The sequence below is a fragment of the Pinus tabuliformis genome, chromosome X (assembly GCF_031772625.1).
Source record: "Pinus tabuliformis cultivar Carrire ecotype Pingquan chromosome X, CPIR1, whole genome shotgun sequence".
NCBI lineage: Eukaryota > Viridiplantae > Streptophyta > Pinopsida > Pinales > Pinaceae > Pinus > Pinus tabuliformis.
The window spans coordinates 745701756-745845934 of NC_142308.1; the positions used below are offsets into that span (position 1 = coordinate 745701756).

At 38.8% G+C, this 144179-nt stretch overlaps 1 protein-coding gene across 1 annotated transcript; it reads left to right on the forward strand.

Moving 5' to 3' along the window:
* Positions 1-43896: 43896 nt before the first annotated feature.
* On the forward strand, positions 43897-104218 carry ERD1 (Clp ATPase). Its single transcript, XM_089446193.1, has 12 exons — positions 43897-44987; positions 86524-86684; positions 86799-87028; positions 87161-87269; positions 87358-87488; positions 101301-101402; positions 101524-101805; positions 102152-102300; positions 102410-102704; positions 102831-103064; positions 103180-103416; positions 103535-104218. Exons 1-12 carry the CDS (start codon positions 44356-44358, stop codon positions 103856-103858), a joined length of 2886 nt encoding a protein of 961 aa, XP_089302319.1. The 5' UTR covers positions 43897-44355; the 3' UTR covers positions 103859-104218.
* The last annotated feature ends 39961 nt before the right edge of the window (positions 104219-144179 follow it).

Consider the following 144179-nt stretch of genomic DNA (forward strand, 5'->3'; position numbering starts at 1 on the left):
TTTAGTGTAAGTTAAACATTTTAACTTGGTTAAAAAAAAAAAAAAAAAAAAAAAAAAAAAAAAAAAAAAAATCAATTATTAATTTTATTAATTTTTATAAATTACTAATAGTAATTTTTAAGCTCCAGGTTTATGATAACCCATGGTAATACCATGGTATTCATGTGAGCATAGACTATTTAAAGGGGAAATTCTATCATCTTAGATCCATCTTAATTCTGGGTCTACCAAGTGCTCAGAGGGATAAATAGATTTCATCCCCCTAAGAGTGGTAGATGTGGAGTTAAGATGGATATAGGTTGGTTTTTATGATAATGAAGATATTAAATAGACTTAGGAAATTATATTGTAAAAACATCTTAAGGTGAATGGTTAAAGCTACATTTAGTCACTTCACAAAATTTAGTAAAAAATACCAATATCTCCATTAATATTGGTTTTTAACTTTTTTCTAATTTAACAAAAAAAATTCAAAACAATGAAAACTTATCACTCTTTCCGCATCACCCTCGCAGAAGATTTCTCACCATTTTTCAAACATTCTCAATATGATATCTTCATGAAAAAGTTTAGGTACTGATGTTGGATTAGTTGTTTGAAAAATAAGTTGGTTTGTACAACCTTTCATCTTCTGTGCTATTCTTAGTTTGTCCTAATGATCTGTAGGGGTTGGAGCCACTGCACCATATTTTCCTAAAAGGTGGAGATTGTTCACCAAAAAGGAAATTAATCTACATGTTACAACGTTGTTAAAAAATGCGAGACCTATGAGGGTAGTGAATTATGCTAATAAGCAATTTAGATTGGGAGAGACGTAATTAAATTTTATTATTTAATTGAAGATGTCCAATTAAAATAATAATAAATCTACATTTATATATTCATATATTGATTGGAAGGATTCTCACAATGGTCACTTCTTTCAATTAGATCCCCTTCAAGCCCTTGGGATACCTAATATTTTCTTATATAATATAGTTGGGGCTTGCTATTTGTTGGCATGTTGGGGTAAACAAACTTGATGTGTTTTTTTTTATCTCGCAGTTGGAGTCTATGGAATAAGAAAGAAAATTGAAAAATTGAAAAAAGTGGTAGCTTGACAAAAGTTGTAGAGAAAAGATTAATCTCTCCGACCTTGATAGAACTTGTTGTTAATGTCAACATCTACAAGAAATTTGTTGTGGAATATTATCAAAACTAATAGAAGGATATGAAAGAGTGTATTGTAAGAAGCTTGACAAATACGGCCACTGAAACTTGGAACATTGTTTTTAGGAAGAGAAAATTATGTTTCTTTTTCCAAACATGTATGTTAGTATATTACAGTTTAATGAATATGTTTTCTTATTATCATATACGGTTTCATACTTTAACAAAACATTCGTCAAGACTTCACAATGTTTTATTATTTAGTAAAAGATTTGCCAAGATCTTACAAGATTTTATAATTTAGTGAAAGATTCTCCATCACTGTACAAGATAATATAATCTAGTGAGAGATTCGCCAAAAAATTATATATACATATTATATTATTGATAAAATCGCCTCCCATTTTTCCTATGTATCATGGGGATTAGCCCATTTATTATACATATAGATTTAGGGTGGTTCTTAAAATTTTCCTTGCTCCCAATTTATCGAATTGCTGATCGTAAAGCAAGACCAAGTCACCTTCTGAGAAGACACGGGGTTTGACATTTTTGTCAAACTGTGCCTTAACTCATTTCTTATGGGCTTCGTTAGCCAAGGCGGTGTCATGACGGGTTTCATCCAATTGGATTAGTTCCAAGAAACGAGCCTCTTCCTCTGAAGTTCTGGGGAGAAGGTCGATTGCGAGCTTGAGAGATGAAATCTCACATTGAATTGGTAAGACGGCTTCCAGGCCATACACCAGCTGAAAGGGTGTAAACCCGGTCGCATTTCTTACCGAGGTTCTGTATGCCCACAAGGATGAGTACAGGATTAGGTGCCAACTCCATTTGTGGACTCCAATCATCCTTTGCAGCATGCGCTTTAGGACTTTGTTGATGGCCTCAACTTGTCCGTTAGCTTGCGGATAATACGGAGTAGAACTGTCGTGGGACAATCCTAGTTTGGCAGCCAATTTGACCATCATGTGATTGCGAAAATGTGATCCATGATCTGTGACTATAGCTTGTGGAACATCGAACCTAGAGACTACATGATTGAAAAAGAAAAGAGCAGCCGTTTCACCACTGTTGTTTAATGTAGGCATCGCCTCGACCCATTTTGTAAAATAGTCAACTGCGACTATGATATACCCATGCCCCCCGGCCGAGGTGGGGTTACATGTCATGAAATCTATGCCCCATTTGGTGAATGGCCCAACAACAACTACTAGTTGCAAAGGTGCAGGTGGTATTCTGGTTTTACAGTCGAAGATTTGACAAGCATGGCAACTTCTGACTGCGGTTATACAATCTTTGAACATTGTTGGCCAGAAGTAACCTGCTCGTAAAATCTTTTGTGTCGTAGCATAGCCAGATTGATGCCCCCCACACGTGCCTGAATGACAATCATTCAGGACTTTTTCGGCCTCCTCATGGGTGAGGCACCTTCGCAGAGCTGTATCGATACCGCAATGGTAAAACGTATCACCAACGATCATGCAGTATTTTGCTTGGTATCGAGTACGTCGTTGTTCAGAGCAAGAGGTATTAGGCCTGTATGTTTGGGTTTCAAGATAGATGATTATATCTCCATACCACGTGTTATCACTCAAGAAAAATATTTTAAATTTTCCACAGCAGTTCGATTGTTTGACAAAGGCACATAAATCCTTTCTATCAGTTTCGCAGCGCAGCTCGGTTTAGGTGATTTCGTAGCGGAAAACACCGAGTTTGCACTAACTGCGCTACGAAATGGGGAATTCGTGCGAAATCATAGCCCACCCATATCACCTCTGTCTCCTATGGATTCTGTGGGAATATCTGACTCAACGTGTCACAGTGCTGGATCAGCTTGCAAGCGTCTTTATCAATTGACAAAAAATGAGGATCTGCGGCGAATGGTTTGCCAAATGCATGGGGCAGTAAAACAACACGTGTGTTAGAAACAGTTCTAGGTGCTAAGAGGCGAGGATGGGGTCTTTCCCTGGCCTCACAGCTATCTTGTTGCGCATGTGTGAATTTCTCAACACAAACAGGGGAAAGCTCCCTGGATGAACCTCTATTTTTAGAGATTCACTGATGGAGTTGTCTGTGTGCTTCATATTACAACTCTCAAATTTAAGGCTTACAACTCTGTAGCTGCGTGTTCGGACTTCTCAACAAACAGGTCTAGGTTTCCGTTGGAGTTCGGAGTGTCTTTTTGGAGAGATTCGCAGGGGAATTCGGTGGGCCTTGGTGCTGTTTCATGACAAGGCTCTTGTTCAATCAATCAAGGAAAAGGTAGACAGCGCAAGGCATAAGACGGAGGATGGAATTGGGACGCAGTGCGAGGATTGGCACAAGTTATTCCAAACCACTGTACATATTCATTATAATTATTGTCACAATTTTATCCTCTCACGTATTCCATTGCTTTGGAATTGTCAGGGCTTCCAAGGCCAACAGAATCTCGCAGCCAAATTGTAGCAGGGTGTACTGTCTTGCCTTATGTTACCAACTCTAGTTCGTCTCTTCTCCGCAGATTATCTTTACTTACAATGGGCGGTGGGTATCCCTTTCCTAATGAAATGGAGGAGGAGGCAATTCTCAGTTCACCTGAGGTCTTAGACACCGGAATCACAAAGGAAGCAGAGAATAGCCCTGTTTCACCTACAAATAAAGAAGAAATGTTCTCTGGGCCTGAATTTTTTACTTCTGATGATACTATATGGGTGGGGAATGAAGAGATGCTGGAGGACTCGACGTCCTTACAGCATGATTATTGTAACGTGATAGAATCTGCAATGGAAAGCTACCCAAAAGCCATTCCAGATGAGACACTATATTCACCACCTCATACAGTTTTTATCAATAACCAAAACCCAAGTGCATTGATAAATTCGGTATTTGAAAGCCCTACAGAATTGATTCCAGATGAGACGTTGGGTTCACTAGTACAAACGGTTACCACCCGTAACCAATCCCCAATCGCATTTATGAATTCTGAAGGCCCTCAACCTGAGTTACCGAACCAGACTGCCACTGATCAAGCCTCAAGCAAGGATTCAGAGGTCTCTCTCTTTCAAGTTATGAAAATTGTATCTGACAAGCAGGATTTGAGCTTTGTAGAGAAGGTTAATCTTCCAAAAGAGCAGATTCTTCGTCTCTGTAATGGAATTGTACCTAATTCTGCAGAAAATCAGTACCCTGATATCAGAATCAGTTTCAACTCCTTGAATCAACAATCTTTGCCGACAATTGGCTTCTATGGGGACAAGCGAACGATGGGTAGAATATTGAAGGAGATGGGTGTTATAGATCATTCCGTTCATGCGCAAATGGAGGAAGACAAATTTGAACCAGGTTTGTATGTTGGTCTTTTGAAGCGGTGCATAATTGTTTTCTATTAGCATCAAGGTAGTCATCTCAAAGATGCATCAAGGAAACAGGTTTCTTGCAATTTCATACGTTATGTAGTGGATTTGTGTGATGATGTTATTGTGTGCGTTGAAGAGCATAACCTTCTGGGATCTATGTCTGCTTCTGTCACAACCACTTCTCGTAGATTGAAACGAACTCAGAGGCTCAAGATAAGTCATGTTCAGAATTCTGAAAATGATGTCAGGGTTTCGCCCGGGTTCAACGTAAACATAGGTGAAGTTGACAATACAAACAATACAAAACAGAAGGCAAAGATTTTGCCTATTATAAAAGATGAATCTATAAGGAAACGCCCAGTAGTATCAAGTGAGCAGCTTTTTCTTCAATTTGGAAGCAACAGCACGCTGTTGTAGAAGTCATCCGTGTTTCGGACAATGCAGTTCATGATTGGATAAAACCTTTAGTTCCTAAAAAATTACAAAATGTAACACAGAATATTGTTTTCCTGGCTTTCCTTATGAGCAACGGTATTTTGGAGCAAATGAAGAGCTTTGGTCAGCCTATTATTGAGAAGCTTGTGAACACAGAAAGAGATTTCATTGATAACTCATGATTCTGTTGGCTCGGGTGGGTTTAAAAATGAAAATACCCTGAATGTGGAGCTAGATATAGGCTCATTTATCAATGTTGAAGATGGTTCACTTTCGTGCAGTCAGGCTTCCAGCTCCAGCCAGATTGTAACTGTTGATACATTGGAAGGTTTTGTTACTAAGGAGTTTTTTCAACTATCTAAAGGAGAAAGCTGGTTTGCTAAAGTAAATGGTGGTTGTGTTAAACATCCTGGATCAAAAGCTTTCGATTTGAACAGCAGATCACTTCCAGATATTGAGCTTGGATCAAACAGAGACATAATTGCAGTTGCTTTGGCAAATCTAAAGAGGCAAGCTGTTTAAACAATTCAGCAGTTTCGTAGCGCGCTACGAAACTGCTGTAGGTGTTGTTTTTAGCGCAGACAAACAGTTTGATGAAATGACCGGAAATTTTCAAAGGAAACATCTAAGGGACATTTAGGAAGACCAAATGAAGATAGCATACCCATTCAAATGATGACAGGTGTACCTTTTGTAAAAGTGAAATGTTTTGGCTCAAGTTAAAGTTTTGATGATAAAGGCACTTTATTACCGGTCATTAGGGTTTGGAAGGAGTTGCATACGAGGATTCTTGGCTTGCATACCTGTCCATCAACGAAGCCTCCAACACATCTGGAAACATGGTGGTGCTCTACATTTTTGGGATATTAAAGAGCTGGAGACATGCTGCTGCATTTTCGAATAAATGGTGGAAGACAGGGACCGGAAAAACAGGGGTTTTCTCCTAACATCACTGAACCATCAAAGCATTCAGCATCCAAAGCTAGCGTGGAACATTGAATCATCCTCTCAGTCATCTCGGCCAAGCTAAAAGGAGACAGGTGTCAAAGAACAAGAAGGAATCTTGCTACGAGGAAGATAGAGTTAGAGTTATAGGTTAATTAGGACTCTTTAAAATTCCAGTTTAGCACTTATTGTATTTAATGAGTCAGTTCAATAGTGGATAGGGGTAATTAGTGGCAGTCATCGAGCTCCCCTCATGCTGGAGGAGGAAGCTCAAAGTAGTTAAGGATATGTTTCTATATATAGATGAAACTTTGATGTAATGGAGGTTGGATGTTTGAGAAAACAGAGTTTATTTTGGCTTGTGTAAAAACTTATTTTCAGTAATACAAATGACTGCTTTTCTTCTCAGGATTCATACAGTGTTTCAAATGCTCAAGATATGTGGTTTTGTTTTATCCTTTATGTTTTTACAGCTGTATAGATACACAATCACTCAGAATTCACTTTGCTGCTCTGATTTCCTGTGTGTATTTGTAAGCTGAGGTTTCTATGAGAGGTATTTTGAGTGTTTAAACATTACATGCCCTGACTTCTATGAATGAGTAGTTTTATAGTTTGCTGAAGTGATGATTAACTCCATGAGCCCAATGGAAGTCTTTGTAATGTCTGTCCAACCAACATATGTGTTAAATTTACTTTGCAAGAGTTAGCCATCTCATCAATAGTTAAAATCAATAACCCTTTTGAGAGAGCCCTCTCAGGCTAAGGAGGCTAAGCCTTAGTCAAAATTCTGGTTTGAAATAGTTACACAGAGTCTTACTGATTAGCAGCCTTCAGTGCTTGATTTTGTGATAACACCACGGATCGCTTGACGATATCAGAAACAAAGATTCATCCACGATTGTTTCTTTGGATGTTGAATCGTTGGACGACGATGGGAAGTCGCATAGTAAATCCACGAAAACTAGAGATTTCTTTGATTTGGATTTTGAGAATTCCAGATCAAACTCTTTGCAAAATAGCTATCCATTTCGAATATTTTCCCCCAAGTAACTGACGCGACAGAATGTAAGCCATAGGGTTGCAATCTAATAAAATGGTAGTTTTGCGAAAGAGGATATAGTGTCGAAATCTCTGTACTGCTTGAACAGCTGCAAGAGCCAGCGTTTCAACATAGGAGTACTTGCTTTCTGTATCATTTAAGTTTCGGCTTAGATAATAGACAGGATGTTCGATTCCATTTTCTTCTTGAACTAAAACCATTGTGATGGTTGTATATGCTCCAGCTAGATATAGGTTAAAGTCCTCCTGATAATCAGGAGCGTACATTAATGATGCTTTTATTAGGGATTCCTTTAGAGCATCAAAGGAAGATTGTGCAACCTAATCCCAGTTGAAGGGTACTTCTATTTTCAAAAGACGCGTATAACCTTTAGCAAGTTCGGCGTAATTTGGAATGAACCTCCTCAGAAAGTTTGCTTTCCCTTGGAGTTTCTGAATCTAAAGCAAATTTGAAGGTGGAGGCATATCGATGATTGCCTGAACCTTACATGGGTCGAGTCGAATTCTGTGCTTAGAAACCACGAAACCAACTAAACAACTAGAACCGACACAAAACACACACTTGTGCAGATTGAGTCATATCTTGTAGTGTCGACAATGTAGAAATATAGCTCTGAAATGTCGCGGATGATCAGTTCGCTTTCGCGAATGAGCCAGAAGATCATCGAGATATGGTTGAACGATGTTCTTGATATCAAGGAAGGCATAATTCATAGCCCTCTGAAAGGTTGCCCCTGCGTTATTTAAACCAAAAGGTAATTTACGGTACGTGAATGTGCCCCACGGACATATAAATGCAGTCTTCGACTGGTCCTGTGGGCGGATATTTATTTGATTATCCCCAGAAAATCCATCCATAAATGAAAAGATTTCGCATCCGACGCATTCATCAATTATTTGGTCGATGAAGGGTGTAGGGTAGTTGTCCTTTGGACAAGCTTGATTTACATCCCTGTAATCAACGCACACTCTAATCGTTCCATGATTTTTCATCACAGGAATAATATTCGATACCCAATCAGTTAGAGGAATCGGGTAAATGAAACCAGCATGTAAAAGTTTTTCAACTTCTGCCTTGATCACAACAGCTTTCTTCGGGTGCACCTGCCGAAGCCGTTGTCGTACTGGTTTGACATCTGGATACATCTTGATTTCGTGTTCAACTATGCTCGAGTCAATGCTTGGAATTTCTTCATATGACCATGCAAAGACATCTCTAAATTCATGAAAGAGAGCGCAATATATTTCCAGTTCTGAAGAAGAACAAGATTTGTCGACATGAATATTCTCTACAACATTAGGTTTGATCGAGATATTTATGCCGATAATTTCTTCAATATTGGACAAATTTCGCTCGGAATCCACTGTATTTATAGTATTTGATAGAAAATCAAAAACTGAAGGATGATCAAGGTCGTTGGAATAATCTTCGTTGTAATATGGAAGATGGGAGCGATGGTGGTAATCTTCCCATGGTGCCTCTCCTATCATCATCGACTGAATAATTCCTTCATCTGTAGAATGTACATGTGACCAAGGATCTGAAGAGGTGCCATATTCCTCTGATCTATCTACCCAAACACTCAATGAGCATTGATTTGGGTTTGCCGCCCAGGCTGAGAAAATTAATTGCTACAAAATCTCTATTGGGCTTGGAGGCAAAACCTGTTGATGATCCATGCTAACAAAATGTTCGGAAATCTTCTGAATGGAAGATATCATATTGCAGGTTCCTATTGTTTCCACTTCCACCAGATTACTCGGAGGTGGTAGGGAAAAAGTACCCATCAAGGTAGGGTCCTTCAGTAGGCCTACTCCAACATTTTGAAGCGAATGAGAGCTTCCATGGATCATTAGAATGCTTCCTGTAACTTGTGAACTGTTGGGGAGAAAGGTTTATTGATCAACGATCGTAATTCTTCCTTGGAAAGGAAATGCAATCTTTCTAAAGTAAGTTGATACAACAGCAGCCATGGCATAAATCTAGGGCCTTCCTAGTAAGATATTTTAATCGAGGTTTCCATTGATAACTTCGACGTCAATTTCTACTGTTTTCCCCCCAGTTCGACTTGTAAGTTACTTAAAATCCCGTACGGGGTGTATGTTCATCCATTGAATGCTTTTAGTGTCATTGATGATCTTGACAAGGGTGGTGATCCTAAAGTTTTCCAGCAACTCAATGACATAATGCATGTAGATGCCTCCTCATCAATAATTGTTCAATGAACAGTTTTGTTGAGGACTTTCACTTGGATGAGGAAAGCGAGTTGAGCTAGTAACTGAGGTTCAAATCCTTTATGATTAAAGGCTACAAGATTGGAAGCTGTTGGGTCAATCCCACCTATTGTTGATAATAGAGCCTGCTTTTGAGAGGGGAAATTTTGCAATACTTCAAGTGTCGACATAGCGGACGGTGATTGGGCCAGATCCTCTACTATATTATAATTTTGTGCTGCTCGGGCATGAGGATTAAATGTTGATTTGTGTACTACTCCCTTTGGCAGCTTTATTGTTATCTCAGGAATGATGGATGGCACAACTTCGGTTGAAGTTGTTGTCGAACTACTAGGTTGATCTGCAGCCTTGTTGTTTGACAGTTGTGGATTCCCGTAATCTTTGTTCCTTGTCGATATCAAAGCATCATTTTTCTATTTTGAAATGGACAACATAAGCACTTGGGATAGGGAAGCATTGTCGGTAGCAACTAGATTGGTTTCTGGGTTTGGAAACGGGTCAGTCAATACCGCTAAAGTTCTTGAACTCTTAAAGATTTTCTTAACTTCAGCTTTATATGGACAATCTCTCGTCCAATGGTCCTCATTGCATATGAGACATGGCTAATTAGGTTTCTTTTGCCCAGAAGGGTTTGTAAAAGATTTTTCAGGAGGCGAATCATCATGTTTCTTCTTTTTTCTTTTCCCTTTCTTCTTGCCCCCTGGCTGTTTCAATTCTTTGCCTTTGTTGGTGGACACGGCATTAACCTCCGAGGCAAGAAGTTCTTCATTTGCATTTTGACCAGAAACCGTACGGGCTTTTTTAGATGTAGCCTTTGCAGTTTTTGTGTTGGTAGTTCCTTTCACGCCATCACCGGCATGAGAGTCTTTGTTTGATTTAGGAGGAGGAGGAATGGAAAACTCTGGTCTAGGAGCATCGGGAATTTTGTCATAGAGCGTGTCGAACTGAGTATAGATCAAGTCTAGATATTGCGCACGAGCAATGACTTGCTCTTCAGTGACAACCCCCCCCCCCCCCTTAGCCACATATTCTGTAATAGAAGGTAACAATGACTTAATAAACCATTCAGCTAGCAGCTGATTAGGAACATATGTTTTTACCATTCAGCGACAATGTTTCCACCCATGAATATGATCAGATATGTGAGTGGCTGTCATCTACTTAAAATTGGTAAGAAGCTCCATTCCTATTCCGTACCTTATGGGTAACTAAAAATGGGTTAAAAAGGTCGTGGCAAGGGCGCTGAAGTTATCGAATGAATCTCTAGGCAATTCGATGTACCATTTTGCTGCCAGACCAGTTAACGTTCGCTGAAAAAGGTGAAGCCTAATCGAATCATCATTGAGAGTGTTGGACGAACACCACAGATGAAAGGTCATCACATGATTCGATGGATCTTCACCCAGATTTCCATTGAATTTAGGAATATCTGACGGAAGTTTATGAGGAATCGTCGGCCACCAAGGGGCGTAAGCAATTGGATCATTTGTTAGCCGATTCAGATCTGGTAATTCCAACGTTGCGATGAAAGGCAACTGTTGATTCAGGTTTGGCGAAGCATACCGAGGATAAGATGGGATTGCCTGAGCAGTGGATCTTTGCATACTAGCATAATGCATTTGATCCTGATAACTTTGATAAGGTTGATGGGCATAACCATTATGATATGATTGATGGTGGCCGTTTTGAATATACAGCTGCCCATTACCTGCAAAATTTTGTTGCTCAGGTCCTCGGTAAGCTTGTTGGAATTGCGGTTGTTCATTTTGCACCAGATATGGTTGTGAAGCCATTTGCTGTTGTCCAATACTGGATGCTTGACCAAGATGAGGGGTGATAGTACCCGTTTGAGCCTGAGTCACTTCAGTTAAGGAGCCACTAATCGATGATTGTGGTTGAGTCGTTGAGGCAAGAGGCTGTTGTATTACGACCTAAGAGACTTGAGGTTGACATATAACAGGTAGCGCTTGTACTTGCAACACCGTTACAATAGTCGGTGTAGTGGGAATATTTGACACAGGTAGATTTGGTTTCATTGAATATACAACTCTTGGTTGTTGAGGTAGTACTGGCACCCAACTACTGGATGCAATTCCAGCTTGACCTGAATTCTATTGTGAACTCTCATATGGTTGTCCTCCTGGAGGGAACAATGAAAAAGCATACTGCCCCCCATATGGTGGCATTTCAGTGTTCAAAGGAAAAATTGGTCCTTGTAAGCTGGACTGCCCAAATGATACTGTTGTGGAGGATCAATTTGTTGAGACTCAACATAAGAAATTCCAGATATTATTCTGGACGAACAAACGAAACAGACCATATTGTCGAAACAGTCCCTGGGTGGACTCCATCTAGCGGTTGAGAGCTAGTTGGGACAGATGGCATACTAGCGAACATTGTCGGAGTGGTGGCAGGAGGTTCTGCTACTGCTGCATCGGGTGACACAGTCCTAGATGTCGATGGTTGTTCAGACATATTGAGTCTATCCAAAAGACTTCCTAGCGATTCTACAAGAACTTGCGATGAAAGTTGACTATCTTCTGAATTAGAAGGATATAGGTGGATCCAAATTCCAAAATGCAGTGGGGTACTGGATGGAATATCCTCCACAATCTCTTCTATTGCAATCAGTCTAGGTGGAAGAGGAAGACCATCAGGTCCGTAAAATATTTCTGGTGGTGAAGAAGGTACACACTCTGCAACAACAGATGTTGGAGGGTTAACACCTTCCGAATCAGTTCTAGATGGAACTGGTTCAGGAATAGATGTGTTTACTGTTACAGTAGGATCAGTTCTAGTGTCCTCTTGTAACTGTGGAACTTCTTCTATAGAGGCAGGGATACCAGAAATAGTTGGAATAACTGGAGTTTCTGACGATGTTGAAACACAAGTTTCAAACAAACCAGGATACTTTGACCCAGTTAAACGAGATCGCTTGGCCCGGAATGGTTTCGTTTCCGGAGTCAAAGACAGTTGACTCGTTAGTCTCCACGAATGACGGGGTTTTGATTGAATTTCTTCCACGATTACGGATTACTTGATCAACTCAAAATAAAAAAGGGGAAAATGTTATTCCGAATTAAATGAATTTTATGACGCTTTGACACAACTTGCTTTTTCAATTTTTAAGAGTCGAGAAAAAGCTAAAGATGACTCTAGTCGCCTTCGATTTTTAATGAGCCTGAAGTGACAAGTGCTCAGATGGACCTTTTCTTTTAAGGAGTCTGAAAAGGAACAAAAGTGACTACTCTGGAAATCTAGACAGAGGGATTACCAAACCAATCGCAAAACTGCAGAATACTTTTTACAGTACGGCAGTCAATCTTCCCGAATGCTATGTTCAGTGCATTGCGATCGATAGGGCAGCAAACACAGCTTCCTAAGGATAAAGGATGTAACCTATTGTGGTCTCCCCATATATACTAGACGATATGTGGGAGCACAAGTCCATACTAGCACTTGTCGTCTCAAAGAGGAGGAATCACCCAACCTACGATGAAAGCGATAGTTACCAGGCTTTACGATGTCGAAATAGGTCTCTAGCCTAGACTTCTAAATGTTGTGCGTTAGGTTCCAAATCATTTTTATGTTCATTGAAGTTTATTTTACAGTTGATCTTTCTTAAGAAGTTTGCCTTTAAGGTTCACCGTGTGATGTAGATATACAATTCCTAAATATGCAATCTAAGATGATAAATAGTCGTTTACTTTCTTTTTGCAATGAAAATCCTAGCTACTAAGGAAAGAGAAATGAAATTCTTTCAACATAGAGCAGAGAGCACACACTAGATGCACTTTTCCTAAATCAATTTCAGCATGCAGTCTTAATGCAAATGCACATGCATGTATTGTTTGTCAGTTTCCTTAATGTTAGAATGACAAAAAGAAAACAAAGTATAGATCTGAACTATCTTCTTTCAAAGCGACAGTACTAACAATTTTCTTTTCGAAAAATGAAACTAAAGCCAAGATGACACTTTGCGATTTCAAATTTAAAATTGCTTTCGACACTTGAAATACTAATGATTCAAATCAAATACAATGGCAAAAGTGTAATCGACTATCTAAAAGAGGAATGCTTTGTGACACTCTTTTTCTTGACTGAAAACGACACTTGCGACACTTTCAAATCAAAAGACGACAGTTCGATTAAGCTACTATTTGCAAAGGAGAACTATAAATGATGAAAAATACATTAAAAAACATTCACAATTCCTTTTGATGGAGGTTGAATAATGCAAAGGAAGATGGTTTCAACAGATATATACTGATCATAGACAGCAAAATTACTGAATAAAGCTGAAGACAATGAAGAAAAAACTAAAATCTGGAGGCAGAAACAGTCTTAGTCAATCATCGCACCTGTAACACAGGGAAACAGGGATGCATCTCACCTGCAACACACGGGAGGTGTGATGCATCCAGATTTCCTAGAAGAGACGGTGCAATGGACCAGGGACGAGACTGAGCTTGGTTTTTACTCACAGTTTACAGCTAAGTTTAGGGATTTAGGCTAAGCTAATGATTGTTAGTAAACACAAAGTATAGGAGCTGATCTAATGAGGTTATTTGAGCTACCACCAGGGCACTTAGGATGTTTGCAAGCTAGATGTTCAGTTCATAAACCAACCCGGAGATTGACTGAAGCAGCATTGATCTACTTTGCAGTTGCATAGCAAAAGCAGTTCGAAGGCTAGCTGGCTTAACTTCAGGCTCCGTCTATGGTTTATAAAGCAAACAACAGTAACAAAACAAACAAACTATTCGTTCCCCAGTGGAGTCACCATTTTGTTATCGGGAAAACTAGTGTCCATTCAGAGATGCTATTCCCACTAAGACGGGTAGCTATCTTAGAAACAAACAAACTAAAGTCACTTGTGTTTTCCTTTATGAGAGATAGATGAGAGAGAAGCAAAGAGTACCAACCTCAGTCTTTTGCTAGTCTCCTTGCTCGTTTCCTCTCTCCCTTGATAGAGCTTTCACCACTCCTTTCTCACTTGTCCCGCTTCAAAGAACACCTGTAGAGTCAAGGCAGCAAAATACCAAGCATAGAGATCTATAACTATAAATAATGTAGGATTAGATGTACATTAACCATATAAATGCATACACAAATACAAGATTCAAATATATACAAGCATATGGAGGAAAACTCAAATAGCTTTATTGATAGAAGTAGTAGAAGGGAGGATTACAACCAGGCTGTCTGATCCAGCATCATCCTCCCAGCATGAAAGCCCTCTTCACCTCATACAAAGCAAGATCACCGAACAATGTCTTCAAAGAGAAACCAACAGCACTTCCTTGCAAATTACAAAATTCCAGCCTCTGGATTTCTTGGATGAGGGATCCATATATAGATGTTTACAGGAGAGTGAGTCAGCTTCTAGGATTTTGATTAGTGTCATTTCACTGATAGTTCTTGGTTCCCTTGGAGATTTCATATCTCTTACTCATCCCTAGGCGAATTCAGAGAAGCAAGTGTCATATGAGCAGTTTCTAAAAGATTCTCTGGGTTTCCACCTAGCAAACTGCTTCTGCAATTTGTTTGCTCTCGCTCATTGCACCCTACAGAAGGGATTTCCAGTATGCATCGCACCCCCCTTGTGTAATAGGTGAGATGCATTGTACCTTATGCATGGAGCATTCTGTATGGTCCAGTTTTGACCAGTTCTTAGTAGTTTTTCATGGAGAACTTTTGGGAGATGATGTAATCAGCTGACCTTGTTCCTTTAGGGTATGAAACAACACTTTTAGGGGTTTAGAAGCCCTTGGTTTATGGACATATGTGATTGGGGTTGCAGTGCCCAAATATGTCTATAACATCTTGTTCCAGCGTCTAAGTCTTACGAGGCATGCCATTCTGCAGGCCATTTCGCTACAACCTCCTACACATCAATTTCTGTCACCAAATAGGGCAAGTCGTGCCATTTCTGCTCAGGATCCTACCGCGCCTAGATATATACCCTGTGGAAGTCAACCTTGAATGCCACGTAGGCTGACAGCTACGTGAACAAGGTTGGGGACAACCTCAGATGTTGATTGATGGCCATGCGGAGAGAAATTTCCATGAGAACCCATAATATCTTCATCTCTGTAATCGGCATGGGATCCTTTGTATACCATAAGGAAGCAAATTGTGTTGCCTCTGGAAATCCTTCCTCGAGCGGAGGAAATTGGCTATCCTCTGGAAATTCCTATGCAACAAGCACAATCGACAACAATAACCAAGCGTAGTGGAATGGCTTGGTTTCATCCTAGGCCTCGCGATAGTTTGCTAGAAACTCCTAACAGAGGTATCTTGCCCAATAAAATTGTATGCCTTTTGGGCACTGTGTAGCCAGGGAAACTACTAGCGCCAGAAGTTCATCTGTGCGACATTTTTGCATCACCTTCCCTGCTAAAATCTAGGCAGCCAATTGAACTATCGGGTCTGTTATAGAAATAATTAAATACCCTCGCGACTTATTAATGAGGTCGTAATCCCTCTTCATCCTTTCTGCAAGGTATTTTTCCCTAGTCTTTCTGCCAAACCCGTTAGCCGGGTTTGCACCCTTATAAGGTAGGTGCGTGATTCTGTGAATGAGAATGTCTGTAATGGGGATAGGCCCTCTTAGCCATAAGCACCCATTGTGCACCAATGTGAGCAGCTGGCACACACATATTGTATTAATGGGGGTGTGGTGATAGTGGGGCACCCACAACAGATTGAGTAACCCTAAGTGCTTGACACCGCAGACCCATTCCTCCGTTTCCAATGTTGTAACACCTGATTTTGCATAATAAACCCTAGGCATATACTTGTCCATTGCCAAGTGTGGAACCCAAGCATGATCTACAAGGTCCCAATCCTCCATTTACAACAGCGGGATCCTCGTGAGCTGCGAACCTTCAAAAGGGACCTACTCAGGTAGCAGGGGCGTGGATATGGTGAACTTCTCAAAATCCGGGTCCTTCGTGACCTTTGCTTTTCCCTTTCATGGAGGGATATACTTAGGGAACCTTGCTATAGGTTCGATCCTTCAGTGTCAATATCTTATGTTCCCTGGGCTTCTTCCGCCTCCTGGTCCACTACCTTCTCCGGCTATTTATCTTTCTTATGCTTCTGTGGTTCGGTATGCTTCCTTGGGGAAGCGCAAACTGACATCGAATTCTTCTGCTTATCCTTCTGTCAGACCAGGCAGTAACTCCTCAAGCAAAATTGATTTGTATGTATTATTCCTTCAGGTTGGTCTTCATTATATACATGAGGGAGACTGTTCACTTCATCTCCCGATGACTGTTCATGTCTCTTATTATTTATTTACATTGATTTTATTTATTCACCCAATCCTGATGATTAGGTGTCAAGATTCCCCCCCTTAAACTGAAGGGATGTTGGTGAGTCCAAGAATCATTCTAAATCGTTCAAGCTTTTCTCTTCCAAGTGCTTTGGTGAAGATGTCGGCAATTTGCTCATTGGTGGAACAATGACGGAGATGGATTGTTTTGGCCTCAACATGATGTCGAATTAGATGATATTTGGTATTGATGTGCTTCGTTTGATCATGGAACTTTGGGTTTTTGGCCAACTCTATTGCAGAGGTATTGTCAATCATGAGTGGAGTTGATTGTACTTGTTTTACCTGCAAATCTTCAAGAATTTTCCTGAGCCACACAATTTCTTTTGTTGCTTCAGCTGCTGCCATGTATTCTGCTTTTGTTGTGGAATCTGTTGGAACTGATTTTTTGCTTGATCTACAGGAGACAGCTCCTGATCCAAGACTCATAGCATATCCTGAAGTAGATACCCCAGTTTCCTTGTCTCCATCGAAGTCTGAATCAGAGTATCCAATCAAGTTGAAGTCGTCTACTTGTCTTGAGTTCCCTTCAAGTACCTTAGAACTCTTTTTGCAGCAGACCAATGTCCCTCACAAGGCTTTTGCATAAACCTGGACAGGATTCCAACAGCAAACGAAATGTCTGGTCTGGTAGTAGTTAGGTAGTTGAGACTTCCTACAAGCTGTCTATACTTTGTTGCATCCTCAAATTCTTTTCCTTCAATAGATGTGAGCTTTAAGTTTTGTTCCATTGGAGTAGTAAGAGGATTTCATTCTGTCATGCCAAACTTGTTCAACAGATCTCCAATGTATTTCTTTTGAGAAAGAAATATGGACTTCGGATGTTGGGTTACTTCAATACCAAGATAGTAATGAACATAGCCCAAATCAGTCATTTCAAAACTTTTCCCCAATTCCTTCTTTATGGATGCAATGTAGCTTTCATTGTTCCCTGTCATCAAAAGATCATCTACATATACCACAAGATATACAACTGTTTTACCAACTTTATTGACAAATAAAGTTGCATCATCAAGATCACAATGTTTGAAATTGAGTTTCAGAAGATGCTCAGTTAGTTTTTCATACCAGGCTCGCGGTGCTTGTTTGAGGCCATACAAGGACTTCACAAGTTTTCATACTTTATGTTCATGTCCTTTCATAGCAAATCCTTCAGGCTGGGACATAAAAACATTCTCATTTAGATCTCCATTCAAGAAAGCAGTTTTTACATCCATTTGATGGACTTTCCAACCGTTCTGAGCTGCCAGGGCAAAGAGTGTCCGGATGGTAGCCCATTTTGTTGTGGGGGCAAAAGTCTCCTCATAATCGACCCCTTCCTTCTGTGCAAAACCTTTTGCCACAAGCCTAGCTTTGTGCTTGTCAAGTGAGCCATCAGCTTTATACTTGTTCTTGTAGACCCACTTGCAGCCAATTGGTTTGGTTCCTAATGGAGGATCAACCAGCTTCCAAGTGTCGTTCTTTACGAGGGCATCATACTCCTTTTGCATCGCTTCTTTCCATTCATCATGAGAAGCAGCTTCTTTGAAGGAAGTTGGTTCAAAATCTGTAGACAAGTTCAATTCACAATCATAAGAAACATCCATATCAACAGGTGAATTAGAGTCATCTACATCACCACCATTTTGCCTATTTGAATTTCTAGTTCCTGTCTTTCCAACCTCATCAGGATGAAAACTTTCAAGTGTCTTTGTCAGCCACTTTGGGGGACCTTTCTCAGATGGTCCAGGCTGCTCCGTTGATTGAGTTGGGACTGAATCAAGGTTGAGTCTCCCAATTCTATCAATCACATCACTTAAAGCATCATTCGTTGTTGGAGTTTCATGCGGGGGAGAGTGTTCTTTAGAAGAAGATTCCACATGTTGATCTAGTATAGGAATCCCCGCTTCAAGATGTGGAATCTGATGATCAAATTCTTGAAATGATTTTGCTTTTACAAATCTATCCAAGCGATCAAGTTGCCGCTCAACAACATTGTCAGTTTTGGATGATTCAAGAAAAATTACATCTCTAGATACAACAAACTTTTTATTTACTTCATCATAGAGACGATATGCTTTGGAGGTGTTTAAATACCCCAGGAAGATACATTTACGACTTCTTGCACCAAGTTTGTTTCTATGTTCCTTTGGTATCAAGGCATAACAGGTGGAACCAAAGACCCTGGGATGCTTTCCCGAAGAACATGTCCATACCACATTTCATAAGGAGTCTTGTTTCTAATAGCATTAGATGGACATCTATTCTTTATATATGCAGCACATAGAACATCATCATCCCAAAACATTATCTTTACATTTTTGAAGAAGAGCATGGATTGTACCATATTTAAAATTGTCCTATTCATTCTTTCAGCTACACCATTCTGTTGGGGATTATAAGGTATAATTGTTTGATGTTTGATCCCATGTTGGCGAAGATGGGTTTCAAATTCATTTGATGTGTACTCTTTTCCATTATTAGTGCGAATAGACCCAATATGAGATTATGCATCATTTTCAATCCATTTATGAAAATTCTTGAATGTTTGAAAAGCATTAGGTTTGTTCTTCAATAAATAAACCCAACACATTCTGGTGTAGTCATCAATAAATGTCATCATATATTTATTTCCATTTGTAGAAGGAACAGGCATTGGACCACATCAATCTGAATGAATGAGTTCAAGTTTTCTATGTGCTTTTGAATGTGAATCATGAAAAGACTGTTTGCTATGCTTCCCTAGAATACAAGCATCACATTGCTTAAATTTCCTAGGAATTGTAGGCAAACCAGCAACACCATTTTTCTTCAACAAGCGGAGACTGTCATAGTTCAAATTTCCAAATCTAGCATGCCATAATAAACTTGATGGAAGTGTACCTTCTTCATAGTGAGAATTGTATGAGAAATGTTGTGCACGAGCAGAGGTTCCTTGCAGCTTGAGAAGTCTTTCTTCTTCTATTCCCCTCATGACAAGTGAGTGGTCAGATGCTTTTCTTACCTCAAGCTTGCCATCAAACATATGAATGGAGTGACCTTGCTGGCAGATGTGGACCAAGGACATCAAGTTTCTCTTGAGCTGTGGGAGATATAGAACATGATGTAGAAGAAAGTCTGGAAGACTAGGCAGTTTAAGCCTGATTGTACCAAGCCCTGATGGCTTGATTTTTGATTGGTCTGCAAAGTATACTGCTCCATCAACATTGTCAGTAAATTCTTAAAAAAAATCTTTTATATGAGTCATGTGGCAGGTTGCTCCTGAATCAAGCAACCAATCATTTTTCCAAGAAGCAAGTGAAGCATTAAATAAATCTTCATTTACTCCAATATTACATTGTGCCACAACATAGTGAGAGGATTCAGGTGCTTTACCTTTGTCTGTATCATCAGTTTTACCTTTCTGTTGGTTTCTTTGCTACTCAATTTTGTCCTAGGTAACTTGCATGTAGAGGCATCATGTGATCCATTTCTTTTGCAGCTTATGCAGTGCAAATCTGCCTTTTCTCCTTGAGAGTGTTTGCCCCCCCTGCCTCTGAAATATCTTCCTCTTCCTCTTTGACCACCTCTTCCTCTTGAAGAATCTTGAGCAGGATGCTTTTCTTTATGAGCAAGGCACACAGCCTCTTCAAAAGATTCAGGGGTTGTCTTCTTTCCAAAAGCTTTCTCTCTTTCAGCAAACTTTTTCACAAGAGAGTCAAAGGTGATATCTTTGAGATTTCCATTTGCTTGCAATGACTCAAGATAATTGGAGTAAGTAGGATAAAGTGCCTTGAGAAAAGCGATAAGAGGAATATCCAATTCAACCTTAGTGGATTTGATATCATGCATTATAGACTTTACTTCAAATGCAAGAGCAAGAGGATCATTATTTTGCAGTTCAAGAGTGAAGAGTTTAATCATGAGTTGAACAACTTCAAGTGCAGAATGTGAGTCATAGAGTTCTTTCAGCTTTTGTAAGGCTTCAAAAGCAGTTGAAAATGGCGAAATATGGTGACTCACCTCTTCATTTACAGATGTTGCGATTAATGCATAAGCTTTGCTGTTCTTGTTTTCCCAAATGATGAGCTCTTTGTCTGAGGTAGGTTGTTCTGGCTCTTTGTCTCCGTCTCCAACACACACTCCTTTCCACAACTCATTGAAAATGAGCGTGTGTTTTATCATCCTCAGGATAGTTCTCTTTTCCAGTGAGAACTATTCCCACGATGGATATGATTGAATGCATGCTGTAACAAAAAAACTTCTGCTGCAAAATTTTTACTCTTAATGGGAAAAAATATAATTCTGATATGTCTAGACAGCAAATTCAACTCGACAGCAAATGTCAATACCCAAGGCTGTAAATATGCAAATCTGTACAACGCATTCAACACTTCATGCCACAGTGCTTTGACCCATGACCTAGTTTTTAAAACACTCTATTCGACACATGACATTCGCCAGATTTTACATGCCAAAAAAACTTCAACACATACACAAAGGCAGAGCTTCCAGCGTACATACAATGTAATGATATCAGCAGCGTAAATATCAGAAGCCTTAAATATCAGCAACATAAATATCAGAAGCGTAAATATCAGCAGGGTAAATATCAGAAGCTTTACATGGCATTCGACACATTTTACATGCCAAAAAAAAACTTCAACGCATACAGATGCAAGAGCAAGTATTTTTTATCTTCTCCTATATTTTATTTCATGCTTCTTCTGAATCTCACCAGTAGCATCCATGCGCTGCACATATATCCATTTAGTTTTTTTTTTTAAATATATATATCTCTCGATACAATGTATCTAGCAAAGATGAACATCAACAATACCCGCGGAGTTTGCGACTATAAGATTCTGTGCCAGAGCAGCGAAAGAGTCCCAAACCTGTTTGATGGACATACAATACAGACTGTTGAAAAAAAACTATCTGGAAAGTACGTAAGAGCTACCCACACCGCAGATTCATATAATACCAAAAAACTTCAGGCCAGCGTTAAAAACTTCAGCACAGCATTAAAAAACTTCAGGCCAGCGTTAAAAACTTCAGCACAGCGTTAAAAAACTTCAGGCTAGCGTTAAAAACTTCAGCCCAGCGTTAAAAACTTCAACACATGTAAAATGTCAAGGTAGCTTTTCATGTATAATTGTTTTAGAATAAAAATCGTACCATCAAGTAGGTAGATGGGAGCGGTTTTTTACTGTATGTTCTCATGTTGACCCAGATGTGGTGTATATCCTCCATGGGAGCAGTGCTCACAACAAACTTTGGTTCGTTCAATGCAGAGAAACAATTCAAACTTTATGTTGTTGCTTCTTCCAACAGTGCGTTAGACAGTGGCAGCGATCATGGAGGGGACAGAGAGCATAGTAGACAGTGGAAAAAAAGTAGTAGGCAGTGGACAGAGAGTAGTAGGCAGAATGGAGTTACAACTATTTTGGGAGTTGGCTCTGATACCATGTCAGACCAGGCAGTAACTCCTCAAGCAAAATTGATTCGTATGTATTATTCCTTCAGGTTGGTCTTCATTATATACATGAGGGAGACTGTTCACTTCATCTCCCGATGACTGTTCATGTCTCTTATTATTTATTTACATTGATTTTATTTATTCACCCAATCCTGATGATTAGGTGTCAACACCTTCTTTGATTTGGCTAGTTGATTTTCTCTGGTAGGGGTAGGCTTCGGCCTAGGCAACCTCGTCGCCATAGGCACAGCAGCTGGAGCTTCCATACTTACAACTTCCAGGGTAGCTGTCTCAGAGGCAACATCGCCAGTACTAACAGTTTCAGTAGGACTTGGTGCAGACATTTTCTCAAGAACAAGCTTCTGTCTTATCTCAGGCAATGCAGAAAACGCGGGGCTCACGACTAAATTTTCCCAAACCGATCGGTTCATAGGCAATAGACAACGAATTTCACTAACAATTATGAGAGTGCAAAGTGTTCTCTGTTGGACCGGCATGCGTAATTTATAGTGAGTTTTGAATTCTAATCCGACCGTTCCCCCCTAATTCTGACAATAAATGTTGTTTTGGCGGCATATCTTCAAAGATTTTTGCCTTAAATGCCGCCATCCCGCTCCACTTAACTTTCTTCTGGCCGTCAAATCATGAACAGTGACTTCAACGGTCACTTTCTTGCTGTGTTGCGCAGCACCTTCCTCCATAGCGCAGCTTACTGCGTGCAGCTTCATAGGTTGTCTCTTTGTCACTTCCCGTGCAGCTTGCTTGCTACATTGTCCTCCAAATTAGGTAGTGTAGTTTATAGTCTCGCGCTCCCTTGCAACTGCTTGGAGCACTAAGACTATCCTGCTGTCATATAGCCATTGTGAAGGATCCCTTGTATACAACTTCAACATGCTCCCATTCACTCTTCCCGGGAAGGGTTACCCATTCAGCTTTGCAAGCTGAACTGCATCTCCATCTGTAATTTCTTTGACAATATATGGCCCTAACCAAAGCATCTGGAATGTTGATGAGCCTCATAAATGGGTAATTATATAGGCTCATTTTACCTCCTAACCTAGTCAAATCAACCATTCTCTTAGCTTATTGTATGATTTTCTGATCATATTTATGCTTATAGGGTGAGTTGAGTTAGTTATTATGCCATGTGGTCTAACATGTATTTAATGTAGATTATTGATGGATTTCGAGGTCAAAGTCAAGGATCTAGTGGCCAAGCTGCATCAATAACTCGAAGTGGACAGAGGAGAGGAATTATAGAAGGGAATCTCCCTCATTTATTTCTCCTCACTTCAAATTCCCCTTCATTCAGCTCAGAGTACAAGCAGCCAAATCATGCACTAGAAGGCAGTCGAGCAAGTGGAAGATGATTGAGAGTTATCTCGAGTTTTGGGAGCCAAGCCTCCCTAATTTTAAGGAAGTTGTTGGTAGCTTCAGATGTATAAGTAGAGAGGCCTAGGGCCTCACTAGGGTCGACTTTTTGCTTATGTAAACTCTGCTCAAATTTTGAGCTCACTATTTTATGATAGTTTTATGTAATCTTGCTATTTTTTGATAATGAAGATGGAATCCTTTTTGAGCTAGCACTGAGTTACCTCAGAGGGCTGAAGCTCTTGGGTTAAGGCCCAATCCAAGTAGCCAAGCTCCTCTTTACTTGTATTTGTATGCTTTGCTTCAATTGTAGATTAGTTTGTTGTTAGATGTATTTCTTTTATGGTTAAGAATAGGTTGTTTTTGATGATTTAGTAGTTTGATTCCATTTGTACTTTCTGTAGCAGGTTAAGCAATGATCAGAGAAGATCCAAAAGGCTAGCAGCAATTCCTTGGCCTCTCTTCCTCCCTCTGGGACCATGATTTGAGGCAAAGACTCTCTTGCTGCCCCAAAAACACAAATTTTCCTCATTCCTAGGACTTCTAGTGTTTGCAGCTCTCTAGTAGGTTGATAGTCCAGTTTTGCTTTGCTTTAGATCTTCTTCATCAAGTTCATTTCCTGATTTACAATAGTCCTCTTACATTCTTTCCTTTCTTGTAGCATTTCCCAGCATTCCCTTCTATGCATCATAGTTTAGGCCATTTTAATGCAAAACTCTGTTTTTCCTAGAATGCATTCATTTAAATAGTTGCTTGATTTTCTTGGTTTCTATGTAGCATATCTCTTCCAGTAGTAGGCTAGCTTACTAGCAATCACACCCTCCATCTGATTCATGCCCTATAGGTCTCCCAAGCCTCACCTCAATTCTGCCCTAGTTTCCTTCAGTTTTCATAGAACTTCTTCCTCTCTCCTTGAGAAAACCCAATCATCTTTCTCTCTCCTGGTGATTCCTGGTAGACCATAGGCACCCTAAAACCTCATTCCAACCTTCATCCACATTTTCCACCCACTCTCACACCCTCAAAACAGCGGAAATTGCTTTCGGCCTCCTCCTGTAGGCCTCCTGTAGTTTCCCTGTTTTCCTCCTGTAGTTTTCCTGTAGTTTTTCCTGTAGGCTTTCTTTTGAAGGCCGAGTGTGGGAAAAGCCTCCAGAAGGCCACCTAAGACCTCCTAGGACCCATCCACACCATCCTACATCATCCCAAGCTCCAAAACCACCCTCTAATGCCACCTGTTCGCCACACACAATAAATCAGATGTATGTTAAATTCACATAAAAACACATAAAAATCCAAAAATATGTTTTTTGCTTATTTACTTCCAGAAATAGCATGGTTAGATGTTGTTTACTTCCTTGAGTAGGTAATGGCATTTCTTTCATGGTTTTCATAGTGTTTTTGGCAAAAGTAGAATTAACTTGTTAATTAGGGTTTACTAGGTTTTGCTTTACATTCCAATCTTTCTCCTTTCTGCAATTAGAATAGCATCTGTAGAGTAATCTTTCTTTTCTTTCATCATACATAGAGCTTCTTCTGAAATCTATAGAAGTTGGCTTGAGCTCCTAGTGATCTTTCGTCGGCTGACCAAGTGACAACCTGCAGTGAGAACTAGTACTTGTGCATACAACACCGACGCTTCCAAGTTTGTTACAAACTACCTGGTTGATAAAAGTAAAGTTGGCATCCCAGGAGTTGCAACATTCTTGCTACAATACTGGCGCTCACCGAATGTAACCAGAAATTTAGTGAATTTACTATCATATAACAGGACCAGATCATTTACCTTGAAAGTGAAAAGCTTGATATGGTGATCATGCCACGTTTTTTCATGTTCCTTCTGTACTTGTTGATGAAATCCTGCCAAAAATCGATCCTCTTCAAGCTCCATCAGCTGCGCGAGCCATTCCTCCAAGGCCTCACAATCCGCCATATCTGTTAGGGCTTCTATGCGCAAACTAGGCACAATGTACTCCATCGACATTACAGCTTCGACCCCATATACTAATTTGAACATCGTTTTCCCTGTCAGCTTCTTACAAGTAGTCCTATAAGCCCATAGTACTGCAGGTACACGCACATCCCAGTCATTCTATTACGCGTTGCAGATCTTTGTCAACCCGTTCTCCAAAGTGTTATTGAAGGCTTCAACAATTCCATTGGCTTGTGGGTGATACAGTGTACTCTTTTGATGGTAGACCTGGGATTCTTCAGTCAATGCGCTGATTGTTTCGTTCAAAAAGTGCGTATCTCTATCACTCATCAACACTTTCGGGCAACCAAATCTGGTTAAGACATACTCAAATAAAAACTTTGTTGTCGTAGCCCCTGTAAAATCCTTAACCGGCTATGCTTCCGCCCATCTAGTGAGATATTCCGTCATGGTGATGATATAGTGCACACCTGTTTTCTTTCCTAGGGATTGAATTGGCCCAACAAAATAAATTGCCCACTTCTCAAATGACTACAAAGATACTTGAGGATGTAATAGCAAGTCATCCCTTCGCGATGGTCTACTAGTTCTTTGACATGCATCGCATGCCTTACAATACGCCTTAGAATCCTTGTGTAGCGTTGGCCACCATAGACCTGCACGCAAAATCTTCTGCGTAGTTGCCTTGCCTGCATAATGACCTCCCACAGCTCCCCCATGAGCTTCAGCGAGAATGCTATCCCGCTCAAAATTCGGCACATATCTTCACAATATTTCATCAGCACCCATCTTATACAAATGTCCCGCAATAACTGAAAAATCTATTGCGCGCACTACTAATTCCTTCTTTTGCTGACTTGTATATCCTTCTGGTGCCATCCCCGTAGTCAAGAAGTGAATAATGTTTGCAAAATTATTATCTGCTATGTGCACCACAAAGAGCTACGCATCTGGAAACCCTTCCTCCAGATTATTAGGCTCCTCTCCTGTTTCGATCCGCGACAGATGGTTAGGTCCCACATTTAACCTCCCTGCCTTCAAAATCACTTAAAAGTCATACACCTGAAATAATAGCAACCATATGCAGATATTCCCCCCCAACATAGGCTTATTGACCACGTACTTCAAGGCAGAATGATCTGTGTATATTTTGAAATGCCCTCCTAATAGATAATGCATGAATTTCTACAATGCGTACACCATGGCCAATCCTTCGCACTCAGTCGTTGAATAATTCTTCTCAGCCTTCGATAATTTCGTACTAGCGAAGGCTATAGGATGGTCTATTTCTCCTTCACCGGCCTGCGTTAACACTGCACCCAACGCAATGCAAGAGGCACCCACATGTACATGAAACTCCTTTTTCCAATCAGGGAATACCAACATCGGTGCAGTGACCATCTTTTCTTTCAATACATGTAAGATGCGTTGACATTCTTCATCCCAACAGAATGTTGCGTCCTTCTTCAGTAGTTTCCCCATGGGCACAGTAATTTGAAAATAGGCCTTCATAAATTTTCAATAATATCACGTATGTCCCAACGTCGCGCACAGCTACTTGACGTTCCTAGGGGCTTCCAAATTCACAATTACCGCAATATTTGCAGGGTCCAACATCAATCCTTGCTTGCACACCACGTGACCCATCAAGATCCCAAAGGGAACACAGAATATGCATTTCTTCGAGTTCAACGCGATCTGGTATCTACAACATGTATCCAACATCAAGCGCAGACTTGCTACATGGTGCTTTACTAATCTAAACATCATCCAGTCATCAAAGTATACTTCCAAGAACTTATGAATGAACTCCTTGAACGCTGCTATGACTACGCGGGAAAATATCGCAGGCACATTCTTGAGTCCAAACAGCATCATAGTGTATTGAAAACAACCCCATTCTGTTGCGAAGGTTATTTTTCTCTTATCCTCTACTGCGATCTTAATCTGATGATACCCGGAAAACCCATTGGTAAAGGAATAGGCCTACTACCCTCCAACATTGTCTAAGACTTCATTTGTAAATGGCATTGGGAATGGGTCGTGGACACATGCATAATTAAGCTTCCTCAAATCTACGCAAATCCTTATTTCACCCTTTTGCTTCTTTTCCTGAACCACCATCGGGCTCACCTAGTCTGATTCTTCGACAGGTTCTATGATGCTTGCCTCCAACATTTTATCCAGCTCTTGGCGAACCTTTTCCTTGTATTTTGGATTAAGGCGATATAACCTCTGTTTAATAGGCTCTGTGTCCGGCTTCAGAGTGATCTTCATAACGCCCAAATCGCCAACTATGCCCTTCAAATCCAAGAACTTAGTAGGGAAGAGATCTTGGTATTCACAGAGTAACTCAACAACTTTATCCACGGTAGCGTCATCCCAATAATCTCCAATTTTCGCGAACTTTAGTTCTGCTTCAATGCCAATGTTTACTTGCTTGGTCTTCAACGGCGCGGTGATGTCCGGGTTGTCTATTTGTGGGCATTCAACTTCGCGATGCCCTTCTGCCTCTAGAATATTAATGTTTCTTGGATCTTCATCTTCCTCTTCAGCGGTTACATTATAGCATTCCAGCGCATGGTGCAGCTCGGTACTCCAATCTAGTTGGGTCCATTCCATAGGTTTCGTTGGTGTTCTGAAGGTGACCGCCTTAATCTCTTATAGAGCTTCATCGATGCTTGCAAAGCCATCTTCAAAGTTGAAGGTCAATAAGAACCCTTCCCTCAATATATCCCAGTTCGCGGTGCCATGGCGAAGCTCCGTTTCCATATACCAGTTCATGGCAATTGTATCCAAAGTATGGAAAAATATGTGTACCCACTCTGTTTGTGGATTTGTTCCCCATGCTTTAATCCATTTTGCTAGGTGATCATGCAAATCATCACTTCTGTTATATTTCTCAGTCAATCTAGTGTTAGGACACCCAAATTGTAACCCCATCATTCTTCTATAATCTTGTCATCTAGCAAAACTATCCTTATGCGTACCCCACCATCATGCGGGCGTAGCGCGCAATGCCAATTCTAAAGCTTGGAAGTGGTGATCCTCAGGGACTTTGCGCTCAAATGCATCCAAAAACAGATCTACATCAGTTAAATTATCATAATAGGGTAGTTTCCTTACCTTAGATGACACGCAGCACAATGACTTTGTCATCATATTGCATCGCAGTGTGGATACTTCATGCAAGCGATTCTGCCAATGCTCCAACTCTTCGTCTGAATCTGAGGTGCAGGAACTCTCCTGATCCCATGCAATCCTTCCATCTACTGTCAGATTAATCCAGTCCTGATCTCGCATTATTATTTTGTAGATTTGATCCAATTCATCCTCACTTTCTTCATAATGGCGGATTGGTTCAGTATAGCGTGACCCTTCTACAGGGTCCAACAGTACTACAGCCCGAAGCGATTTTCTTTCAAACGACATTGTCTTCTTCTTCAAATTGATAACCCCATTCATATCAATGGTCGAGTCAATTCCCAGGAGCGCGGGGTATGGATTACTATCATCGATGATTTTTATAACCTCAAAATCAGCCATCACGCTTGCACCTTCTATATCAACTGTTACTCCATATAATCATCCCATGGGGATGATTTTCTATTGGTTTGCCATTCTGAGTTGAATCAGAGACCACTGTAGCGCAGGTCTCCCCATTCTTTCCCATGTTTGTTTTGGTAGTACGTTTGCATCAGACCCCAGATCCAAGATGAGCTGGTCCATTTCATAATCACCTATCAACACGATGAGCCTCATCTCATGCCCTGTTTGCGCCTTATGTTTCAATTTTCCTGACCACCGCGTGTCCATCAAGGACCTTCTCTTTGCTAGCGCATTTGTTTATTAATTCCTACAAGCCTTCCACAACTTTTCTATTGCGCAACAGTTTTATGAAGGTCTCCAAAAATCTAGTAAGTACAGAGGGATCAACCTCTGTAGGCGTGCTAGTTTCTTGCACCTTGTCCTGTCTTCCTATGGTGGAGGCCTCTGTGAAGCTTTTCTTGGCTTCCATAAATGTTTCCATAGCACGATTCAGATCAAAACTAATTTCTTTCTCTGGGGCCTTGCAGACCCATTCGTCCTCTTCAAGTTGTTTACCTTTATCACTGCCAGTCTATATTCCACTCCTCAGCACAATATTCATGCTTTGATCCTCCTCGCAGGGCTCTGCTCTAATCATCTGTAAGTTCTGCGTAGGTTGCGCTTTCTTCTCTTGCATTTTAGCTATCAACACCGGGCACTCTTCTATAGTATGGTCAAATTGGGTGTAGTATTGACATGATGGGTGTGTCTGATTCTGACATTCTCGTGCGTAGTGCCCTGGATGTCCATAGTTGTAGCAAATGATCTGACCACGGCTTCTACCAGGCCCTCCTCCTCTTCAGCCTCGTCTGCGTCCCTGATAACTTCTGCGTGCTCCTCCGACGCCCTGCTCTGGAGGCCTAGTTTCTACTTTCATCCAGTATGTAGGTGTTCTTTCCATCATCAGCTCATAGCTGCACCAGTGGTGCTCATTGTGGCCCACCGATTTGCAGAAGTTATAGAACAACCGCTGGGGTGTCTGGACAAACTTTTGAAGTAAATGACAATTATCCGTTGCATGTTGCCTAGTAACCTAACAAATAGCACACCATAGCACAACACCCATGCTCGACCCTGCTGGGGCTTCTAGCTTCAGGGGAATTGGTCCCCCTCCTGTAATATAATTCATGTATACAGGACAATGGTCTTTATCGTGCCCCTGGCTCTTGCACTTCAGACCCCAGACTTTCGTGCGCACTTCTGGTTTAGTCTCCTTATCTTTCTTCAAACCCTACAATTCTAAGTGTAGGCTCTGTAACTGAGAGTGGATCTGATGTATCCCCAAGGTTTCATCCTGAATAGGAGATGCATGCAACCTCATCACGATTTGCAAGGCTTTCACCTGGATTCCTATCTTTTGTTGTGACAGAGCAATTCTTAAGTGGGGCAAAAGTGAAGTTATAAACCATTCGCGATGTTGATTATCTATGAGCTGCATGTTAGCTTCTCGAATCTAACACTTCAACCTTTGATCTAATTCCCAAGGTGTCTCATCGGCCCTCATCATGATTTCTTTAAATCCGATTACTGACTGTGAGCTAGACTTAGGCTTACTAAATTCCTTATTCAAAGTCACCTTAGTCTCTGCTAGTGAGGCAAGAGGATTATCAGAATAATACTTAATATACCAAGTTAGTGCGCGATCCTATGGAGTGGTAAGCAACTGTGTCTTCTTTATATTGTCATCAATAATATGTTGCGCTGTCCATACAACATTCTCAACATTCCAAAACTGCTATGTATCTTCATTCCCTATGCCCTTGAAAATCAGCAGCTTCATCGTGTTTTCCATGTTGAATGGTGGTGGTGGAGATGGAGCTGTGGGCGAAGGTGTATGCGGTGGAGGTGGAGGTGGTGGCAGAGTGGAAGGATGATTTACTCGAGGAATCCCCTTAGTGATTATTTGAACAACGCTTCGCGGCGGAGTCCGTTCCACCCCTTCGTCATCACTTAAAGGAGGTCCAATAAATGGACTATACTCTGGTCTTGATCCTTCACGATTTCTAAAGAATCGTCCACTTCGCGTAGATTCGAACATTAAGGTAATGACATCACCCATTTTTCACATAACAAAATTTTAATCCAAGTATTCAATGACCTTAGATACTTACCTCGCAGTCCTTTGAAAAATCGTCGCTCCGCTTCGCTATAGCTGACCGAGGTATCAACTACAAATTTGGTAACAAATCCTCCTATAATTCGATCGAGCCAATGATCAACAGCCCATGCAATCTTGTTTTCAGAGGCTTCTAGCCATCACACTAATTCTGGAGTCCACACTATAGGACTATCGAGCTTCCACCTTCCTTGACTGTCTGTTAATTTAGCTAACCATTCATACAGTTCAACGGGAAAATTGCAAAAGAAGATCTCATGCATCTCTGTATACAGATACTTGTTCAACCACTCGTCCTTTGACAGACGCAGATTCCTATTTTCTTGCGTCACGAACTCGTGAATCTTCTAATCCAACCACTTTTCAATTTCTTTCTTGGTCTGATTCCAATGATGCAACATCACACATCTCCTTCAAGCAGATCCCGGTCCCAACAACAGAACCATTTGTTGGCTTAGAGGGTCCTGACTGAGGTTCAGAGTTAGCTGCGCCAACCAACAAAACCCTACACTACTGGCTCTTTTGGAAACAACCCGCGTAGCGCAGGTTGCAGTCTCACCCGAAGTAGTATGGGGGGATGCAAGAACCACGTTTCTGCATCCAGAGACTAGTGTGATGTCTTCCAGCACCTCGGATATACCTTCGCGCAAATCAATACACTCTTAGGGCACATTGTTGCAACTCTATTAGAATAGCCTCCAGACCTTCGCGAAGGTCCATGATCGGTCCTTGCAGACCTCTAACAGTCAATTTGTCTACTTACATGCATTAGAGAGCAGTCGTAAATTAGGGTTCGTGCAGATTTACTTAAGTTATTAGTAAACGTCAAAGAATTCATAAGAGTCTTTGTGACAATACTTAAACATGCATTGCGTACATCATTAATACTTATTCAAGAGAATCACATAATATTCAATCAATATTTCATAAAACACATCATTCATCGACATCATATAGCATTAACAAAAATAACAGAAATACGCAAGAATTCTTCAGAAACTGTCTTTATTGATCTTCAATTCAAGGTTACATACTCAAAATTACCATGCACACACAGTTACAGGAGTTCGCGCACTCAATTGCGGACTCTACCTAGGCCTCTGTACACTCAGCTACAGATCCTTTTTGCTACCTTACCCACTTCTCTTCGCTATCACTTCTCTTCGCTTATCATCAATTACTACCAAAAACATGCCTTAGACTCTCTAAGACACACCTATTTATAGCCTTTTTCATACAATTCCATGGTCCTGTGAATCTAAAAACTGTCTCAAACTTTACAATAAATAAGGAGCTAAACCCCTTTGACTCCTATTCATCTACACGCTCCGCATCCACAAATCACGGAGACTTTACATTAATTACAAAACTGTATCAAACTTGGGTTATCTTAACCCCAAAACTGACCCAGGGGACCCCATCCCAACATGGAGAATGTTGAGTGTGTGTTATATTCTATCCATGACCAGCCTCACGCATTGTACATTGCGCTCAACGCAGCGGGGGTGTCACAGGGGGGGTGGCAGCCCCCCCTATCAGGGGGTTTGTAGGGGGGTGCTCATATTTTTTTTTTATGCGAACCCAAAGATGGTGGGTAGACCTCCCATAGTTTTGTGCATAGGTTTTGCACAAGGTTTTTGGCATGATGGTTTTATGCCCATGGTATTTTGTAGATCCAGTTAAGGGAACTATGGTTATGTTCTAATCCAGGGTTAATGGATTAGGGTTTATGAATGCTTCAACATGTATATATATGTCATGTAACATTGAAAGGAACATAATGAAAAATCAATCTGGTAGTCCCAATTTTGAGATCCAGGGGAAAATCTATGTGTATATTTGTTTTATGTTCACACCATTATATATTTTTCTATTTTAAGAATTCGTTTACAAGTAATTTCCGTACAGGGCTAAAACCTACATCGTTCAGATTGGGCTAGTCAAACAAGTACCTTAGTCCACTATGATCACTCATTAAGATGAATTTCTTGCCAAGGAGATAATGTCTCCATGTCTTCAATGCATGAATGGGGGAAAATCTATGTGTATATTTGTTTTATGTTCACACCATTATATATTTTTATATTTTAAGAATTCGTTTACAAGTAATTTCCGTACAGGGCTAAAACCTACATCGTTCAGATTGGGCTAGTCAAACAAGTACCTTAGTCCACTATGATCACTCATCAAGATGAATTTCTTACCAAGGAGATAATGTCTCCACATCTTCAATGCATGAATGATAACTGCCAACTCAAGATCATGAGTCACATAATTCTACTCATGCTCATTCAACTTCCTTGATTCATAGCAAACCACTTGCCCTTCTTGCATCAAGACTCCACCAAGTCCTTCCTTGCAAGCATTTGTACAAACCACAAACTCCTTATCAAGATCTGCAATATTCAAAATTGGAGCATTGGTAAGCAATTTATTCAACTTATCAAGGCTATCTGTACACTCATTAGTCCATTCAAACTTCTTTCCCTTTCTATGCAAGGATGTAATATGATAGCCAATCTTGGATAAGTTCCTGATGAACCTCCGATAATAACTTTCTAGTCCCATGAATAATTTGACCTAATCCACATTCTTCGGAGTTGGCCACTCCATGATAACATTAATATTTTTCGGATCCACTGTTATCGCCTCCTTGGAAACAGCATGTACTGAGTAATGAATCTAAGACTAAAAGTAGCTACATTGTTGAGCTTGGAATACAACTTATGCTCTCTCAACAATCTCAATATCGTTGCCAGGTGCTCTGCATGCTCTTCCTCATTATTTGAATAGACCAATATGCCATCAACAAATACCATCACAAGCTTATCTAGGTAAGGGTGCAACACATTGTTCATTAAACACATGAAGGTGGCTGGAGCATTGGCAAGACCAAAAGGAACCACCATAAACTCATAGTGCCCATACCTTGTACGAAATACAATCTTGTAGATGTCTTCTTCCTTTATGCATACTTGATGAGATCCTAACCTCAAATCAAATAGATCATCAATCTAAGGCAATGTATACTTGTTCTTGATAGTCACCTTGTTCAATTGCCTATAATCAATGCACAATCTGAGAGTACCATACTTCTCTACAAACAATACTAGTACACCCCAAGGAGATACACTTGGCCTTATGTATCCATTATTAAGCATCTCTTTAAGCTGAAACTCAAATTCCACCAACTCAGGAGTACTCATCTTGTATGGTGCCCTAGATGTTGGTGGTGCTCCTGGTATCAACTCAATAAGGAAATCCACCTTTGTATGAGGAGGCAACTCTGGAATCTCTATAGGAAACACATCCTAAAATTGCTGCAAGATAGGATACCTCCTCAGGACTTCATCTTCTTCATCATCCTTCCCTTTTTCACTAGAAACATGAAATGCAAATAATACACATCCTTTTCTGCAGTTGCGCTTAGCTTGAATGGTTGTAACCATCCTTACCGATGTAGGCTTATTATTTCTCTGCAAGACTCTCTTTTCTCCATTATCATCTAGGCACTCAATGGCCTTGTCATATCCACCTTGGTCCTGTGAATAAATAACCAATCCACGCCCAATAACATGTTATATGCACCTAAAGGAAGCAAATTCAGATTTGTTTTTGTAGGCATGCCATTAAGCTCAAATGCACAAGATCTCACCCAACGGTGAACTCTTCTCTTGGTCCCTATAACCAACCATGCCAGCTAATATAGTTATAATTTGATCATCGATCAGTCAAAATAGAAACAAATTGATCACAAAACTTACCTTCCATCTCAATAATGGATGTCTGGTGGTCTTCCTGTCTATTATCAACTGTTGCATAGATCTGAGGAATGCTTTGACCTACATACCCAACTGTCTACACCTCTTGAGCACTGTAGATCTGAGGCCTACCATCCCAATACAATGGAAATCCTTCTTGTGATGATCTCTACCAAAAATCCAACACTTAAAGGTTCTCGATCACTACCTTTATTCTGTTGCTCCACAGGCTAAGACCCATGTCCTTCTCACCTGTATCTTGAGATCTTCCTCACTTCTTGGGCCATTTTCCTTTAGTCTTCTCATTACCCTTCCAATCACACTTGAACTCACACTTGTGCTTTGACTGTTCATAGCAATGCCTCAACTTCATGATAACTTCCTCCAATGACTGAGGCTCGCCAAACTCAATCCAGTCTTTGAATGATAATGATAACCTACTGATGAACCTTTGGATCTTAACTTTCTCATCTTTGAGGTAGGGAACATACCTCAAAAGATTTAGAATTTTGGTTGTATATACTTCATTTGTCATGGAACCCATCCTGAGCTCATAAAATTCCTTATCCTTTCCATCATAATACCTCTCATACAACACTTAAAGGTTCTCGATCACTACCTTTATTCTGTTGCTCCACAGGCTAAGACCCATGTCCTTCTCACCTGTATCTTGAGATCTTCCTCACTTCTTGGGCCATTTTCCTTTAGTCTTCTCATTACCCTTCCAATCACACTTGAACTCACACTTGCGCTTTGACTGTTCATAGCAATGCCTCAACTTCATGATAACTTCCTCCAATGACTGAGGCTCGCCAAACTCAATCCAGTCTTTGAATGATAATGATAACTTACTGATGAACCTTTGGATCTTAACTTTCTCATCTTTGAGGTAGGGAACATACCTCAAAAGATTTAGAATTTTGGTTGTATATACTTCATTTGTCATGGAACCCATCCTGAGCTCATAGAATTCCTTATCCTTTCCATCATAATACCTCTCATACAGGTACTTCTTCCTGAAGAGTCTTTTAAATTCTTCCTAAATCAACTCTTCTTCCCTAATTCCTATGTCATGCTTGACATCTTCCCATCAAATATTTTCTTTTCCTTCGAGACTGAAGGTAGTTATCTTAGCCTTCTTATTCTTTGAGTAATCATGAAGCCTGAAGAATTTATTTAGCCCAAGCAACCATGCTTCTACATCTTCTGATTTAGTTATCTCACCATTAAATGTAGGAGGTTTTGCTTTCTTGAACTCCTTTGGAAAATACCCCCTCTCACGCCTCCTATAATGATGTTGGTAGTGATGGCGATGATGTCTCCTAAAAGTCAAGCTAGAATAAAATTCGTGCATACTAGACCTCTTCTCAGGTGTATCAAAGAGTCTGCCACTCTTCCCTGTATCTTCCCTGTCCATTCTGTACCTTTTTTGAGACTTGCTTCCATTCGCCCCATTAGCCTTTTCCTCTTGTCTATCACTATGACTAATCCCCAATTATCCTTGCTTTTGCAAATATGAAAGGCTTTGAAGAATAACTGCATTGACCTCAAATTTATTTTCTTGAGCTTTCGCAAGCCTTTCCCGTGCTTCAATCAACCTCTCATTATCAACTTGACAACTTATGATCTCTTCCTTTGGACTTCTTAATGTATCTACTAGATCAGGAGTGCCTCTCTCTCCTTGTTGCTCAACTGAGTTCTACCATCCCACTAATTTCTCTTCTGGCCTGTACAGGGAGTCATATGAATTGTATTAAACCATTTTTCTCTTCATTCCTTGACCTTCCATTTTCCGGCAACATATACCTATTAGATATAATAAGAGGCATAATCAATAAGCATTACCTCAACTTACTATTGGTGAGGCTATTGCATCTACACAAGCCAATTCAGATTAGCATGATACATAATAATATCAATAACATATGATTACATGCATGAATCAAGATACTAGATTAGCCTTAACAATAACATAATTTTCATGTGTGCATGATAAACACTTAGAAATCTACAGATCTATATACATAACAATTTGCTTTTACCCCGAGGTCCAGTACTGTGAACTTGCTCTAATACCACTCTATAACACCACATCCCACATTTACCCACTTTCACAAGCTCGCTAGGGTAAACATGAGCTGAGAGTTACTATGCATGACACAACTTCCAATATTCAATTATCGATATGGGGCCTAACTTGCCAACTTGTACAAAACTTACTGCAACACTCAGGAACACATGATCACACATTTAACAGACTGGTTCCACTGGAATCCACCTCCCGGAGCTCAGACCACTCCTTAGTTTAACTTACAACCCAACTGCACGCATGAAGACCAGTTAGTGTGGCCAGAGAGCTCTAGCTACATGCACAACCCTTCATCCATGTGGCTACAACTGAAATTACCTAGTTATGAGAGTGCGGCCAGAGAATTTGTTCCAGATTTTTATGGCTAGTCTATAGGCCAACTGCCGAGAACTCTATCAACATTTTATATAAGGCTTAAGACTTTGTTCTTAGCTCTATTCCCACTCAATCTTGTCAAATACATGATAATCATTTATACAAACACTTTGCAAACATATTATTCGTAGGTCATGAATGCATGTCTATTCAGTGTTTCATTAGTTTCATCAGAGAATCATCATGATGGTTTACTGCCCTCTCTTACTAGCTACAACAAACACATATTAGCTCATGCATTCATATAAAATAACCAAGAGCCCGTCAAACCATGGAATAGAACCATAATAGGAGTACATCATGTGATGAGAAATATGCCATGCATGTAACCAACATTTAATCAAAATAAAGCCATGAAAAAATAATCATAAAATCACACGTTAAACCAGAACTTGTTCTCATTGATCTCATTAAAGAATAACAAATAATAACATATGCATAATGCCAACCAAGTCAGGGACTTCCACGTACCACCTGATCATATATTTGGTTGAACCAAATCTTTCTTTCAGCCAATCACCCACATGCCATATTCAAAGCATGAATGTGAGATCTCATGGGATAAGCCAACACATAACCAAACAGGGAATCTAGAGGTTAACTACCTCCACCCTCAAGTCATAGTGATCTCACCTAAACCGGTTCAAAGATCACCAAAACCAATACAAGCTTGGATGCCTAAGGATTTATTCACCACACTTATAGGAATTTTCCTATCTCCACCCATCTATCAAGAGATTATCAAAGAAAACCATCTCCACCCTCAACCCTTGGGATTTTCCTGAGACCACTTCAACAGGATCCGAACTCTACCAACAATCCAAAGCTCAACCAAAGGGAAACCCACTACATCATAGCTATCCAGTAAATGGCATAGGCAAGGTTGTACACCACTGTCAATCTAGGCAAATCCTATGCTAATGACAACAAAATAACCTATAAATCAATGCATGCACCATGCATTCAAATCCTAGCAAGATAAATCAAACATGCAACTTGTTACCTTCAAAATCCTCTTGTTGGCTACTGTTTCAATCTTCTTCTTGCGCTCCCTTGCTTTTCCTTGCTTGTCCTTTTCTTGCTTGCTTGTGTCTTCCATATGTCCAAGTGCTCTCTCCTCTTGCTTTTCCTCTCCTTGTCCAAGTGAATGCTAGAATGTCCAAGAGTGTGTTAGAATGTTCTCCCTCTTCTCTTTTCTTTTCCTTTCCTTTTTCTACAATTTCGCTTGCATGCATATTCTTGTCTCTTCATCTCCCTTTTCTCTTAGTTTCCTTTATTCTTGAATTAATTGCCATTTATTGCCCTTGCCTTTTTCCAATGCGAATGCGAATGCCAATTTCCATAACCAATAAATAATTAATCACAAGTGATGCCCAATGTAATGTTTTTCCCCTGATTTAGTTGGAAATATGTGTCCCGTGACCTTGGTCTTATTTTTGCCTTTATAATGTCCTTTTATTACATGGAATTTCAAGCCGGGGCTATTACAAAAGGAGTGTGATGAAGAGTCTATGAATGAATAAGTGAAAGGAAAGAGGATGGAGGAAGAGTGATGCATCCACATCTTGGTTTATGGGAGATGGTGAAGATAGGCATTAAGGAGATTATTGCTTTAGCTATGATGCTTGAAGGTGGAGTATCTTTAAGTGTATATAGAAAGAGGAGGTTGACACAATGATTAGTGCTTATAGGTTTAGTGGGCCTTGAACCACTAGCTTGACAAAATTAGGTTAGGAGGAAAGTATTATTATCCCCTACATCTAGTTCCAAGAGTCCATTATCATTAGAATTATTATTAGAAGGTGTTACCACGAGATTTAATATGGAAGATATTATAATTATAAGCAACAATCTTTCATCTTGCTAAGCATTTCTTAACCTTTTATTATTTAATTACATTATTAATAATAATTATTTGTGCCGTTGTAGTCATATTGTGAACACTGAAATCAAATACCTAAAAAAATTAAATAAATGTAATTTATACTATTAAATTTTCACTTAGAAAATTAAATTTTACTTTACTATAACAAATTGATTTTAAGTATTGAGGGGCTTTCGCAGTGCATTATATTAGATATCATTTGTTGGGATTCAACTGCATTAAGTAAGTTATTCATCTATAACCATTTCCATGAAAAGGTAGCCATAACTAACTAATTTTTTTTTTTAAATATTCTTTATATTGAAAAAATATAAAAATTTGTTTATTTTATATTAATTATTTTATTTATAAAATAAAATTTAAGATCTTTTCAATTTTATGTTTTTTTTCCAAGGAAAAAAAATGGTAACCTTTTATTAAAGAATTAATGAAAAGTTACACTAGCAGATGCAGTGAAGCATTCAGTAATTGCCACATGGGCTCAAGTGCTTTCGCACCCTACGCAACATTAGAAAACTAACGTGCACAAAGAATAAGAGAAGGAAAGAGAAAAGAGAAAGAAAATTTTCACGTTTTTCTCCCCTTTTTCTTTTCGACCTTGCGCCACTCTCCTTGAGTGGGCTCGGTCGAAACAATGACTAACTGTGTCGATACATTCGGAGGCCCTGTTTCTTTGTCTGAGTCTGATGTATCTGAGTGATGGTGCCGCTTGATGCCTCCCATGCTTTGATCCACGTTTATCATCTCTGCCTGATTTTGCTGTGTTTCTGCCTGATTTGAGTGGGACTGTGAAGCCTTGTTGTCTGCTATATTTTCCTTCTGATTTTCTATTTCAACTTCCTCTATGGTGGTATCATCCTCTTCTGCTTCTGTTTCTTCGTCTTCTGTTACCGAAGGGGTTCTCTTCTTTATAACATCATCTATGTTCTGCCATCCTTTGGGCTTCCTTTGTTGAGGCTTGCTCTTGTTGAGGCTTTTGCATGCATTGAGCAGGTGACCTGTTTGTTGACATCCCCTGCATCTGAATGCTGTATTCTCATAGTCCAAAGGCTGTTTCCACTGAGAATTGTTGAAATTCAGAATGATGCTTTCAGGTAAGCCTTGGCTAAGGTCTACCTCGACACATATCCTAGCAAAAGTAAAGATTCCTTTTAAGTGTCTCTCTGAATCAATCTTTAACATTCTTCCAAGGGTATTCCCTATGGCTGATAAGGTCTTGTAATGCCAGAAATGTATTGGGAGGTTATGCATCCTTACCCACACTTGCATCCTTGATACCACCATAGTATTTGCATCAAAACCCGGGAACCATGGGGTCACAAACAATCCTGCACTGCCCCAGAACCATGGTCCTTCATTGAGAATTTTTTCCCTTTCTCCTTCTTCTAGGAAGACTACTATGAAAAAACCCTTCGAACATAGGTGGATCTGGCAGTTTTTTGTCCAGACCGTGTGAATCCAATGGTATAAAGCATCCGTTCTAGGCCAGAAACCGTTAAATCTACAAATAACAACATTTTTTTGTAGATATGAAAATATGCACTTTACCTCTGGAGTATCTAGCAAGATGGAGGGACTCTCTGGCATTTGATCCACGATATACTGCCCTGGAGGTATATTGACAGCTGTGGATTCTTTCCCCTTTGGAAATTCTTTCCCTTTGGCTGCTTCGCGATAGTTGCCTGTGGGTTGGTTCTGGGGTGCTGATTTCCCCTTGCCTCCCCCTGAAGAACTTGGCTGTCCCTGAGGCATAGCCCCTCCTCTCAGCCTCAGGTTTAGAACAATGATTGTTCCTGGGCTGATCTCATAGCTTTTCATGGTTCTACAGTCCTGGAGGGACCACCTACCACTGACCAGATGTTGAATCTGGACTGGATATCCCATCTCTGCCCAGATCTGCTGTTTTAACTGCAAGATGGTGCCTCTTGCATGAACCCACACTAATCGGGATTTCCCCTCAGGGGTTTTAATAAATATCTGAATAAAGGTTGATCTTACTTGCTCGGGCTTTGAACAGTCTTCCAGATCTGGCATCGTATTGGATTGCATGCCTCGTTCTACAACCCCTCTGTTCGATCTGTGCTTGCTGCCGTCAATCTGCTGTCTGGGGTCTCGAAAGATGACATGATCAGGTAGATCTGGGCCGGATCTGCAAAGTTTTAACCACTGCATTGAGTGAGGGGGGAGATCTGCAGTCGGATCTGCCCCATGTAACCCTACTACTTTGCATGCATGCCCAGGGTTGGCAGATCCGGGATATGCCAGACCGATTACTGACATAGATCCGTCCCCAAAACGAGTTCTGAACCCAATAAAAACCGGCTGCAGATTTCTTGTCCCGGACGGATTTGTTTTCTTCTCCTTCAGATCGGCCCCAGTTTCGTTTGACCCCTCATGCGTTGGGCGATATGGCCGAAGGGTAAACTCTGTAATCATAACCATCGGTAACTTCCAGTTATTTGCCCACATAACCGTGACTGCTTCAGGGATTTGAGACGGGTAAAATTCCGGCAGTCCGTTCTTGCTTTCATTCCTGTGGCCGGCTGCGTCCTTGCCCCCCTCGCCTCCTCCGACGAACAGCATGCCGAGGGTTCCATTCCTTGCCCAGATCGAACGCGCAGCGGAATCCATCTCTCCGACCTCAAATTCCCCTTTTCAATTTTATGTTATGCATATATAAACATAAATTTTAATTTAATCTATAACAAATTGATTTTGATTCAAAATATTTATTTTAAATATTCTTTATATTGAAAAAATATATAAATTTATTTATTATATATATATATATATATATAAATTATTTTATTTATAAAATAAAATTTAAGATCTTTTCAATTTTATCTCATGCATATATAAACATAAATTTAAAAATTAAAATAGTGATATTTTATTTTTAAGAAATAAATATTATAAAATTCACAAATCAGTAAATTAAAATAACACTTTAGATAAAAATTGTTTAAATAAAATAATACTTATTATAGGTTTAAAAAAATTCATAATAAGTCAATAACTTAAAATAACACTCTTTATATTTTATAAGAATCATTTATATTTATATATTTATTATATATAATAAAAAATCATTTATATGTTTTCTTGAAATCATTCTCTCCAAACAATAAAGCTTGATTTTTGGAATAAACGAATAAAACATTTTTATATTTGTGAGTAGAATAGATGAAGATGAATAATGGTTTTGATTTTGATTTAGTTTACAGTAGGTAAATTAAATAAAAGTAATTTTAGTAAGAGTGAAAGATTATCTTTTTACACATTATTGTTTAATAATTTTAAATAGCTTATTTTTTTAATAAATTAACATATTACTAAATATAGTAATTAACAATAATTATTTTCATTATTAATCGCTAATTTTTTTTTATTTTAATAATTATAGTGTACTAAAGAGTTTGTTAAGTTGCTTTGACTTTTAATAAGTTTAAAAAATTAGATTGTGGTTTTTCCACCAATTTTCTAGAGATTTGAGATTATTCCAATTCTAATAAGTTTTTTCTCATTATTATTTATAAAATTCATTTATATATAAACAAATTTTATTTAGTAAAATGGTCCATTACTTTTAATAAATTAAAAAAAATAGATTTGTGCCACTATTCTCATCCTCCAATTTCCTAGGGGATTCGAGATTGTTCCAATTCTAATAAGTTCATCCATATCCATCATAAGTTCCTCATTATTTTTTTTTTTTTTCAAAAGGTGGAAAAACCTATCAAACTCAGTTGTCAAACCAACAATGAGGACAACCATCTACGGCTGCTATCTGCCAATGTCGGTTGACGCATCACTGTTATCAAGGAAAACCACGCCACTTGGAATAACCCGCTGGTGGGCTATAAGGGAGCAGGCTTTCACTCTTGCCAGATGCCTCTAGGTCTTGGTCCGTTAACCTGTTTCCTTATGTGCGAGGAAAACGAGCTCTTAGCCAAGCAAAAGCAGTTTTAAGGCTTACTCCAAACCCTATAAGTTCCTCATTATTATTTATAACATTCATTTTTTTTCTTAAATTAAAATTAGTAATAACCTTTTTATACATGATTAATTGTGTAAATATATTACAATAGTTTTTTGATTATATTTATTAATATCAACCACATTAATATTTCTAATATGTAGACTTTAAATTTTATAAATATTTAACTAAATGATAATAAATTCTAACTATGTTTCTTCACGTTGACCAACATGATGATGCAGGTAGAGAAAAGGCGTGAGAATACATAAACGTGCATGAATGAATGCTATTTTTGTTATTGTGAGGAGAAAACACAGTTGTACATGAATGAATGCTATTTTGTACATAAGCATAATAAAGTGTGGTAATGCAATGGGGTTTGATGTGGGCGAGAGCATTTGAGAAATGTGATATATTGTCCAACCTATGGAAGTAGTAGTAGGTTAGAGGGCATAAGATTTGACAAGTAGGAGTCAAACTTAACAATTGAGTGGTTCTCATAATATTTATATACCTAACTCCTTTACGCAGCTTTGAAAATGAATAAACGACAGAGAGAAAGATAGTGGAGGCCGAGAGAGAGAGAGTATCTTTGGAAAGAAGCGTCTACAAAACTTAAAGTGCACACACGGAATATGCCTCTTGTTCCTTGCTCACCAAATTTGTTGATATTCTTGCTTGCTTGCTTACTCGAACATAACACCATACTCTCCAAATGCCAAAGGCTCCAAACAAACAAGCCAATCATGGATGGCACTAGAAAATAAATGTAACATACATGACACAGTTTTAAACGCCAACGCCAGCGCCAATAATCAAATGCCAAGTATATGTAGATGGCGTGTGACATTCTGCCACTTAATTTCTCATTGTGAAGCGTGGGCATTCCACCTCCGACCATAGCAATAAGTCGGACGCATTCCGCTTCTTCCCGCAATGTCAGGAAACGCGACCAGCGTTTGCCTCGAATAGGGCGGCGACGGCCGTGTCCTTCGGCAAATTCACTCTTTCTTCCAATCCTATTCCAAGTTTCGCTTACAAATACACTCTTCCTTCCATTGCTGTTCCCAACTTTCCCTTATTCTCCGTGGGCGTTAATATTATCTCGCTATAAAATTCCTTTCTCTGCCTCTCACACTGTCAGCAATCCCAGTCCTTCATTAATTTGAAGGATATATAGCGTAATCCTGTTCCTCCTCTGTATTTAACCGCCTGGTATGAGATGGGGTCCTTGTAATTTGTTGTAATTCAAGCATTCACGCCAAAAGAGGAGGAGGGGACTGTAATTGGCTTCATTTCCCTTGTACTAAGTAGAAGGAGAATGGAATTGGCGAGCATTCCCGTGTCTCTGAGCTTTTCTCCTCTACACGGGCAGCGGAAAAAATCTCTGCCGAATCCGCCACGGATAAGCCCTGTGATGGTAGCAGAAAGTGGAGCGTCAATTGGCGGAAGAATTGGGCACCTGAGAGCCCCCTACTCTGGAGGTTTTCGTCACAGAGAGCAGTTTGGGGTGGTAGTGAAAGGTAGAAGATGTCTGAAAAGAGAGAGATCTCTTGTGGTTGCTGCAGTGTTCGAGAGGTTCACAGAGAGGGCAATTAAGTCCGTGATGTTTGCGCAGAAGGAGGCTAAGGCATTGGGAAAAGGTGAGGTGGCAAACCATCATCTATTGCTGGGGTTGATTGCAGAAGACAGCAGGAGGTCTCCTGAGGGGTTCCTGTCCTCAGGTGTCACCATTGAAAGAGCTCGGGAGGCTGCGAGGGCCATTTGGAATGACGGCGAGCTGTATGATAGGCCTGCCACGGATGTTCCCTTCTCGATTGCAAGTAAGCGTGTGTTTGAAGCCGCCATAGAACATTCCAGGAAGATGGGCCACAATTACATTGCTCCCGAACACATCGCCATCGCTCTCTTCAACGTAAATGATGATGCTGGTGTTAGCTCCCTTCTTCAAAGGTCACCGCTCTCTCTCTCTCTCTCTATCTATTCATTTCCACAATTTCTATCACTTCCTGACTTAGTCTTGTTTACCTTTTAAACTTTTTTTCTCGTTGGGTTGATGATGTTTTATGGTGGTGATTGTATGCATTTATACTGCATTTGATAGACGCTGGCAGTTGGAGTGGCATAACATGCGCTACATTGGATAACACAGTAACAAAAAAATACTAAGCATATCCCATGAGATGCATTTGATAAGAAATACTTAAGCAATTCTCTAGTACTAAAAACTCATTCTGATTCGGAGTGTTGTAATAATTGATCAGACAGTTCCAATGGTTTTTTTCTACACATCTCAACAAGTGTATGCGTGAATAATATTCTCGAGATCTACTAATTTCGAGATTGTAGATCATTAATGGTTAGCTGCAATTGCCAATTTTCCATTGTAATTGAAGTAATTATCAGATTTGCGGATTCAGATAGATCTTGTCCTAAAGGCTGCTGAAATTGTCTACGCTTTAAGTCTTTGTAGTGTTTACATTCTTGAGTTTGCTCTGGAGGGCTGGGCAGATTTGAAGCTTCTTGCAGGGCTGTTGAAGAAATTAGTTTCAACACTAAGGCTGAGATTCTATTCGTGGCTTCATAGAAGTGAAGTGGAAATTTTAGATTGGGCAGATTCAGGGAATTTTTACAATATCCTCCACTCATCTACTCTATTACTAGCTTTGAGTCCCCAAATATTTGAAAATCCTCCACCTGCCTTTCGTTTGCTATTGCCAGTAGATTATAAACAACAATTATCTCTGCCCAGTCATTAGTGCTTTGACCAAGATCACGAAAAAAGAGATGTTGTGCCCCTCTGTAAAGGAGAGAACACCCCGAACACCCCAAAGGCCACAAAGACCACAAAGACCAGGGTTTCTTTGGGAAGCACCATCAAAGTACCCCCATGACAAAGCTCTTTCAATATTGACTTACCCTACCTATTTATCTTCTTTGTAAATCATAATTTTAGGAGACCATCATGCATGTACCTAATCTTGTAATATGTATAGAGCTTGAAGAGGGTGGATTATTGATCAGTAAAGATAGCTTTGTTCTTGGCGAACTATATAGTTTGAAAGACTGCTATTGGGAGAGTTGGGGAGTGTTGGATGCTTTGCCATCTCCTTACCCCTCTCCATCTGTCCAATGTGTCTTCCGTTGAGGTGCCTTGTCAATGCCCTTTACCTCATGTAATGGTCTTTGCTTCATCTCATATTACTTTTGAGAAATGACAATCTAGGAATATGTGTTGTTCACCTTCTCCCCTTACTTTGCATAGCATACATAAGATGAGGGCTTTTCCATGGCCTTTTCTATAGGTTGTATCAATCCAATACTCTTTTGGATAATATAAGCTACATAAAAGCTTTTCTTTTTGTGGGGTTCTGATGTTCCATATATCCCGCCACCACCATCTTCTCTTCTCACCTAGCCTAGGGCAAAGGCCATTGAGTAGCCCATCTTGGTTGTGTAATAACCTTCAATAGAGTTTGTAGTCCAAACTAGCTCAACTTCAACATCTTTTAGTCTTGAGGACACCTTTGCAAGTCTTTGCGCACAAGGATTCCATTCTTCACCTAATTTTCCCTCTCGTTCTAAAGCTTGGGCACTCTTCCATCCTAATGATGACACCTTTTTTGCCTCTTAATCATAGACATTAGCAAAGATAAATAGTCTTCTTTGGGTGAGGGTCCTCCTTGGATCATTAGATGATTTGTAAGCTTCTTTCCTCCCATCCAGGGATCCAACCATACTCTCACCTTGACCCATTTTGGATCCTCCATCATAAGAAACCACCTGCTTGGGGAAGGATAGCATGGACACTTTCTAGAAGATTGAGCAACTAGTGGTTTTTTCGATGGGGCTCCTTATCCAAGCTTTTATGGACGGCGGGTTTATGTATTTGTCCTCCATAACTCTTTGCCACTAACCATCAGTGGCTATCAACCTCCATAAACTCTTGGCAGCTAGTGCTTTCCCAAAAAGGAAAGGATGTTTAAGCCCCAATCCTCCAACAAATTTGGGCATGGCCAGCCTCTTTTAGGAGACAAGGGGATTTCTCTTTTCTCTTCATCCTACCCACAAACATGAAAACATAACTCCCTGATTTCTTTCATAAGTGACTTTGGAATAAAAGCCATGGAAATCCAATGCATAGGGATGGCCTCAAAGATATATTTTACTAGGTAAGCTTCCTCCCATGGACAGCCGCTTGTTTCACCATGTTTTGATTCTCTTTTTCATATTGTGAACTAACCACACCCAATGTTTGTGTCCATATACATTTGGTTTAGTTCAAACCCTACTTTTTTAAGTCTCGAGTCTAATAATTAAATTTGGTAGGGTATAATGTTCCTAATTGCTTCTTCATGCCATTGGGTAGCTTTGTTGAAGAAGATAGTTGGTTTTCGAATAGTTAACATCATCTTATGGCTTCACAAAAGACTTTCGCTTGAGCATTGATCAAAAGCATTGCATCTCCCATTGTACCATCCCTAATCAGATTTACAATCATCCACGAATAAAAGGCGAGTGAAGCTATGTTGTATTGAAATTTGAGTCCCTTTTAGTCTCCAAGAGCTCTTTAGGTGTTTGATGTAGCAACTTAGCCCCTCAACTGTGAAGAGGAATATGGGGGATGGGGGGGAGTGGGTACCCCTTCCTTAACCCTTGTGAGGACTTGAAAATAGAAGATGAAGAACCATTAACCAAGACATTGAAGGTTTCAGGGTGCAATCAAGCTTCTATCCACTCAATAAAAGGGAGAGGAAAGTCAACATGACTCATATTTATTTTCAAGTAAAAGGTTGCATACTTGATCATAAAATTTTTAGAGGTTTGTGAGAACTTCGAGAATCTGTGCTTAAGATAAATTAAAAAATTTCACCTCATTTACTTGAGGTTTCACTGTTCTATTTCCCATGAAATTTCAGCCTCATGGCTGAGTTTGAAGTATAAATTATGGCAGCATATATTTCACTGCTGTCCCACCAAACACACAAGGCAGCCCAATAAAATAAACATTGAAACAGTGTACTTCAAGGAAACTAGATTTCCAGCCCTAAGATCACAATTCACAACATATAAAGAATATAAAAATATTTATAAACAACAGATTTGTTCCAGCCATAAATATGCTCTTTTAGCTTCTAACATATGTCGAAAATGAAATCTGCAAGCACACAAAGTTTGGACAGCGAAGCACACGTCATATATACAATAAAGGAAGTTACAACTTACAAGTACATAACACCATCTTATCACAAGCTGGTAGAAGATTGTCCTTCAAGCTTATCACAAGCTAGTTCTCTCTCAAGCGTATCCACCATCAACATGAAACCCTAACTGGTAAGCATGGCCTAGTAGGGCATCACATCAAGATACTTTGATCCACTCCATAGGCTCAACAACAAGCTACTTCGAGCCACTTCAAAGGCTCAACAACAAGTTAGCATGAACATCAACAAGTCCATCCTCAATGTTTTTTCAAGCTTGCCTCACATAAGCTCTCCAAGCAAAGTGCCGCAACTCTCCTCTAGGGTCTCTATGCCACAAACCCTAGGTTCTTCTCAGACAAAGATGTCAACCTTTGCACATCATGTTTTCTTAGGGTTTATCTCTCACAAACCCTAGCCCTCTCCAATCCTACATCACACAAGTACGAAGGTTCCAAGACAAGTATAACAACCATAATCATCAAGTGTTCTAAGCAAGTAGTATATCCAAGCATGGCATCTCACCAAGCTCCATCCAAGGCTTTAGCAAGCTAAATATCACATCGAGCTCCAAGATCACAAAATTGCAAGGCTCTAAGATCATCCTGAGTGTTAGTCTTCTTTCATCATGTCTCACCTAGGCTTTCTATCAAAAATCCTAGCGCTACCTCTCTTGAATTAACACTAGAGTCAAGGCTTTTCCATGGCATTTTAAGAATGAATAACTTTAGCGAAAAATAATTGCATCCGAGTCTTCAACTCCTCTAATGCTTATGTTCTTCTCTAGGATAAGCAAAATTCCTAGTGTCCTCTTGCATCCAATAAGCAAGGAATCCAATAACATCTTCAAGTGTTGGCGTCCAGCTTCATGTCTCCTTTAGGGTTTACCTCACAAACCCTAGGTGTTGCTTCCTACAAGACTAAGAAAATTACAAACATAGAATAATGAGTACATTAGTAGAGAGTAATTACAAAGGTTCTCTCCTCCCTTTATATAGAAAAGGTGAGGAAGGCCAACAATAAATAAGGTGGACTAGGTCCAAAACACAAGTGACCCTAGACCTAAGTCAACATGGCAACTGCACGTGGAATCTTTTACAATACAAGATGACATGTCACATAAGGGTTTTACCTAAGCCCCTAGATGGTGTGTGCTCCTAGCATGATCCTCCTTCGGTGCAATCCTCCCCCCCTCCAAGATGGTGCACTATCCAACTAGTAGCTAGCCCAATGCGTCCTCTTCCCCAAGGATCTTCATGCAATTTGCTATGCCTCTAGTTGTGTGGCATGTGTCTTTAGAGCCCCTAGTGTTTCCTCAACATGTCCAACATGGTAGTTACTTGTTACCATGTTTCTCCTCAAATATGTGTCTAGGTCCACAACCAACCTCCATGAAGTATGTTCCTTAACCCAAGCATGTTCAATCTAGTATTCAACCTCGAAGGTGTATGTCACATGGTCCCATGCTCTTAGGGCTAGGTGCCCACCCTCCAAGTGGCGAGTCACCTAGTGCTCATCCTCTTAGGTAGGTACCTCTCTTAACCAAGCAATCTACCCCCCCATTGTGTGCACCCAGTGGGTTAGTGTTTATGCCACGTAGGATAACAACCTAGGTAAGTGCACTATGCCAACACTCTATCCAAGGTTAATCATGGAGTCAAATTGAGCTTTTCATATGTCCATCAAGTATTGCCAAGGGACTAGGAGATCTAGTGCTCTCCTAGCTAGGTCCAATCACTTTTGGAGTAACCCCAAAAGCAAACAAGGTCAAGCTCGATGGTGAAAGTTGGCTTCTTCTTTGTCTTGATTATGTGTAATGGCTTCTATGTGATCTCCATAGTGTCATGAATTTGCCTTTGCTTAAGAAACTAAATTGTTTCCTAGAGATGGCTTTAGATGGGATTGGCTTGAGCTTGGTTGGAATTAATTTAGCTATAATCTTGTAGATTGAATTGCGTAGGGATATGAGTTTAAAATCCTCAAAAGATGTAGGTAGATCCTTCTTAGGGGTTATTACCAAAAGGGCGGCCTTGTAGGCACCCTTAAGCGAGTCTACTTCCATTAATTTAAAACCCAATGAAGAAATCATTTTTAAGACCATCTAGACTAGGGCTTTTATCATGTTGAAAGGAGTAAATCACAAATTTTAGTTTCTCCTTCATTCGTCCATCATCATGTAATTTTGCTTACATGATTAATTGAGATTTACAACAAAATATAGCAACCATTGTATGATGTAAAGTCCCTAGCATTAATGGGCTAGTCTTGTGCAACTCAAGAAGGCTATCCACTACCACCACAATCTTCTCCAATTCAAGGGGGGCTTCCTTAAAGGGTAGGATTGTTTTATCATGTTGAAAGGAGTAAATCACAAATTTTAGTTTCTCCTTCATTTGTCCATCATCATGTAATTTTGCTTACAAGATTAATTGAGATTTACAACAAAATATAGCTACCCTTGTATGATGTAAAGTCCCTAGCATTAATGGGCTAGTCTTGTGCAACTCAAGAAGGCTATCCACTACCACCACAATCTTCTCCAATTCAAGGGGGGCTTCCTTAAAAGGTAGGATTGCTAAAGCTATAAAGTGGAGGGACAAGGTGATTTAGCGAAGAGTATGCCTAAGAAAAACAAATGGATGTAGTATAATGGAAGAATAAATGGTGCAGGATGGAAAAATGAAGGAAAACCCTAAGACTAAGTGCCTAGTCACACCTTGGACAAATGGAGTCAAGGAAGCATAGATCAAAGAGGGTGAGTGCATGCAAATGTAGGGAAATAAGGGCTGCTATGCATGCCATAAACCAGCCCTATCTTGTTGATTTATATTGTAGAAAATTGTCCTTGGAAAGTTAGGTTTGTTTTTCAAGTTGTTGATATGAAGATGACGTCATGTTATCCTAAAAACAATTAGGTCTATTAGATGTAAGGCTAACATAAGAGAAATAACAGTAAGAGTGATGACATCCTCACACTATATCCAAATGAAGCATGTTTCACTACAAGGTGTTACACCAAAATCTAGCACCCCCAAATGATGTGAAGTTCCAAGCATCAAGGGGCTAGTCTTGTCCAACTTCAGAAGGCTACTCATTGTTGCCACAATATTTCTTCCTTTCATTTTTGGTTGGTTCTTCTCCAATTCAAGGGGGGGTTCCCTAAAAGGTATGATTGCTAAGGCTATAGGGTGGAGACACAAGGTGATTTAGTGAAGAGTAAGCCTGAGCAAAACAAGGTAGTTGTCGTATATGAAATGGGAAAATGAATGGTATGAGAAGGGAAAGATAAAGGAAAACCCCAAGACCAAGTGCTTAATCATGGGCAAATTGTGGGAGCATAGATCAAAGAGGGCAAGTTCATGGAAATGCAAGGAAATAGGGGCTGCTATGCATGTCACAAATCAACTTTAGCTTGTTGATTTTTTTAGCAAATTACCTTGGAAAGCTAGAGGTGCCATACATAAGCATTGTCATGAAAGAGTGGTTATGTTAATCTAGCAAAAAATGTGTTTATTAAATGGTAGGCTAACATAACAACAATAACAATGAAAGGGATTTAAACCTAACATTACTTTATCCAAATGAAGCATGGTTCATTACAAGGTAAACACAACATGCTACAAGAGTTTCTTGATACAAACATAAGCATATGAAAAATGAGTGCACAATGAAAGCCTCACATAAAATAAAATATACCTCCAATCCTCCCTAAGGCTCCAAACATGTGGTGTACAAATGAAGTCCAAGTGGTGTGCTGCTCAGTTCCCAAAGTCTGACCAACCATCAAATTGGAGAGAGAGATCCTCTTTATAAAGTGAGTCTCTTTTCTCAAAATAAATATTATTATTTTTCTAACTAACTCCATGACAAGTTAAACAAATAGTAAAATATTGGAATAGTTAGATCTCTCCTCAATCCATGGTTGACCAAATCAAGGCATGTGGACACTTGCCTCTCCAAGGCAACTCATTCATTGCAAAATAATAGTGAAAGACCAAGATAATGCTCATGAGAGGAGGGCCAGGGTTAAAAATAAGCATCATACCAAGTCAAATACCAGGTGTCGACATGGAATGTGCCTTCTAAGGATGCACACATGAAAAATATAATTCGCTACATAAGAGGATGTGTTCGAAGGTCCACTTAAGAGAAGTATGTGCACCCTCCAAGCTGCATGAGAGAATAAAAATCCTTCTAGGAGAATGCTTCGTAACAAACTCCTCTAATATAACAAGAAGTCCACAAGATGCATGCAACTAATCCACTCGTGTGAATCCCAAGGAAACCAACTCCAAGTAGATGGGGCGCTCAAAGTATTTGGTCAACTCCCAAAATAGAAAGTAGAATATCTCTCCACAATTGTGCCCTCCAAGACATCACCAAAAATAGAAAGAAAAACCTCCCACATGTGTGCCCTCCAAGAAGAATATCCTAAGATGGAAAAGAGACCAACAATAAGCATGCAATGTGCCAAGTGTGTCCTTTTTCAAGCTCCAAATCCATGCAGGATGCATGCAAGGGGACACTTGTCCTCCTCATGTGCTACATGCCCCTCAAGGAAAAACTTCTTCATAATCACCTCAAACAAAATAATATAAATTCCTTGTCAAAGAGGTGAGGGTGCTCTCCAAGAAGGTCAAAAGATGGCAAGTGTGGTCAAGATATACATGCAATAAAGATAAGAGAGCACCTAGCAGAGGTGCACCCTGTAAAAGTCTGCCATGCAACCACCTCAACCACCCCAACAAATAATATAATATCTCATGTGAAGTGTGCTCTAGGAGAATGTGCCAAGGTTGGTTAGACCTCATCAATAAACCAATGAAGTACTCCTCTGTAAGCCATGTCATAAATATTTCCAACCAATCCAAGAGAGTGCACCCTAGAGAAGTGTGCCAACTTCTCCAAGAAACAATAAAATAATGCATGACTTGAAAACTACACCCAAGAAGGGGGATGCTTTATAAGAAAGCCTCAACCAACTCTAATTAAGCCAATGAGGTAGGGCACCCAAGCAATCAACCTTAATTTGGGTAAAGTATATCAGTTTAATCATTGAACTATTAAATCAATCTCAACATGCGTGCACAAAGGTTTATGCTCAAATATAATCATAGCCTTCCTCCAATAGTCAACAACTAACGAAATTACCATGAACAAGTGAGGGAGGGAGTGGTCCTTGAGTGTTGTACCATGTAAATAAGATGTATCTCCCAACAAAGACTATCATGACAATAATCCATTGACAAAATAGAAGCTCCACCTAGATTTGAAACTGGGCGGACCACAAAAGGACGAAAGCATGATTAATACTTTATCAAGCCTTAGAAAAAGGTTTGATCATCTGATATTTATGTATTGCCCCTCCCATATATCTTAAACTTAGGAGAAAATAAATCCACAAGGGTACTAAAATCATCAAACACATTTCCAGCTTGGTAATGTATAACAAATGTTACAATGTCAAGTCATATCACCAAGGGAAATGCCACCAAGGTAAAGTGCATTGCACAATACACCCATTTAACCACATCAACATCGTAAGAGAGAGAGTCAAGACAAAGTGTTAACCCATCCAACCATCAAGTATGCTCACACCACACATCTAATACAAGAGGGCCATGTAAGTCGCTCCCTCCTAGTGACACAAATGATACAATATCACATCAACACACCATGCAAAAATCACCAATAAATTCCAACAATGATGAAACATCTATCTCCCAATACAATCATCTAACCCTTCGGGGCCTAGAACCATCATCCATATCCAAGATAAGCATATATAACAAAACCACACGATAATGAGATAGCTTGCTCCATGACCATCAAACAACCAAGGGGTGATCAACAAGTAAAGCACATATGATAATACCACCAAACAAACAAGCACAATCATCCAACCAAGGAGAAATGAGACTCCCCCAACCAAAGACTTCCATCAAATGATCCAATGCCATAGAGAAGGGGTTCCATGAAAATGCATCCCCCCAAGTTGTCCCAATGCGCCAAGATATGAGTAGCAAATCTTTCTCAATGTGATGAAAATCACAATGTGGAATCTCATACAATATTAGGGTAACACAAGGCAATCACAATAATAATACATGGGTTTCTTACAATAGAAATCAATATGTGAAAGAATAAGTGTACAATGAAGCCTCACATAAGATGAAAATATATTTCCAATCTTCCGTAATGCTTCAAGTTGGAGTCCAATGGAAGAGCTCCTTAATCTCTAAGATCCTAACAACCATTACAATGGAGAGAAAGCTTCTCTTTACAGAGTGAGTCTTTCCTCTCATATAATGAAAAATCATTTTTTGCTAACCAATTCCATGACAAGTCAAAAAAATATTATAAAACGAAGCAGTTAGATCTTTCCTCAATCCATGGTTGACCATGTTACAATACGTGGATACAAGTCTCTCAAGAACTCGCCCCTCTCCAAAAATATGAAAAAAAATTACAACAAAGTCTCCAAGAGAGGGTGTACTATCAAGTATTGCCTTGATATGACACAATTTTTTTTTTTGTGTAGGAGAAAAGTTTCATAGTCTAAGGTCTAAAGGAGGCACATGTGGCCTAGGGTTTCAAGATATAGATCAACAAAGGACTACCTAGGCATAAAAGCACCAAGGAAAAGGTTTGCAAATGATTTAATCAATAAAGTGAGAAGGCAAACCTTCAAATTAAATTAAGCCCTAAGTTGAAGCCCTACCTAAGGTTAGGGATTTTCTAGGGCACAAATTGTTTAGGGAGGATGATGTTAGCCCTTCTAGGGCAAATTCAACCATGTAAAGTGCTAGATTTTGAGTGAAAATGATCAACAAAGATGAATTCAAGCCAACCAAGCCTCAACGTCCATCCAAGAGTAGCTCGAATTGAATTCAACCCTGTAATCTAGCCCTAACAACTTACCTTGAAGGACTTAGAAAAATCGAAGAGAGGGAAATTTTGAAGTTTTGTGATTTTTTGACCGACATAAGGATTCCCAGTGCCTATCCCTACTCCGGTGATGGAGCCTTTGGGGCTAGATTTAAGAGAGTGAATTTATGCTTGGAATAAGGGGGAAACCCTAGTTTTCACTTGATAAACCCTATTTATCTTCTTTGTGAGGGGAGAAATTAAATAGAGGAAGCTCTCTAGGAGGTTCCCTATGGATTTCAAGGGAGAAAAATTTAACATGCAATAATAAAGCAAGATTTTCCAAAAATAATATGCATTTAGACATGGAATAAGAAAAACCTTAGCATAAATTCATCACATGAAAAACAATAAAAATTTGCAATTACACCTAGAATTGTTCCAAGAAATAGCCTTCTTTCAATCCCAAAAAGAATCTCCAAGACAAAAATCATTCTCCAACAGCAATAGCTCCAAAAAGATCACATCTCCACAAGTAGCGAGTGACACTAGGCTAAGTCGAGCTCTGTAAAGGAGGTTGAAATCCATAAGTGATTATGAGAAAATAGAATGGAGCGATCCTTTATTTATATGAGGTTAATCACTGTTAGATTCCCTGTAAAACCCAATAACTGATTTGCAATCTTCTAAGTGTGCAACTAGAAATGCAAACAACTACTGTTCTGGAAATTTAAATTACAAATACACTGAGTTTTCCAACTTACCATGCGCAACGGAAATAAATAAATCAGAAGACAAACACATTCAACACATAGAACACAAGATATACCCAGGAAACCCCAACTCTGGGGAAAACCTACAAACTCTGTGTGTCTTTTATTATCTTCAGCAAAAGGGTAATCTTCAGAAAATTTACAGCAAGGGAAACTTCCCTTTCACCACAGGGAAACTACTGATAAGCTCCCAAGATAAATTGAACTTCCTTCCACGCACTCGCTCTATCGTACAACCTCACAGTTTGGCTTATCTATGCCCCAGACACATAGCTCCATCTCTCTGCGCACACATGCAAGTTGAATGGCGTGTAGACGCTGTTTGAGTTAGAGAAATTTAACCCTGACTTGATCTTTCCTTGATCGCTGACACTTTCGATCTGCTAAAATTCTAGCTTCTCCCTTTGTTGATCTGACACACACTGCTTGTGCCCTTCGACTTGGCCACTTCTTAGCTCTATCTCCTCTTATAATTTCGACCTAAGCCCCACAATCACTCTCAACAGTTGAGATTAAATCTTGATGAAGGGCTGAGATTAAATCATAAGTTGACTTTAGGATTTTAAATTTTTCCTAACTCTAACTTTAGGAAATAGTTAAATAAATTAATATTCTGCTAAGTGGCTATCCTGTGGGCCCCTCTGCTAGCCTTGGCACTTAGGCAAGCAAAACGCTTACTTCTCTACTCCATCAACAATCACTTCCATTAATTTGTCTAAAAACCCTATGACAAGTTTAATTTTGAGTGTACATGAAAAAATGGGTTTCAAGCCAACCCAGTAGCTCAATACAATAAAATAAGCCTCTAATAGCCCAACGTGTGGGTCAAAACTCCTTCCAAGCATGACGTCATGCCATTTTAGAGCTAATAATGCTCCAAGAATGCAAGAAATGGGCTGGATGCATCTCCAACCATCATGATCAACCATGGATTGAGGGTAAGCCCTCAAATCAAGCCTCTAAATGTCTCGATATGTCAAAAGCTAGCTCTAGGTGTTATACGTCATCTCCATGGGGGCCATCAAGACAACGTGGTGCAATAGCTCTCAAGCATTGGGGCTTCATGAGATGGTACACACCCTCCCAAGTAATTTTATGGATGACCAATCAAGCCATTCCCACCAACAATGTCAACGCCAGCCTGGGGGCATGTTAGGTCCATTGGGTACATCATCAAGAATCTCCAACACTAAGCAAAGTAAGCTCAACGTTTTAGCATCTGGGGGTGCTTTGAGGTGTCAATTAGCTGTTGGAATCATCAAAGTGCCTAACACGTTGTTGTGGAGGGGCAATGCTACATTTTCAAGGTCATCACTACTCTCCGAAAGTGTAGTATGGCCTGGGCATCATGTGTAGTAGGCATGGAGTGAGTGTGCCCACAATGCCTCTGCTGCTTTGTGAAGGACCCACCTAGCAAAACCATCTCAAACTCATTGGAGACTATGACCATAAATGCATTATAGTGGACCATAAATTAATTGTTAAGGGCATAGTAAGACTTCAAACTGGGATCACCTTCAAATATCTAACTAGACCAAGTCCCATAAAAGTGTTCCCTACCTTGTTAGAGGTGGCTAGAAGCACCTCCCATAAAAGTGTTCCCTACCTTGTTAGAGGTGGCTAGATGATCAACCCTATTAGGTGCTTCTAGCCCCTAAGGGGAGGTGACATGTCCAAGGTCAACCCTTCAATTCATAGGTGTTTGTGATAGTGGTGGCAACGAAGGGGAAATACTTCATGGCTAGGTGCCATGGTTATAGCACCAACTGATGGAGGTCCATCATCTTGGGTGTATAGATATATAGAGGGAGCAATTGTGGAGGCATGGGTTACCCCTTTCCTCAACCTGCTTTTTTGACCTTTTAATTTTTTTTTTGATAATGCTTTGATAAGGAGCATAACTTAGGTATCCAAGCTTGCTTTTAATGATGTAACATTTATTTATCCCTTTAGGATGAGTAGGTTTCTCAGTCATTAGGGTTGGGACATGCAAGGGTTCCTTTATTATTCGATGGAGCATTTAGTGGTCAAGAACTGAGTGATGGCTAATGAGGGTGGTAGAGCTCATGCTAGGCTTTTGCCCATGTGCTAATTATTGTCTTCATCATATTTTGCATTTTAACCTTTATTTTTCTTTTGTTGTGGGCATATTATGCTTCTATCTTTCTTTTAGTTGCATCAACCTCTAGGGCAAAGTTTTATGGCCTTGACTCAAGGATGTGGGTGTGAGGGCGCTGAATCCCAACAAACCAATGACAACAAACCCGAAGGATGGATGTGAGATCAAGGGAATGATGAAAGGTGTTAAGTATGGGATGATTATGGATACACTACTTTAATCCAATTTTCCTAATTAGTGCCCCTCCTATAACCCTAAGGCCTTAGAGGAGGTCCCACTAAACTAGGGCTAAAGACTAACTCCTTTGGTAAGCTGAGAGAGCAAGTTTACAATCAAGATCGGTCAATAATCCAAATCACCCCTTTATCCATTTTATAATGCCCAAAACATTAAGTAAAAGCACTTGATTGCAAAATGCTTAAAGTACTTACCGAGTGGTGACCGACCTTCAAAAGGAATGCCAGATGGTGAGAGGTGTATGACTAGTGCAAATGGTGGAGGGATGTGACATATTGTCATCACTGAGCAATGCATAGGGTTGTTGGTGTTGAAATGTGTAACTAGGTTCGGTTTTCATAATGTCTAATGTAATCATGATTTTTTGTATTTGATGTAAAAAGAAAAAAGAAAATATATTATTAGTATTTTTGTGGCATGGGTTTCATGCCCAAGATTATTTTATTTGCAGGTCAAGTACCCATTGAGTGCTTCTAGGTTTTATCATTGAGTCAAAGAAGTCATTTGAGTCATTGTAATATGATAAGACCCATTTGGGCATTATGTATCAAGTCAAAGAAATTTATTTGAGTCTAAATAGAGTCAAAGTCACCCTCCAAGACAAGTCAAGCCTACATTAAGAAAAGTCGGCCTCATGGACAACTACTTGCCCTCCAAGGAAGACTATATATATGGATACATTGCCCTCATTTGAAGTGCATCCAACAAGTTCGTTGAAGAGAAGCGAAAGACCTAGAAGGTAAGCGAAGAAGAGGACTAAAAGGAGAAAAAAGAAACCGAATTTTGAAGGACTGTTTTGGGACATAATCTCTCACACGTGCGAAGGAACTAGGGCAAAATTTTTTGCAGCAGAACCAAATTGCAGTCACCACAAGGGAGCCAAATTTAGTATCAAAAGAAGGTCAATTTAACAAGCCGAGTTTCAAGGGAGGAGGAACCAATTCAAGCAAAGAAGAAAGGACTATTTCACCATATTTTCACTCGCATGTGTGGCCTAGGGTTTTTGCAGTAAGGCCGAGTTGCAGGTCCGAATATTGGTCAAAGGAGAAGTTGCATCTGCTATGAGGCAAGTTTGATTTGGGTTGAAGGAAGTTCATCAAGGAGAAGCTGACTTTGTCTTGGAGGGGTATTTGTTAAGGGTCATAGGTCTTGGAATTCGTCTTCTGAACATTCTATAAGAAGAGAAGAATTCTTGTGGGTTTTCCTCTCAAGAGGAGAAGTTTTGGCTCTGGCTAGCAGCCTACATTTTGTGTCTTCTTGTCTCTTTGATCTTCATAGTTTGGTAGTTGTTTGATGATAAGAACATAATAATAATCAAGTAAAAGAAGAAGCTGATATCAATTATATCAATTAAAAGAACATCACAAGTAGTTATCAAAGTAAGAGAAATCACCTAATCTATCTACCCGAGATTTTTCAACATGGTATCAGAGCTAAGGTGACTACAAGGAAAGGCAGCTTGAAGAAGATCATCCAATTGAAGAAGGATACTCTAGGTCCGAGCACAAGGAAAACTAAGAACCATCAAAGGACATCAAACCTTCGAGAGTATCAAGGAGGAGTACCCATCACAAGGACACATCATCTCAACCTGTGGTAGAAGAAGAAGATCTCAAGGACCCTACACTTGAAGCATTCACATTGTACACTACATCCAAAAGAAATCAAGAAAGAGCAATTCATCTTCAAAGCGATCTCCCTCACATTGAAGAAAGGATCACATCTTAAGTATCCTTGAAGAAGATCATCAAGCAATCATTAAAGAAGGCATCTTCAATTGTCAACATCAAAGGAGTAGTGGAAGCAATCATCATCAGGAAGACATCATCAAGGAAGTCATCATCAACAAAAAAGACATCAAGTTGAAAGAAGCATCTTCACTTGACAATTATTCTATATTTTTATGTCTCAATCCTCAAATCAAATGGCTTCATTCTGCAAGGAGAACAATAAATTGGTTGGGACCTCGAATTACCTTGCATGGAAGAAGAGAATTGATCTAATTCTTATGGAGAATGAAGTTATTGGATATATAAAGGGCTCCATCACCAAACCATCTCAAGAGCAAGCTCAAGCACTTTCAAAGTACATGAAAGGAGATAAGGGCACAAAGGATCCTCATAGAGTCAATCAAGGATTCTCTCATCGCTTATGTTCCAAAGTTGGAGTCAACAAAGGAGATCTATGAAAAGTTGGTGGCACTGTAGGTGAAATCATATCTTTGAGAACCGAACTATACAAGATGAAAATATCAAGGGAAGAAGGGATAACTTCATATTTCATGAAGGTATTCGAAATTAGAGACCAACTACAAGAACTTGGAGAAGTAATGTCTGATCGAGAGATGACCACCATTGTGCTCAATGCACTACCTAATGAATGGGGCAATTTTGTATCAAGCATTTATGGGAAGAAGGAAACCACTCCATTCAATGATCTGTGGTCATTATGCAAGATTGAAGAATCTAAATTAAAGGCAAAGAACGATGTTGGAACAAATGAACAAACTCAAGCATATGCAACATCAACAAGGAAGAAAGGGAAATTTGGGAAGTTTGAGCCTCGAAAGAAGTTTCACAAGAGAATTGATATGTCAAAAATCCAATGTTATGAGTGTAATGAATATGGGAATTTCAAAAGGAATTGTCCTAAACTCAAGAAGGACAACAAGAAGAGAAAGGAAAGAAATGAAGCCCATGTCACCAAAGAAGTAGAAGAAACCGAAAGAAGAAATTAAAGGAGGAAGTGAAAGATCTTTATTATGACTGAGATAACCTCCTTCACTTAGTTCATTTTAGCATATAGAAGTTAGCAGTCATGATGAAAGGCATCACAAGTATGATAGGATGCATGATATCATCATAGAGACATGAAAGGATCACTGAAGTAGAAGTTAATATGGCTGAAGCAGTCATCATGATAGAAAGGAAGTAGCTCATGGCATCTTCATTGAAAGCATATTAGGATAATCGAAGTAGCAGTTTATATGGTTGGAGAAAGTCATCTAGCAAGATAAAAGATAATGAGATCATCATACATCCTCATTGTTAGGAAGAAGCATTTGCAGAATGAGGATCATCATGATCCTCCATTGGAATCTTCATTAGAAGGTTCGCCTCTACTTAGAAGAAGCAAGTGTCTTGTAGAAAGTCTACATTCCACTTTGTGTGGGATCCACTGGTTAGAAGGATGATGGTATGATGACGTAGGAATGCAACATGTCAAGTTAATTGAAGTACTTTCATCTTCACGCAAGGAAAGGAAGTTGCTAGAAAGAAGTCTAGATGACCACATGAAGGAAGATGTATAGTAATAGATAGATAAAGTCATGTCATCATATAATTGCAGATTGAATGGTTGAATGCTCTATCTCATGAGCATTATGAAAGAAGAAGAAACTCTTCCATTAGAATGATGCATAAAGGCATGTAGACAATGTACCTTGAACTCTTCTACACATTGACAAGAAGAAATCAACATAATATAACCTCATGGAGAATATGAGGTGGTTGGCAACTATGGTTCCTGTGATAGAGGAACTATGAAAAACCCTGAGAAAGCAATATGCGAAGAAATTTAAAAGAAGAGTTCGTGAGAAGATGCATCTACTGTCAAGTAAGATAAGATAAATGATCAACATCTGATAACTAGAAGGATTAGCTATGACATCTCCATGGAGAAAGATATGAAGACCCTGATATGTTGGAAAAGTAAAGCCTTGGTAATGGATATCTTGGAGATGGATTCATATAATAGGCGAAAGGATATTGATGTAGGGAGAAAATGTCATGATGAAAAGCCATCATAAAGAGGCAACTTTGATTTGATGTTCATTTTGATTTTTGAAAACATCTGGTTTGGTTGAAACAGGGCTACCGGAAGAAGGTTGTAGAAGTCACCTACAACTAGTATTCATGAGATTGGATGGAAGATCCTAGAAGGATGATGACTTGGAAGAGGTAGTTATATGAAGGAAAACCAGATGTGGACTAAAAGATCACTTCTAATGAAGAGAAGGTTGACTTGACTATTGATTCAACACAATGTTTCATTGAAGGGAATTGATGAAGAAGATGGTCGATGCCATACAAAGAAGAAGAAGGTTTCATGATGAAGACGTTGAAGTTCATGACATGATGCCAAAAGGAGCCCTACAAGCAACTAATAGTATCTCCACCAAAGAGACCTGTTGTTGGTAACAAGTCCCTTGTTAAGAGGGAGCTTGGGTATATTCCTTTTATAGGAATGAGTAGGTCCTCCCTAGTTGAGAGGGAGAGATAGACACATCATTCTTGTCTTCATGTTGTGAAGAAAAAATGGAGGATTGGGTAAGCATCTGAGGTTGATTCTGATACTCTTTGAGGATGAGGTAGGGCATCCAATAAGTAGTCGAAGAGGAAATTCCATGAGGATGTGTTAATCCAAGATGGGAATGGTCCTAGAAGGACATGCCTTGTGAACATCTAGATGGGGTATGTGCCTTGAGAGACAATGATGGTGGCTATTAGTCATTGTCACCCCAACATTGTGCTTTATTCTTGTGGAGAGATAGAGCTGGTAGTCAAGGCCTTTCTATATGGCAATGCTGGTTGGTATGATGAGATGCAATGAGATAAGCTGAAATAATATCTTATGAGATGGCTTACCAATCTATCTCTTCTTATGAGAATTCTTAAGGATGAGAATGTCCAAGTACCTTGTCTGGATTATGAATACCTCCCTAGTTAAGAGGGAGTGTTGAAATGTGTAACTAGGTTCGGTCTTCATAATGTCTAATGTAATCATGATTTTATGTATTTGATGTAAAGAGAAAAAATAAAATATATTATTAGTATTTTGTAGCATGGGTTTCATGCTCAAGATTATTTTATTTATAGATCAAGCACCCATTGAGCGCTTCTAGGTTTTATCATTGGGTCAAAGAAGTCAATTGAGTAATTGTAATATGTATAAGACCCATTTGGGCATTATGTATCAAGTCAAAGAAATTTATGAGTCAAAATGGAGTCATAGTCACCCTCCAAGACAAGTCGCCCTACATTAAGAAAAGTCAGCCTACAAGCACCATAAATCGACCTCATGGACAACTACTTGCCCTCTAAGGAAGAGTATATATAAGGATACATCGACCTCATTTGAAGTGCATCCAACAAGTTCGTTGAAGAGAAGAGAAAGACATAAAAAGTAAGTGAAGAAGAGGACTAAAAGGAGAAAAAGGAAACTGAATTCTGAAGGACTATTTTGGGACAGAATCTCTCACACGTGCGAAGGAACTAGGGCAAAATCTATTGCAGCAGAACCGAATTGTAGTCACCACAAAGGAGTCGGATTTAGTATCACAAGGTCAATTTAACAAGCCGAGTTTCAAGGGAGGAAGAACCAATTCAAGCGAAGAAGAAAGGACTATTTCAACATATTCTCACTCATACGTTTGGACTAGGGTTTTTGTAGTAAGGCCGAGTCGCAGGTCCGAAATATTGGTCAAAAGAGAAGTTGCATCTGCTATGAGGCAAGTTTGACTTGGTTTGAAGGAAGTTCATCAAGGAGAAGTTGGCTTTGTCTTGGAGGGGTATTTGTTAAGGGCCATAGGTCTTGGAATTCATCATCTGAACATTCTATAAAAGAGAAGAATTCTCGTGGGTTTTCCTCTCAAGAGGAGAAGTTTTGGCCCTGGATAGCAACCTAAATTTTGTGTGTTCTTGTCTCTTTGATTTTCATAGTTTGGTAGCTGTTTGATGATAAGACCATAATAATAATCAAGTGAAAGAAGAAGCTAATATCAATTATATCAAGTTAAGTAAAAGAACATCACAAGCAGTCATCAAAGTAAGAGAAATCACCTAATCTAGCTGCCCTAGATTTCTCAACAGTTGGCTGGCTAGCTGTCCAAGATAAGAGATAAATTTTCTCCTATTGGATTACCTGCTTTTGGTGGGTAACAAGGGGCAAGAGGACAACCCTCTTTGATCAAATGATGAAGTTGGATGTGATCTGTTGGTGTGCCCATTCACAAAAACAAATGTTGAGGCAATGGAAAAGAGGGTATTCACCATGGAAACAAATTTGGATCCAAATCCAGGGCACTGTAGCATGCCCGTGATGAAGGACCAATCAACCCTATTACATGCCTTGCCAAAATTAATTTAAAAAAAAAGAATGTTGTCCGGTCATTTTTTGGAGGAAGACTTGCACAATACTTCACAGCTCCAATCAACATCTAACATACATAAAAAGCTAAAAATAGAAACCATATAGATATTTGTTTATTATGATATTGGTTTTGATTTGAAACCCGTCCAAGATCCAATATTTCTTTAGCATATATAGCACAAGCAGCCTCAAATTTTGTTAATGTATGTTACTAGAAACTTGACTAGAGACCTGTTTCCCATTCCTATTGCTGTCTTGTCACTATGTTAATATATGGCCCTGCTTCTCATTCTGTTCTAGTTTCACATTTTGTTTCTTGTTTCCCGTTTCTGGGAATATAGTTGTAATCACATGGTAAAGAAAACAAACACAACTATACGTAGTCTTGGAGATGGTTTTGCATCTCTTGGCACAAAATGCCAATTAAAACACATTCAACATTGAAGTCAATATGCTCTTTGACATCTTGAATCCTTGGCAAATAACAAGCAGTAGATGGTTATTAGTGATTACAAGGAAGTGTGAGAATGTGTTACATTAAATAAAGTACCTAGCATTGGCTATACACCTAATGTGTGTTGTTGATTAACAAGACCACCTCCATTATGCTCTATCTCGGAAGGGCCAAACTACAGGTTTGCTATGTGTGATTGATATCATTACAGCGTCAATATAGTGGCAGGTTTCTTTGCCTTCTTGTGAGACATAACAGTTTTGTATATTGTTTATACTAAATATTAGCTATTGTTTAGCCTTTCTGATGTTTGGAAAGCAATTCAAGGCTAGTCTATAATAAGATGAAGATATATATTTGTCGTCAGTCTTCAATTTTATCACAAAGTTATATTATAAATATATAATCTCGAGTAAGACAAAGATAAACGTAGGTTTGGAAAGAGAAGTTTTATTGAGAGCAAATTCCTCTCTCTCTCTTTGCTTGTATCAATTTGGTATTAGAGTCGTTTTGTATTTCACCTTGGTTCTCTTGAGTCTTTAGAGTCTGTCTTTAACTCCAAGTTTGCTATCACTCCGATTATTTTCAAATTCTGTTTGTGTGTCAACCTACAAGTCAATCCCTGATGTGATGTGTATTTCTCATCTATTTTTATGAAAGATGTTGTTGTCCTTTTTCAGTGGATAATGTTATGAACATAAATATGTATAAACTTTAAAATAATATAAATAATAATAATAATTAAGAAATATAATTAATTATTATGAAAGGACAGGACTGCGCATGAAAGGGCATCCCATCTAGTATATATATGGGCCCCATTGTACTTTCAAATCATATAATTTGCACTCAAACATTTATATATATTATTAGTCATTTTATGGATATTCTCGTATTCCAAATATTCTGAATATTTTGTGAGTGAACTTTGTTTGTCTCAATAGGTGTTGATTTGGGGTAGCATCAGATGTGCTCTAGCCATGAAAATTGGTGGAGAGGCTAAGGCACATAAGATTTCCAATACCCAGAAAGGGTTTGGGCAGATTCTAAACAATTTGGGAGATATTAAAATAATTAATATTTTTAATGGAGTCCCTAGGTCTAAACTTAGGGAAAATAAAATATTAATGTGAATTAATATAAAACTGTGTTAGAATGGTTCAAAAGTCATGGATCAAGCCAGATCTAATCTTAGCCGTTGATTAGGGACTTAATCTCGGCCGTTGAATTGTCAACGAGAAAAGTATAAGGGGAGGCTTGAGGGTCACTTGGAGAACACACCAAGAGATCAAGATTTCGACTTTCTGGGGCTGGGTTTGCTGAGAAAGTTGAGAGAGTGATCAGAGTTGCAGCTGAGGGGTAGTGAATACAGAAGTAGAGAGGCAGAGATAGCACCAAGAAGATCAGCGCAATAGCTGGAGAGAGGAACGCAAAAATAGCTGGGGTTAGCCAGTGTTGTGTCAAAACAGCGGGAACTACCAGGAACTGCCAGAACAACCGGGAAAGCTGACGAGAGGGCAGAAGCCGGAACTGCCGGAACTGCCAGGAAAGCTGACACAGAGGGTAGAAGCCGGAACTGCCGGGAATTGCCGGAAGAGCTGGGAAAGCTGACGCAGAGGGCAGAAGCCGGAACTGTCGGGAACAACTGGGACTGCCGGGAACTGTCGGAACAGCTGGGAAAGCTGACGCAGAGGGCAGAAGTCGGAACTGCCGGGAGAGTTGACGCTGGGGTTTTGTGGGGCAGATTGGAGCTGTGCAGCTGCCGGAGTGTTTATCCGGGGTTTCAGCCGGAATATCTGCTTCTGAGTAGAGAGGTGCTACTGCTGAGATTTTTCTCTGTTGGGTGAGCCGGATTTGTGTTAATTTTAGGTATTTTCTATGCTAGAGCACTTTATTTCAATTTCTTTTCCACATTAGCAATCACATCAGCATAAAGTAAACTGCAGATAGAACATAAATATAAATCGCAGAAGACAAGCCAAGACAAGAGGACACAAGATGTGGCGCTAGCCAGGGACAAACCCCACAATGTGGGGAAACCCTTGATCAATTCTTCTTTTATGTTCTTCAAAGTTCAGCAGAGAGTGAGAGAGATAGTACATTTACAATAGAAGTCAATCACTTTGACTTTTGATATCAACATGAGATCAGTTGAAGACATATTGCTTCAACTGATTCTCTAAGGTGACTCGTTCACCTATCATAGTGCTGCATCTCGTCTATTTGTTTTACATTACCGTGTGACACCTTGCTGTACTGTCACATGTGTTGAACCTTGATGACTGAGCTGCTCTCATCTTCATGCTGCTCATCATGTTGCATCTTCCATGGTCTTATTCATCATCAAGCTGCCCATGCTCATGATCTCATTCATCATTATGCTGCCCATGCTCATATCATCATGCATCATTATGCTGCCCATGCACATATCATCATGCTGCGCATGATCTCATACATCATGCTGCCCATAATCATCATGCATCATTATGCTTCCCATGCTCATATCATCATGCTGCTTATTATGCTGCCCATGATCTTATACATCATGCTGCCTTCCTTCGGAGATAGATGCTCCGGTTGTTTCGGCAGTTCCCGGTAGTTTCGGCTTTTCCGACAGTTCTGGCTTTTTCGGCAGTTTCGGCTTTCGGAAAAGTCGGAACTGTCGGAAAAGCCAGAAAAGCCAGAAACGCCGGAAAAGCCGGAAATACCGGAAAAGCCAGAAAAGCTGGAAATGCCGAAACTGTCGGAACTGAAAAGCCGGAACTGCTGGAAAAGCCGAAACTATTGGGAACTGCCGAAACAGTCGGAGCATTTGTCTCTGAAGGAAAGCAACATGATGTATGAGATCATGGGCAGCATAATAAGCAGCATGATGATATGAGCATGGGCAGCATAATGATGCATGATGATATGAGTATGGGCAGCATGATGTATGAGATCATGGGCAGCATAATAAGAAGCATGATGATATGAGCGTGGGCAGCATAATGATGCATGATGATATGAGCATGGGCAGCATAATGATGAATGAGATCATGAGTATGGGCAGCTTGATGATGAATAAGACCATGGAAGATGCAGCATGACGAGTAGCATGAAGATGAGAGCAACTCAGTCATCAAGGTTCAACACATGTGACAGTACTACAAGGTGTCACACGCTAATGTGCAACAAATAGACGAGATGCAACACTATGATAGGTGAACGAGTCACCTTAGAGAATCGGTTGAAGCAATATGTCTTCAACTGATCTCATGCCGATATCAAAAGACAAAGTGATTGACTTCTATTGTAAATGTACTATATCTCTCACTTTCTCTGTTGAACTTTGAAGAACATAAAAGAAGAATTGATCAAAGGGTTTCCCCACATTGTGGGGCTTGTTCGTGGCTAGCGCCACATCTTGTGTCCTCTTGTCTTGGCTTGTCTTTTGCGATTTATATTTATGTTCTATCTGCATTTTACTTTATGCTGATGTGATTGCTAATGTGGAAAAGAAATTGAAATAAATTGCTCTAGCATAGAACATACCTAAAATTAACAGGTAGGTATTAAGAGGATTATCTGAATTTTTGCTGGATCTACCTGAATTCCAGCTGCTGAGATGAAATGACCCAAGATCAAGCCTTCGGTCATCATCATGTGGCATTTCTCATGGCTTAAGCAGAGCCTAGTAGCAATGCATCTTTCCAGGACTTTCTCCAGTGTCTGTAATGCCAGCTCGAAGTCATCTCCATAGGGTGTAAAATCGTCCATGTACACCTCGAGTCCCTTGTTTATCAAGTCTGCAAAGATGCTGAGTATGGCTCTCTGGAATGTGGCAGGTGCATTGCACAGTCCGAAAGGTAATACCCTGTAAGAAAACGTCCCCCAAGGGCAGGTGAAGGTAGTCTTATCTTGGTCTTCAGGGGCAATTTGGATTTGGTTGTAGCCACTGAAGTCGTCTAGGAAAGAGAATAATTCTTTACCTGCCAATGTGTCTAGAACCTGGTTGATGAACGGGAGGGGAAAATGATTTTTTTCCGTTGCTTTATTAAGCTCTCTGTAATCGACACATACATGCCACTTCCCATTCTTCTTAGGAACCACAACTAATGGAGAAACCCATTTGCTATCAGAGATAGGATAGATGAAATTTACATCTAACAGTTTCTGTAGTTCGTCTTTAACAACTTCCTTTAGGTGAGGGTTTAATCTTTGTTGAGGTTGTCGAATGGGTCTCGCATCTTTCTGAGTATAGATGTGGTGCATACATAATTGGGGGTCAATCCCTTTCATATCTGGTTAATCCCAAGCGAAAGCCTCTTTATATTTTCTAAGGAGTTGGATAAGCCTTTGCTGCTGGTCATCAGTCAAGTTTTTGTTAATGTTTAGGACTTTCCCTGGCTCAATTTCAATGGGTTTGCTGTTATAAACAGTTGTTGTTGGTATTGTTTGGTCATTGATATCTTTTAAGGGATCTTCTTCAATTTCGTTATCTAGGGCTGCTTCAATCATGTGACATTTTAGATTAGATACGACGGCTGGGTGGTTAATGTAAGTGTTAGTAATGTCATCTTCTGTTTGATTCTTAAGTTCGAGAGCATTTGCTACAGTTAGTGGTGATCGAATATTTTCAGTTAAATATGTTACAGGTTGTTTCCTAGTTTTTATTATAGTTAGGCTTGGCTGAGTTGGAGGATATAAAGCTAGGTTCTTCACATTACTCCCTCTTGCTATAGTCAGACTGCCTGTTCGACAGCTTATATAAGCATTTGCGGTCGCTAGCCAAGGTCTTCCTAATATTAGAGGATGTCCATCTAGTCGGTTTCTAGGATTAATAATCAAGAAATCTGCTGGGTATTCCCAAGAATCTACAGATACCATTACATCCTGTAATGTCCCTTCTGGTTTGACAACTGATCGGTCAGCAAGTTCTAGCAAGGTCGTAGTTGGATCTAAGGCTGTGATGCCAAGTCTCTGACAGGTTGTTGTTGTGAGAATATTAATGGCTGCCCCTAGATTGACCAATGCATTGGGAAAGGAACATCCATTTATTTGTACTGTGACTATAGGGTTTCCTGGGTCCTCATATTTCACCGGTGTTTCTCTGCCTGATAATAAATCAGACAAAGTTCCGACTACGTGGACAGTTGGTGTTGCTTTTATTTTCCTCGTAGGCTTTTTGGTACACAATTCCTTAATGGTTTTTGCATAGATTGGAATGTCCTGAATAGCCTGGAGGAGGGGTATTTTTACACAAAGATTTTTTAATTCTCCCAGGAGATCGAAATCGGGATATTCAATTGGGCGAGGTATAATCAATCTTTCTGGGAATGGTGGAGAAGAGGTAATAGTTTGTTCGTGGCTTTTCGGTTTAACTGTATTCTCCTTTTGAGGTGTTTGTTCCAATGTGGAAAAAGTCGAAGCTGGGATTAATTCTGCAAGGGTCCAAAAGTTGAAAAACTTGGCAAAGTCGGGAGTTTTTTGAAAAAGTCGGCAAAAAGTCGACAAAATTAAAAAAACACAAAATTATTCATTTTTATTTTTTATTTTTATTTTTAACATCTAGAGTATCCACAACATCAAATAAATGCATTTCCACATAAACATGTAAAGAAAGCTAATATATAATATGTATATGAAGTCTAGTGCTACATCACATATCAAAATAGTGAATCAACTCCTGAATTTTGAGTCCTGTCTGAGTCTCAACTCTCAAGAGTCAAAATATCAACAAAAAATATTATAAATGTACATCATGAGTCATCTAAAAGTGAAAATCAATAGTTGGGTTTCTAACTTTCTATACCTCTCTCTTGGTATCATCTAGGGCATGGGCGTGCATTGTAATGGACTTGGTAATTTGGGAGTGTTTTAAGTTATTACTTTGCTCCTCCTTTGTTCTTTATGCTTAATATGTTGCCTCTTGTTACAGCTAAAATGTTTTTAACTGGCTTCTTTTTAAAACAGTATGGCAGGTGTTACCATCGGCAATGTTGAATACTTGGCAAATGCTATCAACGAGGTCACAAAGTCATCAAAAAAAGAGATGAAAGTTGGTGCAATTTAAATCTAATTTTTGGCAAACATCACAATTTTATTATTGCATCATCATATGACAATTTTAGATCTTAGTTTGATTTTTGTGCTAGTACACTACCATTGGAGACACCTTTGAATAAGTAGCCTATTGGTTAGGCATAGTCATTAGCAAACTTAGTTTTTGTACTCCGTTTTAGGGGTACAGTAGGTTTCTCATGATAGTGTAGGATAAACGTTTGCTAGTGCACTGCTATTGGAGATACCTTTGAATAAGTGGCCTATTGTTTAGGCATAGTCATTAACAAAAATAGTTTTGTACTCCATTTAAGGGGTGCAGTCGGTTTCTCATGAAAGTGTAGAATACAGATTTGAGGTTTTTTTTATGGACGTTTCCTTTTATGGTTGTATTCTGTCAAGAGGACAATTCACATTCCTGTGTACTTTCCTTTCTCAAAAAGTGGGATGTTATTAAAATTAAATATCTCAGGAAAACTACAGGAATATATGGTTACCTTCAGCAATAACAGATGCACTTAATCAACTCCCAAATTTGACTTATATGGTTTGGAAATTTGTCTCTGTGCACAACCGTCCAACTTAGCCACAAGAAAGGGTTTAAAGTTTTGCTACACAGTTTTTTCTGTCAGCGAGTTAAGGGTTTGGTGTTAAGTTATAAACTCAGAACTGTTTAACTGTGACTGTTGAGTGTTGACAATGGACTGTGGACATACCTTGCCGGCTCCTCTCCACGCAATGGCAGTTGCAAACGGAAGTTGGATTTGCCAATTTGGAACGTAACCCTCGTTCTCTCGATTCTCCACAGCAGCCAAAACAGTGAACAATGAAAACACACAACAAAAACTAAACTGAAATCACCCTTTGTGGCTCTCTATCCACGAAAAAAAATTCATGTCGATTTTTTCCATCGACTCGCGATTAAATCGGGATTATTTCGATAAAATTGCGATTTTTTCGTTTATGAAAAAATCGCCAAAAAGTCGCCCGATTTAATTCTTTTGCCCAAAAAATCGTAATTTTAGGAATACATCCCGATTTTTTCGGGATTTTTTCCACATTTTTGTTCTATAGGTGGTGGTTCTTTTATTTGTATATTTTTATCCTCCTCTGACTCAATTATTCGTCCAGACCTCAATTTGAGTTCATTACACTCTCTCAACTTAGTTTCCAGATCCCGCCCTTTAATAATTTGTATCGACTGGACTGGTCTATTGTTGGGATTTCGGTTGGGCTAGGCTCGGAGCTGTGGTCGTAGATTGGGTTGAGGATTCTGCTACAACGTGTAAGGTGCTGGTAGCATACATTGAGGCAGGGGGATTGTTCCTGCTGGCTAGTTTGTAGGTCTTTGCCAGCTTGACTACCAATTTTGGTTTTGTGAAGTGGAGGGGGGCCATTGAGATGGATATGGATTGTTCTGCGAGAATGGTGGAAAGTAAGAGGAATTTGGCCAATTATTATTTGGATTTGATTGATTGGACCAAGGTGGCATAGAAAATGCTTGTGATGACCAATCAGGAAAAGGTGGCTGGTTCTGCCATGTAGCTCCTGTGTATTGCTGAGAATTATATTGTGAGGGCTGAAAGAATGAAGATGGGTCAGTAGGCATACCTGTTTGTCGTGCTTGCCATTGGCGACGCTGATTTAACAGGTAGACTGGTTCCGTTTCTTCCTCTGCCTCTTTGAAGACCGCTTTTAATCTTGGGAGCAATGGGTAATTTTTTGTGGCATGTTCTTTAGTGCATATGGCACAGGTCTGCACCATATCCAGTGGACATTATTTATGACTATGTTTCTTCCTACATCGAGGGCAAAAAATAACCACGTTCTGTTCTGCTTCGGTTTGCTTCTGCTTGGCTTGCATGACGTCTAATTGTGTTGTCAAGGTTCCCAGGATATCCATTTTGAAATCTTTCAGCAGGTTATTTTAGTACGAGTAATGCTTCCGCCAGAGGTTTTGCTGTCCCTTGTGATCATATCGCATTCTGTTGGTTTCAGTCTTGTACTACCCCTCGAGCATCTGATACACAAATCAATAATGTTAGCATAGTCTTCTTGATAGATATCACCTTTACCCATAATATTTAATGTCTCTATCCACTGGTCTTTCATTCCCTTAATCAGCGTGGTTTTTAGCACATTATCAGGCAGAGGCAGATTTGCGTAGGGAGACCTTTGGAGGTTATATTGGAAACGTCCACATACTCTTCCAAAGTTTCACTAGGTCTTGCTACCATTTGGAATATCTCATCTTTTAGTTCTCTAGATCTACAATAATCCTGATATTTTTTAAGGAAAGCAGTTTTCATTTGATCCCAATCATTTATGGTGCCCCCACCCAATCCCATAAACCAACGCAGGGCTGCTCCCTTTAAAGTGGAGGGAAACAACTTCAGTTTCTGGGGATCGGTGGTGTAATCATAACCCCGACATAGGACGTCAAATTCAAACAAGAACGCATCTAGATCTTCTGAAGTGAGTCCATGAAAGGTGGGAATATTTTGTAGAGGGATAGCTTTCATGGGGGCATTGACAGCTGTGTCAACAATAGGATACTGTAATGTAGAGGTCTGGGGTGCTTGTGGATTATTGGCCATTTGGTCAAAGATATGCCAGTACCCTTCCGGGATTTTTGGAGCTAGAGAGTTATCCTTGGGATGTCTAGAAGAGGTAGGAATGATCCTAACAACACTCCCTTGATCTGGGATACTGGGTGTCCTCTGCTCAATTACTACTTGAGGGGATCTTGGTTCCTCTGTTTCCCCTGTTTCTCCTCCTCCTTCACGAATGTTGCAAGAATTCCCTTCTTGTGAGGGAATTGGTTGCAAATTTTCAATATCTTGAAAACTCTGCTCAGTCCCTTCAGTTTTACTGTGGACCTCAGCGTAGGCTACAGATGGTGAGCTTGTGGCTCGAAGGGAGACAGTAGGCTGTCTGGAAGCAACGGTTCGGGGACCTACTGATGGCTGAGATTCAACTTTTCTTAAGATGTCATCGATAAAAGTTGATTGTCCAAGGGTCACCGGTCCCTTAGATTTTTCAGGTTTGGGATGTGGAATTGTATTGTTTTTTGGTCTTTTCTTCTTAGTCATTCATGCAAAAATTCAAATGTTTATTTCTACCTTAAGTTCCTAGCAATTCTGCTGGAAAGCGGGCGGGGGAGCAAGCATTTTACTTGCTCCGCACACAGGTTCTTACCTTTCGCTTTTAATACCCAGTTCTCTCTCAACAGACAAACATCAAACACCTACTTCACTTTTCTGTAATTGTGTTGAAAAGCGGGCGGAAGAGCAAGCACTTTACTTGCTCGTTACGTAGGTTCTTATCTTCCGTTTTCAATACCCAATTCTTTCCCAACAACAATTTTCAGATATACATCACTCTTTGTAAAATGGCGACACTCTTCCCAGCGATGGTGCCAAAATGTTGGCTGATAAAAGCTGTCTTTTAAAACTCCTAATTACCCCAAATTAATCATCAACCCGGGCAAGTCCTTTTATTCCAAGAGTGTACACAATATGTGCATGCTATAAATCCAGAGAGTAATGTTTCTTACAATGAAGTATAGATCTTTGATACAAGAGTAAATGGATGCATCTAATAAACTCAAATTGCAATTATTAAAGGGAATATGACATCTAAGCTTCAGACTCAATCCTCTACTGAAATTGTAATCAATTCTCACACAAGCAATTCAATTAACAATAGCATCAGCCGAGAGTACAATAGCAATAACTCATCTCTTCTTAGCTGATTCAATCTAAATCATACTCAATCTCCACTAAGCAATCCAACCAGCAATGATATCAATCTGAGAGTTCAATAGCGATAACCAAACTTTTCCAACTGATTAAATCAATATGAATCACTGTCTAAATAATTTAATCTGAAATAAGCGTAAATCGAATCAAATGATAGAGCTGTAAAACATGTAAAGAAAATATACTACTTCAATACAGGAAAGCGGTAAATAGCGAATAAGATAAACTCACAGACAACAGGAAAATTATCAAACCAATCACACTTGCGAGAATTAGAAATATATAAGACAAGGAAGAAGTTCAATCCACCAGAGGCCGGGCCCTTAGCCACCAACGAACACTGCTGCGCTACTTCAGAGAATACGAGTGAACAGCCACTCAATTATATATTAATCATCGAACTTAAGTAGCATTACAATATGGTCGCGTTCTCCAATAGCACGAGTTTGTAAATTAAAATTACAATTTGAAATAACAGAGATTAATTTCCCTTTCTTCCTACAATCGTTTGCTTTTATAGTCAGAAAGAGGTAAAAGATAAATGCGATAGGGATTCGCAACTGATTGCTATCTTCAGACACCTTTCCTATTTCGTGCTGATCCTCTTGATTCATCCTCCACCCTGTTCGCAACCGACACGTTTTATTCTTCGTTTGTTGGTTTATGCTTTTCCATCGTTAGGGAACAACAATTGTTCCTTTCGTCATTTTCCTGTATAAAGAGGAGTAAAAGTTAGTTATGATAGCTAAATCTTAACTACGAGTAGTTCATCCGTTTCTTATCATAATCCATCAATATGTTAGCGTATTAAGATGTGAAAAAGATAAGAAAAGAGGAAAATGGTGACGAAATTAAGAGTAAATACATACCCATTTCGTAACTCAATAGTTGAACCACTCACCCTATGGTTGCTTATCACTCCAAGAAGTACTCCAAGCCCCTCGGAGCTCCCAGAGCTCAATGTCCATATCATACAGGACCCTCAGAAGAGGGTCTCTCCATGACTCCAATTCGTTTTTGGAAGGCTAAGAACTTGACCTTCCCCAGGGGCTTTGTCAGAATATTGGCGACTTGCTCATCAGTCCTAATGTGATGGAGCCTTATTGCTCCTCATTGTACCATATCCCGGATAAAGTGGTACCTGATATCTATGTGCTTGGAGCGATCATGAAATACGAGATTATCTGATAATCGGATCCCACTTTGGTTGTCGCAGAGGATCACGGTGGTATCCAACACATGTCCAAACAGCTCATTGAAGAGCTTCCTCAACTAGACAGCTTCAAAGGAGGCCATACTAGCAGTTATGTAGTTGGCCCCATTGGTGCTCAAGGCAACCGATTTCTGCTTCCTACTCATCCAGGATATCGAAGCAGAACCCAAAGAAAAACGACACCCAAAAGTGCTCTTGTGATCCACCACACTGTCGGCCCAATCAGCATCAGAATAACCATGCAACCTCACATCTCCGACAGTGTATCTCAGTCCATGAGTGATTGTGCCCCGAAGATATCTCAGAAGATTCTTGGCACCAATTTAATGTATATGATGAGGCTCAACCATATATTAGCTCAACATGTTAACTGCAAAACATATGTTCGGACGAGAGTTTACCAAGAACATCGATGCTTTTATGAGATGACGATAGTCATAAGCATTTCCCAATTCAGGTTTCGCAACACTACCACATAACTTCTTAAAGTTAAGTTCCTTCAGGGTAGTCACAAGTTTGCAGTCCACCATTCCAAATCTTTCCAATATCTTCACAACATATTTTCCTTGAGATAGGAAAATTTCTCCTGGATTTTGCTAGACCTCCAACCCTAGGAAGTAGTTCATCAGTCCTAGGTCCTTCATCTCAAATTCAGAAGCCAACTCCCTCTTACATTTGTGAATGAGAAGGTCTGCACCTGTTAGAAAGAGGTCGCCCACATAAAGTACCAGTATGAGAGGTTTATCATCTTCAACCTTAAAGTAAAGGTTCGGATTAGCTTCACTTCTAGTGAATCTCAGCTTCATCAGATAGTTATCAATCCTCTCATACCAAGTCCAGGGTGCTTGGTTCAAGCCATAGAGAGCTTTCTTCAACTTACATACATGAGATTCCCGGTCATGAACCTCAAACCCCTTGGGTTGTTCCACACAGACTTCCTCTTTACTCGAACCATGCAAGAAAGCGGTCTTGACATCCATCTGATGTAGGTTCCATCCTTGCGAGGCAACAAGGGCTATGATTGAGCAGATGGTGGTGTATTGGGAAACATGTGCAAATATCTCATCATAGTCTACACCTTCCTTTTGAGAGAAGCCTCGAGCAACAAAGCGAGCCTTGAACTTTTCTGCACTTCCATCAGCTCCATGCTTGATTTTGTAGAGCCACTTAGAGGTGACAACCGATTTGTCCTGGGGTCTAGGAACCAGATCCTAGACATCATTCTTCATAATAGACTCATATTCTTCATTCATAGCATCCTTCCATACTTGTTGCTTCACAACTTCTTCAAATGATGAAGGCTCATTTTGAATGATAGTGCTCATGACGGTCAAGTATCCTTGATACCTGTTCGGCTTCTTGCGTTCACGGAAAGTCCCCCTTGGGGCAATATGTCTCTTGGCATCTTCGAGAGTCTCTCTAGGCCATGAGGGTCTCCTCTTGGAGGAGGAGGGCTCTTGGGGAGGAGGATCAATAGGATCCATAGGTTCATCAACATTAGGCATCGTCTTGTCCTCTTTTTCACCCTGTTTTCCGGTGTTAGCTTCTTTTTCCTTCCTTGGGATAGGAAGGTTGTTGATCTTGCTGAGGGCCATATCTTCGTCAAAGGTGACATCATGAATTATTTCAACTTCCCTTTGACCAGCTACATAAATTCTATAGCCCTTAGAATTTTCGCTATAGCCCACAAAGATTCCTTTCTTCCCAGATGCACCCAATTTGCTTCTCTTCTCTTTCGGCACATGAAAATATATGTGACTTCCAAAAATTCTAAAATGCGAAACATCGGGTTTCTTACCAGTGAACATTTCTTTGGGAGTCTTGGAGTCCAAGGTTTGATGAGGGCATCGATTTTGAACATACACGACGGTATTTGTAGCTTTGGCCCATAGGAACTTCGGAAGCCCTTGATCATGAAGCATGGCACGAACAACTTCTACAATAGTACAATTATTCCTTTTAGCCACACCATTCTGCTCGGGAGTGTATGGTGTTGTGGTCTCCCTCTTAATGCCAACTTCTCTGCAATAATCATGGAATTCATTTGATTCATACTCAGTCCCATTATCAGTCCTCAATATCTTGATTCTCTTCTCGGATTGGTTTTCGATCATGGCTTTGAAGTGACGGAACTAGGTGAACACTTCATCCTTCTTTTTCAAGTAGATTCAAGTTTTGCGAGAATAATCATTCGTAAAGGTGAGATAATATAAGTATCCTCCCAAAGAGTTTACGGGCATCAAACCAGATATGTCGAAGTGGATCAACCGCAATATATCTATCGTCTTGCTATTACTTGAGGGGAATGGTCCCCTTGTAAGTTTTCCTTCAACACATCCCAGACATACACCTTCATGCTCTACTTTGAACTCGGGCATACCTGTCACCATTTGTCTCACATCGGGATGAGCCTTATAATGAAGATGGGCAAACCTTCGGTGCCATAGTTTAGATTGTAGATATGTGTCACAAGACATGGCTCCCAATGGACTTCCTCCAACTTGATACAAAGTGTCAACCCTGAACCCAAGAGTAAAAGCATCTTTAAAATTCCTTTTCCAAACATGTACCTTTCCATCGATGAATGCCACCTTGTATCCTTTGTCTTCCATTGCCGAAATGGACACCAGGTTCTTCTTGAGATCAGGTACATATAGAACTTCTTGTAAATGAATCGTGTTACCTTGATTCAATTGAAGGGTAACATTCCCTACTCCCTTCATGGGATAGGTGGCATTGTCTCCAAGGATAATCTCCAAGTTTGTCTCCTTCTCTATCAGATTAGAGAGAGCTTCCTTGTATTTGGTGAAGTGCCTTGAGGCACCACTATCAATTAGCCAATTCCCCAAAGTGTCCGGTGGAGAGGTAGTGGAGAGGGCCGATATAAGATAGTACTCCTTTTGCTTATTGTTAACAACATTTGATTCTTCATACCTAGAGTTCCTTGCTTTCTTGGAGGGTTGACCATTTCCTTGATGTCCCACATTCCTTTTTCCTTTGCCATTGTACCTGCCATTCCTTTGATTGTTGTGGTTGAAGTTGCCCCTAGAATGATTGTGATCATCATCATGTGATGTGTCCCTTCTATTTGGATACTCCCTTGCATAGTGGCCAAACTTACCGCAAACAAAGTACCTGCCCTTCCTTCCACCCTTAGATCCAGGCTTTCCATTGAAATGACCTTTAGAACCTGCATTATTTCTCCTTTTGGAATGAGTGGAGAAAGCGGTGGGGTTGCTTCTATTAGGAGGCATCTCTTGCTCCACCATTCTTGTTTCCTCTTGAATGCGTCTCGACATCAATTCTTCAAATCTTGGAATTCGATCATTATTGAGAATAGTGGTTCTAAATATATACCTCTCGGGTGGGAGTCCTCCAAGGGTAGTGATAGTAAGTTCCTTGTCAGGAATGACCTCTCCAATCGACAGAAGATCATTCTTGATCTCTGTGATCCTTAAGAAGTAGGATTGAATATCCTCGTTCTTTCCCTTCTTAATATCCTTCAACTTATTTTTGAGAAATAAAATTTGATTTGCATCAATAACCTTGAACATGCTAACCAACCTGTCGTAGATCTCCTTTGAGGTGTTCAAATCGGAGATGTAGGCCACAAGACGCTTGTCGATGGAATCTCTGATAATCTTCTTTGCTTTGACTTCAACTTTATTGTACTTGTTCTTTGCAGCAGCTAGTGCATTTGAAGAAGGCTCAGGGATTTTCCCCTTCACATAATCGAACACTTCTTGTTCTTCCAATGTCAGATCAATAGACATCTTCCATCCATGATAGTCAGACTTTTCATGGAGCTTGTCCTCAGCGGGGAAGTGGGATGAGGAATCCATTGAGCCTTTTTGTCTTTGTCCAACTGTCTTCGGTGATTGCTCTTTCGCTCTTGCTTGGGCTTTGTCTTCACCTCAACTTTGATACCATGTTAATTTTTTGGTATGTTCTATGCTTAAGAACAATTTACATCAATTTCTTTATTAACCCAATATCAATATCCAGTTTAGCAATCACATCAGCATGATAGTAAAATGCAAATAGAACATATACATAAACAGTCGAAGACAAGCCAAGACAAGAGGACACAAGATGTGGCACCAGCCAGGGACAAACCCCAATGTGGGGAAACTCTTGATCAATTCTTCTTATATTCTTCAATAGTTCACCAGAGAGAGAGAGTACAATTTACAAATCTGATAATTTATGACAGCAGCAGAAAATCCCTGACCAGAAAAGTCAACGCTGGTCAAACAGGGCAGAATTCTTCCTCTAATCAGCTCGGTCAAACCCAGTCAACTTCAGCCTCCAACAAGAAGTCTAATTAGCCCAAAATGGTGCGAAAAAGTCTAGTCAAAGATTGGTCAACGAACGTCAAACTGCGGCCAGCCCTAGGTCAGTCAACACTGGTCAAATGAGGGGTCAGATTACCTCGATTTCAGTGCCCAGATCTGCGACCTTCTAGGATAGAGATACCTCACCCAATCCACAGTCAAAACAGGTCAACGCTAGAGGTCAACCCAGTCAAACAACAATCCTGTAGCTCGGTCAACGTAATAAACAGAATCCGTACTTCCTTCGCACGTGTGAGAGACAACTGCCCAGATTTGCGTACCCAATCACAAGAGAAGAGAGAGAGATGATGATAAAATGACTTGAGGTCTCCTCCTTTTATATGCAACATTGAGGATGACTTGGGGGTTTGAATGCATGTTTTGCTTGCTAGCCGACCTTGACAATTTGTCCATAATATAAATAAATTCATATCTTCATTTTTACATGTCGGAATCGGATGATCTTTAGATCAATCCTACACCTCTCGGAGAGAGGAATCCAAGAAAAATATCAGGTGTCATAATTAAGATGACCCATGTGGAGTTTGGCCCTAGTTGCCAATTTTAACAATAACGAATAAAATCACAACTGCTATTGTCACCATAAAAAACGTCGCAGAAAATAAAATACTGGAACAAAGAAATATGTAGCACACACACAATAAAAATTGACACAATTATTTTTGGACAAATGTCCCAGAAGAACCCAATGCGGGCAAATCGGTGCAACAGATGAGGGTTTTATTATTATGCAATAGTGAAATAATCTGGGTGCAATCTATGGATGCCTAGCGGGCTATCCAATCAACAAATTTGGCAAAAAGATTAGAGAGAAAATTCTCTCACTCAACAAGCAAGCCCGACATTGCTCTGCTCATAAATTCTGGTCGTCGTAACTCTTGTGTAGATCCTCTTCGCAGTCGCTGCGTTTCCCCTCGCACGTGTGGCTCTCTTCATCCTTTGATCAAGCTGTCCTGCCTGTCTCTGCTGTTGGAAGTGACTCTCCGGCCCTTTGGAAAATTATCCAAGCCTCTGGAAGCTGAATCGACCTCCCTTTCAGCTAAATTGCACTGCTCACTAAAGTATTTGTTCAGTCCCTGCGCAACCTCATTGTGGAATAGCTCTGCCACTTGCCGCTGCCTCTCTGGACCTGGGAAATTTCCTTCGGACTCATTGTCTTTGCTCCCTTACTGTCTCTGCGTCCCGTCTTGTGCGAATTCTCTCTGCACAACTGTTGAATGCCTGATCTCTGCTAAGGAACTCAACCTCTAGTGTGTTTTGCTCCAACCCCATCGACCTCCTCTTATAATCTTTCGTTGGTGAACCAATGACCATGATTAAATCCCCATCAACGACTAAGATCATTTCTAAGTCGATCCATGTGAGTTTCTAGATAAATCTCACCTTTCTCAAGTAATTCCTGTTAATGAATCACTTTTCTTAAGTTAGACTTATGAAATATTTAATGATTAACTAATTAACTTAATTGAGCCGTCTCTGGGTATCTTCTCCTAAAACCTTTTCTCGGTTTTGAAGTTCCTGTGTTGCTTAGCCTCTCTGACCAAAGTCGAGACTAGAACACCTGTCTATTGCTACAAAAACTAACATGTGCAATTGCACCTTCCATACAGTTGTTGTACCATATGTTTGCAATTATTTATGTTGATGCGCCATACAACCACCAACGCGGCTTGCAATTTGTACATTTTCTATCCTGGATCCTTATTCTGTACTTTGCCAGTCTCATGAGTCGCATCCGCTAATTGAACCTTGTAGCCGCTGCAAACTTCTATCAAGAAGAACAATTACAATACCTCTGGCATAAGCACCATCGTACTAACAACTGTTGCTGTATTGCAACCCGTACTACCGTGTCATCCATCAACGTTAATAGAGGTGAAATCACAGATCATAGAATCAGGCTGTGGGTTGGACACAACCCATCCAAACACCATCACTATGGATCTTCACACCTTTCAGTGTAAACGTTAAAAGATAATTGCATCCAAAATTGAAGGTCCAACTTATAAAAGAGGTATAAATATAGTTATTTAGATGATTAAATAATAATTTCAAAGATATTTTACAAAACTGATACTTTATATTTTGTGTATAGTGGCCCAAGTAAAATATAATATACTTCTTAACATTAAAACAAAAAGTGGCACATATCTTTATAAAGGCAAAAATGTGACTCTTTAATTAAGGGGCCAAAATTTAAGTGAAATTATATATATATATATAGATATAAAGAAAAAAAAGAGAGAGAGGGTAAGTTACCAGTATCAGGGTTAAGTGAAATTTTACAGGGTCTTGATGGAAGCAAAATGGAGATCAGTAATGGAAGATTATCTTATAATAGTTATCCAATTGCGGAGTGGAGTTTATTTCATTAAAAGGGAGCATCCAAGGAAAAAAGATTAATATTGTTGTCAATGTGAATGACAAGGAAAATTACATCAATATTAATTTGGCAAATCAATTATCAATTCCAAAACCAAATATAGTGAAAATGATGATATTTTCGGCAAAAACATTATGAAATTAAGGACTTGCAAGTGACAATTAATGATTACGAATGTATATCTCAATTTAGTGTTACAGCTAGGTATAAAAAAGAGATCAACATAATTCTCGATTAATCATGGTTTAGAACATTGGCTTCCTCCATATTAAACACACACAAAAGGTTTTTGATTTTTCCTTATAACAAGAAGAAGGTAACTCATCAAGACATTACAGTGAAATTAGATTTGATAGTACCTTCATCCAAGGACGTGAAAGATTATATCAAAAGTGCTCAGTCAGGGAAGTCAAAAGTCAATATCGAAGATGCAAAAAGAATTTAATGAAGTTGCAATGGATAAAAACGAAGAAATTTCTTGTTTAAAAGGTCATAGTCATAAGTTACTTGCACAAATGAAGAAGACCAAGGCTACAAAGCAGAAATTAGAACAAGAAAAGGAAGATCTCAAGAAGAAACTTAATGAACGCTTATCAGAACAGGATGAAGAAAATTATTGCTTAAAGGACCTTAATTAAAAGTTGTTGGAAGGAATTAAAACATTAAAAATTGAGAAACATGAGTATCAAACCATAAAAAATAAAGTTGATAAATTTGAAGCTGAAGAACTTTCATGTCTTTGACATCATAATCAAAATCTACTTGCACAAATTAAACAACTTAAAAATTATAAGAAAGCATTAGAGAACAAATTGAAAGAACTTATCACAAAAGAAGAACTGATGTTTTTAGAACTAATAGTCCCAGTTGAAGAAAAGGGAACAAATTTTTATCCAGGTAATATCATAATTCAGAAGGATCCCAATTGAAGTGAAGACATACTCATATACTGTAGGTTAAACAACAAAAAGTCCAAGTGAAGATCCGACGATCAATCAAGCATCACCAGCGCATGAAAAGAGATAATATACCTAAAGTAAATCAAGAAATTTCCACAAGTATGATAAGGGAAAATCACGTTACAAAAACTCCATATCGACATCGAAATCATAAGAGTAGACATCTCAACTATAGTCAGTGTATCCATATCACTCAGGACAGAAATCACTGACTTATGTTCCAAGAAATATTGGTTAGCACAATTAAGTTTTATGATAATAATTCATCTCGGGTATCAAGTAAGTGCAAAATTCTACAGAAGATCGAATTGGGATGGTTAGATCATTTTTTGACAATTTTATTCAACACTCAGAGGATCATATCATCTTGTATCATCAGAGATGACAGCTCCAAAAATTGGGAAAGTTGCAAGGATATTATAAGACAAAGGAAAATATTTCAAGCCTTTTCAATATGCTTTGAGGACAAAACATCTAAAGGCGAAGGCAATGTTATGAACATAAATATGTATAAAATAAAAATAATAATAATAATAATTAAGAAGTATAATTAATAATTATGAAACGACATGTCTCAAAGGACATGACTATTCATGAAATGGTATCCCATCTAGTATATATCTATGGGGCCCCATTGTACTTTCAAATCATATCATGAGTACTCAAACATTTATAGATAATATTATTATTCATCCTTATGGATATTTTCATATTCCAAATATCTTGAATATTTTGTGTGTGAGCGAACTTTGTTCGTCTCAGGTAAAAAGAGAAAAGAAGTTATCTCTCATCACTCTTTGCTCTTTGCCAAACTTTTCTGGCCTTCACCATCTTCTTTTCTTATTAAACTGAAAAAAGGAGCGATAGTGTCTGCCTCAAGTATGCAATGGCCCAGTCAGAAGTTAGGTACTGTGCAGTGTGTGCATGTTCAGTAACCTACCTATGGGAAGTCAGAATAAGGTATTTCTAGTTTGATTATTCTGTGTTGAGGTGGCTGAATCATGTTAAAGTTATTGTTAATTCAACCCTTGCTGTCATCTATCTCCCAAAGAGTCAAAGGGTTGAAGTCCAACAGTGCCCACAAATGCATCTTGGTTGGCTTTCATTGCTAATTTACATACATGCATGCTTCTTCTACATATTCTTAGATTCCTGACATCAGGGTGTATCTTTGTTTCTTGACAATCAGATCAGTTGGTTTCTACATGTTTGTCACTTGATGATTTTAGTCTTTAGGCCTAGATCTAAACTTTTTACATTGTAAAACGAAATCTTCATTGGAAAGATTAGAGATTTATGTCTGTTCTTGAAGACTCTAATTGTTTCCCTTTCAAAGTCTTCCTCTTCTCTATTCTCAACTCCTGTTTCTGTTTTGGCTTCCCTTATATAACCTAGATATATTTTTCTTTCCTGTTTTAAGCTTCAGGGAGTCATCCAAGTTAAGTCTTTTACAAAATCAGTACTCGTCATCTTCTATGTGTCAAATTTTTTACTGACTAGTCTGAAGTTCTCATTTCTTTAGATACTGCATGTCCCGAGCCATTGTTTTCTCCATCTGATCTAGAAAGTTTCTTTGGCCATTTACAGATATCTCCATACTCTGCTTCTAGAACAACCCAACATGCTTTCAACAGTAGTTGAAGTAAGATGCAAAATTCCTGGGTTGAATTATTTTTTAAAGTTTTAACAGTCGATTACCACAAAGGCGATCACCTTAGCCTGTATTGATAATCTAGAAATTGACATCATAAGACAACTTCGGCTCTAATGGTCTCAGCTCCTTATTAACTGAGTTGTTAATGTTTGTGATGTGGGGATGGGTGCGGGGTTGGGGATGATATAAAAAAAAAAATGAAGTTTTGTGGGTGCATAGGCGTGGCTCACACATAACATCATAAATAATAAATATATTAAAAGTGATAAAAATCAAGTAAAATTTATGTATAACAGTAAAAATTAAAACATAAAAGTGGCTGACATGATGTGAAAACTGTAATGGAAGAGTTTAAGAAAACTTGGAAAAGCTGAACCTGGAAATTTGTCGATGTCCTTGCCCCATATGAAAAAATGTTTTTGACTGCTTGCTCTGCTGCCACAGTCTAAAATTTGTATCTATCTGATTAATTTTTTTTGCATGGGAGTGTTTATGTCTTTTGATGCTGGTGGTGGCCAGCACAAACAAATTTCTGGCAAAATATCTGCTCTGAAAACCCTTATCTTCTTATCACTGAAAACACAAGAAAAAAGTGCAGAGTAGAAAGGGTTTGTTTGCCCAAGCAGTTGGTCCAGCAGAGGTTCCATAGAGTTTTCTGTTGGGCCGCACATATCCTTATGCAAAAACAGTTTGATTCTTTCTTAGTATTTGTCCAGAAACACCTTTCTGTGACTCTGCTGTTGGGGATCTCCCCCAGCAGGTCTGGGCATGTTCCCATACCCATCCTCAGTATGGAGATGTGTCGCCTGGAAACCGAGCTAAATTTCTTTCCTGAATATTGACTATAGGAAAGCTTGTTCTTGTTCCTGAATATTGTCTTCAACAGAGCTTATTCTCGTTCCTGAATATTGATTATGTAGACCTCTAAAACATGGTAGGTTCACGCCGTTCCCCAGCAACACAGCTTATTCTTGTTCTTGAATATAGATTATGACACAGCTTATTTGCGTTCCTGAATATTAATTATGTAGCTCTAATACATGGTAGATTCCCTGCCTCTATTTATTTTTTAACATGTTGTAGGACTTGGGATTTAACTAGAATGTTGTGATAGATTGCATAGTGTGGAGGGAGATCCATTGTTTCATGAAGTCTCTGTCATTTTCTTGTTAAACAACGTTGAACTGGTTGTTACATAACAATATGATTTGCATATCAGTTATCCAATGTAGCAATCAAATTCAGCTATCCCATTCCAAGGCAAGCAAGGGGGTTGTTATGTTTTCTATCATTGGAACCTTATAATTCTGGTGCTTCCTTGCAGATTGGGTGCGAACAAAGAAGAGCTAGCATCTGTTGCAGCCTCAAGACTGCAGGGAGAGCTAGCCAAGGAGGGTAGAGAACCCTTTTCAACATCTCTTGCGCTGCCAGCAAAGTCCACTTCAGGTGCAGTCACAACATTGAGGCGCGCAGGCAAGAAAAAAGGTTTGCAATGTTTTACTCAAGTTGAAGTGAAACTACTTTTTTTCAGTTTCTGAATTTGTAGCTAGTTAACTGTTTTACCATGTTCTATGCTTTGATCTTCTTATCTATTGACAGAGAAAGGTGCACTGGTTGATTTCTGTGTTGATATTACTGCCCGTGCAAGTGAAGGGAAAATAGATCCTATTATTGGCCGTGATAAGGAAGTAGAAAGGGTGGTTCAGATTCTTGCTCGCAGAACCAAAAATAATCCAATTCTTTTAGGTGAACCAGGAGTAGGAAAAACTGCCATTGCAGAAGGGCTAGCTATTAGTATTGTTGAAGGAAATGTACCCGATTTTCTTCATGTAAGTTTCTTAAAACCTAAATATTATCTCAATGTTCCTATCAACCATATGTGTATTTATTGATAACTATACTCATCTCTTTTGTACTCTATATTCCCTTTCTAGATTGTTCTTGTCACTGTTCATGTGCAGGGAAAACGGGTGATGTCCTTAGATATTGGTTTATTAATGTCTGGTGCCAAAGAACGAGGTGAACTAGAGGCACGTGTAACTAGTTTGATTGATGAAATACAAAGGGCAGGTAAATCCTTTAATCTTTATGGACTAAGCAAGGTCACTTACAGTTTCAGTTCAAATTCAAGGGTGTTGTTCAACTTTTTTGGGTGCAGGTGATGTGATTCTTATAATTGATGAAGTTCATACTCTTGTGGGTTCGGGTTCTGTTGGAAGAGGAAATAGTGGTTCTGGCCTTGACATTGCTAGCTTATTGAAGCCTGCCCTTGCTAGAGGTCAGCTACAGGTACTTATTTTTTCCTTCATCTGTGACTGAACAAACATTACAGACTCTTCTATGTCGGAGTTGACTCTCATGTTTGACTCTTCTCTTTGAGGAAATGAAGTCAAGGTAGCTCCTTGAGTCTGACTTGGGGCTACTCTTGATTTTGGCTTAAGACTTTCAAGTCAAACACAAGTCTCTCAATGTGTGCTCATGAGTCAGTCTTGGTAATCTGTCTATAAAATACTAAAAGAAAGAGAAATCACTCATTTTTCTTGTTTTTTAAACACAATTTCACAACAGACAACCGGCATACCTGTCAGCTGTATAGTATCCATGGTGCATTGTAGTATATAGTATCATCTATGTACTTCGATTAGTCATAAAGATTTACATTAAATGGACGTTGTAAACTTGCATTATGCATATTGATGAAAAATCTATATTTTTAAAATTTGGTCTATTTTATATTTTTTAATTTCCTGGGTCAACGCTCAAGTTTTTCTCGGGTCTGAGTCAACTCTCATTTTTTGATCTCATAGAATCGTCAAGTATAACTTTGATGTGGATGGACATGCTTCTGATAATTGATGCAAAATTTGTGGATGGCTTTGAGCCTTAGTCTATTGTTGTATTCTTGCAAACTGATGTTTTCTCTGTCTCGGATATCTTAAAAACTGTGGTCATGCTGTCAAATGTGCTGCTTCATTCCCCAGGTTCCTAAGCTTTCGGAAGTTTAATTTGTACTGTTCTGCTGGTATTTTCTCCTGAGTTTGCTGTGTTCCAATGGCTGATGGCGATTTGCAAATCTTCTTAACCGGCTCTCTTCCCTTACATTATGGAACTGCATAACCAAGAAGTTATGCTTGTCTATCTCTCTCTCTCCCCCCAAACTCGACTATCTATTGATTACCTAATCTATTTTGGCTATGTTTTACTTCCAGTAAAGAGTGCATGCGTAATGATCAGATGATCTTGTAATACTGGGATTTGTACATATGGTATTGAACGTGTCTGGCCATTTTTCCCTGTTTGATCATGTATCCATATCTCTCAATCCTCTTCTTAGAACCGAGATAGGAATGCATAACCACCCGAAAATCTTGTTTCTTATCTCTATTTATTATACGATCATTCACACCACTCTAATAATGATACATGCATGTAATTCTCTAAAAATAAATACAATTTTTGTAAAATTATCCGAGTGATTAATGTTGATGATAGTAGCATTGGACAGGTACTTCCACATAGGTCTGTGTCTAAATGTGTGGAAGTTGTCGAAATGACCCTTTAACCTTAGTGAATTACTTTAATTAAATGATTTATTAAAGTGATTGCTTTTTAGAAGAAAACATTAATATAGTGAAATGAAAAGGTTATTTGCATTAGTGAATTAAATGATTCTTAACCGTTGATCTCAAGTGAAGTTGAGATGTAATCTCAACCCCCAATCACTTTGGAGGTTAGGGTTGTGGATTTGGTCAATAATTCAAACTTGAAAATGAAGGCTACACTAAGGGAAAAGACACATCATGTGAGCACAAGACACAGTGAGATAGTGAGATCCCAATGATTGGGTGGAGGACATTCATCCAAGTGTGCAAATTCCAAAGGAAGAGAACGAGGGGCAGCAAGGGAGAAGGATCCAACGGCTAGCAAGATCGAGGAACAAGTTTTGAGATTTTTATCAGCTGGAAAAATTCCAGGTTTTGCTGTTTGTAATTTTCCTTAGTGAACTTTTAATTTCCTAGGAAGGGATGCCCTTGCATGCTGTAAAACTAATGTTAATGGACAGCATATTTGAAGGGTATAATTTTCTCTGTCTATATGTAGGAGATTGGCTGTTTTGCTTCTGTTTTTTTTAATCTTTTATTTAATAAAATCCCAGCAGTGCTTTTTATTTAGTAGATCTGCAGTTAATAGTTTTTACAGGAAGGTATTTACTAGAGGATAAATTTCCATAGCTGGGGTTAGAAATTTAAAATGGTATCAATTTCAAAGCGTGTACTTTGAGAGGGAGGCCAATTTCTAGGTTTTGCACAGATCAACCAAAATGATTTGGTGGAGGTCATTCTTTAGAGGGAAAAAGAGAGCCCATACTAGTCGAGGGTTCAGCGGAAATCAAATTTTTGTGGGTGTTTTAAAGGACCAAAACACAAATCCGTAGAGATTTGCAGCAGATCTATCACATCTGCAAAAAGATCTTGGCAGATCTACCGACTAGCAACACTTTTATTCTTGTGGATGCTAGAAGGACTTAGCACACGATAGATTTTATCAGATCTAGGAATGGCAAAAACTAGTCTCAGATTTGAAGACCGGTTGGATGGAGCATCTAACTTCTTGTTCAAAAAGGTGAGGGTGACCTTGATTTTAAAGGAGCATGACCTTTGGGAGATTACAAAAAACGTTGTTTTTGTACCAACAGATGTAGCACTCAAGGCAGCTTACAAAAAAGACATTAGAGACTAGAGAGTGATTGTGGATGCCATAAAAGGTCATTTGATATTGCATTTGGCAGAGAAGCAATTAGCCAAAGAGATGTTTAAGGCTCTAGTGGACCTGTTCTAGGGTGATAACATGAATAGGAAGATGATCTTGAGGATCAAGCTCAGATTCATCAAGATGTCAAGGTCTGATAACGTTTTTAGTTAATTCATGAGGATCACATAGATACGAGATTAACTTGAAGCCATTGGGGAGAAAGTGTATTGAACTTGTCAATGTGGCATTGGATGAGTTCACCAACCCATGGGAACCATTTATCAAGGGATTTTGTGCTAGGGAGAAACTTCCTAGATGGGAGAGGCTTTGGGATGATTGCATTAGGATGAGGCTTGAGGGGAGTCTATGGGAAACAAGGAAGGAGGTGGAGAAGAGAACTTGGCTTTGGTCAGCTAGGCCAGGAAGGGAAAAAGGAAGGGTTCCAAGGGTAACGGTGAGGGATCACAGTCGAGTAAGAAGAAGGACTTGAGCAAGCTAAAGTGTTTCATTTGCCACAAGAATGGACACTATGCATCATGATGTCTGGAGAAGAAGGGGAAGGGGAAGTCACAGTAGACAACAATAACAACATAGGTACAACATGATGAGTTTGTAGTGAAGTTTGAGGACTTCTAATTGGTTCCTTGTCTATCTACCAACACCATCACTAGGAGTGTTTGATACTTGGACAATGGTGCATCGTACCATATGATAGAAGGACTTGAGCTATCTAGCAGTTTGATGGAGAAAGATTCAGGGGTTCATGTGGATCTTGGTAATGATTCCAAGTATGCAGTGAAGGGAGAGGGAACCATTAAGTTTTAGCTTGAGTCAGGAGGAACGTTGGAGGTCAAGGATGTGCTGTATGTACCAAGGTTGGAGAAGAACCAGCTCTTAGTATCAATCATGGACGCTAAAGGATATATAATAATCTTCAGGAATGCGTAGTTGCTCATTCGTTGGAGGATTTTATCCTAGACACAATAGTGGCCATCAGGGTTAGAGAGGGTGTTAGTTTTTGGTAGCAGTGGGTAGGTGTTCTAGTCTCTATGGTGTCTAAGAGGCTAAGGAACACAGGAAGATAATTATCTCCAATACCTAGAAAAAGTTTCCAAGGAAAATGCCTTAATTAGATTAATCATCCAATTATTAAATATTTTCGTAACTCTAACTTAGGAAAACTAGTTAATTAGATCATATTAATTGAGGTAAATCAATTTTTCTCTAGACTTCCATAAAAGTCACTTGATGGGGTCAAGGTGATATTATCCATCGATTGTGATTAGGTTATGTCCATGTTACCCACCACCTGTGGGTAGCGTATATAAGAGAGAATTTTTCTCCTAGATGGTCCTCAGTCAGTAGCCAACAACCCCTTGCAATCTCGAGATAGCTCGATGTGCCATTTTCTCCGCCACCTGAGCCAACCATGTGGTCCCTCACCCATCTGTTATGAATGTATTTCATGGGCACTTTTGGGCATGGATGGGTGGGGGGATTCGGCAGAAAGAGTGCGTTAGGTCTGTATTCTTGTCTCCACTGCCTGATTTCGTGGTTACCCTTGTATCTTAGTTCTATGGGATCTCCTTTACTGGCCATTAGCCTTAGGGATGGCACTACATGGGTAATCCCGATTTTGGTTGCGTGGTCTCGTTTCCTGATACCACCTACATTACTCCCCTTCCACTCATTTTAGCCCCATTCATCTCTTTCCCCATCTAGATCCACATGTGTCCATTGGGTCCACATAGGGTTAACTTCCCCTTCCCCTTGTCCACACCTTGGGTCGGGCCTGGAACAATGCCCCGGAGGTTGATGCAACTAAAAAGAAAATAAAAAAGCATAATTTGGCCACTCTCAACAAGGAATGTACCACATAATGAAAACGATGGTTAGGACATACAAATTTAGCATGTGGGCAAAAGCCAAACATGAGCTCTACCCCTTATCCATGGCCATCACCCCAGTTCCTATGGGCCCTAGATGAGCCTCCTCCATCATTAAGGAACCCATGATTGTCCCAACCCTTTGTGGGCGATGAAATGCCCCACCTAAAGAGGGGTGTCCCCTGCAGGCTGCTATATATTACACATCATGCTCTCATCCCCTGGAGCCCCAAGCAGTTATGAAGAAAAATCAATCAAAGGCAAAAGGCATATGAAGGAGGGTGGAAAAACAAAGGCCTGGGTAACTCATGTGCCACAATTTGCTCCCTCTTGCACTCACATACCCAATTGTGGACTTTCCCCATTACAGATACCCTTGTACCATGAAATGTGGTTTCGATGATTCCCCTAATCCCCATTCCATTTCATTATTATATCATTTTCCACCCGCCACTTTAGGGATGTACCATGGATATGTCATTCCCTTTAAAGATTGAAACCACCTAATAGGGTCTTTGATTAACCCCCTATTGAGCTTGGAGACACTTGTACATGCAAAAGCCCACTATTGAAGGGCATGCCACCATGAAGTGCCCCATTGAATCCATGACTTGTACGCTTTGTTACTTGATTATTCTAATGATTGGTTGTATTGGAGGGCAAGGGGACACATTGGATCTTATGCAGGATGTTAGTTGGGTCCTAGCCCTCTAGAGCAATGTTGCAGGAAGCGTCCCCCCCGGTTCCAAGGCCTGAAGCGCGTCCCGTGTGGATGCGTCCAGGAAGCGTCCTCGGAAGCGCGCTTCCAAAATTCGGAAGTCCTATACGGGGTCCTAGCCCTCTAGAGCAATGTTGCAGGAAGCGTCCCCCCCGGTTCCAAGGCCTGAAGCGCGTCCCGTGTGGATGCGTCCAGGAAGCGTCCTCGGAAGCGCGCTTCCAAAATTCGGAAGTGCGCTTCCGCCGGTTTTGGACGCTTCCTGGACGCTTTCGCCTGTTTTGGACGCTTCCTGGACGCTTTTGCCTGTTTTGGACGCTTCCGCCTGTTTGGGATGTTTGTTTTGAGTATAAATGCAAAAAAATATAAAATATATATCTATATATATATATATATATATATAGCAGACGCTTCGCTTCCTAGATTTTTGGAAAATGACGCCTTCACATTCTTGCTTCCAAAAAACGTCCCTGCTTTATCCCCGCTTTGTGCAACATTGCTCCAGAGGGCCACATTGGCACTTGTAGGGTGAGCGTTGAGAGCCATGGGCCTCCACCATAGCAAAGTATACTTCATGGATCCCCAATACCACTCGTTGATTGCTTGTGTTCCACCTTTTGGATGAGGATGATGCACTTGGTTCACCATGCCTAGCCGACTCTAGACATGTACCATACACTTAGCAAATGTTCTAGAGTCTAGAGGATGTCTTCTGCTGCAGAGGGGGGCCTTATGCCATCATTCTAGCCCTTACAGATAAGCTACATGCATTTTTGATCCACTTGGAGACCCATGTCGATGTCCTTGTGCCTCCACACCCACTTGGGAGCACCACAAGTTCTTGCTTGGAGAACAAGGGGCCAACCCCTTGTCCACTATGTTTGGAGTCCAGTTCTTCAACATGGCACCCCGTGGACTTCATTAGGCCTCCTCAAAGGCCCAACAACTCACTTTATTGATCATTCGACCCTCTTGAGAGGCTTATTATTATGTTATTGAGCTATCTTGGTGGGATTGTCACCAAAAGTATTGCTATTATGTAGATTATTTTATTTTAAGGGCATTATTAGTCCAAATTAGGCCATTCGAATCCTTTAGAGGAATGTATAAATAGAAGTGAGATGATTCATTTTCATCATCATCACTTGGATTGGGTTATTAACTTATTTGCTCTTGTGAGATTTTCACTATCCCTTTTGGAGGATGAGTTTGGATGTTATGGATGAATTTTGATGTTTGTATATCTCTCTCTTGTCTTGGAGTTTTATTATTGGCATAATCTGATGATTAGAAATACTCTTTTATACATGTAAGTGCTCTTTTCATGCTTATTCTTGTTACTTACTTTGTCACATGAATGTTGCTGGGATTTTCACTATACAAGTTTGCAATTTACTACTTTTCTATACGAATTAGTGGAAATTGTGATCTTTTATAGCATTACATCATGTAATGGGCCATGTATGAATGGGTGAATGTTCCTAGAGATAATTTGTGATAAATACATCTCGATAAGTCAGCAATTCTTGCAAATCGAAGTATAAAGTCCTTGAAGCAACTGCTCTCATGCCCTAATGCCATGCGAAGTTGTTTTAAGGCGTCCTTGATTGGGTGAACTCTTTCCAAACCATAAATAATCCTTGACTCCATCTCTCCCAAAGGACAAGGCACTAATCCTCCATACATGATCACTTTAAACGTTTATTCTTTTCACCTCCTTTTTCTAGGCCTAACCTACATAGCTCACTTAGGGCATCAATAATCTCACAATCTAGCCATCCGAACACTTTGCGTTTTGTTCCACAAATGCGCGGAGGTTTTCTCTAGAGGCCCTCCAAATTTGAAGAAAATCTGATGGTGAGATCTCGAGATATAGCAAGCCCTAGCTCAAGGACCATTTTTTGACTTAGTTTTCCCTTGGCTAGTGTCCTCATCGGGATCATTGAATTCAAACCTTAAAGAAAATTTGTCCTTTGATCCTTTTCTCCTCCCTAATTAGGTCAAGGCACTCATTGGGTGATCAACTCCATACCCTTGACCTAATTTTGGGTTCGCTTGGTCCCGTGTGGTCCCACTTCTTATCAAAGGCAATCATTCAAAGACCATTTAGAAACCAAGTTTGCACAAGAATTTTGAGGTCTAGGAATCTCCTTTGCAAGTCATACCTTCAAACCCTAGCCCCTAAAATCCTCCTAGCCCTTCCTAGAGAGCCTTTCACCTTGCTTCCCAAGCAAACAAGCCACATATTTGAGCCTCTCTTGTGAATATGCTTTTGGGATCACCTTTCATCCTATCATTGATATATTCATTATAGTGATCCTTATTATATCAGGTCTCCCCCCATCGGTGAAAGTTCGTAAAGAGCAGAGAGCCTTAGCTGAGGTGACGGTGGGCTATCGCTCCATTGTTGCCCTTGACCTAGTAGTTGCTCTATAGGATCCCCTCCTAGGACTCCTGCTAGTTTGAGTGGTAACAGGCCGTTGATTCGTCAATGAGCGATTATGAGAGTAAAACGATGGGCCAGATGGAGACACATCAAGGAGTTCGAATTACCCAGTTGCATTGATTAGCAAGGGCATAGTTTGAGTGAGGGAGACACTGGCAAAAGGGTTTCAGCAGAAAAGATTGGGGAGAAAATTTGTAGAGGAATTTTCTCAGTGATTTCCAGTTTCCAGTTAGAGGAAGGAGATCGATTTTATCAGTAGAAGAGGAGGCCAAATTCAACAACGCGAGTAGTCAGTTAGCTAGTGCGAGTGACAGATGAGCTCGTTTTATTTGCTAGTGCCACATCTATCACTCAAAGGCAGTGTCAATTAGTTAGAAAAAGTGTTGGAGGCAATTTTTCTTGTAGAAGAATTTTCCCAGAGGCAGTGCGAATTACTGGAGCAGCTAGTGCGAGTTGGAGAGCCCATGTGAGTTGTTGGGAGGAGTGCAAGTTGCACAAGGAGGCCGAATAAACTTGCAGAGGGAGACTTTTGTGTTTCTAGATCATTTTTGTGAAAAAAAATATTTGTCGGAGCTTTGCCAATGAGAGGCAAGCAGATTGTAATTCTCAATTTTTGGTGAAGAACCAATATTAAAACCCTCATTTGCAAAACTAGTTTTCCCCACACTGGGGTTTTTCTAGGGACAATATGTCCAATAATACTGGTGTCAATTATTTGTGTGTGCATTATTTCTCAGATCCTGTTAATTATTTGTGAAAATTGCAGCAGTGATTTAATCGTTATTTGTCGTGATTAATTTTTGAAGACAAATAATCTCTAGTAGATAGAAGATTAAATTCTAGTTGCTGCAATTAAAGAAATTTCATGGAGGGAAACTTATACAGGTTGAAGGGAAAGCTTATTTAGGCTTTGGTACATGATAAGGACAACCTATATGAGTTGTGGATTAGGAGGATGGGATACTTGCACTACAGGGCGTTGCTAATCTTGAGTCTCCTATATTTTAGTATTGAGCAACATGTAATGTCTTTTTTTCAGGCGTGGGAACAAAGAGCATCTTAGTAGCATAAACTGCAAATTAAAAATTAATTGTAGGCTGTGAGAGAATTAATTAATAAAAAAGTGATTAAGAAAAAGAAAATATTATACAGTCACTTAAATAAAAGGAGAAAAAGACCCACGCTATTCTGATAGTCCATGACTATTAAAGGAGATGAGAGCTCACTCCTTAAGGATGCATTTTGGGATTATTGTTTTGTTGTTGTTGAGTTGAGCTCTTGGAGCTTGTCTGGGTGAAGGCCCACATTATGTAGAGGGTTAGTTTCAGCAGTCAGTAGTCCGTCCTAGCTGATCTAGTGAGAAAGGGTTTCGGTATTAAGAGATATACCCTAGCCACTCAAAGAGGACGGATTAAATCAAATTCACTCATTGGGCTTAACGTGGAGATTGCGAGGAGATGTCAATGAGATTTCTCGCGGGGGCATAACGTTGGAGGAGCTATTGTTAGCCATTCAGATATCTTGCTGGTGTTTTTAACAGGTCCTCAGAACCATATTTGGCATGTATTTCTAGATTCATAATTAATATAATAAGACTAAGTTTTGCTACATATGTCTCGTGTTTATTCTAAGTTGCAACATTTCTAGTTTCTTTTACATCTGCAATTTTATTTGTGCTGGTAAAATTGTGCAATTTATTATGGTTTATTTTTCGAAAGCAGATTTCTTAGAAATTTATCCACATAATTAAACGGGGATATAACAATGGCATCAGTGCTGGTTTTCCTGTCAGCCTGAAGGGTTTATGAGAAAATGTTTCTGAACCAATAGGAAAAATTGTTCATAGCAATATTTCAGAAATTTGAAGCTTGCACCTGAAAATGTGAAGAATATAACAAAAAAATTGCCAGAAGATTTGAAGATTATAATAGAGAATGTGAAAGAAGAATTGAAGAATCTAATAGGAAATTCACAAGAATGGTAGATTGGATTGAAACATGGGCATCATCAATTGTGGCAAAGGAAAAAAAGGTTGCAGGTCAGCAAATGAAGAAGTGACAGTGGAAGATAAAAAGATCAGCTTCGCTAGCACCACTGTCAAACAAAATTCCAATGCCCATGCAGAAGAGACAACTCTTGTAGTTGAAGGTGAAGTCCGTGATCAAAGTCTGAAGGACAAATTTGAAAAAGTTGTACCTATTGTGGATAGCTGCAAAAGTGTTCCAACATTTTTAGCCACAAATGATTCAACATCGCCATTGGTTGATAATTGTATTGAAATTAAAAGCGCAACTACTATTTTTGCAAGAGCCCAATCTTGTAAGTTGCTTCTACAAAATGACTATGTTAGTATTCCAATTATCATCAAAGTAGCGCAGTGGAAGCATGATGGACTTTCAATCTGGCAATGGGATTCTGGTGGGTTACTTCACCATGCGATAGAGTGTGATAGAGTGACTGGGGTTCACTATATTCTATTGGTGCAACAAAGATTCTTCAGATTCATTTGGGATCCTGGAATTGGCGCACAGGTTTGGATTGCTTGGGGACAAGCAATCTTGCGAAGGGAGGACTGTAATGTCCCTTTCCGGAGAGGGATATTGATTTAATTGTTCACTATCAATTTTTTTTCCTGAGAACAGAAACCCATAATTTTATTCATCCAAGGGAGGAACAAAGTTACATTTTGCACATGTTGAAACAAATTCGAGCAATTAACGCCTCACGACAGAACAAAGAAACCATGAATTGGGCAAGAAACCCTTGCCACACAAAGAAAAGATCTGAAACACCAACCAAATGAAATCTCATAAATTCTAAGTCGGGGCACAAGCTGTCCCACAAGCTTCAAAGAAAAGCCAGAAACAAGCCACAAGGAGATCACAAATAAGCAAAACCAGACACAAGGGCCCACAGTTAAAACCCCACATGGTTACATACATTATATGGGGCACAAGACGCCCTGCAAGCTTAAAAAAAGAAAGCCCAAACCCAGGCCAAAAAACAATTGCTCACTATCACTTAAGAAGGAAAGCAAAATTGTAAAGGGAAAGTGAATAAATAAATTATTTTATATTATTTTATTATTTAACCAATGTTTTGATATGGTTAAAAGGAAAAAATAGTATTTATTGATGTATTGATCCAGTCAAGGAATAAAATGTTATAAAAGGAGATTGAAGCTCACTCGTTGATCATGTGTTGGTTATTGATTTTTGATAATTATTGTGGGAGCTCTAGTAGCTTACGGAGTGAGGGGAAACCTTTGTGGAGATCCCAGACTTGGTGGTGAAACTATCCACCCTAGCTGGTGGCGATTAGTTTCGGTGGTGAAACATCCACCCTAGCTAGTCAAGCGGGAGAAGTACTTCAGGTTCTTCATTAGTGCTAAATGACTAAGGAGGGTCAAATTTCTATATTTCCAGGGGGATTGAGTTTGTGGGCCGAATTAATATCTCCAAGAAGATCCAGTTGTGAAGGTCGAGTTGTCGAGGAGCTAGCGAAATTGTTGAGGAATTATCCAGCCAAGAATTTCCAGATGGTTTATCCAGCAGGTTTTCTCAATTAAATTGATGTAATTTCCTCTCATAATTATAAATAAAGTAGCTGGGGTTTTGTAGCTCTGTGTTAATTGATTTATTTGCTAAATTTCTTGGCAAAAATTGTGGAGTGTATGTTTTGGGGTTTGTAGTAAATTATTTGCAGCTTTGTGATTGCTGGATTTTTAATTTTTTAAATTGGCTGAATTTCCCGGCAAAAATCATGGTGTGTTTTTCTGAAGAAAATCCATAATAAAAATTCTAGGAATTTTAGATAAATTAATAAAAGGGATATTACATTTTCAGTGCAACAATTTTGCTCAGCGCTCAGAAGTTCATATCGTCTTGTATCATTGAAGATGACTGTTTCAAGAATTGGGAGAGACACGAAGACATTACGAGATAGAAAAATATAGCAAGGCTTTTCATCCATATGCTTTTGAGGACAAAGCATTTCTAAATGGGAAGGCAATGTTATGAACCTGAATATGGAATAATACAATGAATAAATAATATAACTAATAATAATTAATAATTATGGAAGGACATGTCTCAAAAGACATGACTCCTTCCAAAAGGGCACTCCCATCTAATATTTATACGGGGCCCATTATTGTGTTCGACCATATCATGTTTGTACTTTATATAAAAATATTATTTATCCTATGATGGATATTCTCATATCCTAGATATTTTGAATATATGTGTGATAGCCCTTGCTTTTCTCATTTCTTTCACACAAATACTTGCTCATGCTCTTTCATGTATCTGTTTATTGGCTTAATTTATGCTTTTGGCATAGCCTTTGGTACTCCTGCAGGTTCCTATTGCTGATTTTTTTGTTTTTTCCCAATCCCATCGACCTAGCTTTTTGGTCATTCGTTGGACATTAATACAATTATTTTATCTCACCTGTCTTGCCTCACACCTTGTAGAACATTACAAAAAAAAAAGCTTGGGATTCAGGGAACTTTTGAAAGTTTATTGGATTATGCATTTAATAAGTGGTGCATTCACTAAACCTTTGAAATTATGGATGGCACTGAGTCATGTGCTGAATGATTTTTTCAGGACATTCTCTTCTCCTAGATGAGAACGTCTTGTAGCTGAGCTTAATTGGCTTCCTAGTTTGTTTAAGAACATTTCCTATCATTATATCATTTCCTATCATTATATCAAATAGGGACCAATTGAAAACCTTTTCTTGGACAGTTTAGTAACGTACTTGAAAACGTCAGCCAAGTTGCTGAGTATGCCCAAGTCAAACTTGGCTGAGCCCTGTTGCTGAGCCAAGTTAACTTACAAGGTCTCTTGTATTGAACGAGTTTGTCCTGAGTCAAGTGAACTTACTAGGTCTGTTGTATTGGGTGAGTTTGTCCTTGTTAAGTCATGAGATTCATTCTCTGCCATTCTCTGCTGGTGAGTTAAACTTGCCAACAGCAAGCTGGACTTACTAATTCTCATGGTTTATTTGCTGCCTGGCAAGTCAGACTTGCAGGAAAAATGGGAAAACTCACCAGTGTTACTTCCATTGTCAAACAAAAATGTCGGAAAGGACAAAAGGTCTCATTTTGAATGATTTCTGTTAATCTGTTTTCCGGAGTTTTGCAGAGAAGGTTTCTGATGTCAAATAAAATCGACAAAATGGATACAAAACCCTCATTTCAAACAATTTCTGCAACCAAGATTTCTGGAGTTTTGTTGAGTACAAGTCGATCTTTTATACTCCAGGCTTGCACGTTATTCACTCTGCTGAGTGTTTCAACTTTGGCTAATAACAATAGCCCATGTTGTAGCATAATTCAGTCATTTCTCAAGCATTTGCCGGTTGGACTCTTTATTTGGTGCGTTTGTCTTTGTTAGGTACAACTTTGAACAAAGCCTGGCCATTTTTATATATTCAACATGTATATCAATTTGTCACTCAACATAATAAACATTGGCAACTTAGATTACTGGGAGGACCTTATGTCTAATCCCTATCTTGTTTCCCTAGGCTGCTATGAAACAGAAATTGGCTAGATGTACGTTAGACAAGTCTTTATGCTTTGTTCCCACAAATTGGGTGCTAAGGTGGTGTTCTCCTTGCTATAAGTCTGGTTATGGTACTGTAGATGTTGATGTTTGTGTAATGGATTTTGCTATATTGATTACACACTATGTTCATTCTTTCTGTGCTTCTCACTATTCCACTATTTTGTTGTAGTACATGCTAGGTAGAAGCTTGGTTAGGCTTCTATCAATTGCTTTTAGAGGATAGATTTATTTTGATTCTTGAATTATCAATACTTTTGATGATGTTTTGTGTATATCTTTGCAATCCTTTCAGTGGCTGTAGTTACACTGAGTCGGCGAGAACTGAGCTAGCCTGCACTTTTATCTTATTTCAGTCACGTGAATCGGGATTGAGAATAAAATCCAATATGTATTTACATCTTGATCCAGTCTTGTGAAGTATTACTGATTACACACTTCTATCTTGCTTCTGTCCTTTTGTTCCATTGTTCTTCCATTCTTGCACTCCTTTCACAGGACCCTATTGCAAAAATAATGGCATTGGTACTCCTTTCCCAAACAAATTCAAAGACATAACTAGGAGAATAACATCATCTGCATCTAGTAGATATTTAGAATAACATCATCTGCATCTAGTGGTTAAGTAAATAACATACATTATGTACTATGACCACCATTCTTCTCATCCATTGAAAAGGAGGGAGTTTCCAAGTGGAATAAATACTGATGCTAAGATCACGTTTGCAGTGCATTGCTGCTACAACGCTCGATGAACACAGAAAGCACATTGAAAAAGATAAAGCACTTGCTCGTCGTTTTCAGCCTGTTCTTGTAAATGAGCCAAGTCAGGTACTGGAGATATGATATTAACTTCCATTAATATGCAGAAATTCCTTTCACGAGTTTTACTAATTGTTTTTAGACATTTCTTGGGGACATAGTATGTTTAATGTTTTGTATCACTGTGTAGGTTGATGCTGTGAAAATACTCATGGGATTGCTTGAAAAGTATGAAGCCCACCATAAGTGCAGGTTTACTACTGAGGCTGTAGATGCAGCCGTGTATTTATCTCAAAGATATATTGCAGACAGATATCTTCCAGATAAGGCTATTGATCTGATTGATGAAGCAGGAAGCCATGCCCGAATAAAAGCTTGCAACAGAAGGAAGCAACGACAAACAGACATACTTTCAAAGCACCCTAATGAATATTGGCGGGAAATTTGGGCAGTTCAAAAATTCCATGAAACTGTAAGTCTTCTCACCACTGCCCTCTGCATCTGCAACAGATGAGAATATCTCCGTGTCCTTCATGAAGACTTTCTTGTCTTGTTATTCATCTTGCTTTAACAGTCTCCATGAAAAGTAGACGTGGAGCTATTTATTTCGGACTGTGGCACTGATGAAAGTCACTGCATTTTCAGAACACAATGACTGTGCCTTCTGATTGGCCTTGGGCTTCCATACACTTGACCATGCTAACATTACATACATCCTGAGATTATTATGATTTATAACTGTACCAATTATGTTTGAAGCCTAAATTGGAACCAATTATGTTTGATCAATTTGAGATAATTGTAGTTCCTCCATACAGGCACCATCATCGAGAAGCAGTCAACATCGACGTAAACAGGCTAGAAAAACTGGTGATAGTTCTGCTGACACTAGTGTAGATAGCGATGCAGAAGTTGTTCCTTTGCCAACTGTTGCTTCCATTTCAAATGATGATGAATATGATAGTGGGTAGGCAGGGCTTCCTTTCTCTTTGCTGATTTCTGGTTTTAACTCTTGATGAATCAGTCTTGCAGTACCATCTATTCGAGTTAATGGTTTTTGCTTCTGGTCTTTGCAGGCCTGTTGTTGTTGAGCCAGATGACATAGCAGCTATTGCATCCATGTGGTCAGGAATTCCTGTTGAACAGCTTACTGCAGATGAACAACTTAAGTTGATTGGTCTTGAGAAAAAGCTCCGAACTCGTGTTGTCGGTCAAGATGATGCTGTCAGTGCCATTGCTAGAGCAATAAGAAGAGCCCGTGTAGGCTTGAAGGATCCTGATCGACCCATTGCTACTATGCTTTTTTGTGGTCCAACTGGAGTTGGCAAGACAGAATTGACTAAGGCCTTGGCTGAATTATATTTTGGATCAGTAAGTTCACCAAGTCAAATTCTGCACTCTTAATATACTACAGCTGATAGTCTTTTGATATTACTGTCAAGTGGAATATTAATAACTTCGTGCTTCTAAAATATTTGCCTTGATGAACATTGGCAGGAAGCAGCCATGATCAGGCTGGACATGAGTGAATACATGGAACGACATACTGTGAGCAAATTGATTGGGTCACCACCTGGGTATGTAGGATATGGTGATGGGGGCACCCTAACTGAGGCTGTAAGACGGAAACCATTTACAATAATATTGCTTGATGAAATTGAGAAAGCCCACCCCGATATTTTCAACATCCTACTCCAAGTGTTTGAGGATGGCCATCTCTCTGATTCCCAGGTTAGAGAAACGAATGATTTTGACGTTCTTTAACATGTTATATGAAAAATAGGTTGAAATTTGTATTTTAATGGATAAAATGTATATCAATTTGGTAACTTCGGAACTTTTGCAGGGTCGAAGAGTATCTTTTAAAAATACCCTCATTATTATGACATCCAATGTTGGATCCACAGCGATTGCAAAGGGTGGAAGTAATAGAATTGGATTTGCCTTTGTAGAAGAGGAGCATGAAGGAAGATATTCAGCCTTAAAAGCATTAGTCATGGAGGAATTGAAGGGCTATTTTCGGCCAGAATTATTAAATAGGATTGATGATGTAGTTGTTTTCCGTTCATTAGAAAAGTCCCAGGTATCGATTCATGCTTTTTATTTTTGAATATTGTTGCCACTGGTCTAGCACCTTCATTGTTTGTGATTATATTGAAAAATTATTCTAATTCTTCATTCTTCTTTCTACTATTGCACAGGTACGTGAGATAGTTGATTTGATGTTAACCGAGACTAGAGAACGACTTTCTACTTCTAGACATGGAGTTGGTTTAGAAGTGTCAGAGGCTGTGTTGAACCTCATTTGTGAACAAGGTTATGATCGCAGTTATGGTGCAAGGCCTCTAAAGAGAGCACTTGTGCGTTTGGTTGAGGATGTCATAAGTGAAGCATTTCTAGCAGATAACTATCAGGCAGGTGACACTGCTCTTGTTGATCTGGATGCTTCTGGACATCCTTTTGTCACGTGTCATCGGAAACCAAATTGCTATGAGCATGGAATTTGCTTATCCGTCGCGACATGAGCTTGAATCAGTATGCTTCGCAAAAGTAGCTATTCCCATCAATATTTTTTAGCCGTTATATGTGCATTTGATTCGTCAGAGCCTGTAAAGCTAATTATTCTTACCATTTAATGCTGGCAATTGTACATTTATGTATATATACACATATATATTGTAGAGAGATCTTTCTTGTCTGATTGTTGTTAGACATTATAGTTGAAGGTTCATAATGGTCCAAATTGGATAAGTATTTATTGGATCACTGATACTGTATCCAAGTTATGTTAAAACCTGTCATTAGCAATGTGCAAGTGTTGTAAATGGGCTGCTCCCAATAATTTCATCGAGGAGATTTAACTCGTGTTTTTAATTTTGAGCTAATTCTTGAGTCTTACCATTTAATGCATCCTTTGAAGGCCCATTATCATTCTTGTTGATGTTTATTGTACTGTTGTACATAACTATGCGTGAATCCAATGTTGTATTTAGTGGCAAGTTATTAGAACCATGGGCCCAATTCAAAATTGGCAGTTTGGAACCGATCGTTAATGAATCTGGCTTCTCAACAACAAATATAAAAAATTGCTTATCGACAAAGTAAAATAAAGACCTTGGAAAGCACAGGAACAACTGAAAGCTTCAAGTCACAGAGATATCCATTCGGAGGGCCGAAATTCTTGCTACTAATGGAGATCTAACTGCGTCCATTCGAACATTTGAGGTTAATTATATGATGATAGGGCCGAGCATAATAGTTAATATATAGTGCATGTGGAGTGGCGGAAGGGCTTCCAGAGGAAGTGGCAAGGGCGGTGAAACTTGCGGAGTGGTGGAAGGGCTTTCAGAGGAAGTGGCAAGGACGGTGAAGCTTGCACTCGTTGAGTGTGTAGATTATTGACTACTGTTTAGACATTGAGGTATTAGAATGCCATTGAGCCTACGGGCTTGATTGGGCTGGTTGATGTTCAAAGATATGTTGGTTTTGTGTTGGAAAAGCTGGAGGCCTAATTGTAACTTCATCGAGGGTTTGCACTCCTCATTAAGGTAGGTTAGCTAGCGACTATTGAGTTATTAGTATGCCATTTTGAAGCTATGGGTTTGATTGGGCGTTCACATAAATAATTTTTTTGATGTCGATGTCGATTTTGTGTTGGCAAAGTTCAAGGCTTAAATGTGACTTTCATGTCATGTTTATGACGGAAGTATATCTCTATACATTTTCAAATTTTATAATTATTTATTTAATAAAATTGTTCACTTCTACATGCCTTGCCTCGAGAAGAGGGTGAGCTTGCATTGCATCAATATGGATATTTATTTATGCAGATATTGCTGTATCATTAATTATCAAGTTTGTTTCTATCTTTGTAAAAATTATCAAGTTTGTTTCTATCTGTGTAGAAATTTAATAAAATGGTTGTTGATATGTAACTTCTTTTCTGGTCGTTGATTTGTGTTTCAACGATTTGATTTGTGTGTAGGAAAGATAATTTTATATATTTACGTCGAGAGGTGTTCTAAGTCAGATGTTGTAATTTCTGAATATAAATAGTTAATTATCAAATAAATATGTTGAGAGGTGTTCTAAGTTAGATGTTGTAATTTCTGGATATAAATTACTTAATTATCAAATAAATATGTTTTTTTTTCTTTTGTTTATACATTGAGAGGTCTTCTAAGTGAGATGTTGTAGTTTCTGAATATAAATAGTTAATTATGAAATAAATATGGAAAAGGTGTTGTGGTGTCCATAAAATGAAGCATTAAATCAAATAACAATAATAATAAAACTTAATAGTTTTTGAATAATAATCATAAAAAATAATAAAAATAATAAATTGATTCAATTCATTTTGAGCTAAGTCTTGGAGTATCCACAGTAGAAACCATATTTCTGTCAAAGTTTCGAATCCCAATAGGGATCCATCATATGAATGATGATAGAACAGGGATTCAATTCAATTTATTATAAAAATAATAAATTGATTCAATTCAATTTATTATAAAAATAATAAATTGATTCAATTCAATTTATAATATTTTTGATTTGGTTTTTATTAATAAAATTAAAAACACATTTTCCTTAGAAAAAAATATGTATGTATCATATTAAAATAATAATAATAATTCATATTATCATATTTCAAAATGTATAATTAGCACATAAAGTTTTAATAAATTTAATTAATAAATATATAATTATAAATAAAAATATTTTTAAATATAGAAATTGTAAAATGTATATGATATAAATAGTAGTTATAAATTAAGATCTATTTGGCCATATAAATTAAAATAATTATTCATATGTATAACCATTATAGTTTAGAAATTTATATTTAAATTGAATTAATAAGTGTATAGAAGTTTGATATTTACAATATTTTTTTTTCGTAAGTTATCTATTAATCTATCTATTTATATCATCAAAAGCTATGTATATTGCATAAAAAATAATCAAAATATAAAACACGACATGACTTTTTTCATGATTTTCTAGTTAATTTAACCAAAATTTGGTAGAGATTTTTAAAAACTTGCGTTTAAGTTGTCTAATTTGTAGAATTTGAGTACTCCAGGGTTTTTTCAGTGTGTCGAATCTATTTATGGATTCAAAAATGTATTTTAAACAACAAAAAATCATGTTCTTGCTTGAAATTGTATTGTCGAATTCGATGAAAAAGGCGATTTCGTATGAGTTAGAATATATATATATATATATATATATATATATATATATATATATATATATACAGGGTGCTGTGGCCAACCCCTTGAATGCATAAGCATGTGAACCACCTACATGAAATTAATATGGTGCACATAAATCTAATCTTGTGTTCGAGCATAGCGACTGTGCCTCTGGCTCATATATATATATATATAAACAGGGTGCTGTGGCCAACCCCTTGAATGCATAAGCATGTGAACCACCTACATGAAATTAATATGGTGCACATAAATCTAATCTTGTGTTCGAGCATAGCGACTGTGCCTCAGAGCCAGAGTAGAGGCGCAGAAGGGAACACTCGGGGAGAGTTCTTTTTATGTGGTGGAGCTGGACCTAGAACGCTCACTATTCACAGTGGGGAATTCTACTCTGTTTCCTTTTGGTGTGAGCATGGGTGAATGAGCCTTAAGTTGTGTGGTATCTTAGTCCACTTAGGTGTAGGCTTGTCTTTGGGGCAGTGGAAAATAGGGGTCTAGAGTGGGAGTGGAGAACCAGTGGTTTTACAGAAGTGGGCCATTGGTAGGGGTGTGGTTCTTGAGTTGGTGGGTCATTGACATCTCCAACTCTTCAACATCCATGCTCAAAATCTTCAGCGACTACCCTGAGAAGGGTAATTTTGTTTTTCCTTCAATTACATTTATCCTCGTTGTAAGAGGGAACGCTCAAGGAAACTTCTAATGTGGTGGATCCAGACTCGGAACATTTGCAGTTCATGGTGGGTAATTCTACTATGTTTCCTTCTGGCGTGAGCATGGGTGAACGAGCTTTAAATTGTGTGGTATTCTCAGTCTGCTTCTGTGTAGGCCTGGCTCTGGGCTAGTGGAAAACACAGGTATAGAGTGGGATTGGAGAGTCTGTGGTTTTGCAAAAGTGGGCTATTGGAAGGGATGCGGTTCTCGAGTTGGTTGGTCATTGACATCTCCAGCGATTGCCCTAACAAGGGTAATTTTGTTTTCCTTCAATTACATTGTCAATTTTTATGGTAAAATGTTCACTAGTCTTTGTTGTCTGGGCATTACTATTCTGGTGTGGCTTTTGGCTCCTAGGGGATGACTTAAAGCCACGGGTTTAATATTTCCCCTGGCTTGTGGTGAATTTTCTATTCCTCTATTTTTCAATTATCTCGTCTCGTGTTGGTGTCCAAGTGACTATCCATTGCATTCCCTCCAATGGCTTGATTTGGTTTGTATCTTCCTCCAGCGCCTGTCACTGTTAAACTTTGCAAGGAGCCTTGGAGTGTGACCCTTTTGCGCAACATGTCACGACAACATATGCGTAGTTGCATGGGAGGGGGTGGTCGTGGCCCCCATGGATGGAATTGTGCCTAGAAACAAGCACAAGAGGTTGCAAACACTTTCTATTCAACTCTCCCTCCTAAAATCCATAACGAGATTCATAACCTTGAGTCCCTTGCTGCTATGGATCACCAAGATTTTTCAGATTTAGAGATTTTGGAAAAGGTTTCTTACTGGGTTCGTGACTCTGGTCATACTAGGTGGAAGGAGGAAAGAATATCTCATTTCCATATCTTTTCATTGGCAGATGAAGGATTCATTAGACAGATTCTAAAAAGACAAATAGGAGGAAAGATACAACATCTTATCTGATTTAAAAGACATTAGACATGCTCAGAGAAATCAACACTTTTTTTAGGAAAGACTGGATGAAAGGATAACACATTTAGAAATCTATCTTTAGTGTGAGTTCGACCCTCCTGCTCCTCTAGGATCTAGTGCCAAACACCCAACACCTGTTACTTATTTAGACTCTTGAATGATTGGAATGTTTAATGGCCATTTTTGTATTACAATATGGTAGTAGTTAGGCTTGTTTTGCTGAACATGTTAGTTTTTTGGAAAATTCTTATTTTGTAGGTAGTTAAAAATATCGAGTTTCCCTCAAGGTAGACTGAAACCACCTACATAAAACCATGGTTAAGTTATCACTGGTTGAATGATGTATTTTGAGGCAATACAAAAATTAATTTACAAAAAAAAATTGTATTATCGGAGTTTTATTAAAATTAAAAATAAAGATATTGCTATATATAAAGATATAAAATTGATATAAATATAGATAATATTATTAAGAACCAACATATATCCTTCTTAAGTATGGATCTACCAAGATGGATCAAATATTTCGAAGGGAAAGCCTTTCATCAGCGTTTGCACTCAAAAAGAGGTACACATCATGAGACATTTGATCCATTTTGACACTTGATAGATCCAAACTTAAGATGGATTTATTGTGGTCATATAATAAGTCATATTTCCTTTTATTTGAAGTTAAAAGATGAAAATACGTCTAGGATAATGTTCAAAAAACATCGAAGGAATTGCTATCAACACCATATTCAAAATAAAGAAGTCTAAGAAAATATTTGCAAGCTCTACAACGTAATCCAACAATTGTAAATCAACTAGCTCGACAATGATGGGGTTCATACGAGGTTTATAAATAAGAAACCAAAAATTAAGTCAAGGCTTGTATCGACCTATTATCTCAAAGACTATAAAGACCTAGAAATGGAGGGATAATCATCAAGTAAAGAATGTACGGGAGGCATTACATCTTGCTTAGAGTCCTACTTCGTGATCTCCAATGGGCTTATTGAAGCATTCATGGTTCTCTTTGACAATCCATTTACAATAGCATTGGAAAGAAATGGCAACAAGAGAAGTCCCCCAATATTTTCAAAATCTCTTTAACTCTCCTAATGAGATGATCGAAAGCCAAGATTAAATGCTTATGGTAAGTTGAAATCTAGTTGATCAATGGTTGAGAATCTTTGAAGATATAAACACCTCATTCTATTACATGTTCCATTAAGAACAATATTTTCCTTCACTTCAGCCATTTTATTGGGTCTAGGGCCTAATCCATAGGAAATGATAATAAGTACTATGAAAGAAAGAGCACTCCACTAGCTCAAATTTATGTGGATTTCCTCCAAAAGCATCATTGTAAAATCCTCATGGCTACACGTGTATTTGAACCTCCTTGATTTGCCTTGAGACCTTGACTTTGATCTCCTTCCTGAATCCTACAAAATCATATTTAATTTTGAACATAACTTGTAGGGAGGATATCATTGCATCCTCAAACATTTCCGTTTGAGCTCTCCAAATGGCCCAAAATATTAATAGTAGGAATACCTCAAGTTTTGCTAGACTTTGGTTCTCCCACCATAATTTAAGATTTTCCTCTAGGAACTTAGCTCTTCGAGAGCCAACCCCACTAGTGAGAGTGATTATGACATTCCACAACCAAACAACGTGTGAAATACATTCTTTGATCTTTGCACATTGAGCATCATCCAAGAGACCTAAAGGATCTCTTATAAAGGTTATCCTAGGGAAGGACTTTATTTGAGAGTGCCATCCAAAGATAAAATCCACACTATCCTCTAGAGCTTCTTCCACCACTAGAGAATTTCGGTTATGCTATGTAGAAAACATTGCTTCATAACCAAGCTTGGTTGTGTAATAATCACTAATAGAGTTCTTTCCCATACTAGTTTTTCTTCCTCCTTCATGCATATGATGATGGTGATTAATTTTTGAACAAAGTGTCCCACTCCTTCGATTCTAAGCAGTGTAGACCCAAAACATCATACTTCATCCAACCACCATACCATAAAATGGGGCTCACTCCATCCTTAACATTTACATCAATGAGAGTAAATCTATTGAGGGATCTTATGGAATCCTAAAGCTCCATGGACAACCATAATAATTCCCCTCTCCAATCTATGTGTCCACTAGTATTTTTTTGCTCTTCCCATCACAACCTTCAAAGCTAGAAACTTCCCTGCTAGTGGGAAAGGTCGACCAAAGGCTTTCAAAGTAATAGAGGCATTAATATTTCTCTTGTTAGGGCTCTTAATCCTATCTAACATTGGTAGGGGGTGGGTATATTCTTAAACAAGGACATTCATTTGTAATCTAGCACTTGTAATTGCTATCCATAAGATTTTAACTACACGTGCCTTGGAAAATGGAAGATATTTTTGACGCCCAACCCCTCTTCCTTCTCTAGTATTACAAGTCTTCCATTTAACAAAAATCATTTTCTCGTTTTCATGTTTTCCAATACACAAGAAGAAAATTTGTCATATGATCTTCTATAAGATGCCCTCGCGATACAAGCAAGACATTATTAGTGCAATATTATGACTATCGGGATTACTTTTACTAAAGTTACCCTCCCACCTAATGAGATCCATATCTAGCAAACAAAATTCATAAACACAACATAATACTCAAAAGATTTGAAATATATAAATATCCATGATAGGATACTAATATTTATATAGAAATGTATAGAGTATATGAGATATGATATGATATTTGTTACAAATGAGGGCCCACTTATATACCTAAGCAGGTGCCCCTTCATGAATGGTCATGTCCTTAGAGACATGCCTTTTTATTAACTAATTACTATTTAATTAACTATTCTTTATTATTCTTTATATATTTATATTTATATTATTTTTATATAAACTATATTCATAGCATGTAACAATAAATGATCTTATTCTCAATCCTATTGTAGAGCCACATTAAATATTGAAAACCAACATACTTGAGCCCATCTTGAAAAGGTAAAATTTCTAGAATGGATCATTCCTATCTTTCCAATAATTTATGAAACTGTTGACGGTGTTGGGTCCCGCCAACATGCAAGGGGGTATCCCCAATGAAAAGTCCCAATTAGAATTCATATCATTTGGTATAGGAGCCCTGACTACCATTTTTATTAAAGGTTTTCCTTGGCTGCGATGGTCAACATGAGGGAGTAATGTACATGTACTTTTGAATGAACAAGTTAGTATGCCTTGTGGAATGTCTAGTTATAGAATGTATAAAGGTTCTTTCACTGGAGGAGAAATAAAAGTGAGCCTTTAAGAGAAGAGTAATAATACTAATCTAATAAAAACACACGAGCATACATATATGAAATGATTTTTGGTCAACTAGCGAAATAGTTCACATAGAAGCAACGATTGTTAACTAAAATAAGCACCAAAGACACCAAAATAGTTCAATTTATTTAGTACAATGAAAACAACATATATCACAAAATTCAAAGAACAGTTTTACAACACTTACGACATACACATGAAAGTGTGCTGGCTCAAAGAGCTTCAAATATTAAGCAAAAGTTCCAAAATACATCGGTACAAGGAACACCACTAGCTCCAATAGTAGAGCATTAGAGAAACCACTTGCTCCTCCAAAAGAACTATCTTCCTCTCTAATGCCTAGTGGGAGGAGCAAGGTGAAAAGTCATTTTCTTGAGCTATGAGGGTGTATATATAACAAATGGGATGACTCTTCACCTCCCTTGTGACTCTTGGACTACCCTCATGACTCTTTGACTTCCATATGACCTTTTGACTCCTTCATGAATTTTCACATTCTATAGGTGATTCTTGGGCTTCCATTTTACATTACATTTCTTATATGTATTGAAAATTACATAATCATATCAACAAATGATGTGGCAAATGATGACTCATATAATATATTGACATGACACCTTGACAATACATGACATGAAATTGATAACATGGACTTAATGATGATGGGGCAATATCAAACCATTCTTTCTGCTACTATCTGTGTGTCCTTTTAAAGATGGTACATGTTTTTCTTCTTCCTCCTCCATAAGGCTTAAAGGTAGATATTCTTCACTATGATCTTGATCTTCAACTTATGTCTCAATCTGGCCTTCCTTCATCTTCTCATTCAATGATAAACTTGTCTTTGCAACTATATATGTGTCTTCTAGCAAGGTATCCTTCTCCTTCTCATTCATCATCATCATGTCGTGATAAGATATAATACTTGCAACTAAAAAACACTCATGAAAATACGACATTAGTCTGAAAAACTCCTAATCTAACATGCTTCATGAAAATCTCCGATTGAGCTAGAACTGGTTGCTAGACTAAGAGGCCGAATTAGGGATTTCGTAGTGCACAGTTCCAGAGATCAAGAGTGGAGGGATGAGGCTTGAGACTGCGTAGTGCGTAGTTATGGAGGCCTGCGAAATATGACTGCGCAATTGAGGATCTTAGTGAGGTAGTCTTGAGCCGTGGAATTTTCCACTGTGCAGCACAAGAGAGAGAGGCCTAGGGATTGCAGAGTTGTGCAGTTCAAGGAGGAAGGATGACAACTTGAGGCTTGACACTGCACAATGCATAGAAGGTTGACTGAGAGGCTAAACTGTGTAGTTAGGGAGATCAAGGGGCTAGGGTTGAGCACTAATACTGCGCATTGTGCAGCCCTTGGAGGTAGGAACTACAAATTGCATAGTTCCAAGAGGTAAGAGCTGAGCTTGAGGGTTGACACTATACAATGTGCAGTTATAGGGGGATGAGTGATGAACTGCTGCTCAGGAAAGAAAATTTTAGAATTTGATTAAGTGTGGGATTAGTGAGGTCAAAGTGAGTAAGGATAAAACTTGAACATGATCGCACACTCAGAACAATTAATGACACAACATATCCATCAGAACACATGAAAAACATGATCCCATCAATGCGACGATAATACAACAACTTCCTCCAAGTGCGACACTTAAGGTACACTTTGCGATGACAGTGATGACACCTGTGCGACAATGCATAAAAATTTGGGAATGCGTGTAATACATGTCTATATGATAAATAAGACTCATTGGAACCAAAGTTACCCCTTGAAATGAACCATACCACTACTTATGCGATGTGCGACACTTCCCATGCCAAAAGATGACACTTCAGTTTTCTTCCAAAATGGACTAGAAGAATTAGAGAATATACATGGAATGACTCTTACTACTAGAAACGACAACATTCAAGGTCTAAGTAGGCTCCAAAATTTAGATGCAGGAAAAAAATTTGGAGGGTGTTGTAGCAACAATAACACTCGGTGACACACTGGTTGAACTTCAACTTCTCTCCCTTGGTCTAATCTTCTGTGTAGGGTCTAGTTCTTCATCAAGTATTAATTCATCGTGTAGATTATTTTGGATTCCCCATTTAATTGGTTATAGATATAGTCCCCTTCACCCTTTCTTGGTTGAATGCATTCATAAGTCCAACCATATCACAATTGTTTCGATTCAGGAGGAGGGTAATATAATTCGTGAGCTTAAGAAATTCAAAGTATGAGTTTTCATCTCTAGTGTTTTTCCATTTCCAACAGGCCTAGACAGTACCCCGTCAGAGTCACTACAGAAGCACAACCATTGCTTTGTTGCCAACGAGTCTAGACAATACCCCGACGAAGTTACTTGCTTCACCTCCTTGCATAGGAAGCCTTTATCTTCTTTCACCCTTTATTTTTATTTTTTTATAATACTATGTTTTAACACTTATTTACTTCATGGGGTGGAAGAGGGATCCCGACTTATTGAGAGTAGAAGAGGTTGTTCCTTCAAAGAATCATATATATAACCTCTGATATGAGTTTTCTCGTTAAGGTTTTCCTCATGTCCTTCTCTATTTGATTGGATCAACGTGCAATACCATTCAATCCTAGGTTGAAATACATAAAGTATTTCTTAGGAAATACTAATATTACTATAAGGCAAGATATAAAGAGAAGAAATTTTAAAATGACACAAAAAGATGAAGAAATTCTAAAAACTACCTTAAAATATTTCTATAATATCTCTATAGATATAGGAAAAACAAAGTTGATCAAGTTACCATTAGAACCATATTTTTAAGAGGAGTTTTAGAGGAATTCCTTAATCTCCTTAATTTGATGGGGGCAAAAGATGTTTCATAACCAAATTTTAAAGAAATCAGTGATCTTTTCAAAAGGTACTCAACGAGTCAAGCTAGATCTAGTAAGGGAAATAGAGATTTTTTTCTAAAGTTATGAAATCTACGATAGGTGGTGTGATTAGAGCTAAACTAGGATATTTACTGGAAAATTTTAACACTGAACTTCTTGGCACTCTCAATTTGCAATTAGATACCTTGCAACTTAAGAAGAAGCATGAAGTTGAGACATTAGCTCTTTTTATTTTTTGTCCTATATGTAGAAAGAAGCACCCACTTAAGCAATGTCCTTTATATAGTATTAACATTTTTTATATGTACAAGAAAACATCCAATGGAGAAATGTCCTTATTTCCCTGGGTTGAAGGAAATTAACCATGGAGAATACCAAGGAACATAACAACTATGTGCATTGGCTCTGAAAAGAGCTTCACAACCAAGATCCTTAGGTATATTCTTAGACCCTATATCATAATTTTCTTCTTATTACAGTTAGTAATATCCATCACAATTTCCAAATTCTAGTATGTCTTGGAAAACATGTCCTCCATAGTAGGTTCCAAGTTATCCTTGGCAACAAGGATGGTGAGGACCCAATTTTGGGAACATGCTTGCTTTCCAGTACCCTATGCATACGTAAAGATATTACCTTGCAAATCCACCTCAACAAACTTATCCACCACTACATCAACAATCACATACCACACAAGCATAAAATCAATTGATGGCATAGCCGCCACCACTTCCACAAATCCAACAATTGCAATTTCCACCTACTCAATCCCAAAATCCAACCTAACTACCTACCCAACCATTTCCTAAACCAAAAAATAAAGCATCTCAACCTATTTATAATACTAAGTTACCTAATCACCCATGTGGAATTATAACATATACATATTAGGTCAAAAAGGGTGCTTAATAAAAACTATCTTGTAATTGTTGAAGAACAATCAAAGGAGGAGATCTAAAACAAATAAATAATGAAAAAATGAAGTAGATACATTCAACATCAATTCTTCCCCAATCATATAATTTTCCTCCTTACCCAGAGAGGTTGAACTTGGACAAACCTATTGATTGCTCTGAACATGATTTGATGACAAAATTGAAGAATTCACACATCAAAGTTCCCATGTTATAAGCCGTTAGGGACATCCCAATTTATGCTAAAACCATTAAGGAGATTTGGCTAAAAAAACCATGAAAGAAAAATATGTAACCAAAAACTATTCAGTTTATTGGAAAAACAACAAATCTTATGTCAAGACAACCCTTCATAAAGCAATATGTAGATTTTGGCAGTCCTATTGTTTTAGTCCATATTAATGGAATCCTTGCCCCAAATGTTTTGATTGCTCTAGAAGATCCATCAACATAATTATCAAGAAAGCCATGGAGCAACTACGGTTGCTTAATCTTTGTCCTACACCCACTATCTTGGAGTTAACTGATAGATTCAAAATTAGACCTAAAGGTGCATTGGAAGATGTAACAGTTTCCTTAAATAAGTGGGATTATCATATGGGATTTATAACATTAAAACCTATATTTGTAGTAAAAGGAAATCCCATGATCTTAGGTAGGCCATGGTAAACTATTGAAAATGCATTTATTGGTTGTTGATTCAGAAACATGCTTATCTCACATGGCAATTCCATGAAAAATGTGATTTTATACTCGCTTCGAAAACCAACTGTTATGAAACCATCTCACAAAAAGATAGAAAATATAGATGAATGCCAATTAGAAATAAGCCTCTTCGAGGGGGCAACCTCCTTTACATTACACAAATGAAAAATTCTTGGATGATACAAATGAAAAGACATCCTTTCTATATAGGAGTCTAAGGGGTCATAATATAATCAGAGCCGACATAACAATAATAATGTAAGGGAACAATAATAACAATAGTGGGCTTCTATGGGGCACAATAATAACAATATGGGGACTACATGGGTACAACAATATAATAAGGGGGTTGTACTAATAACAATAAGGGGTTACACTAGTATAGGGACCTAACATGCCCCTCTCCTTCAAAAAGTGTTGTCCTTAACGCTTGAGTAGTTCTTGATGCTCCTGTATAAAATTCTTGTCCTCCCATGTGGAATCTTCAGCAGGTAAGTTCTTCCACTTGATGAGATACTCTGAAATTGATCGATTTCATAGCTGTCGGGTTCTTGTTTATGTGACTGCTCCAAGCTCCAATATGATTTTTCCTTCCTCATCAAGTTCTGGCAATATTGTTTGAACTGGGATCTTCTGCAAATTTTCAATGAGTGGACACACTTCTTCATCCTTCTTCCATTCATACCTTGCTTCATCTATCCAATCTGGTTGGATAATAGAAAGGGCACACAACAATGCTTCCACATGCTCATCCTTTCTTGAGAGTGCATCTGCCACAACATTTTGCTTCCCTTTTTTGTAGATGATTTCAAAGTCATAACCCAACATCTTTGTGACCCATTTTTGTTTCTCTTCAGAGGATAATCTTTGTTCTAAAAAGTATTTAATACTATCATGATCCGTTTTTACCTTGAAGTGTCTTCCCATTAGGTAAGGTCGCCATTTCTTAAGTGTGTGTAGTATTGCCAACATTTCCTTTTCACAAATATCTTTCTTGAGGGACGTTTGTTTGTATGTATGTAACCATAAAAATACCCAATCGCCTCCATAAAAACTTCTTTTATTGCGATGTTGATTTGCCTGTTGTTTCATTCGATTCTGCAGCAAAGTGGCGTTATCCTTTAAAAGTTGGAGAACTTGTTGTTGATGCTCGATGTGATCTTTCACTGCTTGAATCTTTTTCTTATTGATATGTCCTTCTATCTTGAGAGTTTGAGGAGTGGTAATTTCTTCTAGTGCATTACAAGATATGGTCGGTTTCATTTTTTGATGCTCTATGTGATCTTTCACTTCTTGAACATTTTTCTTCTTGATAAGTCCTTCTATCTTGATAGTTTGAGGAGTGGTAATTCTAGCCATTGCATTACAAGATATGGTCAGATTCATTTCTTCTTTCTTGATGTGGTCTTTCACTTCTTTAACCTTTTTCTTCTTGATATGTCCTTATATCTTAAGAGTTTGAGGAGTAGTAATTCTTTCCAATGCTTTACAAGATATGGTCGGATTCATTTCTTTTTTCTCTGGGGTTGGTTTATGGTGTATATACTCTTATTTTGATGTTTCTTGATCCTTTTCTTCCTCCTCTCCACAATAAATGTAAAATAATTTCTTCTCAGCACACTTATGACCTTTAATGTATTTGTTATCACAATTGTAACAAAGCCCTTTTTCTCTTTTTTCTTCCAATTGTTGTGGTGTAACCCTTGTAGGTTGTGGAAGGCTAGGAGAAACAACACTTCCATATTTATAGTTGTGAGGGGTAGACTTCTTTGTTGCCATAATTTTTCTTTCCACTTTGTAACAAATCCCTCTTGCTCTTTTTTCTTCCAATTGTTGTGGTGTTGCTCTAAAGAAGGTGTTTCTCTTTGTATCCTCATAATGTGCTATCATTTCCTCCATGAAAATTGACCACGTAACAAGTTGTTTACGAGAACAAAGCTCTTTATACCATAAAAATTGATCCGGTTCTAAATATGAAGATGAAATGCATACCTTTTGTAACAGTGGTACACCATGTATATCAAAATATTTCTCCATCTGTAGTATCCAATTTACCGGATCCTTGCCATCAAACTTCCTCATATCGCCTTTTCTTGATTTTACAAGCTTGACCTTGAAATGACTGTAACTCTGTAATTTCAGATCTCCAAGTTCTGAAATTTCTTCTTGCGGTAGCACTCTGTGTTCTCTTTCTAATGCCTCAATTCTGATCAAGATTGGATTTTGCAAGGAAGTGTTATGTCAAATCTCCCACGATGACCTGATTATAGACTGGTTCAGTAGAGCGAACTTGTACTAAGTTCCACGTGTCCCTGTTTCAACCTTAGCACATGAAACTAATATAGAGAAAACTACAGGAAGTCCTCTTTCTGAAACTTCTTACGAAATTTCAATCTGATGCTCAGAACAAAAGTTATGACGATGTTCCCTAGGTTGCCTGTTTGGAATGTAATTCGAGAGTCTGCAAAATCTCAAATTCCGCAGGTCATATCTCCAACAATATAGGGACACAAGATCTGAAATTTGGATCCGAGGTTCAACGCAATTTCGTCTCAAATGGGTTTTTTTCTTCTTCTAAAACGTCGCAGAAAAAAAAGTTATAGCGAAAATGCCACGATTACCTGTTTGGAGCAGCGAAACCGTAGAATCCAAAGCTCTGATACCAAATGTTATGAAACCAACTCACAAAAAGATAGAAAAGATAGGTGAACACCTTAGAAATAAGCCTATTCGAGGGGGAAACATCCTTTACATTACACAAATGAACAATTCTTGGATGATACAAATGAAAAGACCTCCTTTCTATATATAGGAGTCTAAGGGGTCATAAAATCAGGGCCGACATAACAATAATAATGTAAGGGCGCAATAATAACAATTGTGGGCTTCTATGGGGCACAATAATGACAATATGGGGACTACATAGGTACAACAATATAATAAGGGGGTTGTACTAATAATAATAAGGGGTTACACTAGTAGTATAGGGACCTAACCCCAACCATGAAGATAACTTGTGGGTCGATAACAATAATAGTGATGAAGAAAATATTGAGCCTTAGCTTATCTTCACAATTGATCTAATTGTGTAATTATAAAATTATATTAAAGAAAATCAGATCCAAAACTTTCTTGTTAATTTGGAACCTTTACAGAATCTTGATCCTATTGATTTTATCTTTAGTAATTTTTTTTAAAGAAAGTTGTGATCCACATGATACATCATCAATACAGATTGTTGCATTAGCCACAAATATTTCAAAATCTGGTATTGTTCCCATTGAAATTAGCCTAGGTAAAACCTTACATAGAAACTCAAACTTGACCAATCTCAATAAGAACAATTAGTTAACATGTTGCAAAAACATATTGGTACATTTTCTTAGAGCTATCATAACATTAATGAAATTTATACACATCATATTTGTAGTTGGAAAGGTGCCCACCCTGTTAGACAACCTCAAATATGAATGAACGGGTTTTAAAAGAAAATGTTAAAGAGGAGTTGCAAAAATTGTTAGACGCTAATTTTATTTGTCCTATTTCAGAGAACTAGTGAGTTTCCCCCTAGCTAATAGTGCCTAAAAAACGGTAAGTGGCAGTTTTTCATTAACTACAGAGAAATTAAAAAAGGTACTTTAAAATATTATTCCCCCTTCCCTTTATTGGTAGAACTTTGGATACATTAATTGGTAAAATGTACTTCTCTTTTCTTGATGTTTAAGTGGCTATAACCAAATACATATTGCACTTAAAGATCAAGATAAGACTAAATTTACATGGCTACGGGGAACATTTTCTTACCAATCATTTCCCTTGGGTTTTTGCAATGCTCCGACTACCTTCCAGAGATAAATATTAGCCAAATTTTCTAATCTTATTGATGATTGTGTTGAGATTATATGGATGGATTTTCTATGTATGGTAACTCTTTTGACGACGCACTAAATAATTTAGAGAAAGTTTTGATTAGATGTCAAGAAGTTGGTGTTTCTTTGAGTGATGTTAAGTGTCAAATGATGCATATTAAAGGGGTTTTTGTTGGACATCTCATATCTCTTTCAGGGATTCAAGTTGATTTGAGAAAGACTAAAGTATTTACTAAGATACCTATTCCAAACACTCCAAAGGACATAAGAATATTTCAGCTCTTACTAGTATTAATTTGATAGCTTAGTCACAAATTCTAATCATATGAATAGATTCCTTTTTTCGAGAGGACCAACTTCGACTTTTGAAGCATTCAAATTGGACAAGGGAAAGTGTATTTTTGTATTGAAGCCCACAATGTCACAAAAGGATAGGTCGGCCCTAACAGGAACTTGGACACCCTTGGAAGCCTATAAATACAAGTGATATCAAGATCATTTAGACATCATCATCAAGCATCTTCTTCTTCTCTCTAGTCATTGGATTGGTTCATATAGATATGAAGTTTGGTTCGCGGAGTTTGGTTCATACATGTCTGAAATTGCAAGGTATGAAGCTTGCACATGTGATTAGGGTTTTTGGTTTCTGGCCATAGGGTTGACATAGGATTTTTTGGTCATAACCACATGCATGCAATCCCATCCACGTGGTTGGAGCATATCAACCACACACACAAATCTTCTTCCATGCAGTTGGGATCTAGGGTTTCATTTTGATATTTGACCACAGATTAGGAAAACAAACTTTGATCAATGTTTTTGCTGAGATAATATTTATGATATTGTTGGATATTTTATTATGGGCTCATTGTACTCTCTGCTAAACATTTTCTGATCATCTAATATAAGATGAGTTTCAAAGGGTTTTATCCATAGTGGCTTTTTCCCTTTTTCCCCAATAATTGACTAAAATATATGGTGTCTCTTGTTGATGTGTTGATTGTCTCCTATTTTTCATTGCATTACTGTTCTATATTCAATTACTGTTGGTTGATGAAAAATATTAATTGCTGTTGAAATATTGCTATTTGAACACTTGAATTGGGCTAAAGTAATTGAATCAACATAAAGCAGTGTAAAATTAACATGGTTTCAAAGCTAAGGTGAAGGACAAGCTCAAAGGAGACAAGAGCTAGAGCAATAATCTTTCAAATGTTGAAGGAGCCTCTCTAATCAAGTGAAGATGTCTTCATCTTTATTCAAGGAAAATGATAAGTTGGGTGACTCATCTAACTTTTTTTCTTGGAATATTAGGTTGGAAATCATACATGATAACAATGATGCTTTGGAATACATTCAAGGAAAGGTACTTGAGCCTCTGGAAAATGCTTCCGCTGCTGCCAAGAACAAATGCAAGAAAGGTGAGTTAAAAGCAAAGCAAATTATAGCTGATGGTTTACAAGATAGCTTACTTACATTTGTTGGAAATTTGAGAAAGTTTAGGGATATGTATGATAAGCTAACTGGTGTGTACAAAGTCAACAATTTGAATGAAAACATCTCCTTGAAATATCAACTTAAAGATATGAATATGAATAAAGGAGGGTTTGTACATTCCTACATTATGAGGATATCTCGTCTTAGAGATCAATTGTAGAGAGTTGGGGAAACCGATCATGACATGGAATTGGTGATTGTGACCCTTAGAGGTCTCCCTCCTATTTGGGAAACCTTCATTACCACTATAAGAAAAAACAATGTGGTCCCATCATTTGATAAGCTTGTTGGAAAAATGATCCAAAATGGATCTTGAATAAAACCTCTAAGTCTAAGTCTTCAAATATGTTAACAAAGGAAAGACCTGATGGAGTTATAAAACAGAGTATGGAGGAGAAACAGTTAAAGTGAAAGCGGAGAAGCACATCCTTAATGCCCCAGAGCGTGGATCTACGGGATCGACGGATGAGATTGAATTGCATCAGAGAAAGCCAGTAGCGTATTGTCCTTTACCTCAAGCGAATTGCAATCAGCGATATAATGTGGACCGTTGATCGAGCGCGCAGATCAATGGCAGAGATTACATATTGCATCGCAGATTTGCCAAAGGGAGGACTTACCGCAGGCCGAAGATTATGCGATATGCGCGGACTCGAAAGGGTTTATAGCTATGGCTTTATATAATTTGAGTTTCGTGGTAAGCGGTATTTCGGGCGGGCTTCAGGCGGTAAGCGGTATTGGAGAGGCTCCACCCGATTCCATACACTAGTCGACACATAGCATGTCGCAGGAGAGAGAAAACCACTTTTTTGAGTGGGTAATCTCCATGCAAGTAGGCCACCCGAAATGGCTGTCATCCGTTGGATTGGAGATCGTGGATCAACAGTGGAGATTGAGCAGACTACTTGATGTTTCGGGTTGGATGCAAACTGTCGGATTGAAGGTAGATCAATGGTGTCGAGGGATTACGACCCGTAGCCAATACGACTTGCAGACCCAAGAGGATTATAGGGTGGAATTTATATCGTTTGAAGTCTGGATTTGGCGCTTCGGTCGGATTTTCCATTGTTTTAGTGTATTCCCGTGTATGCCCTGTGTAAGCAGAAAAGTGTGTTCTTAGGGATTTTCACCTGCACCCAAAGATCCTTCCTTTTGTAAACAGGTGGCCTCAATGCCTTAAGTGTTTTGCAATGATAGTTTAAATGTTGAGTAGGGAGATGAAGCGATAGTGCTGGGAGCCAGAGAGCTCGAACAGGGAAATGAACAGACAAGCGCTGCTAAGCTTAAAAAGCCATCCCAGAACAGAACAGAGACAAGACAAAGTTTAGAGATAGAGGGGAGACAGAGAGTCAGAGAAAACAAACAACTACGAACAGCTAATTAGAGGCACTAAGAGGGAGAGTATGTGCACTCTTTAGACTCGAGGTTTTCGAGTGAAATCCCTGTGTAATATCACTATTGTTGTGTTATGGCTTTGATGGAGGTCACACTTGTAAAATATGTTCTTGAAGATATAATATAGAGGTAGACACTGAAATCTTGGACCAGGGGATGTAGCCAGGGGGTCTAGTGAAATCCTTCATTATTTTGACTGTGTTGATGTGTGTTTATTATGTTTTATGACTGTTCATTGCCTATATTATTCACAATCTTTTCGATCTGTTGCACTAAATGATATAGGCATTCATGCACATGAGTTTGCAATACCTTTTCTTCTTGAATTAGTATCCATTTCGGATCAAGTGGTATCAGAGCATTTGGTTTTGGTTTTATTAAGGTTAGACAAGCTTGTGTTGGATTTTGAATGCTAACTAGAGTAAAGCTCAGAATAGGAGAAGGAGAACTTGTCGAGGCTAATCCAGAGATTGGAAGAGTCTATTCTCACAGGAGAATGGCAGAAGAATCTCCATTGGGATCAGAATCTAAATTTATAGAAATTTTTAAGACACTCTAATCCCTGGTGGAAGAGATGTATCTAGAATTTAAGAAGGTCGAGGTGAAAGCACTGCAACACCCAAACCAAACAAAGGAGTAGAGGAACCTTTTCTAGTTGCCCCTCCAGGAGGCAAAGGAAAAGGAGGAATGACTCCTCCACCATCTCCTCCATCATCATCCTCGTCATCATCATCTTCTAGCTCTTCTAAGAAGAAGAAGAAAAATTCCTTAATCAAATTAGATGTGAAGTTTGATTTGCCAATTTATGATGGAGAACTCAATGCAGAAAAGCTAGATAATTGGATAAGACAAATTGATGTATATTGCAGGGTACAAAACGTTGATTTGGAAAGGAAGAAGATTCAGCTGGCTAGCATTTGACTTGGAGGAACTGCACTAGTATGGTGGGAAGGCAAGACACAAGATGATCTGCAAAAACATGGTAAAATCATTTCTACCTGGAATGAATTTGTTTCTGCTATCAAAAAGCAATTCTATCCTTTAGCTTACATGCAGCAGGCAATGATGAGTTGGCAAACTCTTCGTCAGTTGAAGGGTCAAAGTGTACAAAGTTATACTTAGGAATTCAAAAAGAGAGCTTTAACTCTAGGTATATCATTAGATTCACCTGAGACTTTATTGAAGTATATAGGTGGTCTTCATAGCTATTTAAAGCATACTATTATCATGTTTAATCCCACTAGCTTAGATGATGTATCAGTTCAAGCCACACATCTAGAAGCTAGAGGTAAGAATGTAAACCCAGAGGTTGGGGGATCATCTAAATATTCTGTAAGCAAGAGAAAGGAAAAGAAGAAACTGAAATGGAAGGAGAGGAAAGCAAACACTGTAAAGAAGGATAAACCTTCATGCACTCATTGCAAGAAAGAAGGGCACAATGAGGCACACTGCTGGTTTTTGCATCCAGAACTAAAACCTAAGAAGTTCGGTGGAAAGAAGAAAAAGAATGCTACTGCTATTCGGAAGGACTTAGGATCAGATTCAGGCGATGAAACAATAGTTACAGCCACAGGTATTAAAGGTAAAGATTTTGAAGCATCCACAAGTAATTCTGCACAATCTATTGATAATGAAAATAATGAGGGAAAGAAATGAGCTTTTTCTTATTAGAGTAATTTCCAAGAATAATAAGATTGATACTTTATTTGATAGTGGATCACAAGTAAATTTGATTTCTGAAACAATTGTAAAGAAGTTGGGATTACAAACAAAACCTCATGAGAAGCCATATCCATTAGGTTGGGTGTGTGATAAAACAAAGCTACAAGTAACGAGACAATGTAAACTTAGGTTTGCTATTGGACCAACATTTGTAGATGAGGTTGAGTTAGATATAGTTCCATTGGATATATGTGGTATTGTTTTGGGAAGTCCATACTTGTATGATAGAAAAGCTTGTTGAGATTGCAACAAGATGATGGAGCTTAGTGAAAAGAGTCGCCTTCACTAAGTGGGCCCGCAGGCAAATTATGGCGCAAGTTCTATTTTTGGATCCCAGCAGGAACGATCACAGCAGGAGTGACCACAACAGGGATGATCACAGCAGGAGTGACCACAGTAGGAGTGACCACAACAGGAGTGATCACAGTAGGAGTGACCACAGCAGGAGTGATCACAACGTTAGTGATCAAAGTCTATTTTTAGACTGGCTGTCCAAAATAGAAAAGTCAAATATTATTGTCTCATAATAATATTTGGACTATAAACTTGATCTTATTCTCTTGGAGCACTTTAGTTTGAGCTACAGATGTGGCCCATGCAGCTGTCAGAAGGAAGTACTCTTTTCTTATGAGTCAGTTGAGTTGTTGCATGCATGGCTTCAGTTAGAACTCAAGCAGTTGAGTTTGGTGGAGTTGATTGTGGAGTTGATGGAGTTGTGTTCAGTTTGACTTGGTTAAACTAGTTGTAGTTAGTCTAACTGCAAATAGACTAATGATTAGTTGTTAAACTAATTATTAACTCATAATACAACTATAGAATACATCAGTTAACTCAGTTTCATGTCAGTGCATGTTTAGTTCAGCAGGGACAGGTGTTAGAGAATCAGATTGCTATCAATTGTGACTATAGTTGTGCATCAGATCTTGCACAATCAAGGGATTGAGTATGTCAATGAGTTTGCTCATGTATTTTCCCAGTATTATAGCCTCTGCTCACATCTAACACAGTGTGAGTGATTCTTTGGAGGTGAAATACGAGTTTGGTAAACCATTCTCATTCATTCTTGAGCAAGTATTGAGCAGTGGAGGCAGGCAAGCAGTGGAATAGATTTGGAGATCAGATCTTAGCTGTATTGTGTGTAATAGGTGGAGCTGGTACTGGATTGCTTGTGATAAGCATTGTAATTTGTAATGTTACATGGTCTCAATCATTAATATACAGATAGTTGGGGTTTTTAGCGAGATGCTTTCCCCGGGTTACATACTGTGTTAATGTGTGAATGGTCTTGATGTTTTATTGTTATTGACGCTGCTATATTGATGATCAACGTAGAGGAGCTTATGTATTGTGTATGTATTTCACAATAGTACATGATCAGGATAATCTCCATTGAATATGCGTTAAATTATTCAAAATTTCTACATGGTATCAGAGCTGTTGATCATCAGATCTACTATTCAGGAAGTGTTTACATTCTATTTCTTCAGGCAGAGTCTGTAATCAGGCCAGGTAGCCTCTGGATTCATCCTTCCTTTGGAAGGTGAGATATCCGGTGAATGCCCATACAGTCAATCTCTGTATGAGAAATATTGTGTTCTCACGAATTTTAGATCGGAAGTGGTTGAGTTGGGAGCTGGTGGAAACCGAATTTGCAGCAGTATTGTTGAAATGTCTTTCAACAGATTGCAAATGTTATTCCAAAGCAAGAGCGACCTGGCGCTCAAGGAAAAACTCAGAAACAATAAAGGTGAGAATGGATCTTCGTCAAAGGGAGTTGATGAAGAGAATTGCGCTTTGGCTGCCAAAGCAAAGAAAGGGAAGAGCAAGAAAGCTTCTTAGTCTGGTGTGAAAGGCAAGAAGCAGGATATGTCCAAGGTGAAGTGTTTTCACTATCACCAGCACAGACACTATGCCACTAATTGTCTGCAGAAGAAGAAGAACAAGCAGGCTGCTAGATCTTCAGTAGGAGAGGCTCTAGCCTCACAGTTTGAGCTTGATTTTTCATTGATCACATGCTTAGTTTCAAGTGTGATGGGATTGGTGTGGTTCTTGGACAGTGGTGCGCCTTTTCACATGATGGGAGATAGAGATTTGTTCTCTGATCTAGAGGAAAAAGATCTTGGAGCGCACATCGAGATGGGCGATGATGGTAGATACACTGCGACCTGTATTAGTACCATTTCCTTTGAGAGGGAGTCTGGTAAACCCTTCTTATTGAAGGAAGTCATGCATGTTCCAGGATTGAAGAAGAATCTTATCTCAGTGGCGATGTTAGAAGACAAGGGGTATGATGTTGTTTTCAGCAAGGGAAAGGCTTTCCTGCGCAACAAGACAACTGGTGAGACCCAGAAGATAGGGGTTCGAGTGAGGGACCTTTATCAGTTGCATGTAGATGGATGCGCAGCAATGGCGGGCAAGGCAGAAGGATTGGTGAGCTGGGATGATGGCGAGTTGTGGCACAGGAGATTGGGTCACCTTCACCATGGAGCCTTGAAGATACTGCAGCAGATCACTACAGGGCTTCCTAAAGGCACACTTGTGCAGTCAGATCAGTGCAAGGGGTGTACTTTGGGGAAGTTTGTGAAAGCCACCTTTCACGAGAAGGATAGTCACGCCATGACGATCCTTGAGAGAATTCACACAGACGTGTGTGGACCTTTCTCAGTTGCTTCGACAGCAAAACACAGGTATTATGTGATTTTTGTTGATGATTTCTCTCGTAAGTGCTGGATCTTCTTCATGCAGAAGAAGAGCGAGACATAGTCAAAGTTCTGTGAATTCAAAGCACTGGTTGAGAAGGAGTCGGGGAAGAAGGTGAAGGCTCTTAGGAGTGATAATGGTGGTGAATACATCTCGGACGAGTTCAAGGATTTCTGCAAGGCAGAAGGGATTCGTAGAGAGCTCATAGCTCCCCATAACCCACAGTAGAACGGGGTAGCTGAGCGGAAGAACAAAATGATTGTGGGTGTTGCACGGGCAATGTTGCATGATCAGGGCCTACCCCTTCACTTGTGGGCGGAAGCATGCAATACAGAAGTTTATGTGCAGAACCGTTGTCCTCATAGGATACTTGGCATGAGTACACTCGAGGAGGCTTATTCTGGTAAGAAGCCCGATCTTTCTCATTTGAGGATTTTTGGTGCTAACGTTTACATGCATGTGACGAAGGATGCCAGGAAGAAGTTGGAGCCAACCGTAGAGGTTAGGATATTTGTGGGGTACACTGATACGCCCCACAACTATCATGTGTATTTTCCAAACAATGGTAAAGCTGTTGTGCGACGGGATATAAAATTTCAGAGGAGAAAGCCCTGAAGTGTTCGCTTGAGAGGGAGCTACACTTGCATGCAGATGAGGAGCTATTAGTTCCTAAGGATGAGCTTCACGATGTGGATCAGCCACAAGATGAGGTTCATGGAGTGGAAGAGACCACTCATGCAGTGCCAACCATCAGAGGGCGAAAGCGCTTGACAGAAGCTGAGCGATTGGCTCAAGATGCAGAGAAAGTTGTAGGACCACCTACAGCCCAACGCAGCAGAGACAGTCACCTGATCGGTACACTGGATACATGGCTCTTATGAGCAAGTGTGTTGTGACTGAGCCATCCTCTTTCGAGGAAGCTGTGGAGGATCCCGCATGGGTAGACGCCATGGTGGAAGAGTATGATTCTATTGTCAGAAACAGTGCATGGGAGATTGTTCCTAGACTGGAAGGGAAATTAGTGGTGGGTTCGAGATGGATCTACAAAGTTAAGCAGGCAGCTGACGGGAGTGTGGAGAAGTACAAGGCAAGATTTGTTGCCCGAGGCTTTTCACAGATAGAGGGGATTGATTATGAGGAGACCTTTGCACCTGTCGCAAGGTATTCTTCCATACGGACGATTCTTGCTCTCTCAGCACAGATGGGATGGCACATTCATCAAATGGATGTGAAGTCTACGTTCCTCAACGGAGTCATTGAGGAGGAGGTGTACATTGAGCAACCCGAAGGCTTTGAGGTCTTCAACAGCGAGTCACATGTGTGCAGGCTCAAGAGAGTGCTGTATGGGTTGAAGCAAGCACCACGTGCGTGGTACACACGGATAGACAGCTATTTCAGAGGACTTGGATTCTCCAAGAGCGAGGCGGATCCTAACCTATACCAGATTGTGGTGGAGGGTAAGTTGCTTATCATTGTACTGTATGTTGATGATTTGATTCTAACGGGTGATGAGCTGTTGATACTATCATGCAAGAAGGATCTTGCTACAGAGTTTGAGATGAAGGACTTGGGCCTCCTTCACTATTTCCTAGGATTGGAAATATGGCAGCGCAGTGGTGGAATGTTTGTTTCTCAGGGCAAGTATGCTCGGGAGATACTGGAGAAGTTCAACATGCATGGCTGCAAGCCTGTTGATATTCCTCTTCCTGGAGGTTGGAGGAAGGAGGATGCCACTTTGGGAGAAGAAGTGGATGCCATTGTTTATTGATAGTTGGTGGGGTCACTGATGTATTTGGTCAATACACGACCTGATATATGCTATGCAGTTAACTAGCTTTCACAAGCTATGGTTAAGCCTACCAAGCTCTTATGGAAGGTGGGCAAGCATGTATTGCGCTACTTGAGAGGCACATCGGGATATGGATCTTGGTACAAACAGGAGGATGCAGATTGGGCATGGAGCTCAAGAGGCCGAGTTTATGGCAGCAAGGACATCAGGTACCATCATATCAGAGATTGTGTGCAGCGGAGGATCATGTTGCTTTCATACATTCCAACGGAGGATCAGGATGCTGATATTCTGACGAAGGCTCTCACCAGGAGCAAATTCGAGTACCACCGTGGCAGGATAGGGCTTGCTGATAATCCATATCTTGTCAAGAGGGAGTGTTGAGATTGCAACAAGATGATGGAGCTTAGTGAGAAGAGTCGCCTTCACTAAGTGGGCCCGCAGGAAAATTATGGCACAAGTTCTATTTTTGGATCCCAGCAGGGATGATCACAGCAGGAGTGACCACAGCAGGGATGATCACAACAGGAGTGACCATAGTAGGAGTGATCACAGTAGGAGTGAACACAACAGGAGTGATCACAATAGGAGTGATCAAAGTCTATTTTTAGATTGGCTGTCCAAAATAGAAAAGTCAAATATTATTGTCTCATAATAATATTTGGACTATAAACTTGATCTTATTCTCTTGGAGCACTTCAGTTTGAGCTAGAGATGTGGCCCATGCAGCTATCAGAAGGAAGTACACTTTTCTTATGAGTCAGTTGAGTTGTTGCATGCATGAATTCAGTTAGAACTCAATCAGTTGAGTTTGGTGGAGTTGATTGTGGAGTTGATGGAGTTGTGTTCAGTTTGACTTGGTTAAACTAGTTGTAGTTAGTCTAGCTGCAAATAGACTAATGATGAGTTGTTAAACTAATTATTAACTCATAATACAACTATAGAATACATCAGTTAACTCAGTTTCATGTCAGTGCATGTTTAGTTCAACAGGGACAGGTGTTAGAGAATCAGATTGCTATCAGTTGTGACTATAGTTGTGCATCAGATCTTGCACAATCAAGGGATTGAGTATGCCAATGAGTTTTCTCATGTATTTGCCCAGTATTATAGCCTCTGCTCACGTCTAACACAGTGTGAGTGATTCTTTGGAGGTGAAATATGAGTTTGGTAAACCATTCTCATTCATTCTTGAGCAGGTATTGAGCAGTGGAGGCAGGCAAGCAGTGGAATAGATTTGGAGATCAGATCTTAGCTGTATTGTGTGTAATAAGTGGAGCTGGTACTGGATTGCTTGTGATAAGCATTGTACTTTGTAATGTTACATGGTCTCAATCATTAATATACAGATAGTTGGGGTTTTTAGCGAGATGCTTTCCCCGGGTTACATACTGTGTTAATGTGTGAATGCTCTTGATGTTTTATTATTATTGATGCTGCTATATTGATGATCAACGTAGAGGAGCTTATGTATTGTGTATGTATTCCGCAATAGTACATGATTAGGATAATATCCATTGAATATGTGTTAAATTATTCAAAATTTCTACAAAGATATTTTCTATAGCGCTGAGAATAAGTATCAACTCACTAAAGATAGAATAGAATATATTGTAAGAGCTCATAAACTCAAAGGTAATTATTCTCTCATAAACTCAGGACAGATGAAAATAATTTTGAATTCAAGTAAGCAATTTTTACTAATGGTTGTAAAGGCAAAGGATCCTGAAAAATCCAATGCATTTGAAGGCTATGATTCTAGATAGAAAGCTGATTTAGTTAAAGTTGTTTCAGAGTATGATGTTCTATTTCAAGAACCAAAAGGTCTGCCACCCAAGCAAGAAATAGTACATGATATTTATTTGCAGCAAGATGCTCCATTACCTAACATTGGAATGTACATGTTTTCATTTTTAGAGAATGCAGAGATAAAGAAGCAGGTATAGGAGTTGCTCGATAAAGGGTTTATACGACCAAGCACATCACCATGTGGATCTCCAGTTGTGCTGGTGAGAAAGAAAGATGGTTTGTGGAGAATGTGCATTTATTATAGAGCACTAAATAAAATAATGATCAAGAATCGTTATCCTCTTCCTCGTATTGATGATTTATTAGATCAATTGAAAGAAGAAATTTACTTTTCTAAGTTAGACTTGCGAAGTGGTTATCATCAGGTCAGAGTTGCAGAACAAGATGCATGGAAGACTGCTTTCAAGACAAAGCAAGGACTGTATGAATGGTTGGTTATGCCTTTTGGCTTAACTAATGCTCCTGCTACATTTATGAGAGTCATGAATGATGTACTCAGACCATTTATTGATGATTTTGTAATTGTTTATTTAGATGACATTCTTGTTTTTAGTAAGACATGGAAAGACCATGTAAAGCATGCAAAACAGAATTTAAATGTTTTAAAAAGAGAAAATCTCTCTGTAAAACTGTCAAAATGTGAATTTGGCAGAACATCTTTAAATGATTTGGGTCATATTGTAGGGGGTGGTGAATTGAAGATAGATCCATCTAAGGTTGAAGTCAGTGTGAACTGGCCTAAACCCAAAACTTCTACAGAGGTTAGGAGTTTCCTAGGGGCAACACAATACTGGAGAAAGTTTATTGCTAACTTTTCTTTGATTGTAGCTCCATTACATGCTTTAACATGATTGAAACATGTGTTTAAGTGGGGAGGCAAACAACAAAAAGCCTTCGACACCTTAAAAGAAAAAATCAGTACAACACCAGTACTAGCACTGCCAGATCTTCAACTTCCATTTGAGATTGAGACAGATGCCAGTGACTATGCCATGGGAGCAGTGTTGATGCAACACAGAAAACCCATATGCTATCATTATGAGACATTTTCTTCTGCAGTAGTTAATTATCCCACATATGATAAAGAACTGTATGCATTAGTACAAAGTGTGAAAAAGTGGAAACATTACCTAATGGGTAAAGAAACAATCATACATATAGATCATCAACCACTTCAATATTTGCACTCACAAACTAAATTGCAGCAATCAAGACATTATAGGTGGATGGGTTTTATACAAAAAATTCATCTTGTCATCAAATATAAGAAGGGCATACACAATAAGGTTGCAGACATGTCATCAAGACCAATCATAAATGCATCTACTATACGTAAGCATAATTTAGTAATGCATGAAAGTAACATTGAACAATATGCTCAAGATGTAGATTTTAAAGATGTATATGCAACTTTAAGTCATGGCAAGCAAGTAGAAGAATTGGATTATTATGTGAAGGACCAACTCTTATATCATTTGGGAAAGTTATGCATTCCACAAACTGAAAGAGTTAACATAATTTGAGAAGCACATTCTTCTCTCATATCAGGGCATTTTGGTGTAAGTAAAACAGTTGCACAATTGCAAAGGTTCTGTTATTGGCCAAGAATGCATGAGACAATTTCTAGATATATCAAAGGGTGTACTATGTGTGCTACAAGCAAGCCCAATAATAGGAAATTAGGCTTGTACACTCCACATCCAATTCCTTCTCGTCCTTGGGAAAGTGTTTCCACGGATTTTGTTGGGGGATTGCCAAAGTCTAAGAAATGTGATGATTATTTGTATGTTGTTGTGGATAGGTTCAGTGAAATTTGTATTTTGATACCATGTAACCAGCAGGTTACAACTGAACAAACAACAAATTTGTTCTTTTAGAATGTATGGGTTCATTTTGGGTTACCCACTTCTATTGTATCTGATCGAGATTCTCGATTTGTTGGGAAGTTTTGGTCAAGTTTATGGGAGTTAATGGACACCAGGTTGAAGAAGAGCACAAAATTTCATCCACAAACAGATGGTCAGATAGAAGTGGTCAATAGGACAGTGATCCAGTTGCTCAGAGGCTATTGCAGCAAGCATCCCAAGCTATGGGATGAGCATTTGTGTTATGTGCAGCATACTTACAACCGTGCCAAGCACTCTTCTACTTAGAGATTTCCTTTTGAGACTTGTTTTGGTTTTATACCAAAGTATCCCTTGGATTTTGTCTTTGGTAAAGACATAGCAGTTGATGGACACAGTGATGTGGACAAAGCAACCAAGTTCATTGAACAAATCCAAGAAATTCACCAGGCAATAAAGGAACAATTGGAAAGAAGTCAAGCCAAGTACAAGGCAAGACATGACAAGCATCGAGTTGAGCATAGTTTTCAAGTTGGTGATCAAGTATGGTTGTACATCAGCAAAGACAGAATGCAAGGTGAAGGTAAGAAGCTAAAACCAATAAGGTATGGACCTTTCAAGATACTTGATAAAATTGGTGAAAATTCTTTTCGCCTTGATTTGCTAGCTTATATGCAAATCTATTCAGTCATTAATGCAGAGAAATTGAGATTGTATGAACGTTCATTGATTGAAGATCCTGAAGAACAAAGTCAGTTGCCTTCTATTGGGAATTTTTTGCTCTAGTATCTCAATGAGTTACAGGAGGACACAGTTCTGGATAGGAAGGTAAGAAATACGTGTCAAGGGGATGTTGAGTACCTGAGTAGGATTCAAAGGTTCAAATTCAAGCAAGGCATGATGGATAGAAATTGGACAAATGAGGGGATTGTATCCTCACTTGATCAATGCCTAAAACCAACTTTTGGTGGTCCAAAAGCTTTTCAGTGGGAAGGCGTGATCCAAAATGGATCTTGAATAAAACCTCTAAGTCTAAGCCTTCAAATATGTTAACAAAGGAAAGACCCGATGGAGTTATAAATCAGAGTATGGTAGAGAAACAGTTAAAGTGAAAGCAGAGAAGCACAACCTTAATGCACTAGAGCCGTGGATTTACGGGATCAACGGACGAGATTGAATCACATTGGAGAAAGCTAGTGGCATATTGACCTCTGCCTCAAGTGAATTGTGATCAATGATACAACGTGGACTGTTGATCGAGCGCGCAGATCAACAACGGAGATTACATATCGCATTGTAGATTTGCTAAAGGGAGGACTTACTGCAGGCCAAAGATTATGCGATATGCGTGGACCCGAAAGGGTTTATAGCTGTGGCTTTATATAATTTGAGTTCTGTGGTAAGCGGTATTTTGGGCAGGCTTCAGGCGGTAAGCGGTATTGGAGAGGCTCCGCCCAATTCCATACATTGGTCGACACGTAGCACGCTGCAGGAGAGAGAAAACCGCTTTTTCGGGCGGGTAATCTCTGTGCAAGTAGGCCACCCGAAATGGCTGTCAGCCGTTGGATTGGAGATCGTGGATCAACGGTGGAGATTGAGTGGACTACTTGATGTTTCGGGTTGGATGCGAATCGCCGGATTGAAGGCAGATCAATGGTGTGGAGGGCTTACGACCCATAGCCAATACAACTTGCGGACCCAAGAGGATTATAGGGCGGACTTTGTATCATTTGAAGTCCGGCTTTGGCGCTTCGGTCAGATTTTCCACTATTTCTGTGTATTCTCGTGTATGCCCTGTGTAAACAGAAAAGTGTGTTCTTAGGGATTTTAACCCGCGCCCAAAGATCCTTCCTTTTGTAAACAGGTGGCCTCAATGCCTTAAGCGTTTTGCAATCATTGTTTAAATGCTCAACAGGGAGATGAAGGGATAATGCTGGGAGCCAGAGAGCCTGAATAGGGAAATGAACAGACAAGCGATGTTAAGCTTAAAAATCCATCCCATAACAGAACAGAGACAAGTCAGAGTTCAGAGACAGAGGGGAGACAGAGAGTCAGAGAAAACACACAGCTACGAATAGTTGATCAGAGGCACTAAGAGGGAGAGTATGTGCACTCTTTAGACTCGAGGTTTTTGAGTGAAATCCTTGTGTAATATAACTGTTGTTGTGCTATGGCTCTGATGGAGTTCACACCTGTAAACTTTGTTCTTGAAGAAATAATATAGAGGTCGACACTGAAAGCTTGGACCAGGAGACGTAGCCAGGGGGTTTGGTGAACTCCTTCATTATTTTGACTGTGTTGATGTGTGTTTATTATGTTTTATAATTGTTCATTGTCTATATTATTCGCAATATTTTAGATTCGTTGCACTAAATAATATAGGAATTCCTACACATGAGTCTGTAATACCTTTTCTTCTTGATTTAGTATCCATTTCGGATCAAAAACTCACTCAAGAACAATCAAGGATAATTTCTAGAGGTAGGATACAAAAGCATGAAGAAGTAGAACCTGTTGCATTCATCACTCATAACAAGAAAAAGAAGGGAAAATGAGGTTCATCAAATTCAAGGAAGCCTCCTCCTTGAAAGTTGGAAAAGAAGGAATGAAAGAGAAGCATCACACATTGAATGTTACTATTGTCACATAAAGGTCACTATGCTCAATATTTCCCTGAGAAGAACGACTGTCCATGTTACAACACTAGAAGAAACAATAGAAGATTTAATAATAAAATAAGATGAGATAACAAAAAAATCATCATAATGGAAGAGATGAAATTAGAAGAAGAGATTATCCAAGTGATCATGAAAAAGACCACTGCCCTCAAAAGAAGTCAAGATATACTAGATATGAAATTAATGCTGCAAATCAATATGAATATATCCTTATTTATGCGCTTTCTAGTTCCTCTCCTTCAGATACTTGGTATAGCTAGTTGGTTGATAGTGGGTCCTCTCATCATTTATCTGGGTATATGGAAGTTCTTTCTGATTTGGAGGAGAGGGAGTCAATTTTGAAAATTATTCGTGGAGACAAATCCACTCATCCCATTAAAGGTTTTTGGTTTGTTAAATTTCATTTGGACTTTGGGGAATCTATTTTACTTCATGATGTGATGTATGTGCCGGGATTGAAGAATAATTTGGTATCTATATCTGATTTGGAAGGAAAAGGGATGAGGGATTCCTTCATCAAGGGAAAAGTACTTACTTGGCCAGTAGGAAACCCTATGAGAGATTCATTCACATTGGGATCTATATTTTAAGGAATCTATAGAGTCAATGGAAGACCTATTCTAGCATTGGTCCATGATACCAATCATTAATGCGAGCTATGGCACCGAAGATTAACCCATCTACACTATGAAGCCCTTTTGAAATTGAAGAAATTGGTCTTTGGAATTCTCGATGTTCAAGCCCAACGAAATGGAGTATATCTTGGATGTGCCAATAGAAAGAAGACAAGGGGAAAATTCCCCTCTAGTGAGAACAATACAAATGACATCCTCCAACTCATTCATTCCGACATATATGGTATGATTCCTATACACTCTCTTGGTGGCCATCTCTATTACATTACCTTCATTGATGATTTCTCAATGAATAAATGGATATATTACTTGAAGTATAAGGATGAAGTCTTTGATTTGTTAAAAAATTTCAAGGCTTTGGGAAAAAATCAAACAGGGAAGAAAATTAAGATCTTCAAGTCTGACAACGGTGGATAATACATTTCAAATGATTTCTTAGATTTTTGCAAGAAAGAGACAATTTGTAACAACCCTAGTGAAAATTCCGTGTAAAATATATATATTGCCACGTTGATGGGACACATATTCCAACCTAAATGGTGGGGGAAACATCCTAGTGGGTGTTGATTCAATTTGTTATGGCTAAGGAAATTGGCAAAGACAATGGCTAAGGTTTTGGAAAGGCATGAGGCATTTATTGGCATTTATTTATGAAAATAATGAAAATTAGGAGAAAGGGAGGTGAAAGGTCATAGGCTTCATGTGAGGAGGAAAATGATGGAAAATAATGGAAAATAAAATAGAGGACTCATTGATAAAAAGGATTATGAGGATAAGTTGGTAACCTTTTGTCAGTTCAGTTTTGGAGCTCTCTCATTATTCTCTCCCTCTCTCATACTCTTGGAGACTTAGAGTTTTCTTGGAGCACTCTTGGTGGGCGTGGCATACTTTGATTCTTGGATCAAGAAGGAAAAGGAAGAGTAAGAAAGAGCAAGAAGGCATCGAGATCAGAAGATACATCATATTTTCTTGCAGGTACCGAGTTGCATGTATGTTTCCTTCACTAGTTTTGGCATGCATGGCATATGAATGTGGTTTGTTGGTTGTGAGTTGGCATTGGCATGGAGGATGGCTGGGATTGACAGTGGATTACGTAGCCTTGCCATTTCCTGGATAGCCATGGTGATTGCGGGTTTACTTTCATTGTTTTTTTTGGTTGGTTATCATGTTTCCTTAGCTTGGGTTGAGTTACTAGTTCCTGGATCCTTGGTTGGATAAACGCTCTGGAGCCTTGTAATATCTTGGGTTGAGTTACTAGTCCCATATGCTTTGTTGGAAAAATGCTCTGGATCCCTAAATGGGTTGAGCTACTAGTCTTGTAGCCTTGGTTGGACAAATGCTTTGGAGACCGATGATAGTTGTGGGTTTAGTTACTAGTTCTGGAGCCTTGGTTGGAACAAATGCTTTGGAGCCCTAGATGGTTGGGATAGAGACCGATCCGATGATGGTTTTGTGATGTCCAACCATGAGGTGGATTCAATGTTTGATGGGTTGAGGTGTATGGCCTTTGGAAGCCCTGGATGGTTTTTGATTGATATGTTTCATGAGATCCCACATTCATGCTTAGAATATGGCACGGGGGTGAATGGTTGAAGAGAGATTTGGCTCAACCATTCTATGGTTGGGTGGAACATGGAAGTCCCATCTCGAATTTGGATTTTGCATCATTAATGAAAGGTTATTTCTCCTCATATTTATATGAGTATTATGGTGGATTATATGCGGTGTATATGGTTGTGGTTTCATTGATATTTCTGTCCCTATTATGTTGGTTGTATATGTTTTATGAAAACAACCATGTGTGGCTCTCATCATGTTTTTACCTATAATAGAATGATCAAAGTATCTATGAACTAATGGATTGAATGAAAGTTGATGCGTTGAGGCATCAATGGTTCTTAGCGATTCTCAACTAAGTATGAGACCCCTATGCTCATAACTGTTAATTACACATCTAGATCACAAATTTGCAATATATTTGACGAAATGCTTATCGTGGCTAGTAAGGGTCCAGTCAAGGTCTTGAACAAGTATTTTATTTAGTACTGCCATTTCCATGTTATTTTATTGATCTGAAGAGATGGTTCAATTCTAGGCAGTGACCTAGACTCTGGGCCTAAAAAAGTGGCCCAAATCCCAGAGTCGTTGGCATAGCACTGAAAATTTTGGTCTATGGTCACTGGCAGGCAAGCCCGTGAGAGCGACTTTGGGTTTCTGGTTGCCATCATGCCTATAGCATGGGAGAAACTAAGGCTCAAGTTGTCCAAAAGTTCAGTGGGACCCCAAGGTAAGCTGTTTAAAGTATTGGATTGGTTCCTGAGGGTCCTGTAGCTGATGATTAATGTTTGTATGGTGTGTTTCCATTGGTTCCACTTCCTTAACATTACTTAGGAGGTCGAATCATATCATAGTGGCCTCTCATCTCATGTTTACCCCGGTTGGCCAGTTGCTTGGGTAGATGTGGGAGGAGGGTGTTACACAATTGTGCCCTATAATCTCAAACAAAATGGAATGGCTGAAAGAAAGAACATGTCTATTGTAGAAGCTTCCTGTGCCATGCTCCATGATCAAAAGTGCCGAATTTTCTTTGGGGAGAAGCAACTAATGCAATCGTGGTGCCTCATCAAGAAATGGATAAAAAGACTCCCATAGAAGAATTCATAGGTGTCAAGCACGATGTTACTCACCTTCGTATATTTGGCTACCTCATATATTTTCATGTGCCGATGGACAAAAGGAATAAGCTAGAAGCAATAGGAAGAAAATGTACATTTGTTGGATATTGTGAAGATTATAAAGAATTTAGAATATATATTCCTGGTCAAAGGAAGGTTGAAATTCACAAATATGTAACATTTGATGTAGATTCTTCCCTTGGGAAAGAAAGGGACCTTTCTCCACCTTCTCCACCTAAGCAGAAGAAGGATGATATGTATATTTTAGATGGTCCTTTCGTGCCCGAATCCGAGATAGACATTGTTGATGATCCCATGAAGCCTCCTCCATGTGGTCCTCCTACCAGGAAGAGGCCACTTTGGCTTCATGATACATTGTAGGATGCAAGAAGGTCTTTTAGAGAGATCAAGAAGCCATGTAGGTACCAGGTATATGTTGAAGCTATGAGAAATATGATTCAAGCTAAGCCTTACACCTTTGAAGAAGTCACGAAAGAATAAGTTTGGAAGGATACTGTGGATGAAGAATACAAATCAATTATGAATAATTATATATGGGATGTAGTGCCAAGACCGAAGGGAAAATACGTGGTGACTTCAAAATGGATTTTCAAGATCAAACATGGAATTGCTAGAAGTATTAAGAAATATAATGCAAGGTTCGTGGCCTGAGGATTATCCCAAAAAGAGGAAGAATATTATGACAATATATTTGCACGTGTGGCTTGATACACCACCATTCATTCGATAGTTTCCCTTACTGCAAGTCAAGGATGGACCCTTCATCAGATGGACATGAAGACAACATTCCTTCATGGCATGTTACAAGAAGAAGTTTACGTTGATAATCCACATGGATTTGAAGTAGAGGATCGAAATACACATGTTTACATGTTGAAGAAAGTAGTATATGGTTTGAAGCAAGCCCCTAGAGAATGGTACACCCTTATAGATAGTCACCCGATGAAGCTTGGATTCACAAGAAGCAATGTCGATCCCAACCTCTAATTCAAATTAGTACAAGGTATGCCATTTATTTTTGTTTTATATATTGACGATTTATTTATGAAGTATAGTGAGCCCCTAATGATCGAGTATAAGAGGGAGATAGCCTCTGAATTCAATATGAAGGACCTTGGACTCATGCATTACTTTCTAGGCCTTGAGGTATGGAAAAGGCCTGGTGAGATTTTAGTTTCATAAGGAAAATATGTCGTGAAGCTATTGGAGAAATTTGGAATGATAGAATGAAAGTCTTTAGCCACACTTATGGAAATGAATTTCAAAACTCTATGTGGATAAGCTGCAGGCCCCGATTTGGTGAATCCATTTGAATATAGAAAATTGATTTGGGCTCTGATGTTCTTAGTGAACACTCGTCTAAACAAATGCTATGTAGTGAACACGTTGATTCAATTCATAACCGAGCCTTACCATGCACATTGGATTGCTTCCAAACACATTTTGAGATATTTGCATGGGATGATCACCTTGGTCTGAGATATTCTGCCAGATATGTTCGACTACATGGATATACTGATGTTGACTGGGTAGGTAATGTTGTTGATAGGAAAATGACTTCTGGATCTTGTTTCAACCTTGGATCTGCCATGATATCTTGGATGAGTAGGAAGCAAAAGTATGTAGCATTGAGTTCCGCAAAGGAAGAGTATATTTCTGCTAGCATGGCTAGCTGTGAAGTAGTATGGTTGAGAAATCTCTTTGGAGAGCTGTTTGAGTAGGTCCTAGACACTACAATGATATATTGCGACAACAAGAGTGAGATCTGTCTGGCAGAGAATCCTATGTTTCATGACAAGTCCAAGCACATAGAGATCTGATATCATTACATTCCAGACATGGTGTAGAGAGGAGCCGTTAAACTCCATCACATATCAACAGATGAGCAGATTGCAGATATTCTCACCAATACTTTATTGAAAGGGAAGTTCTTAGTATTCAAAGAGCATCTTGGCATTAAAGAAATATTGAGGTATATAACAGGAATCCTAAGGAATATTGGGTGAAAACTTGAAGTTGGGTTACACTTTTGTGAGAAATGCCCTCGAAAAATTCACAATCTCAATTTTTCGGCCTAACAAATTTTTTTTCGGCCTAGCTATTATACTAACTTTTGGTCGAAATTTTGGATGTTTAGACTAACGTCGATTGTTAAATGGAATTTTTTCCAGAGTTGAAAAAATGGTAAAAAAATAGTTCGGTCGAATAAATGATTCAACCGAACTATTTGTTTGTCCAAACTATTATTTTCAGCTGAATTATTTATTCGGTCAATTTTTTTCATATATATATGATGAGCCAGACCCCACTGTAAATTTTTCTGCCTTGTTAATTTCTGATTGTGGTCTGCTGAGCCGAGTGCTGTTATTGTTATTTTTTGTGATTATGGTTGGTTGAGATGAGTGCTGTTACTGCTTTGTGTTGTGATTGTGGTTGGTTTGAGTTGAGCCAAAGATGAGTGCTATGAGGTTCGTATGTATTTTTTTCTTTTTTATAGGAATTTTGTATAATGTTTTTTTTTTTTTTTACAGCGTGGCACAAAGGAATTTTTGTTGGTTGCACTTTTCGCTGGAAGCTTTCTCAGCCTCCTTGTCCATATTCCCTTTCCGGACCAGGTAAGTCTCCCAAGGTTCCTTTCTCCGGTAAAAAAAATAAAATCTAAGAATGGAAAGAATAAACGTTGCAAATTTTGTGGAAAGCCTGATTGAGTTTGAGTGGTCTAAGCTCCCATAATGATAATGGAAGTGATTTTAACTATGCACCACTTATATCCATCACCTTAAGAGAAGTGTGCTCGTGTAGGAATTCTTTTGGAATTTCTTTCAATTCCAAAATTTATTTCAATTCCAACTTTCCTAGGAATAGGGTCACTAATTTATGACATCTCAATTCCTGTGTGGGGAGAGACTTAATACCATTTCTCATAACTGATATTATTTTGCAGTCAATCCATGTCCGAGGGAATCTTTGAACCATTTTGCCTACCCTAAACACACAACTTTAAATCCAAACAAGTTTTAAAGCATCCCTTTCCACCTAGTGTATTAGCCCAGCAGAGCGTTTAGCCAATAGTGAGCTCCTTATTAGTTCCCATGCATACAATAATACATCCAAGAAGAAATTCTCCATCGGTTGGTTCCAAAACATACAAGAAGACATTGACTCTTGACATGGAGTACCAACATAGAGTACACGCATAGAATCTTTTCATAGAGTAATCGCCTAGCGTTCTCCACTCTCATGCTCCTTATCCATCCTTCCTTTCTTCTTATTTCTTGTTTGGCCTTCTTTTTTATGGTTACAACGAGATAGATGATCTGACATTACTTACTTGCTCGCTTGATTTCTCCCTACTGACCTTAATTGTTGCTTACCCACATTATTATTATTGCCCTCATTTCGATCATGATTTTCCGCCTCATCTCTACGAATCAGACCTTGTTCGACTTTGATCTTGACTTTTATGTGATGATTGACCCAATGAGTTCTGATGGGCCTAGGAATGTGTCTTTTGATGGTGATTGGAGTTCTTATTCTGGTGATAGGTGTGCTTATTTTTCTCCCTCTACCATTATCTTACCCCTCCCCTAAGCAGTAAGTACCCGTGCCTTCCCTCTATTTACCACCCAAAACAAGCTTGACTTAAGGGGAATTCTAATTACATTCTTACCTCAGAGACCTAATGGGGATACAACCAGAACACTGTACAGGATAGTAACTTACCTACCTTTCCATACTTACCAACTCTATACAGGCATATTGTTGGTAGCCTTATTTATCTGACCCACAGTCGACCTGATATTTCCTTTGCTGTTAGTGTGGTTTCTTGGTTCACGCAAGCCCCTATAGGCCCATTGTGTTTTGTATCCATTGGTAACCAACGCTCAAGCATTTTATTCATCCATACTTTCGACCCTTTCGGTAGATTGGTATGTTCTCCTATCGGTAATTGTGGGCAATCAAGCACAACTCATCGGTGGACCAAACACACGCTCTTGGGTCTTAATTGAAGTATGGATTTCACGTCTATATCACATAGTTTTAAAGCTGCTTCCTGTCGATAATTCTGTCGGATGTCAGGTTGTTAATGTCAGTCAATTTTACAAAATATATATTTGGTCTTTATGATAAATAGTTATAACAACTTATAATGTGATTATGGAATATGATATACTGATTATCTGTGGAAAATTTTGAAGACCAAAGAGAATTAATAACAAATTTCTAAATGTTAGCTTTGTAAAAATATATGCCATGAAATCTAATTTAAAATAGAGCCATATATTTTCTAATATATGTATGATTCATGAGTTTACTATCAACTCATAATCTAATAATATTCAATAAAAATTGAAAAAAAACCGACATTGACCACAAATTTATTTACTTTATCTATGTTGAAATATATAATATGAAATATGATATCGGAATCAACCATATATCTTCGCATCTGAATGTATACAAAATTATTTATAAATATGCTTAAGGGCATCATTTTTGTGTTACATTTTATTGGAGAGGTTGAAAATAGAAGTTACTTTTAGAGAATTGAACTATTTCAAACTCCGCATAAAGTTTGAAATAGTTCAAACTAAGCTTTACACAAAGGATTTGCTATGAGTAGTTTCTTTTTTAGATATATCTTTTTCATTTCTATTTTTTTGGCTGCATGAGATTGAAGCTAATTAGAGTCTTGGCATTGGTTTGTCATCTATTTTTGGTGTTTTAATTTTAATGTTATTGGGTTGACTTGTTCTACCTTGATTTATCTCGTAGAACAACATTGATGCTTCTTGGTAACATACTTTCTTTGTTGCTATATGTTCATTTATGTTTCCTTTTTCATTACGTGTAATTCACTTCAAGATTCCCTATTTGCTTGGAACATGGGTCTTATTAGCTTCCTAAGATGAGGCAGAATACACTTATTTGAAGGTTCTTGTACTTGCTCTTTTCAATTAGTAGTTTCTTTTTGAGATAGATATTTTTCATTTCTATTTTGTTGGGTGCATGAGATTAAAGCTAATTATAGTGTTGGCATTGATTTGTCATCTATTTTTGGTGTTTTAATTTTAATTTTATTGGGTTGCTAATTAGAGTGTTGGCATTTCTTTTTCATCTATTTTTGGTGTTTTAATTTTAATGTTATTGGGTTGACTTGTTCTACCTTTATTTATCTCGTAGAACTATGGTCCAAATGCACCAAAACACTCTGAAGAGAAGCCCCCCTACTCGATCAAAATGTTCTATCCTGAGAATATGGGCATATGATGTAGTGCCAAAGAACTAGAAATGATGCACCTATCATTAATGCTAGTATCATATCCCCATCTTCTCAGCACATAACATTTTAATCGACAAAATGAAAAATTTGATAAACGAAGAGGATGCGAATGAAAAAGATGATGATATCATGGCTATTGAACAACCTTGATGCTTCTTGGTAACGTATTTTTCTTGATTCTGTTGTTATATGTTCATTTATGTTTCCTTTTTCACTATGTGTAATTAAATTTTCTTCCCTATTTGCTTGGAACATGGGTCTTATTAGCTTCCTAAGAT

Excerpts from the sequence above, each read along its gene's own strand:
- ERD1 (XM_089446193.1), top strand. The coding sequence starts at position 44,356 with ATGGAATTGGCGAGCATTCCCGTGTCTCTGAGCTTTTCTCCTCTACAC. Across the intron at positions 44,988-86,523 it reads GTTAGCTCCCTTCTTCAAAG|ATTGGGTGCGAACAAAGAAG; the intron begins GTCACCGCTCTC and ends GCTTCCTTGCAG. Across the intron at positions 103,065-103,179 it reads GCCATCTCTCTGATTCCCAG|GGTCGAAGAGTATCTTTTAA; the intron begins GTTAGAGAAACG and ends GAACTTTTGCAG.